General features: G+C 53.2%; 7 protein-coding genes and 1 non-coding gene across 26 annotated transcripts; 7 read left to right on the top strand and 1 right to left on the bottom strand.

The window, feature by feature from the left end:
• Positions 1 to 14436: 14436 nt before the first annotated feature.
• LOC132485866 (transmembrane emp24 domain-containing protein 9-like) lies at positions 14437 to 16623 on the top strand. The gene is made up of 5 exons (XM_060092467.1): positions 14437 to 14507; positions 14931 to 15031; positions 15365 to 15490; positions 16059 to 16205; positions 16331 to 16623. The coding sequence occupies exons 2-5, from the start codon at positions 14963 to 14965 to the stop codon at positions 16478 to 16480; spliced, it is 492 nt and encodes a 163-aa protein (XP_059948450.1). The 5' UTR covers positions 14437 to 14507; positions 14931 to 14962; the 3' UTR covers positions 16481 to 16623.
• Positions 16624 to 35017: 18394 nt separating this feature from the next.
• Positions 35018 to 66635, top strand: FAM193B (family with sequence similarity 193 member B). 11 transcript variants are annotated; one of them, XM_060094894.1, is made up of 12 exons: positions 35316 to 35333; positions 35548 to 36414; positions 41498 to 41558; positions 49070 to 49312; positions 50128 to 50356; positions 51563 to 51950; positions 54554 to 54755; positions 55667 to 55906; positions 62204 to 63227; positions 63377 to 63452; positions 64318 to 64415; positions 66258 to 66635. In XM_060094894.1, exons 4-11 carry the CDS (start codon positions 49199 to 49201, stop codon positions 64412 to 64414), a joined length of 2370 nt encoding a protein of 789 aa, XP_059950877.1. In that variant the 5' UTR covers positions 35316 to 35333; positions 35548 to 36414; positions 41498 to 41558; positions 49070 to 49198; the 3' UTR covers position 64415; positions 66258 to 66635. The 11 variants fall into 11 exon arrangements, with proteins under 11 accessions (XP_059950872.1, XP_059950871.1, XP_059950874.1 ...); XM_060094893.1 differs by lacking the exon at positions 35316 to 35333 and having other exon boundaries at positions 35344 to 36085; positions 36223 to 36414; XM_060094895.1 differs by lacking the exon at positions 35316 to 35333 and adding an exon at positions 48647 to 48948 and having other exon boundaries at positions 35344 to 36414.
• A 2439-nt stretch (positions 66636 to 69074) lies between these two features.
• DDX41 (DEAD-box helicase 41) lies at positions 69075 to 74447 on the top strand. The gene is made up of 17 exons (XM_060094887.1): positions 69075 to 69171; positions 69259 to 69369; positions 69646 to 69805; positions 69887 to 69961; positions 70090 to 70150; positions 70276 to 70412; positions 70846 to 70918; positions 71021 to 71174; positions 71252 to 71388; positions 72229 to 72391; positions 72553 to 72684; positions 72964 to 73035; positions 73140 to 73236; positions 73376 to 73525; positions 73610 to 73681; positions 73798 to 73908; positions 74088 to 74447. The coding sequence occupies exons 1-17, from the start codon at positions 69145 to 69147 to the stop codon at positions 74222 to 74224; spliced, it is 1869 nt and encodes a 622-aa protein (XP_059950870.1). The 5' UTR covers positions 69075 to 69144; the 3' UTR covers positions 74225 to 74447.
• Positions 74448 to 76380: 1933 nt separating this feature from the next.
• DOK3 (docking protein 3) lies at positions 76381 to 80904 on the top strand. 2 transcript variants are annotated; one of them, XM_060092466.1, is made up of 5 exons: positions 76381 to 76531; positions 77488 to 77793; positions 79725 to 79824; positions 79935 to 80107; positions 80206 to 80904. In XM_060092466.1, exons 1-5 carry the CDS (start codon positions 76460 to 76462, stop codon positions 80902 to 80904), a joined length of 1350 nt encoding a protein of 449 aa, XP_059948449.1. In that variant the 5' UTR covers positions 76381 to 76459. The 2 variants fall into 2 exon arrangements, with proteins under 2 accessions (XP_059948449.1, XP_059948448.1); XM_060092465.1 differs by having other exon boundaries at positions 76466 to 76531; positions 77491 to 77793.
• Positions 80905 to 86057: 5153 nt separating this feature from the next.
• PDLIM7 (PDZ and LIM domain 7) lies at positions 86058 to 101976 on the top strand. Of its 6 annotated transcripts, none has more exons than XM_060094884.1 (13): positions 86058 to 86140; positions 87089 to 87194; positions 90953 to 91104; positions 91185 to 91215; positions 92209 to 92225; positions 92486 to 92622; positions 92768 to 92804; positions 93765 to 93826; positions 93974 to 94211; positions 95205 to 95385; positions 101144 to 101264; positions 101362 to 101477; positions 101633 to 101976. In XM_060094884.1, the coding sequence occupies exons 2-13, from the start codon at positions 87099 to 87101 to the stop codon at positions 101717 to 101719; spliced, it is 1275 nt and encodes a 424-aa protein (XP_059950867.1). In that variant the 5' UTR covers positions 86058 to 86140; positions 87089 to 87098; the 3' UTR covers positions 101720 to 101976. The 6 variants fall into 6 exon arrangements, with proteins under 6 accessions (XP_059950867.1, XP_059950865.1, XP_059950864.1 ...); XM_060094882.1 differs by having other exon boundaries at positions 93756 to 93826; XM_060094881.1 differs by lacking the exon at positions 92209 to 92225 and adding an exon at positions 91670 to 91788.
• Positions 101977 to 105911: 3935 nt separating this feature from the next.
• LOC132487310 (small nucleolar RNA SNORD97) lies at positions 105912 to 106037 on the top strand. The gene has a single exon (XR_009531596.1). It is a non-coding gene; the product is annotated as a small nucleolar RNA SNORD97 (small nucleolar RNA).
• A 3940-nt stretch (positions 106038 to 109977) lies between these two features.
• DBN1 (drebrin 1) lies at positions 109978 to 124280 on the top strand. The gene is made up of 14 exons (XM_060094879.1): positions 109978 to 110201; positions 114779 to 114834; positions 115414 to 115526; positions 115707 to 115781; positions 115861 to 116007; positions 116146 to 116223; positions 116461 to 116612; positions 116734 to 116797; positions 120033 to 120092; positions 120180 to 120303; positions 121567 to 121737; positions 122122 to 122801; positions 123120 to 123222; positions 123403 to 124280. The coding sequence occupies exons 1-14, from the start codon at positions 110116 to 110118 to the stop codon at positions 123471 to 123473; spliced, it is 1980 nt and encodes a 659-aa protein (XP_059950862.1). The 5' UTR covers positions 109978 to 110115; the 3' UTR covers positions 123474 to 124280.
• Positions 124281 to 124680: 400 nt separating this feature from the next.
• Positions 124681 to 133807, bottom strand: PRR7 (proline rich 7, synaptic). Of its 3 annotated transcripts, none has more exons than XM_060094877.1 (4): positions 133654 to 133807; positions 130888 to 130949; positions 125379 to 126035; positions 124681 to 125155 (listed from the first exon to the last, which is right to left on the bottom strand). In XM_060094877.1, the coding sequence occupies exons 3-4, from the start codon at positions 125788 to 125790 to the stop codon at positions 124758 to 124760; spliced, it is 810 nt and encodes a 269-aa protein (XP_059950860.1). In that variant the 5' UTR covers positions 125791 to 126035; positions 130888 to 130949; positions 133654 to 133807; the 3' UTR covers positions 124681 to 124757. The 3 variants fall into 3 exon arrangements, with proteins under 3 accessions (XP_059950860.1, XP_059950861.1, XP_059950859.1); XM_060094878.1 differs by lacking the exon at positions 133654 to 133807 and adding an exon at positions 132239 to 132294; XM_060094876.1 differs by lacking the exon at positions 130888 to 130949.
• Positions 133808 to 137262: the final 3455 nt, after the last annotated feature.

Below are 137262 nucleotides of genomic sequence, written 5' to 3'. Positions count from 1 at the left end.
CAAACAACCCAATCCAAAAATGGGCAGAAGAGGGCTTCCCTGGTGGCACAATGGTTGAAAGTCCACCTGCCAATGCAGGGGACACGGGTTCATGCCCTGGTCTGGGAAGATCCCACATGCCGCAGAGTGGCTGGGCCCATGAGCCATGGCTGCTGAGCGTGCGTGTCCGGAGCCTGTGCTCTGCAACGGGAGAGGACACAACACTGAGAGGCCTGCGTACCACAAAAAAAAAAAAAAAAAAAAAAAAAAAAAGGACACAAGACCTAAATAGACATTTCTCCAAAGAAGACATACAGACGGCCAAAAAGTACATGAAAAGCTGCTCAACATCACTAATTATTAGAGAAATGCAAATCAAAACTACAATGAGGTGTCACCTCACACCAGTTAGAATGGGCATCATCAGAAAATCTACAAACAACAAATGCTGGAGAGGGTGTGGAGAAGAGGGAACCCTCTTGCACTGTTGGTGGGAATGTAAATTGATACAGCCACTATGGAGAACAGTATGGAGGTTCCTTCAAAAACTAAAAATAGGGCTTCCCTGGTGGTGCAGTGGTTGAGAGTCCGCCTGCCGATGCAGGGGATACGGGTTTGTGCCCCGGTCCGGGAGGATCCCACATGCCGCGGAGCGGCTGGGCCCGTGAGCCATGGCCACTGAGCCTGCACGTCCGAAGCCTGTGCTCCGCAATGGGAGAGGCCACAACAGTGAGAGGCCTGCGTACCGCAAAAAAAAAAAAAAAAAAAACTAAACTAAAAATAGAATTACCATATGATACAGCAATCCCACTACTGGGCATATACCCAGAGAAAACCATAATTCAAAAAGACACATGCACCCCAATGTTCATTGCAGCACTATTTACAATAGCCAGGTCATGGAAGCAACCTAAGTGCCCATCGACAGACGAATGGATAAAGAAGATGTGGTACATATATACAATAGAATATTACTCAGCTATAAAAAGAAACAAAATTGGGTCATTTGTTGAGACGTGGTTGGATCTAGAGACTGTCATACAGAGTGAAGTAAGTCAGAAAGAGAAAAACAAATATCATATATAAATGCATACATGTGGAACCTAGAAAAATGGTACAGATGAACCGGTGTGCAGGGCAGAAATTGAGACACAGATGTAGAGAACAAACATGGACACCAAGGGGGGAAAGCGGTGGGGGAAAGCAGCGGCGGGGGTTGGTGTGATGAATTGGGCGATTGGGATTGACATGTATACACTGATGTGTATAAAATTGATGACTAATAAGAACCTGCTGTATAAAAAAATAAATAAAATAAAATTCTTTTTTTTTTTTTTTTTTGCAGTACGTGGGCCTCTCACTGTTGTGGCCTCTCCTGTTGTGGAGCACAGGCTCCGCAAACGCACAGGCTCAGAGGCCATGGTTCACAAGCCTAGCTGCTCCGCAGCACGTGGGATCTTCCCGGACCTGGGCATGAACCCGTGTCCCCTACATCGGCAGGCAGACTCTCAACCACTGCGCCACCAGGGAAGCCCTTCCTTTCTCCTTTTAAAAATATATTTTATCCTTATTCTAACTTCTTGAATTGAATCAATAGTGCAATTATTTTCATTCTTTCTTCAATAATGAGGAAATTTAAAAGTTATCAATATTTGAATTGGCTGCATCCAATTTCCTAACTTTGATACACAATGTAGGTTGTCTCTCTTCTGCAATGTTCTTTTCCCAGATCCTGACGTGATGAATTCTTCCTGATGTTCAAAGCTCAGCTTAAATGCCATCTCAGAGAGGCTTTCCCAACCCAGAGTACTATAACCTCCCATGCCAGTCACTCTCAGTCACAACATTCTGTGTTATTTTTACTAAAACAAGTATTGCCCCCTGATATTTTCTTATTTCATTCATGTACTTGTTTATCAGTTATCTTCCCCCACTCTAGCGGTAAAATATAAGTCCATGGGAACAGAGTTTGTCTTCTTAGTGCTGTGTATCCTGCTATGAAACAATGTCTAGTACCTAATAGATGATCAATAAGTATTTATTACATTAATGTATGAAAAGTATTCTCACTTCATTATTTTAAAAGTAACATAATGTCATGTTATATGTCAATTATACCCCAATTTGACTTTTAATTAAAAATAATAAGTTTTTTAAAAAGGGAAGGAGAAAGTAACCATTAAGTAGTAGCTGTCCGATGATGCTCCACAGTTTAGCCACTGACGAACATTTGGGTTGTTTACAGCTTACATTTATTTCCATTACAAATAAAGACGCAATAAACATTTATGTACAGTTTTTTTTCCTAACTTTATTTATTTGTTTATATTTTATTTTTGGCTGTGTTGGGACTTCGTTGCTGTGGGCGGGTTTCTCTAGTTGGGCGAGCGGGGGCTAGTGTTTGTTGTGGTGAGTGGGCTACTCAGTGCAGTGGCTTCTCTTGTTGCAAAGCAAAGGCTCTAGGCCATGAGGGCTTCAGTAGTTGCAGCACATGGCCTCAATAGTTGTGGCTCGTGGGCTCCAGAATGCAGGCTCAGTAGTTGTGGCGCACTGGCTTAGTTGCTCCACGGCATGTGGGATTTTCCCAGACCAGGGCTCGAACCCATGTCCCCTGCATTGGCAGGCGGATTCTTAACCACTGCACCACCAGGGAAATCTGATGTACAGGTTTTTGTATGAACATAAGTCTTCATTTCTCTGGAACAAATGCCTAGGTGAGCAATTGCTGGGTCATATGGTAGTTGAATGCTAAGTTTTTAAAGAAACTGATAAACTCTTTTCCAGAGCGACTACTATTTTACATTCCCACCAGCAATGTATAAGTGCTCCAGTTTTTCCACATTGTCACCAGCATTTGGTGTTGCCACTATTTTTTACTTTAGCCATTCTGATATGTTTGTAATGATACTTTGATAAGGATAGAGTAGGATCATTAAATAGTTTAGAAATTCCACTGGGGGATTAAAGACAGAAAAGGAATTTTAAGGGAGTTTGGGAGACTGTTGTAAGCTAATGAGCATTCAAGAAAAGAATCAAGTAACCTAGTAATAATCTACTCTACCTTGAAGGAAGACCAGGTGCATTCAAGCCCCAGACCCACTCAAGCCACAAATACTCATAGTTAAAATACAAGACAATAGTTATGGAGTCTGGATCTTGTTCAATAGTTATGGAGTCTGAATCTTGTTACATGAAGTCAGGGAGTTAATGGTCCTTGAAGAGTAGCATTTCTGCACATAGCTACTACAGCAATATAGGTGAGAGGTGAAAAAACTAGGGGAAAGGGAACGTTATGCCAAAACCTGAGATGAATTACCGTATTTTAGTATGTCACCACCATTTTGCTAATATACATAAGATTTAAATAGCACCATGACAGTCCCAGTTAAAGGAGGAACTAATGATGTAAGCCTTGACGTCTACCCAAAAATGAGGAAGAAGGTGGTCTTCTCCCCTCCCCACTTTTTCTTTCCTTATAAAAATGTAGCCCTCTTTGTTCTCAGGGCTGCGCTCCCTTGCCTGCCAGCTTGTAGCTCTCACAAGCATCCTATGCTAATAAACTCACTCTTTGCCTGTTTCTTTGCCTCCTGCTGAATTCTTTCTGTGCCGAGACAAAACAACTTGAGCTTCAATAAGTCCTGAGACTAGATGTGTGGTTTCATTTAAAAGACAGTGGGTTTGAGTCCCCTCCTAAGTCAGTGATTGTGGGTTCAAGTCCCAATCTGAGGTGCAGCTGGGTCTCATCTGACAAATGTGGTTTCAACTTCATTGTGGTTTTAATTTGCATTTCTCTAATGGCTGATGTTGAAAATCTTTCCACACATTCATTTGCATCTTTATATCCTCTTTAATTAGATGTCTCTCCATGTCTTTTGCCCATTTTCTATTTGAACTTTTACTTTTTTGTTTGTTTGTTTGTTTGTTGCAGTACGCGGGCCTCTCACTGTTGTGGCCTCTCCCACTGCGGCCTCTCCCGTTCCGGAGCACAGGCTCTGGACGTGCAGGCTCAGCAGCCATGGTTCACGGGCCCAGCCGCTCCGCTGCATGTGGGATCCTCCCGGACCGGGGCACGAACCCATATCCCCTGCATCGGCAGGCGGACTCTCAACCACTGCGCCACCAGGGAAGCCCTGAATTTTTACTTTTGAGTGATGGAAGTTCTTTACATATTCTATATAGTAGACCTTTGTCAAATATGTGGTTTGCAAATATTTTCTGCCAGTTTGTAGCTTGTCTTTTCATTCTGTTAACAAGGTTTTTTACAGAGCAAAATTTAAAAATTTTGATGAAGTTCAAGTTATCAGTTTTTTCTTTTATGGGTTTGGTGTCAAGTCTAAGAACTCTTTACCCCTAACACTAGACCCCAAAGATTTTCTCCTATTTTTTTTTCTAAAAAGTCTATGGTTTTACATTTTATATTTAAATCTGTGGTCTATTTTAAGTTAATTTTTTTAATAAATTTATTTATTTATTTGTTCTTATTTTTGGCTGTGTTGGGTCTTTGTTGCTGTACACGGGCTTTCTCTAGTTGTAGCGAGCACGTTGTGGTGCGTGGGCTTCTCATTGTGGTGGTTTCTCTCGTTGCAGAGCACAGGGTCTAGGTGCGCGGGCTTCAGTAGTTGTGGCTCTTGGGCTCTAGAGTGCAGGCTCAGTATTTGTAGCACACGGGCTCAGTTGCTCTGCTGCATGTGGGATCTTCCTGGGCCAGGGATCGAACCCATGTTCTTTGCATTGGCAGGCAGATTCTTAACCACTGCGCCAACAGGGAAGTCCTATTTTAAGTTAATTTTTGTATAAGGTGTGAGACAGGTCAAGGCATTTTTCTTTTCTTTCTTTTTTTCTTTTTCTTTTTTGTCTATGGGTGGCAAATTGCTGTAGCATCACTTGTTGAACAGGCTATCTTCAAGAGAATGAGAAGTCAAGCCACATATTGGGAGAAAATCTTTGCCAAAGATATCTGAGAAAGGGCTGTTATCCAAACTAAACACAAAACTCTTGAAATCCAAAAATAAGAAAATGAACCACCTAATTTAAAAATGGGCAAAAGACCTGGGCAGACACTTTGACAAAGAAGATATACAGATGACAAATAAACGTATGAAAACATACTCATTGTCATAAGTCATTAGGGAATTTCAAATTAAAATGACAATGAAATACCACCTATTAGAATACACACCTATTAGAATGGCCAAAATCTAGAACACTGACAACACCAAATGCAGATGAGGATGTTGTGCAATAGGAACTCTCATTCGCTGCTGATAGGAATGCAAAGTGGTACAGCCACTTTGGAATACAGCTTGGCAGTGCCTTACAAAACTAAACATACTCTTACCATATGATCCAGCAATCATGTTCCTTGGTATTTACCCAAAGGAGGTGAAAACTTACGTCCACACAAAACATTCACATGGATGTTTATAGTGGCTTTATTCATAATTGCCCAAACTTGGAAGCAACCTAGTTGTCCTTCAGTAGATAAATGGATAAGGCGTGGTACATGCAGACAAGAGAATATTATTCAGCACTAAAAGAAAATGAGCTATCAGGGCTTCCCAGGTGGTGCAGTGGTTGAGAGTCCGCCTGCCGATGCAGGGGACACAGGTTCGAGCCCCGGTCTGGGAAGATCCCACATTCTGCGGAGCGGCTGGGCCCGTGAGCCATGGCTGCTGAGCCCGCGCATCCGGAGCCTGTGCTCCGTAACGGGAGAGGCCACAACAGTGAGAGGCCCGCGTACCGCAAAAAAAAAAAAAAAAAAAAAAGAAAGTGAGCTATCAAGCCATGAAAAGACATGAAGGAACTTAAATGCATATTACTAAGTGAAAGAAGCCAAACTGAAAAGGCCACACACTGTATGATGATAACTATTTGCCATTCTGGAAAAGGGAAAACTGTGGAGACAATGAAAAGATCAGTGGTTGCTAGGAGTGAGGTTGGGGGAGTGGGGGAGGGAGGGATAAATAGACAAAGCACAGAGGATTCTTGGGGCATTGAAACTATTCTGCATGATACTGTAATGGTGGACACATGTCATCATACATTTGTCCAAAACTATAGAATGTATAACATCAATAGTGATGTATAATGTAAACTATGGACTGTAGGTGATAATGGTGTATCAATGTAGGTTAGTTGATTGTAACAAATATACTACTTCTGTGCAGAATGTTGATAGTAGGGAGACTGTGCATGTGCTGGGCAAGGGGTACACAGGAACTCTCTGTACTTTCAGTTCAATTTTGCTGTGAACCTAAAACTGCTCTAAAAATAATGTCCTTTTTTAAAAAAAAGATAGCTTTCTTCCATCGAATTGCTATGCATCTTTTTTTTTTTGCGGTACACGGGCCTCTCTGAGGTGGCCTCTCCCGTTGCGGAGCACAGGCTCCGGATGCTCAGGCTCAGCAGCCACGGCTCACGGGCCCAGCCGCTCCGCGGCATGTGGGATCTTCCTGGACCGGGGCACGAACCCGTGTCCCCTGCATCGGCAGGCGGACTCCCAACCACTGTGCCACCAGGGAAGCCCCCTGCTTTGCATCTTTGTCAAAAATCAGATTGGCTTGTGTTGGTCTATTTCTGGGTTCTCTATTCTGCCCCACTGAGCTATTTGTCTATCCTTTTACCAATACCACACAGCCTTGATTACTATAATCTTGATTACTTGATTACTACGTATAATGTCTTGAAATTGGGTAGACTGATTTCTGCCACCTTATCCTTCTTCTTCAAAAATGTTTTAGTTATGCTAGTTCCTTTGCCTCTCCGTATAAGTTTTAGAATAATCTTGCCTATATTTATAAAAATTCTTGCTGGGATATTGATAGGAATTGTGTTAAACCTGAATATTAATTTGGAGAGAATTGCCATCTTTACTATGTTGAGTCTTCCAATACATAAACACAGTATGTCCCTACATTTATTTGGGTCATCTTTGATTTCTTTCATCAGGATTTGTAGTTTTTGGCAAACAGATTCTGTACATGCTTTGTTTAGATCTTACCTGAGTAATTCGTTTTCTTTGGCATGACTGTAAATGGTATTACATTTTAAATTTTGGTTTCTTTATGTTTATTATTAATACATAGAAATGTGCTTGATTTGTATGTGTTGCTCATATATCCTGCAAATTGCTAAACTCATTATTAGTTCTAGGAGGTTTTTGTAGATTCCTTGAGATTTTCTATAGAGACAATCATGTTATCTACAGATAGGGACAGTTTTACTTTTTTCCTTTCCAATCTGCATTCTTTTTATTTCTTCTTCCAGCCTTATTGCAGTTGTTACATCTTCTGGTATGCTGTTGAATAGGAGTGTTGAGAGTAGACAAAACAAGGTTTTGCCTTGTTCTTGATTTTTTTTTTAGTATTTATTTATTTGGCTGCATTGGGTCTTAGCTGCGGCATGCAGGGTCTTTGTTGCCGCGTGTGGGATCTTTTCGTTGTGGCATGCGAACTCTTAGTTGCAGCATGTGAACTCTTACTTGAGGCATGTGGGATCTAGTTCCCTGACCAGGCATCACACCCGGGCCCCCTGCATTGGGAGCACAGAGCCTTAGCCACTGGACCACCAGGGAAGTCCCGTTCCTGATTTTAGAAAGAAAGCTTTCAGTCTTTTTCCATGGTTAGATGTTTTTAAATGGTGTCATTGCCTTAAAATTTGGGTTTTGCTAAAGCACTTTTACAGGAAGTTCCTTGCTTTCCTATATCTTGTGAGATGAGGAAAGGGATATCTCTACATTTCACACATGTCATATTTCCCAAGCTATGCTGACAACAGGCTGTGTGCTTTTTGTCTGATACACTGTCTTGACTGTTCCATTGGTTTCCTCTGAGTTCTTTACGTCAGAATCTCCACATTGAGAGCTGGACTGGTTAGAAGTAGACAACTCTTGGCCCATTCTCTTTCTGTGGCAGTGGAGAAAAAGAGAATAATTTCTATCTAGACCTTTACCAGTCTTGTTGGAAATCTCCCCCACTGAGCATTGGACATAGTCAAAGCAGAAGATGGGCTCCATATCCCAAACAGTTTTCCTAAATCCAGGGCCACAGCTTTGAGAACACTCAGAGATGGGAGTCTGAACAGTAACAGGGGAAAAGTTCATGAGGCATTAAATAATACAGGGAAAGTAAAGAAGGCAGCAGTAGGAGAATATGAATGTATACCCAATGTGTGCATGTGTGTGTGTGTAATTTGGGACACAGTTATGGAGTTTATTCTTTTTTAAAATTTATTTATTTATTTTAATATATTTTTTTGGCTGTGTTGGGTCTTCGTTTCTGTGCGAGGGCTTTCTCTAGTTGTGGCAAGCGGGGGCCACTCTTCATCGCGGTGCGCAGGGCTTTCACTATCGCGGCCTCTCTTGTTGCGGAGCACAGGCTCCAGACGCGCAGGCTCAGTAGTTGCGGCTCACGGGCCTAGTTGCTCTGCGGCATGTGGGATCTTCCCAGACCAGGGCTCGAACCCATGTCCCCTGCATTGGCAGGCAGGTTCTCAACCACCGCGCCACCAGGGAAGCCCTGGAGTTTATTCTTGACATACATTCAGGGGAACAGGGAAATTGGAGATCAAATAACATCACAGTGTTGATGGTAACTGAAGAACTTACTTCACTTTGATTCCATCCACATATCCTTAAGTCAGAAGCTCCCTCATGAAGAGACTCCAATCTCAGGAAGCAAACACCAGCGCCACCTCTCCCACACTCAGGGAGCAGCCCTGGTGTTCTCTTCCTCCTCTCCAGTGGTGGCAGTGCCCATTCAACCAACAAGTATTTACACAGTTGGCACCTGTAAGCTGGAGTGATTGACACAACCCCCTGACAGGCAGAGAGCAGCAACATGGACCAGCAGCAAGGGGGCTGAGCCCTCGTCTGGAGCAGCTATAGGGGCAGGAAATCATGAGGACCAGAGAAGGGAAGTAAGGTACAAGGTCATACAGTCAACTAATGACAGAGCCAGTACACAATCCTGAATCTTAGTTTTGGGGATGGGGATGGGGAAGGATGGAGACCAGGACACACCTTAGGTCATTTGAACCTGTTCTTCAAAGCCAGAAACATGGCTGGGACTTGCCAGATTGGGTGCAGCAGTATCCTGGCAGTGGGAGCAGTAGAAACCCAATTGTCTTACTTCCCTCTTAACCTTGGACCCAATATGTTCCGCCCCAGTCCAAGAGAAGGCAGGGCTGTGACCCACCTTTCTCCTCACCTGCTCCACCCTGTTCCTCATCTCCTGACTTGTAAAGCCCTCAATGTAGGTGGGATGAGAATGCTGCCACGATCTTTTGGAGACCCAGTGGTGCAGACTCTGGTTGGGAGTGTATTAACTATATTTTCTTATATTCTGTGTTCCTGATGCTCTGGCGTCTGGGGCCTCACTACCCCTCCCAGGGTTAGTTCTTAGAGATAGCAAAGCACTCACCTGAGAGGGTACCTTTCATATGTAAACCAACCAATCCAAAGCCCATACCCCCTGCCCCCAACCACCATCTTTATTGAACTCTCACACACCAAGCCAATATTCCTCCTGTCCTAATCACCTCAGGGTCAGGTACCAGATAACCCATGACAACCCCGACACCACAGAGCCTGCTGAAATTATTCAAACTAACCAATCACCCACTCCTTCCCATGGACACCATAATAAAGGCTTTTATCCATGCTTTCTCCTCACTCCTCTGCCTCCTGACCAACCTGGTGTTTCCCCATGTGGCCCTGCATGACTTGGTGTACTCAGTCTGCTTGGGAACTGTGAGTAACAAACTATCTTTTCTTTATTTCTTTCTTTCTTTTTTGGCCATGTCCTGCGGCATGTGGGATCTTAGTTCCCCAACCAGGGATCAAACTTGCACTCCCTGCAGTGGAAGTGCAGAGTATTAACCACTGGACCACCGGGGAAGTCCCCAAACTATCTTTTCAATAGTAATCATCTCCTGATCTGTTGGCCTCACCATGCCTGAATAACAGTAAAACTTACCTTTTAAAAACAGAGAGAAAAAAGGGAGGAGGGAGGTGCTATGGAAAAGAAGGGAGGAAATAGTGGAGAGGAAAGGGGAAGAAAGGGGAAGTAAGGAAGTGTCACTGTCTGGATTTGCCACCTTCCTCTGCTCTCTTCCCTCCACCTTGGTCTCCCCATCATGTCCCCTACCCTCCTTTTCCCCTGGGTTCCATCTCACTCTAGACAATTAATGATCTTTGAACCAAAAGAATGAGGTTTCCCATTTGCATGGAAGACTGGAGAGCAAGTCTTCATTCAAGGGCAGAAGTGGTTACCAGTTCGGGAAATTGATGGAAAGGGTGATGATAAATAGAAGATGTCTGAGAAAGCTGCATCCCTCGTCCAGGTTCATCTATACAACCTCAGGCATGAGAGGAGAGGATTCGCCTTTTGTGAAAACTGAGCCCAGAGAGGAGTCCTGGTGCCTCAACCAAGTCTGTGCATTTCTTTACTCATCAAGAAAAGATGTTTGGAAGACAGTGGGGACCTTTGAGGATGCTGCAAACATTTTACTGTGGGAAAGTATAACGGTATTTTGGCTGGAATAGAGCTGAGTCTTAAGTGCACTGGTATGTTGCATTTGGCCACATTACCCCTCGAAGTCCTCTGAGTCCTGGGATCAATGGCTTCCTGATTCTCAGGGACTGAGGAACAGCCCAGCCACTCCCTTTGATTTGCCCTCCTTATGGGAACCCCTGCAGTGCAGGAGGGTTGGAGGACCAAGCCAGGCACAGACCTGTGGGATGGACTGCCCGAAGCCCTGAAGAGAGATGGACTGGAAAGGGAGTCAGTGAGAAAACTCTGAGAAAACTCACCAGGAGTGGAAGAATTCTGTCAGAGGGCTAAGTGTGAGCCTGTGTGGGGGTGGGGGGTGGGGGTGGTGCATGAAGCAGGAACAGTGGTTGGTTCTAGGTCCAGCACGATACTGTTCTTGATATCCCTGGATTCAGCACATACACACCCTTCAGTGCCTAGGTGTTCTGGGAAAGAAAGCACAGGGAAAAGAACTTTCATAGGAAATTCCTTTGTGGAGGTGGTCACAAGGAATATTTTTCTACATGCCAGGGAGGAAGAAGAATGCAGAGACCAGTGGACCAGAGGAAGGAACAGTGGCATGGTGGTGTCCTGGGGACGATGTGGAGGTCACCAGCAAACCAACAGAATCCACCCAGCACCAGAGCAGAAGTGCACATGGAAGCTCTGATTTTATGTGCAAGAACATTCTAACCATGATGTATCTCCACCCCCACCATCCCTAGTTCGAGATGCCTAATGGGAATAATGAGGAGGGGACATCATAAGAAAGGCCAGGCACAAGGTATGGAGATTTTGGCTTATGACTCACCATTACTCTTCTTCCTTCTTTCTCTCCAACCTCCTTCATCCTTGCTTTCTTCTTTCTCTCTCTTTCTTCTTCCAACTTCGCTTTTTCCTCTCTCTATCCCCCCCTTTCCCTCCATACTCCCCTTCTACTTTTTCTCCTTCCTCTCTCTTCCCTTTCTCTAACCAAACATCCACTGCACAATCATACTGTTCCTAGATTTTCGCTAGGCTTTGGGGAGCACAGAGATAAATATATGTGGCAGAAACCTGTCTTAATCTCTTCCAGCTATCAGCCCCAAGGGACTTGCATGTGAATGGACAATTATAATTCAACATGGTTAATGCAAGGTCCCAAGGAGCCCAGGGCAGGAAACACCTAAAAGAGTGATGCTGCACTTGAGTCTTGAAAGGGTGAATAGGAATTAGGCAAGTGGAAAAGAGGGCAGCAATGGGGGCTCAGGACATCCCTTAGAAAGGGAACAGCATGTAGTAGAGGCCTGCCAGAGTCTTCGATCTTAGGGGAACCTCAGATAGGGCAAGTAGATGCAGTTTCCCAATGTCTCCTTTAAATCTCACAAACGGCACCCAGGTTCAGTGGTCTTGGCAGACAGTGTGGAATGAGATCACTGTCAAGTGGGAGAATCCCAGAATGGTGGGCTATCTGCTCTTATATTCTCAGCCCTGTCATCACTCAGAAACAGGTTTTATCATCAACACAGTACTTTTTCTACTTGGGAACCATCTCATCCTTCCCAACATCTGGGTTCTTGGCTTTGCAATCTTGCTGTAAAGTCACTGGTGCACTAATTCCTTACAGGCATGTCACTGCAGGCCCTAATAATTTTCCACCTTTGTCCCTTTAGGGGATTTCTGTGGGCAGTCTGATCACTGGCTATGAAACAGTGCTACTCACTGTGGGCCAGTGCTGGTCCATGAGTGTTTGTTATAGGTCTGCAATGAGATAAGCACAGAAATTGAGTGCTTAGAAACTTTTATAGAAATTTAACATTGATGTGACATTCAAGCACATAATCAGTTTCATGTTTTATTCTTTTTTACAAAAGTATTGGTTCATGAAGGATTGGAAAATTTATATATAAAACAACAACAAAAACAAAACCCAAAAACCAGTCCCTTACTGCAGGCGGTGGTACTGACAATCACGATTCAGGACCGTGGACAGCACCTCATCCTGCCTCCCAAACCCTGAGTCATCACCCCTGCTCCCAGCTCCTGGCGAATGCCCTTGATGAACAGCTAGTTCCCAAATCCAACAGATGCTTTTCAGCTGTTGTCTTAATTGACCTTTCTAAAATGTCTGCCTTTGTTAACACCTGCATCTGTCATTTTCATTTAAAGATCATTCCCAGTGAAGGAATAAAAACGTTCCCCTAGAATTATCAATGGGCCACACTGATAAAGTGAGGGGACAATTTCTGGTAGCTCAAACATATTATTAATCTTAAAACAATGTATTGACATTGCTCCTTTGCTTTTCAGTGGGCTCTTAGAGGACAGGAGACAGGTTTTACTCATATTCATGTCCAACGTGTATCGTAAAGTCATGCTCAGAGTTTGTGTGAGCAAATGCCTGCCGCTTATCACTGGATGACCTTGGGCAAATTATTACTCAACCTCTCTTTGCCACTGCTTCCCCAACTGTTAAACTGGAATCCTATTAGAGTCTACCTTACAGAGTTTTTAAAATATTAATTTAGTTAATACATTAAAAAGTGCTTGGGGGCTTCCCTGGTGGCGCAGTAGTTGAGAGTCTGCCTGCCGATGCAGGGGACATGGGTTCGTGCCCCGGTCTGGGAAGATCCCACGTGCTGCGGAGCAGCTGGGCCCGTGCGCCATGGCTGCTGAGTCTGCGCGTCCGGAGCCTGTGCTCCGCAACGGGAGAGGCCACAACAGTGAGAGGCCCGCGTACCACAAAAAAAAAAAAAAAAAAAAAAAGTGCTTGGAACAGCGGTGGCACAGAAGAATAAAAAGTATTATTATTTTCATCATCATTTTATATTACTGAATAAACCAATGAGCATCTATTATCATCAGGCACTAGATGGTGGAGGACTTCATCCCACCACCTGGGAAGGGCTACTGCTTTATATTGACATTTGAGTATACACTGCCCTACTCAGAGCACCGTGAGCTTCGGAATTCCTGAGATTTGCTATTCCTGGGTCCCTGTCTTGTCATGTTGGCCCCACCCTACCACATCTTTCAGTTGTGTATTCCCTTTCCCTTTCCAGTTGCATTCCTGCCGACTTCTTTCACCCTCCAGGCTCACTCACAGTCTTTTCTTTTGGTCCCACTGGATGAAGAGTCCCACCTGTGCAAGTTGGCCTGGCAGCTCCTGCCCCTTCAGTGATTCGGCCCGACTTACCTCCTCCCTCCATGTGCCCATAAACCTTCTTCCCCTAGTCCCTTAACTGGCCTACTGCTGTTAGGCAATTCTAGGTCTCTCCACCTAAACTGTTCTTGCTCCCTCACTGCTCAGGGAGATTTTAACCATCCTTCAGAGCTTGAGTCAAACTTACCCCTTCCATAAAAGGGACATTTCTCCGTTCCTTTCCTGAACTACTATGTCAGCCTCTGAACCCCACAGGGCTTCTCTGTAGTTCTCATTCTGTCTCACCATCACTTCTAACCTCCTCGAGGTTCAGGTCCAGGTCACACCTGGACCTGCCCACACTCTCAACACCCATCTCAGGCAGCCGCTCCTGCAAGTTTCAGAGGACTAATCCCTTCCTTCTTCTCTTTGAGGCTCTTACCACATCAGCAAGATGGGGCTAAGAGAACCCGCCTCCTTGGATTTCTGCGCGCATTAAGCGAGGCGGGGCAAGGAAAGCGCTGGACAGCGCCTTACTAGTGGGGTGGGAGCTCGCGTGACCCCTCCGCAACGCGAGTCCGCGCGGGGGCTCCTGGGATTTGTAGTCCGTGCCCGAGTTTGCATTCTCGCAGGCCCCGCAAAGACACCCTCGGACTCGGCTGGGAAGGTGGCGGGGACCTGCGGGACGCGAGGCGCTGGGCCCGGGGCCGGCCCCAGGCGGGGATGGGGCCGAGCGAGGGCAGCCGGACTGGCCCTGCCGCTGCTGCTGGGGCAGCTGCTGGCGCTCACGGGCGGCGGAGGCGCGTTCTACCTCGAGGTCAGCGAGCTGGAGAAGAAGTGCTTCATCCAGGAGATCCCCGATGGCACAGTGGTCATAGGTGCGCGCGAGCCTTGCCCTCCCCGCACCCAGAGTCCCGGCCTTGCCCTCCCCGCACCCAGAGTCCTGAGAGGGAATGGGGATGAGGCCCCGCGGGATCAGCTCAGGCCCATACCTCCCCTCTGCTGCCGGGGGTGGGCACGGGTGGGAAATGGGTGGACAGCAGTGTGGGCAAAGCATCCTCTCCGTTGCCTGTGCCGGAGCTGGGGGGCGCCGAGGAGGCAAGTCTGATCCAGACCCGGATGACAGCAGAAAAGCGGGGCAGGAGAGGGAAGGAGAGAGGCAGAGGGCTGTGGTCAAGCCCCACAATCAGACACCCGAATCTTCCTGTTCCTCCCCCCGGCCCCCGTGACTCCTGGAGGTCCTGGGCGGGCTCTTTGTCATGAGTGTGGATGGGGATGCATCCAGGCTGCCTCCCCATTAGGTAACTACAAGACCGAGTTATACGACCCTGCTATGGAAAAGTACCAGCCCTCCCCGCAGTGGATCAATTTGTTCGTGTTTGTGAAGGACCCCGACAACAAGGTGAGGCAGGCCTTGACTCCCTGCAGCCCTCCCACCCCCACGTCTCCAGCGTCATTGTCTAGTCCTCCCTAGTCCTCCATTTCACAGAGGAGGGCTCATCTCCTCACAGGCAGGAGGGCTCAAGGAAGGCCATGCTCTTTGCAATCTGTAGAGTATTGTGTACTAGCCGTGCTGGGATCTGAGATTTTCAAGCCCAAACTGATGCCATTTTCCTCACACCCTCCCTACTGGTCTGGCCTGTGGGGGTCAGAACCTGGGATATCCCCAGAGTTCCTCTCCTAGAAGCAGGTTTCTGGTCAGCTTCTCTGTGCTCACGGAGGCTGTTTCCTCTAGAATCTGCTGGCCCATCAGTACGGCCCTCGGGGCAGCTTTACCTTCACCTCCCAGTCTCCTGGAGAGCACCAGATCTGCCTTCACCTCGAGTCCATCCGGTTCGCCCTCTTCTATGACGGCAAGCTGGTGAGTATGGAGGGGAAAGTCACCAGCCCTTAACACCTCAGTCCCTTGGGTGAGAAGGGCTCAGTAGGCGGTGCCTCTTGAGGAGGGCTGGGCTTTCCATGAAGTAAGCATACAGAGGACAGGTCCTGAAGAATGAGAGGGGACCCAGGAGGGAGTCACTCTGACTTAAAAATCATCCCTCGGCTCCCTGCCATCCCTAGAATAAAGACCAAGCTTCATAATGTGAAATTCAGAGCTGTCCAGCAGCTGAACGCTCCCAGGCTCTTCATTACCACCTCCCACTGACATGGAACTCCTAGGAGCTGCTTGTCTCAAACACTGAGTCATACACATTTTGTTCTGCACATTGTTCTGTGCCTTCTGTCTTTTGGACATGGAACTCCAAGCAAGCAGGGCCTTGATCTGGTGTTTTGGCACCTGGAGCTAGAGCTAGTCCCCACATCAATGAGTCTGAGGCACTGAACTGCTCAGTTCAGTCAGGCCCAGACTGGTGTGTGGAAGCTGGGTTTCTGGCAGGTGCGTGGAGCTGAGCTCCCTGACCCCCACCCTTGGCTCCCCTGCTCCCCAGGCCATTCACTTGGACATGCAGTTGGGTGAACACACCAATGATTATACAGAACTTGCAGCCAATGACAAGCTGACCCTGCTGCATCTGCGCATACAGCAGCTGGTGGAGCAAGTGGAGAAGATCCAGAAGGAGCAGGAGTACCAGAGGGTGAGGGGCCGGGCTGGGCCAGTTGGGACAGTGGATGTGTTACCTCCCAGGGAGTGGCTCTTTCAGCTCTTCCCCTGGGGGTCGATTCAGTTCTAGCCACGCCTTCCTGTTCTCCCCTCCCACAGTGGCGAGAGGAGCGCTTCCGGCAGACCAGCGAGAGCACCAACCAACGGGTGCTGTGGTGGTTCATTCTGCAGACCTTCATCCTTGTGGCCACTGGCATCTGGCAGATGCAGCACCTCAAGAGCTTCTTTAAAGCCAAGAAGTTGGTGTAGATGAGCCCCAGAGACCAGAGGCTTAGCCCCCACTCATTCCCCTTCTGCTGAATAATGGGAAGTGGCCTGGCCTGGTCTGTCTCCTGGCTCCTCCCACTCCTCCCAACCCTGAGGGACTTCCTTGTTACTGGTGTGTGTGTGGGGGGGTGGGGGACAGAAGACCTCTTTAAACTGGTTTCTGAGCCAGGACTTGGGAGAGGATGGGGTTCCAGCTGGAGACATGTGGGTGGGAGGAGCTGTAGGCTCCTTTGCTGTTCTGTGAGGCTGAGCAGGAGTTGGGTGAGTGTTACCCCAACCCCCACGTTAAACAGGATGGGCGAACTAAGAGTGAATATAAATTATAACTGTCAAACTTTCTGACCTAAACAGTTATTGCCTCCTACTCTGCAATTCGTTATATGTGTCCAATCAGATGTTAATATTTGAGGCCCTGCATGCATTAGTGGGGGGGACTGATCTCAAAATGGATGAGGTGAAGAATACTTTTACCCCAGAAGCCTTAGCAACATGTGGAGCCTTTTCCAGAAAAGTCCAATTTGGGCCCATCTTTTGGGTAACCTGAGTGCTGGTGGTGATCCTGTGCCCAACCTGCCTTCTCTCTCTCTGGGCTCTGGTCAGGCTCATGTGCTATCCTATTCCAATCACCTGGACTGCTGGGTTCTTCAAAGAGTCTGATGGGCACCTCTGTCGTCCTGCTATTTTTCAGTTGACCTCTGTCTCTTTTTTTTTTTTTTTTTTTTTTTTTTTGCTGTACGCGGGCCTCTCACTGTTGTGGCCTCTCCCGTTGCGGAGCACAGGCTCTGGACGCACAGGCTCAGCGGCCATGGCTCATGGGCCCAGCCGCTCCGCGGCATGTGGGATCGTCCCGGACCGGGGCACGAACCCGTGTCCCCTGCATCGGCCGGCAGACTCTCAACCACTGTGCCACCAGGGAAGCCCGACCTCTGTCTCTTTTTATGATGCCATTGGCTAATCCTTTCAGGAGATACCTAAAGATTCCAAGTCAATGTTTCCATTACATTCAGCATCTCCTGTAACTCAACCTTCACAAGTGCACACAGGGGTAGATGCCCTCCATTGCTTCTGCCTGATCTAGTCCACATTTTACCAAGCCCTATGTTGGTGGCCCTGTTGGATTATAGCCATCTCTCACATGAATTTGACATTTTCTGTTGTAAGGAGATTCACTGGTTGGCACCCTCAATAAAATCAAGTCCAAATCGTCAAGGTCAAGAATGTCAATGAGGGAGACTCCCCATAGAGCGGGGCATCCGTGACAGCCCTGGCCCCTGAGAGAGGTGCACTCTCTCCCCTAGGGATGAGGGATGACTGCAAGCCTCGGGTGCTGCTCACTGGTGTGTCTGGCCACAGTTAGCCTCAGAAAGTATAAGTGAGACTTAACTGAAGGCTGGGGATGGGGACCACTGGAGAGTAACCTCTAAACAGAGAATGTGACCTTAGGGTCACTTCCCTTATCTGAAGCTGGGGGTGGGGGTGGGGAGAGTGCCCTGCTCTCTGCTGCAGGAGAAGCACAAGACCCAGGTGGGCACATTCTTGCCCATGGAACCTGTGGTATGACACCAAATGAGGCAGAATGTTGAACAAGACGTAATGGTGATGCATGCTTCTGAGGAGAAGGGCATGGGCTAAGGGCAATATGTCAGGAGTCCTGGCCTAATCTAGGTAGTAATGGAAGGCTGCTTTTTAGACATGAGACAGAGGATAGGAGTTAGCTGGGGGAAGAATGTTCTGGCTAGAGGGAATAGCACATGAAGAAGCCCTAAAACAAAAAAGAGCATGGCTATTTGGGGAAGCTGAAAGAAGGCCACTATAGCAAAAGCCCAACTCCAGAGAGGCTGCCTGCAGCCTGCTTTCTAATTTATGATTTCATGTCTAGGACTTGCCTCTTCCCCAGTGATTAACCCCAGAATGACCACCCTTTTCAGAGGGACCCTATCCTCTACCCACAGAGGTGAGACCTTATCCTGACACTTCAATAGGGAAACAAGTCACAAAAGAGCAACAGTGAGTACATGGGAGAGCTGCACACACACAGTAGAAGAGAGTTCCCCATCCATTTCCACATGAAACCTTCACAGTCACTCTGTAGAGGAAATGACATGTGTCCCTGATTTAGAAAAGAGAGCCAGCTAATAAGGGATGGTCCATGCTGAAACCTGGCCAATTCAACTCAGTTCATGGTTCTTTTCTCTGTTCTGGCTACTTTTCTCCAGGTAGAGGAAAGACCTCATACAAAGAGGTAAAACACACTGCCTCTGATTTTAAAGAGCTGGCCATTTGAATTTCTAGTTTCTTGTGGCTACCATAACAAATTACCATAAAACTTGGTAAATTAAAACAACTGAAGTTTATTGTCTCACAGTTCTGGAGGCCAGAAGTACAAAATCAAGGTGTCAGCAGGGCTGCACTCCTTCCAAAGGCTCTTTTTTTTTTTTTTTTTTTTTTTTTGGCGGTACGCGGGCCTCTCACTGTTGTGGCCTCTCCCGTTGCAGAGCACAGGCTTCGGACGCGCAGGCTTAGCGGCCATGGCTCACGGGCCCAGCCGCTCCACGGCATGTGGGATCTTCCCGGACCGGGGCACGAACCCGTGTCCCTTGCATCGGCAGACGGACTCTCAACCACTGCGCCACCAGGGAAGCCCCCAAAGGCTCTTGAAGAGACTCCTTCATCTTCTTCCAGCTACTGGTGGCTCCAGGTATTACTTGGCTTTTGTCTACAACCCTCCAGTCTCTGCCTCCATTTCCTCCTCTTGTGTCATATGACACTTGTCATTTGGATTTAGGACCTAACCAGGTAATCCAGGATGATCTCATCTCAAGGTCCTTAAATTAATTATATCAACAAAGACCTTTTTTTCCATATAAGCTCATATTCATAGGGTCCAGGGGTTAGGGCATAGGCATGTCTTCTGTGGAGCCATCATTCAACCCACAACAGAGAGCAAGAAGTGTACGCCTGATAAGGTCCCAAGTAATCTAACAAATGGGGTACTCAGAGCTCTCAGAATTCAGGATGGGGTGAGACCTGGGTGGATGGATGGATGGATGGATGGATTGATGAATGGGAAAAGGGATGCCAAGGAGGTCTTTATAAAAGAGACAGTACATGAGTAGAACATTGAAAGATGAAATGGTTTAAATATGAAGAATAGGGAAGGAATTCTATTTTGGGGAAATGGAGCCTGTAGAGATGCCCATGTACAAAAGATTTCAATATAATTCAAAATGTAATCCAATACCCATGAATATATAACACTGTAAGACAGAGACTTTGAAAAACAAAGGAATCAGGAAAATAAGTGTAACGTGAGTAGGATGAAGACAGGAGGAAAGTTAGATCAAACAATGGATGGAAGTGAATATACCTATTGCAAGTTGGACAACTAGAAGTAGGCTGTTATCAGAGGCTGCAGACTGGTGACCTGCAAGTATATTGTTTGTCCTTTTTTTGTGTTATTTTTTTTCAAATTATTTGACAACAGTAACAGTGCCACAGTTTCTGTAGTATAAATTTTGAGATGTATTGGATAGACAAACTGGTTGGATGAAGGAGCTTGGAGTTGTTTTGCAACACTTGACATAAATGTGAGAAAATGACAGTTGTGCATATGCAGGAGGCATGATAAAGATTATGAAGAAGGAGTGGGCCTCCCCCTGGGGAACACTGTCTTAGACAATCACTTATGAATAAGAGAGCCTTTGTGGAAATCCAGGTTTCCAGGAGAGAAATTCCAGCACATAGTTGGAGCAGAAAAATACACATTTGGACACAGTGGAGAGGGTAAGAGGCACAGTTTGACTTTACCTGCATTATCTGTCCTCCAGACTGGCACAGCTCAATGCTAAGAAATCATTTTCTTGGTCAGTGATATCTCCTGCAGGGTAAAGTGAGAGTGTGTGAGGAAGCACCCAGCTTCTCCAGCAGTGCGGGATCCTGTCAAAGAGGTCATTTCTCTCTTGCTCCATCCAGAGTACTGAGTTATGAGCTACATGACTGGGGGGTGGGAAGAGGCTGGGTGAGAGCACATAGGACCCTCAGAGGACATTAAAGGGACATGGATCCTACTAACTGTCATGAGCTGCTGGGGACACTTCACCTTTGAATCCTCCCAAATGGCCCACAGACACTGCCGATGCTCCATGTGCCTCATCTACACACCTCCCTGTGGCTTATCTCCCTGAATGCACTCCTGATGGTGGTGAGAGAAAGCTCTGGCAGACAGTAGTGAGCATGTGTAGAAAGCTGGCCTAAATCTGCTGGCCAGGGAGAGACAACAAACTCAAGCTTTAGCTCTATCCTTGGAAAAGCAAAAGGGAGTCTGTCAGCCTCTGGTCTGGTTCATTGCAGGATGGAGAGAAGGCATATAAGCTTAAGAATTCTGCCACAAGAGACAACAAGGAATGTAGAGTAGGCGTATCCAGAAACCTCAGAATCCCTAGCAGGGCTGACAGAAGGTATTTCTCTCCCAAAGTCAATGAGTAAAGACTGGAGGAGGTAACTGCTACTTCAAATGTGAAGACAGCATCACAAGACTTAAAGGAACATGAAAAATCAAGGAACTATCACACCACCAAAGGATCACAATAATCTTCTGGTAACCAATACCAAAGACATGAAGATCTATAGTTTTCCTGATAAAAAGTCAAAATAGTTGTTTTAAGGAAGCTCAATTAGCTGCAAGAAAACATAGAAAGACAATTGAACAAAATCAGGAAAATGATACACAAACAAAATGAGAATGTTAACAAAGAGAAATCATATAAAAGAACCAAATCAAAATTCTGGAGCTGCAGAGTACAATGAGTGAAATGAAAAGTGCAATAGAGAGCATCAACATCAGAATGGATCAAGCAGAAGAAGGAATCTGGAATTAGAAGACAGGACCTTTGAAATTATCCAGTCAGGTATGCTAACACATATGTATGGAATCTAAGAAAAAAAATGTCATGAAGAACCTAGGGGTAAGAGGGGAATAAAGACACAGACCTACTAGACAATGGACTTGAGGATATGGGGAGGGGGAAGGGTAAGCTGTGACAAAGCGAAAGAGAGGCATGGACATATATACACTACCAAATGTAAAGTAGATAGCTAGTGGGAAGCAGCTGCATAGCACAGAGAGATCAGCTCGGTGGTTTGTGACCACCTAGAAGGGTGGGATAGGGAGGGTGGGAGGGAGGGAGACGCAATAGGGAAGAGATATGGGAACATATGTATATGTATAACTGATTCACTTTGTTATAAAGCAGAAACTATTCCAAACTGTTACAATCTTAGTCTTATAATGAATGCTTGTTGGCTTGTGTTTAGGGGCAATGGGGGGATGGCTGTGGTTGTGACTGTATAACTGGGAGTTCTCTCAATTAACTTCCATGTAGAACACAATATTTATGTTTACTGAAGGATAAGTAATAAAAACGTGTTGATTTAAAGCACACGTGTATCATTAAAACTCATCAGCGACCACGGCAATTGTTTAGAACTTAGATGCATGGAAGATTCTTTTTTTCAGGGAATAGTATTTTATCAGTGACATTGCCAGCATGTGGTGATGATAATAAAATGCAAGTCAACTTTTAGTTGGTGTTATTGTTTTTAAATTCCCTGCAGACACACCACTTATTGCCTGCATCCTGGACAAGAGCTTCCATCACCCATCCTTTGTCAGCTGCCAGATTCCTTGCAGAGGAAACAGCAAGTACAAAGGCGCTGAGGTGGGAGCATGGGAAGCAAAGGGCTTGGTAGCTGAGGTAGCGAGAGCAAGGGGCAGAGGAGGAGCTCAGAAGTAGGAGGGAATCAGGTAAAGCCTTGTAGCTCGTGCTGAGGATTTTGACTTTCACTCTGGGTGATGTATAGAATGTCTAGATGAGGACTGACATGTCCTAGAGGTATCTGAGCACCTGGGGGAAACAGAAGACTCACCCATGGGAGATAAAGGTATCACCAGTATAAGGAAGGCCCCGAGAATAGGCAGCAGTTGCCAGACAAGGCAATGAGAAAATGCCTCCTCCGTGTTTATTGATCCAAGCTCTGTGAAGGGTTATTTTGTATGTGGAAATCTTCAGCCCTGGAGGACCAGGCTAGAAGAACAAGACATGTCTACCACAAGGTGACCTCCAAGAAAGGACTTTTGGAGGGAGGTCATCACCCAGGTAACTAACTGTGAAGATTTACCTGCAGAGGAGAAAATAGCCAGGTTAGTTTCCTCCCATCTCCGCAAGTGATGTCCCTCTTCTGGGATAGGAAATGAGGGTAGGCTTTGGAATAGAGGAAAGGAAGTCTCCTCCCAAATTCAAGGCTACCAGTGTGGTCCAGCCCAACATCAGAGAGTCTCTGGAGGCTCTAACGCAGCAGAACTGCTTCTTTCTTCGAGAAGATGGCCAGGGTGAGCCAGAACCTGAACCTTCCATCACTTTCTCTCTCCTGGAGCCACTGATGGTGACAGAAGTGGTAACTGCCAGACCGATGGGGGCAGAGCCCCAGCTTCCTAAGGGCACTCCAGCTGCACCAGAACAGGGTACCCCACCCCCGCTGGACCTCTGGCTACACAGTGCGGCTTGGCAGCAAAAGTAGCCAGAGAAAATGGGGTGCTTCTGGAGATTCCCCAAGCTTTCTGGGGTCCTATCCAATAAACATCTGCACCCCAAACTAGCCAGGGCAACTGAGTTGCAGACCTACCACAGGAAGGAGGACATCCTTGGGAATGTGAGTAGGGCCCAAGCCAATTAATAGGAATATTAAAAGACATGTAACTTTTTTTTTTTTGATGAGGGGGAATCCAAGCTGTTCCTGTCAGCATGATATCATCCATGCAGTAGACCAACATGATGTCCTGTAGGTCAAGGTTGCTGTGCACTGACTTACCTAGAGCCAGAGAACCCCAACCCCTAAGGTTTATTCACTCATCATTGGCCACAGGCCTTCAAGGCTCACTCACTGCAGTGTTCCTCTTTCTCCTAGCTCTGAAGATGCCCCTTCCTTCTTTTCTAGCTGAACAATGTATCTAAATTTTGTGTGATATTTTATGCTGAGAGTGGAGGGGCCTCTCCTCTTCCCCCATGTCTTGGCAACACAAGGATGTCTGAGACAGTATCTCTGTGGTAGCCAGCCTCCCAGACAGTCCCTAATGATTCTTCTTTACAGGTATCCATGGTGCTATGTGGTCGCCTCTCACACTGAATGGTGTTGACCTATGTAACCAATAGGATGCTGCAGAAATGACAACATGTGACTTCTAAGGCTGGGTCATAAAGGCATTATGCTTCCACCTTGCTCTCTCGATTCTCTCACTTGAGGGAAGCCAGCCACCAGTGCACGAGGACACTCCAGTCCCCCTGTGGAGAAGGCCCTTGTGGTGAGGAACTGAGGCCTCCTGCCAATAGCCATGTGAGTGAGCCACCTTGGGAAGAGATCCTCCAGTCCCACCAGGCCTTCAGATGATGCAGCCTTGAGTCACATCTTGACTTTGTGAGACACCCTGAGCCAGAACCACCCACCTAAGCTGCTCCCAAACTCCTGACCCACAGAAACTAAGGAATATATGTCTATTTTTGTTTTAAGCTACTAAGTTTTGGTATAATTTGTTGCTAAAACAGTCCCCCTCCCCAGTTTACTACTTTTCAAGAAGCCACCTCCTCACCGTCATCCAGAATGCCCCCATCCCCATAATGGCATCTGGATGTGAGCAGTGCAAGATCCCCACTGCCCACAGACTTGGGTCCCTGGGTGTGGGCTCCAAGCCCATTGGAGCTCATGTCCTTGGCAGACTACTAGAGCTCTCATCTCCTGGCCCCACTTAAAACCAAGAGAGATCAGTGGGACTGGGAAGTGTGGGAGTGGGGTGTCACCAGCAGACTTCCCATCCATACTCTGCCCTGACTATATATTCTCAGGGTATACGTGAGACCCTTCCAGTGATGTAGAAGAATTTTTCCTATTACTTCTCTTTGACTGTTTTGGGGAAAACTGGAAAAGGGTGTAAGTCTAAGGCACAGATCTGGAATGCCATTTTGGAATGGGAAATTACTAAAACCCTGGGTTACAACATTATAATACTTACGAGAAAAGTCACTCTAAGGTGGCAGGGGGCCCAAGGGGACAAAACTGGAGTCAGAGTGCCCTGTGATAGAGCTAATATTGGCCAATGAGCAGTGATGATCTCATTGTTATGATGCCCTCTTAGTTATTGTCATGATAAATCATTGTATTCGCTGAATTCTGACAGCATGGGCTCCATTAGATATCAGAGTGACCTGAGATGCTCTGGCCTTTAACTCTCTCTTGGCCAGGGCTTTGTTTGGGAGCTCTTGTTTTTTTTTTTTTTTTTTTTTTTTTTGCTGTACGCGGGCCTCTCACTGCTGTGGCCTCTCCCGTTGCGGAGCACAGGCTCCGGACACACAGGCTCCGCGGCCATGGCTCGCGGGCCCAGCCGCTCCGCGGCATGTGGGATCTTCCGGGATCGGGGCACGAACCCGTGTCCCCTGCATCGGCAGGCGGACTCTCAACCACTGCGCCACCCGGGAAGCCCGGAGCTCTTGTTTATGAACACCCTACTGTATGTGCCAGGCACTGTGCTGAAAGGTGGCAGAATATGCCATCCCAAATATGCCACTTTGGCATAAGAATTATTGAGCTAAAGGCTCTTGAAGAAATAGCAGGTACGTGAAGGGTACTCTGACCTCCGCTTTTCTTCCTGAAAACAGGAGACAAAATTTGTGAAAGATGCTCTCTCTGTACCAGGAGGAAAGATTCTTATCACCAGAGATGGGAAGTCGACACCAAGAGAAATCTGCACAAACAGACCTTATTAAAATAACTCATCTTTAGTCTCCCCATTTTTTCTTTTTTGGCCATGCCACACAGCATGCAGGATCTTAGTTTCCCAACCAGGGATCAAACCCTTGCCCCCTGCAGTGGAAGTGTGGAGTCTTAACCCCTGGAAGTCCCTCCCCATGTATTTTAGTTACTTTTCCACAATTGTCTCTCTTTGTCCAGCCTACTATATAAACATTTAGGCCTGGCCACTTCTCTGGATCTTTGCTTTTCCTGTGGGGGTTCCCATATAAAGATCGATATGCTCTTCTTCTATTAATCTGTTCCATGTCAATTTAATTCTTGGAACCAGCCAGAGATTCTAAGAGGACAGAGGTAAAGTTTTGCCTCCCTACTGTGCCAAGGTCTCCATTTATGTCTCACAGTCCCATGAGATACTGCTTTCATCCCCATTCTCTAGATGGTGAGACTGAGACCCAAAGCAATCGAGGACATTCCTAAGGTTACATAGCCATAAAGTGGTAGAGCTTAGATGGACACCTGAGTCTATCTGAATCCCCAGCTTTTCTACCACAATGTACAGAGGAATGAGTCACAGATGGCTTCCAAGAAGAAGAGACACTGGCCTGGCCCGGCCCTTGAATAATCAGAACAAGTTTATCAAACCCTGGAGGGGTAAGGGAGAGAATGCAGTGTTGAGCACATCAAGGTTGTATGATTGGGCTGAAACCCAGGGCTCAAGGGAGAGAGTGGTGGGGAACGAGGCTGCTGCATGCAAAGGCCAGCTCTTGAAGGGCCCTAAGTACCAGGCCTTAGCCTGGGACTTATCCTGTGTGTGTGAGGCGCCTCCTGGTTGTCCTAAGTGTGTGTGGGGGGGGTGACATGGTCAGACTTGGTGTTTGAAGACTATCTGGGGACAGCATGGAGGCTAGATTGGGATAGCAGTTCTCAACATCAGTGTGCATCAGAATCATTCTGGGCTCCCTGTAAAAAACACCTGGAACCACACTCAAAAGTCTGATTCAGGGACTTCCCTCGTGGCACAGTGGTTGAGAATCCGCCTGCCAATGCAGGGGACACCGGTTCGATCCCTGCTCCAGGAAGGTGCCATATGCCGCGGAGCAACTAAGCCCGTGCGCCACAACCACTGAGCCTGTGCTCTAGAGCCCATGAGCCACAACTACTGAGCCCGTGTGACACAACTACTGAAGCCCACCCGCCTAGAGCCCGTGCTCTGCAACAAGAGAAGCCACCGCAATGAGAAGCCGGTGCACCACAAGGAAGAGTAGCCTCTGCTCGCTGCAACTAGAGAAAGCCTGTGCGCAGCAATGAAGATCCAACACAGCCAAAAATAAATAAATAATATAAAATTTTTTTTTAAATTCTGATTCAGCAGGGCTGGAGAGGGCTCAGGATCTGCATTTTAACAAGCTTTCCAAGGGATTCTGATGCAGGTGGTCACATGAAGAAACACTAGTAATCCAGAGGGAGAAAAGCAAGGAAACTAAGAACAAGGTTGTTGCCGGAGACAAATGATAAGTCCTTGAACCTCAACTGTGGCAAGGAAAATGGAAACAGCCTAACTACTATGGCAGGATAGTGTCTTTATAATGTTACCACTTTTTTTCCCCTAGTATTCACTCCGACCCCGTTTCAAATAGCTAGTCCATTCTGTGCTCATTGCTCCTCAGGGGTGGAATGTGACAGGGCAGAAAATAAGAGTCTTTTCGGTGTGATACGTTGGACTTGTTTCAAATAACACAGGAGCTGGAGTGGGGGCGAGAAGATAAAATTTATAGATAAATCAAGATTGGCCATGAGTTGATTATTGTGGAAGCTGGGTGATGACCGCAAGGGGACTCATTATAGAATTTTGTCTACATTTGTCTATTCTTTTAATTTTTATTTTAAAAAGATTTTTTTTTTTTTTGCAGTACACAGCCCTCTCCCTGTTGTGGCCTCTCCCGTTGCGGAGCACAGGCTCCGGACGCACAGGCTCAGCGGCCATGGCTCACAGGCCCAGCCGCTCCGTGGCATGTGGGATCTTCCTGGACTGGGTCACGAACCCGTGTCCCCTGCATCGGCAGGCAGACTCTCAACCACTGTGCCACCAGGGAAGCCCTAAAAAGATTTTTTAAAGTATTTCTGGATTTGGTTTCAACAAGGACTCAGGGCAAAGGAGTGAAGTGTCAGCCACAGCTGAAAAGGGTTTTTTAAAATTAATTTATTTATTTATATTTGATGTATTGGGTCTTTGTTTCTGTGTGCAGGCTTTTCTCTCGTTGCGGCGAGCGGGAGATACTCTTCGTTGTGATGCGTGGACTTCTCATGGCGGTGGCTTCTCTTGTTGCGGAGCATGGGCTCTAGGCACACGGGCTTCCATAGTTGTGGCACATGGGCTCAGTAATTGTGGCTCGCGGGCTCTAGACCGCAGGCTCAGTAGTTGTGGCACACGGGCTTAGCTGCTCCACGGCACGTGGCATCTTCCCAGACCAGGGATCAAACCCGTGTCCCCTGCATTGGCAGGCGGATTCTTAACCACTGCACCACCAGGGAAGTCCCTGAAAAGTTTTAAGAAACTTCATGAGCAAGAGGAGAGGAGAGGAGAGGAGAGGAGAGGGGAGGAGAGGGGAGGGGAGGGGAGGGGAGGGGAGGGGAGGGGAGGGGAGGGGAGGGCAGGAAGAATGGGCCCAGGGTGAAGAGGTTCCACTGACAGGTAACTTCTGCTCCTGGGAGAGAGAACTCGTCTGATTAGTGTACTTGGGAAGAACATGGTACATGCTCTGCTCAGCTCTGCTCAGCTCTGCCCTTCCTCCTCTTAGGATCTGCCACATCCACCACCCCTCCAGGGGCTCTAGAAGGGAGGTCCACCCATTCTAGCACTGCCATGACTGGGGGCTGGGGGTTCAGTTGCCCACATTGAGCAAATGCTCTGCCCTGGTCTTTGTCAGTAATAAGGTAATATTCAGCCTCCACCTGCCTCTCCTTTGCTTCATTTTCCAGTGTGTGGAGAACTCTAGCCAAGAAGACAGTGCCATTGGGACTTCCCTGGTGGCGCAGTGGTTAAGACTCCACACTCCCAATGCAGAGGGCCCGGGTTTGATCCCTGGTCAGGGAACTAGATCCCACATGCATGCCACAACTAAGGAGCCTGCCTGCTGCAATTAAGGAGCCCATGTGCCGCAACTAAGGGGCCTGCAAGTCGCAACTAAGGAGCCAGTGAGCCGCAACTAAGGAGCCCGCCTGCCACAACTAAGACCTGGTGCAACCAAATAAATAAATATTAAAAAAAAGAAGAAGAAGAAGACAGTGTTATCTACTGGGGCTTCCTCCAGATACCCCAAAGGGAGAACTTCAGGGGTCTGGAGAAATGGAAGTGTTACCGAGTCCAAGCTCACTCTGCTCGCTGCACAACAGAAGACAGGCCAATAAATCGGGAGACAAGGTGTTGAGGCAAGGAGTACGACTTTATTCGAAAAGCCGGCAGACTGAGAAGATGGCCAGCTGAATTCTCCAAAACACCATCTTATCGGGGTTTGGATGCCCGTTTCTTTTACAGAATGGGGCAGGGGTGCGGGGGGTGGGGCAGGGGGAGGAGACGAGGAAGTAAAGTAAAAAGGCCATACGTTTTGTAAATATCCCCTGGAATGGCCAGCCTCTGGGAGGGGATGTGTTAATTTCTTCTTACTTGCAGCCATCCACAGGTGGACAGGGTGAGGATGCTTCCCTGAACAAAGGCACTTTAGTTTAACATTCAGGCAGAGGGGCAGGGTTCCCCGAGGCATTATTAGGCCATTCTGTATAGACAGTATCCTTTTAGTGAACAAAAGCAGTGGAAAGCAAAGGTTAAAGTAAAAGAAACAGATCCAACATGTAGTCAGATTTGGCTCTCCCCTGTCACAGAAGGAAAGAAGAGGAGGATGGAGGGAAGCGATAAGAGCACAGAGGCCGGAGGAAGGAGCAAAGCATGCAAGAATAGAGGGGAAGGTTGCCCTGGGAAACAGCAAAACCGGGCGTGGAGATGGCTCTGGGGCACATCTAGGCAAAAAGAACTTAGGTAACCTCACCAAGATTCTCACGAGGCAGGAAGAGAGCTGGGGTCTCTAGTAGACATGTGAGTGAGAACAGCCAGCTCTCAGCAGCAGCCACTGGGGACAAATGACATCTCCATGAACGCCTGTGTGGATGGATGACCTTGAGAACTAGATACACCTGTACACACACACACACACTCACTCTCTCTCTCTCACACACACACACACACACACACACACTCACAGTTGAGTACTAGATAAGACTCCAGGGCCTTAAACACAACCCCAGGGAAAGGGTAAAACCGTCAGTTAGCTGTGTGAGGCCCAGGGTGCCCAACCTCACCTGTGCAGATTGGACACTATGCTGATCTGGTAATCTGGTCTGCATCACCCTTATAGTTTCCCCTTCCCTCCTCACCACTTAAGCAGTTAGTTCTGTAACTGTTGCCTTGCAGTAGGAGTAAAGTAGATCACAGAGTGGAAGGTAGGAGAACTTGCAAACCATCCTGGATGCTGTGTTTCAAAAGCCCAAGCTCTTACAGACTTGACAGTCGAGGCCAGTGGCCTTCAAACTTTTACTTCATGCCCCCCCAAAACAGTTTTAAAAACTACACACCCTCTCATTCAGGACCAGCTACATAAACTGGAGTGCCTGGTACAAAATGAGAATGTGAGCCCCTTGCTCAAACATTATTAAGAATTTCAAAGGACTTCCCTGGAGGTCCAGTGGTTAAGACTCCACGCTTCCACTGCAGGGGGCACAGGGTCGATGCTCCATGCTGCACAGCACGGCCAAAAAAAAAAAAAAAAAAAAAGAGAGAGAGAGAGAGAGAATTTCAAGAAGGTGATGGCAGAAAGTTAAGCCAAGCTCAGAGCCCTTCCGAATAAGGGACCCTGAGTGGCTGTGCAGCTTGTACATCCATGAAGCTGTCCCTGCTCTCACACATTTTAAAGTTAGCATATTAAAAAAATATATAAACGTAAGCAGTTGCAAAAGATGTGATTTTAGTACCTTGCATACATGCTTTAAAAATATTTTCTTCCAGTTCTCAGAGCAGCATAATAAGTTAATTAAATGTATGAGAAAGGTCTGTCATGACTATTCATCAATATTGAATGGATAAACAAACTGTGGTACTTCCATACAATGGAATATCGCTCGGTACTAAGAAGGAATGAGCTATGGATAAATGCTACAAAGTGGATAAATTGCAAAATAATTATGCTGAGGGAAAGAAGTCAGGCAAAACAGAGTGCATACTGTATGAAAATATAGAACATTCATAGAGACAGAAAGCAGATCAGTGGTTGCCTGGGGAGAGGGGAAGGAGTGGGAAGGAAAGATTACAGTCAGGTGGAGCCATGTGGCTGAAATCTCCCCAACAGAATGTGAGTGAAAGTGATGTATAGTCATTACTAGGTATTGCTCATAAAAACAGCCCAGGCAACCCTCGCTCTATCTTCCTTACCATCCTCTCGTTGAATGGAGAGAACATGGATGAGGGCGGGGCCACAAGACAGAGAGGGAGGGGACCCCTGAATGACTGCATGAAGCAAAGTCCCCTTCATCCAGCATTGAATTGTGACATGAACAAGAACTAAACTATTATGGTATTAACCCCCTGACATGTTGGGGTCGTTGTTACAGCAGTTAGCCAACCCTGACTAATACAGAGTCCAATGTAATCTTCCTGCCACGAGATAGCTGGCTGGTTCCCTCAAAGTAAGGCTCCACCTGGGGGCTCAGGCTGGTTCCCTGAGGCTTGCAAATTGGGTTCAGCACAAAGAGTAGGCCAGCTGTGGGAGGGAGCAGTCCATAATACTGGGCCAGTTTTCTCATAAACCCATCGAGCAAGTCCTGAGATGGCTAGGGAAGGAGACCGCCTGATAGCCACAGAAGGAGTCAAACTGCCCACCAGGCTCTTAAGAAGTTCTTCTGTAGTGAGACCCTTTGGTGAATGTTCATCTGGCACACTAATAACCCTATGCTCTGAAGCCATTCTGGGCAGTCTATCCACATTTATCTTCCTCAAAACTTCTTGTCACTAAGCCTTCAGTCTGGTTCCTTCCAAGTCCCTGACCAACAGACTAAACCATTATCCAACGGCTAGGAATCAGTGCATCTTTACTTTGGGGCCTCTGGGCACACTTCCCTTTTCCAGGTCCCTCAGGCCTTCTCGGAGGAAGACTGGAAGACCCCAACAATCCATTTCCGGCCGGAGTCAACATAACGTGCAAAGCTGTTTATAAACAGGGCTTTAGATTATTCTTCCTTAGTCTACCCATCACAAACAACCCTCCAGGAGACCTTGAACATCAGTAGAAGGAGAGGAATGTAAACAACTTGCTCAGGCAACCTACTTGTGCCTTTAGGGCCTGCTGGACCGAGGCCATAGATGTCACCACTTCTTCATGATGGAGTACTGCTGGCCACCCCTAATTCTATGACTAGGTAGATCAGATAACATGGTAGCTCAGGTCACGTGGTCACCTGCTATGCCATGGTCAGGCATCCAATTTCCACACACCCCAGAAGCAAGCCAGGAGATGTTTCTCAGAAGGAAAACAACTGCTGAACAAGGTCATAACTTTGCTCCAAAAGCCAATGCCTGAATATAACGGCCAAAGGCAGAACTACCTACTTTGCAGCCTGATCCAGTAAGAAAACCTTCTCTCCTTGTATGGTCCCCCTTAAAGTTGATAGCTTTCAAGTGACCAAGTAATAGGTAAAAATAATATACCTAAATATGGTATATTTTATACCCAGGTAAAGAAGCCCACCAAGGACAGTACCGCTTTCTTAGTGGGCAGGAGTGTGATGTTCAGCAGCTTGTCCTTTATTTGGTGCAGAATATCAAAACACACCCCAGAACCCTAGATAGTTCACTGAGTAGATAGGCCAATATATATTCGTGGGATTTATTATCTGCTCTCTGGCACACACATCATGCTTACCAAATCATCTAGGGTATCTGCTACTTCCTGTTCTCAAGGTCCTTCAGGATATTGTCATCAGCATCACAGTAGATTAGCCTGATATCCACTGAAATGGTGATTTGGTCAAAAATTCCGATAAACTGAGTGTGTCCAGAGAGTGACATACCCCTTTTCTTTATCCAAGACAGTAAAGAAGCAAGACAGTAAAGGTCTACTGCTGCCCCTGCCAGAGGAACACAAACTTTTCCTGAGGTTTGGTATAGAATAAATAGCATTGACTAGGGTCTTCCCTGGTGGTCCAGTGGTTAAGACTCCCTGCTCCCAATGCAGGGTGCCCAGGTTCAATCCCAGGTCAGGGAACTAGACCCCACATGCTGCAACAAAGATCCCACACGTAGCAACGAGATCCCATGTGCCACAGCTAAGACCTGGCACAGCCAAATAAACAAATAAATATTTTTTTAAAAAAAGCATTGATCAAACCTATAATTGTGGACCAACAATTGCACTGGTCTCCTCCAAGAATGACGACTCTGACAAAGTCCCGCAGTTGGGTTCCCTACCAGAATGAGTTTATCATAATGCTCGGTCATGATTTAAGACCATCTATCTTCTCTGGTTTTGTTTTTTGTTTTTTTTTTACTATTTCTTTTATAAATATATTTATTTTATTTATTTATTTTTGGCTGCATTGGGTCTTCATTGCAGCATGCGGGCTTTCTCTAGTTGCGACGAGCGGGGGCTACTCTTTGTTGCGGTGCACGGGCTTCTCATTGCAGTGTCTTCTCTTGCTGCGGAGCACGGGCTCTAGGCGCAAGGGCTTCAGTAGTTGTCGCACGCGGGCACAGTAGTTGTGGCTTGTGGGCTCTAGATCACAGGCTCAGTAGTTGTGGTGCATGGGCTTAGTTGCTCCACAGCATGTGGGATCTTCCCGGACCAGGGCTTGAACCTGTGTCCCCTGCATTGGCAGGTGGATTCTTAACCACTGTGCCACCAGGGAAGCCCTATCTTCTCTGTTGATGTATGAATGGATAAAGAAAATGTGATATAGACAGATAGATAGATGGATAGATAGATCTTCTCTGTTGATGTATGAATGGATAAAGAAAATGTGATATAGATGGATAGATATCTGTATATATGTATATGTATATAAAGGAATATATAAATATCTACTATATATAGGAATATACAAAAAGTATATATATATATAATATAAATATAAAGGAATATTATTCAGTCTTAAAAAAGAAGGAAATCCTGACATTTGCAACAACATGGATGAAACTAGAGGACATTTCAAGTGAAACAAGCCAGTCGCAAAAAGATAAATATTGTATGATCTCACTTATATGTGGAATATTAAAAAAAAAAAAAGGTAAACTCATAATAACAGAGAGTAGAATAGTGGCTACCAGAGGCTGGGGTGTAGGGAAAAGGGGGAGGTTTTTTTAAGTAGAATGGTGGTTGCAAAGGGCTGAAGGGACAGGAGAATGGGGAGTTATTATTTAATGAGTACAGAGTTTCAGTTTTACAAGAAGAAAAGTGTTCTGGATATAGATGGTGGTGATGGTTGCACAACAATATGAATGTACTTAATACCAATGAACTGTTCACTCAGAAATGGTTAAGACAATAAGTTTTATGTTACACAAATTTTACCACAAAGAAAATAAATGAATGGGAAAAAATACCATCTATCCTCTGTTCTGGCCAAACTGAAGAGGTAATGTTGATATAGTGGGAATCACCCTGAATCTTTCAAATCTTTGATGGTGGCGCTAATGCCTGTAATGAGATGAAGTATTATTTTTTCATTTGGCAGTTAGAGAGAGCTCCAGGGCCTTCCATTTAGCCCTTCCTCTCAAAATAGTCCTTGCTCCCTTGGGTTGGGCCAATGTCAGAATTCTGCCCTTGTTGATGGATCAACAGCAACTCTACATATAACCACCATATGGTTTCAGGACACCACTGGCCCTGGCATGAGACAAGTTGCACTCAAAACTATTTTTAAAAATTTGTACAATACGCATGTCATATATTCAAAAAAGAAAGGGAGGGAAAATATCCCAATTTTAACAATTAAATACATAATCATTACTTTTTTTAATGTTCCTTTGCGTACCACTCAAAATCCTCTCGCGCACATACCACTTTTTTGGAAACACTGACCTAGTACATGCCCCAGTCATCTCATCTTTATCACACTTGTAATTGTGTATTTAAGTGTCCACTCTCCCCACCAGACTGAGAAGGTGAGTCTCGCTGTCCCAAGCACCAAACGCTGGACTCCCCGTGGACCATACACTGCAAATACGAATCTAGACAATCCCTTTGTCCCTTTCAGCTCAGGCTGTCCACGAGCCCATGAGCTCTGGCTAGCTGATGTTGAGCAACCATTTCGCCTTTTGCAGCCTCGGTTTTCTCCGCTGCAAAATGGGAACTACTTTACCTGCCACTAGTATAGGTACGAGGAGTCAGGTCATGGCTGTGAAAGTAGCGTAGCACTATAGAAATTACGAATTCACTCATCCATTTAACAGTTATTAAGCGCCCAGGTCCGTGCAGCACGATTACTACAGCGCACACCCTCCCCTCGCGCAGGTCTCATCCCTTGGATCCTGGGATGGGGAGGGCGTTTCCTCACCAGGTTGGTTCACTCTTCTGCGGAACTCCGGGTGGTGACCTTACTCAAAATGGCGCAGGCAGCCTCGGGGGCTAGTGCGGCGGCGCGGACTCCGCGTGCCCTCTGACCTGCTGGCAGCGACGGAGGGGGAGCCGGGCGCCGCCATATTGGCTGTTGTCCTGTGAGGGGAGCGGCGGCGGCGGCGGCGGCGGCGGCGGCGCGAGTGAAGCGAGGGAGCGGCGCGAGCAGCAGCATGACTCGGAGGCGGAGCAGGCCGAGTGGCGGCGCGGGCCGGCGCGAGCGGGCGCGGGCCGCAGGGCCGCAGAAGCCCCAGGCGCCGGAGCCCCCGCCGCCGCCGAGCCTGGAAGCAGGAGCGGGTGCAGGGCCCCCGGAGGCGCCGGCGGAGCCCTACCGCGACGGCCCCAGGGAGGAGGACGACCCCAATCTGGCTCCCGGTCCCCAGGTAGGAGCGAGCGAGGCGAGTCTGGCTGCTCGGGCTCTTTCACCTCCCCGGAGCGGGGCCGGGACGAGTTTGGGGATGGACCATCCTCCCCCGGCTGGGGCCAGAGCCTTACCCCCTGGGCCAGGGCTGAGGCTTTCTCCCCCAAGGCGGGAGTGGAGTCTGGATCCTTTGGTCCAAAGCCGAGGCATGGCACGTCCGGTTCTCCTGAGACCAGGCTTCCTGCCCTCTCCCGCCGCCTCCGGGTAACGTTCTGGTCGCACACCCACACTGGGACCGCGCACCAGTCTTGAGGCCACAGCTTAGGTCTGTGCCCTTTACCTCCCCTGGGCCCACCTGCTTCCCCACCCACCCACAGGCCACCTCGCGGGGCTGGGGCCTGGAAGGCTGCAGCCTCTTCCCTCTTCCCCCGGGAGCGGCTCCACCCCTTCCCCTCGCTGCCCCCTCAGCAGCTGTGCCCCCAGCATATGTCTCCCGGGGCCTCCCTCCTCTCCTTGCCCAGCGGAGCAGTTGCAGCAGACAGTCAGGCTGCCCAGAAGACTATTTGGTGTGGCTCCTGCACCGAGGTGGAAACCCAGCAAAGCCTGCTGTTTCTCCCCTGTATACCCCCGACCTACAAGGCGGCCCACCCAGACCCTCAAATCCCTGGGTTTGGCGAATCCTGCTGAGAGTGAGCAGTAGAAGGACTCTCCAAAGCTTCCAGTTTGCCACCTGGGAGAAGGTCGCTTTCATTTGAGCAAAGGAGATAATAGGAGGTACCCTATCGGTGTTCACTGAGAAGCTGGGGTGGCATGAGCCACAGTTGCCCTGGGAGGGTTATAGCACCTGGGGCTGGGTGGCTCGCCCTAAGCTTGCTCTGACAAAAGAGTTTTGAGTTGGTTTTTTGGATGAGCCTGCCAAGGAAGGCAGGCTCCTGCAGGAGTCTTGGAGGGTCGGATGCAGCGCCGGATGAGGATGAGGCGTGGCAGAAGATGCGTTTGGCTCTGCAGACACTGCATCGGGCAGCAGGGGACTCTGGGAGGCTGGTGCAGCCAGAAGGCATGGCTCTTGACAGCCTTCTAGTAGAATCTCTGGAATTGTGCATGTGAGTGGGGATGCTGTTTGGGGTACCATTCCCAGAAAGCCTTCCCTGACCTCCCCAGTTGCGTGAGGTGCCCCCTCTGTCCCACAGCCCCCTGTGCTCCCCTCTGGTAGCACTCCCCATTCTACAATGAGATAGTCTGTTGATGTGTCTGTGCCCCCCCCACCCCACTGAACTTTGAACTCCACCAGGGCACAGATCGTGCCATCTATCCCTGGTCCTCCACACCTAGCCCTGGGCCTTGCTGACACAGAGTAGGAATAACTAGGTGAATGAGAGAGAATGAATCCGTTGAGAACCTGTACTTATTGTAACCCAGTTTTGATACTGGTCTCCTTTGTGTCTCAGATCACAATCAGATTTTTAATTAATGAAGATGTCACCACTTAGTGAGTGTCAGAAGCCCCACCTTCATCCCCACCCTTACCCTGGGCTGAGACTGGTTCCAAAGGATTTGACTCCTCAGGTTGGACCCCACCCTTGCCTGGTCTGACGTCCCACCCTGAAGCTGCTTTCCCCTCTAGCCTTCTCTTTCCCTTCTCTGGGCCCCCTGGGAGTGCTGTTCTCCAGAAGGGGATAGTGGGGGAGGAGAGAACCAGGGAGCTGTTGTCTTCTCTCTTTCCCATTCAGGGTCCCCTGCCACTTAACCAGCCTATAGTATTCATGGCCAGAAAGTTTGGTTGATGGCCTAACCATTTAGTTTTTATATACTTTAACATGTAGGTTCCTACCTACTCCACTGCTTGACCTGCCAATTCATTCATTTATTCATGCTAAGCACTTTACATACCTTCCCACCACCCCTGTGTTCTCCTCAGCATTTAGCACAAATGTGATGAGTTAGCTATTGGTGTGATTATTGGTCAGCTTTTGCTATGTAAACTCTGAGAGTGCAGGAACCAAGTCAGTCACCATTGTACCCCTATGCCTGGTGGTTAACACATTTTAATGAATGAACTGAAGGATATAAATACTATTAACCCCATTTTTCAGATGAAGAAACAGAAACTCAGAGAAGCTAAACATTTGCCCAAATAACTCCTACTATAGGTGCCCCCACTACCACCAAAAACAGGACGCTCTGTGTACTGTGGGGTATTTAACAAGGCATTTTTTTACTCTAGCCACAATAGGTGAAACAAACTGACAAACTCTCCTCTGATTGTGCCCCATTTTTGTTGGGGAAGGGGGTTCTGGGTGCCAGAAGCAGGCCTTTGTGCCTTGTTGAAAAGCACCTGCTGAAAGAATTGGGATCAGTCATTGCTGTACCCACAGGCATACCTTTGGTGAGGATCTCTGGCTCCCACCACCACTTAGAACCCTATCTTAAATACATAGAGTGGGTAAGTAAGGTGAAATTCAGTGTCATATGCCAAACCGATACCAAAGATGGCAAATGAGATCACTTTCAGTCCACATACAGGTTTAAATGCCTCAAGTCACGTGTAGTTTTGTTTCTGTTTTTGTTTTGATTTGAGCCAGTATTTTTAAAAATCAAAGGTTTCCCACAAAACTGTATTTGTGCCACCTCTTAAAACAAAATCTGGTGCTCCTGGGCCCACATTTCCAGGAGGCAGTACTCTGCAGTCTCTGAGAAGTGTCTGCCCTCTTTATCATATGAAGGACACCTAATCTGTGCCAGGCCCTGGGCCAGCTGGAAATGCAGAAGTGAATCAGCCGTGGTCCCTCCTCACAAGGGGCTCATTTGGTCTAGAGAACAAGTTTATAGTAGTTTGCGGTAAGGCTAGAAGATCATTACTTCCTCTGAGTTAAGGCTCATAGGCCACTGGTTGCGTCCAATTTCCTTTGCTCATTTTCATAACCTGTACACATTTAAATGCAGGACTTTGAGTTTAATTGGAATCCCAAAAGTCCTTACTTCTAATTGATCAGGCCACCAAACTACATTGATACATTCACTAAAAACCCAAATCCTCATTTATTTCCCAAGAAGACTAAAACAGTTACAGCCTTCTTAGCAAAGAAAAAAAAAAACAAACCCAACTTACAAAGCGGTTGGAGGAGGCAGTGAGACATAGTATTTAACGTTACAGACTTGGGGTGAGCTTCCTGCTCATTCTCCTAGTTTTGTTGCTGTGGGCATGTTTCTTCCCTTCTTTAAGCCTCTTCCAGAGCTTCACCAGAGAATGTGGAGCAACCCACAGAGCACCTAGTGCTCCTCACGCCGGAGCTAGAATTGGACGTGGCGTGTGGCAGCATGCCATTTGGCCATCCAAAGCCTGAGTGTTCTCACCTGCCAGCTCTGCTGGTTGTCTCTAGTTCTCTTGGACCACTCAGCTTGTAGTCCAGGTGCACACTCAGTAAACCCCCAGGAGACTTGCTAGACTGTAAACTGGCATTTGTTGGGGGTTGAGCTCATCCTGCCCTTCCCATTTCTCATCTCTACAGCATCACCTGGGACTTTGCCCAGCCTAGTTTAAAGGAACTCTAGAGACCTGGCTCCCCCACTGCTCAGAGTTAAACCTGCTCCCTCATGGGACTGGAGCAGGTGATCAGCCAGTATCTTTATTAAAATCATCTCATTATGTTTAATCCACTCAGCAAGTATTAACGATCTCTGTGCCAAGGCCTTTATTCGGGGCACACAGATCAATGAGATAATCCCTATACCCTGAGACTTCCCCCTTAAAATCACTGCCCACCCAGCCATTTTCATTGCAGATAGGAAGAAATGGTACTGAGGAAAGATCCTTGTCACCTCTGGTTCTTTGTAAGCCAGTAGAGATTCACTATGTAGAAATGCCAAAAGTCTTTTGAAGATGAAGACTTACCTACTAAGATTTTAAAATTTTAAATTTCCGGACTTCCCTGGTTGGTCCAGTGGTTAAGATTCCAAGCTTCCAATGCAGGGAGCATGGGTTCAATTCCTGGTCAGGGAACTAAGATCCCACATGCCATGCGGTACAGTGCAAAAAAAAAAAAAAAAGTAATTAAAATTTTAAATTTCCTTAAAATGTCCCAGAGCTGTAAGCTTAATAAATGATATTAGATGTACTATTAAGGTCCTAACACCTTTACTTACTAAACCTAGAATTTTTGAGAGCATGGGCTATGTTTTAATTCATTTCTGGTGTATTTATTACGCATGGTCCTTATGTGTTCAATGAATGGCTGTTAAACTAAATTGTAATAAAAGAGATGTTAGGTTTCTAGCACTTTGTTCTTATCTGCCCACACTGCTAGGCCAGGCTGGCAGTCACTCATTCATTCAGGCACATTGCACACACACCATGTCCAGCCTTCCTCTCGCCTGGCCTGGCATTCATTTTTTCTACCAACACTAATGGACACCTGATCTGTGCCAGGCCCTGGGCTAGCTGGGAATGAGGAAGTGAATCAGACATGGTCCCTGCCCACAGGGGCTCATGGTCTAAAGAACATACATATAATAAGTGCAGTTAGGCTAGAAGAGCATCTCTTCCTCTGAGTTGAGTCAAATCCTAGATCCTAGTACACGCCTGTAGAAGTATTTCAGCCTTTTGGTTTTTTTTTTCATGTATAAAATGACAGTGATACTGGGCTCACACTAGGGTTCAGCAAGTGCTGCATGTCAAGCACTGAGCACAAGTGGTAGCTGTGATTATTAGAGATGCTTTGTTCTGAGGATGCACAGACGTGATAGCCTAGAAAAAACTTCTCAGAGCTGAGGCTTCAAGGTCAAGTAAAAGGTCCTCCAGAGAAGGTGAGAGAAAATGTCTAACCAAAGCAAACAGCATAGACAAAGACCCAGAGGCCAGAACTGCCCAGCTTATGGAGAGTGGTGAGAGGTCTGGCTGGAGAGTTTAGCAGGTTCTTAAAAGCCAAGAGGTGTGGGCTTTATCCTGTAGGCAATGAGGAATCAATGAAAGGTTTTAAGTAGGGAAGTGAATGTGATGTGCTTCATTAAATTCTCTCTGATAGCATGGAAGTAATTCTCAGTGGGAGGGGCAGCTGTGATTGCTTGATTCTACCTCTCCCTCTCCCTCACCCCAGCCTAACTAATAATCAGATCCCCTGTGCTTTGCTGGACCCTATCCGAGACCTAGAGTCTTTAGGTCTGGAGCCCAGGATCTGTTGTTATTAAATTGCCCCAGGTGATTCTGATGTGTGGCTGGGTCTGAGAATTGCTGAACTGAGGGTGCCACGGGGATCTTTGCGGAGGCCTAGGCTATTCGTTAAAGAATGGGGCCTCCTGGGGGAAGAGAGAGCTTTTCCATAAGCAGGAGAAGAAACAGCCTTAGTTTTTTAAAAAACCAAACTTTTCCCAGTTCTCCAGTTGTTGCCCATATTCTCCAACTGCTAATCTTTCTTCGTGTATCGAGACACATGCTGCCACCTCTACTGAATGATTGGGATGCACTGATTCGTGAGACACAGGCCCTGCCCTTGAAAAGCTGTCTTCTGTGAAGACAGAGTTTAATCAGGATACACGTGATAAGCTCTCTACAAGAGACATGTAAAAAGTGTTAGGGCATCCCAGAGCAAAGCACAGTTTATTTTGCCTGTGGACTTAGGAGAATGTAACACCCCAATTGAGCCTAGAAAGGAAGAGGCAGTGGGAACCGTGTGAGTGCAGACGTGAGTGCTCACGTAGTGGAGAAGGGGAGTGGATACTGTGGAAAGGAGTGGTTGGTTAATGGTTCTTCGTGGCAGAATACGCAGAGCAGAGAAGGGCTGAGGAGAGGCACGCTTGTGTCCCGGGAAAGGCCCAGTGTTTGCACCCTTCAGTTCTGTGCCCATGTTCCCACCCTCATCCTTCAGACTCTAGGTGGATGAACATGGTGCAGTCCTATAGGCCACCTGTCCATTATTTCCTCCCCAAGGCTCTTAGCTATCCAAATCCCTTTGTGGTTTCCCCCTCCATCCTGAAGTGAATAGATACAGGGAAACTAAGGCAGAAAGAAGGGCCCGGAAATATTGAAGGTTCTTATTAGGAAGTTGGCAGCCAGAGAATGTGGGCTGGGTGGGTGGGCGGGGGTCAAAGAGACCTTGAAGGTCACCTGTCTAGTCTTCTGTCCTGTGCTTCAAGTAATAACTTTGGATTGGGCAAGTCTCACTTAGTAAGTTTCCCTGTCATTTCTTCCAGGACAGAAGAGGAAAGAAACTAACGGGTATTGAGCACCTACTGTGTGCCAGGCCCAGGCCAGGTACTTTATATAATTTATTTCCTTCTGTCCTCACCACTCTGTGAAGTATGGTTTTATTCTCATTTCATAAATGAGGAAATTGAGGCTCAAAGAAATTCAGTAATAATCCAAGATCATACTGAAAATGGCAGAACTGGGATTTGAACTCACAACAGTCTGTCTCCAAAGTTCATACTCTTCCACCCAAGAGAACTCTGTGTTGCCATTACAGAGTAGTCGGTAATGTTTGCCCAAGGTTCCAGGTAAATAAGAAGCAGCTTAGGCCTTCCTGTGACTGATTACACCCAGGAGGCAGGTTTGACAGATGAACTAGCCTTGGCGGGTGGAGGGCCCCTGGGGTCAGAAAGACTCACTGCCCTATCCTTGACTCAGCTTGTACAACTGAAGAGAATTCTCCACAAAGTGGCTTTGTGTTGTGAAACTATTGTCCTACCTCCTGGAAGTACCTGAGCCAACAGCCTGAGTGGGAGTTCGGGTGAAAGCTCCAGGGCACTGAGGTTGTATCAGCTCCCTAAGAATTAACTACACCTCTGATGGCCAGCAGTAGAATGGTCTGAGATTCTTAGCACTGATGCCCTCCCGTTAGTGGCCTGGAGTGACGCAGCCATGCCTTTTCAACATGGTGTGTCGGGAAAGGGGCTGGTTTGGCTGTGTTTTAGTTTCTGTCCTTTGTGTAGAGCAGCTGAGACATGAGCCAGATGAGCTTTAAGGATTCGTTCATTTATTCAGTGAATGCCTACTATGTGCTGGGCCCAAGCCAAGCCTAGTTCCTGGACACACTTCAATGGCCGCAGTCTACTCCCTGCCCCCAAAGAGCTCCCATTCTACCAGGATTTGCAGTAGGCAGAGGATATGTCTATGGCACAATGTGATAGGTGCTATACTGAAATAATTCTACTCAGCCTGGTCCAGCAAAAGCTTCAGTGACCTTTGATCAAGATTTTAGGGGATAAGTAGGAATTTCCTGAGGAGTAAAGCTGAGGTGCTGGGGTTTGAAGGGGCAAGGTGTATCTGAGGAACAGTATGAATAGAACCTATGGCTCTCAGGTGTTAAGCGTGGAAGTGGAGTATGGAGAGGTCAGCTGGGGCCAGGTTATAAATGCCAGGGGCCAAAGGGTGCCCTGGTAGCGGGCTCCACCAGAAAGGAGCCTAGAGATCAAAGAGAGACCAAGGTAGGAAAGAGGAGGTAAAGGAAAGAGATCCTCAAACTGGATAGGTATGTAAGACGGCACGTAATAAGCTTATATTAAGTAGAGAAGCCCAATGTCCTAATCAGTTTTTAATTTATGTATTATTTTGTTTATTAATTATAATTGTATGTTATTTTAATCTGTGTTCCTGCCTGATTCTCCAAAATGAATACGAGGCATCCTGGGAGTTTGGGAGCATTGACAACCCCGTGCATGAACCTGCCTGGTTTACGCATGTGTTCTTAAGGCAGGAACTCTATGGTTCCCAGCACCTAGCACAATGGTTGGCACCAGGTAGGGGCCCTGAGAATGTTTGTTGAATGAGGGAATGAATGGGTGAACGGAAGAGTGAGTGGTAATGACTGGGCTGATAAGTTTTTCTAGGCTGGGGATTAATCATTTTCTCTGCTTTTGGAAGGGAATTTTAACTGTTGTCCTCTGCCTGCCTCAGTGACAAGGAGGCTTTTGGAGTTGGGTGACTTGAGAGTAGAATGCTCTACTGGGCCACTTCAGAACAGAATTTGGAAACTGTTGCAGGGCTGCTGGTTAGATACAGCATGTGTCTTGGGGGAATCCTCCCAAACATACACAAACTCTTGGGAGTAAAAAGAATCCATGAAAGGAATGAGAGCAGGTTTGGTTCTGGAAATTAGATCCAGCTTCAAGAGCAGTCCTTGACAGCCATCTGGCCTAGTGACACATAATTCCCAAGTTGTGGCCAGAAAGTCTGAAGTGCAAAATTTACTCATGCCCTCAAAGAGCTATCCAGATATGCCATGAACTGCTATATGGTTGTTAATAATCACTATTGCTTATAGTGCACCCACTGGGTGACAGGCACTGTTAGATGCTTTACATCAGCAGTTCTCAAAGGGTTTGGTCTTGGAACCCTTTTATATTCCTAAAAAATTTTGAGGACCCAAAAGAGCTTTTGTTGGTTAAACTATTGACATTTACCAGATTAAGTATTAAAGCTGAGAAAGTTTAAAAATATTTAGTTACTAATTCATTGCAGAATAACAATATTAAACCTATCATATTAACATAAATAACAACTTTTAAATTAAAAATAACAATTTTCCAAAAAAATTAGTGAGAAAAATTGTCTTGTTTTCACTTTTGCAAATTTATGTCTGCCTTAATAGAAAGAAGTTAGATTCTCATATATGCTTCTGTATTCAGTCTTTTGTAATACATTATTTTGATTGAAGTATGTTTTAAAAAAAAATCCGACCTCACACAGATACATAGTTGGAAAGAGAAAAGTATTTTGATAGCCTGTCCAGATGATTGTTGGTATTCTTCTTTGCAATATGGAATCTGAGACCATATCAGTAAAGTCTTTATACTCATTTACATTAAAATCTGTTGGTTCAAAAAAAAAAAAAAATCTGTTGGTTCATCTAACACTTTGAGTGGACTTTATACCGGTGCATGATTCTGTAACATTATGCTTTGATCATTTGGAAAGTAGGTTCACTGAGTTATGTAGATCTTCCAAATGTTTTCCTGTTTCATTTTATAATATCAAAAGATAACATTTGTTAATATCACCATCAATTTCATCATAAAGTCTTTAAGTATTGGGATGCTGTCAAGCTCATTGTTGTGGATACAACTTTTCCAAAATTCTAATTTTCTCCTAAAACTTGAATTTTATCATTGACCATAAATACAGAGTTGTTTTCCTTGAAGTGACAGGCTCGTTTTGGTCATTTTTTGAGAAAATGTCTGCCAATAACCCAAGTTTGAATAACCATCGTTTGTCAGTCAGTCTTTCTTTGAAGTAAAAATGGTGTTCCATGAAAAAATTGGCTTCCCCTTTCTTTGATTTTATCTTTTTTCACAGGAAAAACTAGAATGTCTTAGCATAATGCTTCTCAGACAAAGACAGAAAAGTCTTGGGCCTGGTCAGGTGAGGGAGCAGGTACTGGTTTTAATGGCTGCACATGCCAGCCTCCTGGGCTGAGAGTGGCCACAGTCTAGGGTTCCCCGGGTTCATTGACTGCTCTGGGGATGTGCGTGCTACAACACTGATCGCCTGTGTGAGTAACCCCACACTGTCCAGAGATTTGGGGTTTGCTCAGAGAATGAAGCAGAATTATCTTGGCGCTTTTTTGAGCAGATCCCAAATCTAGAGAACCACTAGAACCTTTCCTTTCTCTCCTCCATGTTTTACCTAAGGCTAGACCGGAATCTGGAGAGGCTCTGAATTTAAACTGAGGTAAGAAGTAATAATTCGCTGTTGCCCAGGGTTGCTGGATTTAAGAATCAGTTCCATCAGCCTTTGTGATGAAGAAACATGGTTGGAATTTTCATTCATTCGATAAACATTTATTGATTATGTTATTCATGTGGGAATACTGTGCCAGGTGCTAAAAAGTACAGCTTGAGAACAGCTAGTTGAAAGCCTGAATTGACTACAGAGGATAAGAAGTCATGATTGCCAGGAATTTGGAAAATGGCAGGAGACTGCAGTCAAAGGGAACTGTGAACCAAGAGCTTTTCTCTGCCAAAGCAAAAATTTGAAAAATCTGGTAGTATTAACTGTATATAATATCTCCAGGGATTGGAATTCTCACAACCCTCTGGCAATTAAAGTAGAGATGAAAATGTCAGAGGGAAAAGTCCCCAGGCTCCACTGGGAGTTTTACCCAGGGGCAGGCACCAAAGATTAGAGTTAAGACAGCTTTGAGGGTGGCCCCCAGAACTACCTGGGCCTAGAAAGAAAGAATCTAGTATACCAAACTCAAGACAGTGGATAAGCTAGTTTCCCGTGTAGACTTACTAAGAACAGACCAGCCAAGGGGCCTAGATAAATAGATTGAATACCTTCTGTATGGATCCCTTGAGCTAAGTGCTTTGCATCTCTAATGTCACTTAATCCTCTGGGCAACCTTATGCAATGTAGGTGGTATATCCCTGCTTCAGATTGTACTTAATTAGCTTTCCAGGCCCTGTGTTTCTCCCTTTACCTAGAAAGACAGCCTGCCCTGTAAATTCACTTCCATTGATGGCTATTCTTATTTATCATGTGTACCATTTTGGCTCTAGGGAAAGTCATGTTATTTCCATGAATGTGGAATCTCATTGTAATCCCCAAGGAATGCAAGCTTCCACTCTTCCACACTTGAGATTGGAACCATTTGGGTGGAGGTCCAGAGTGGGGAGATGGCCTTTTTCTGTAGGAAACAGTAATTTCAAGCAATGTCTCACCAAACTGCCTGCCAGCTGTATTGCCATGGGGACACTTAACAAATCTGATTTAGCCACTATGTGCCCAGCTGAGTCTGTGCCTTGTGCTGTACTGTGAGGGATCCAGACAAGAATCAGATCTGGTACTTGCCTTCTAAGAGCACAATCTAGTAGAAGGGGCAGATAAATAAGTTAAGTGGAAGGCACAGATGTTGTAACAAAGGCACAATGTGCTGTGGGGATATGGGAAGGAGAGGTGAATTATAAGAGGGAATCTCTAGGAAAGCTTGGGTGAGATTGGATCTAAGCTGGGCCTTATTTAAAGCCTTGCCCTTCTACTTATTGGTAAATGTGGGGAGGAAGGGGGTTTTAGGCAGAGGATCCCCTTTAGCAAAGGCATGACATAGGAGAGTACAGGGAGTATTTGGGGAACTTAAGGAATGACTTCATGGAGTGAGGACAGATTAAGATGCCTAAAAATCACCTTCAGTTCATTGCATGTGAGAGACTCTTGCATTCTCTTAAAATACCGTGATTGTATATTCTGTATTTTCAACCGTAATCCTGATTTTAAATACTGTTTCCCATTGCCCCCATCATGTTCATAATTAGTGCCATATGTTGAGCAACATATATGCCTGGCGCTAGGTGCTTTATCACAATGCTCACAGCCAAAACTCTGCAAGTCAGGACTTAATCCCATTTTATAGATGGAGAGACGTAGAATAAGTAGAACTTGCCCAGCATTATACAGCTGGTAAGTGATGGAGGCCCAGGATTAATGCCAAAGCGAATGTTGTTTCTACTACACCCCAGCACCTCCCACAAGTACTTTGGCACTGAGTACAGTCACATTGATTACATATTTAATTTATAAGAATTCTGTTTTCACTTTTAAAAGAAAACAGAAAAAATCACTTATTACACATTGTCATTTACATTATACATTTGAATTCTTGGTTGTACCTACAAAACCATATATACTGTACTTTACAGGCCATATAAAAAATTTCGAGAATCATTTTACTCATACAAGATTTTCATCTTATGTAATAACTATAGAACCTAACACTGAAATGAAATGTAACTCCATTGTAGTAAAATTACACGTCCTGGTGTTTGCCTTAAAAATATGGTCACTTTTCTATTTCTCACAGGGAAAGGGACTTGGGCATTGACCTCACCTCCTCCTTCTGGAGTTACTGTGGCATTTTGTAGCTATGGAAAGTTACCTGGGTACACATCTCAGAAAGGCTTTCCTTGCCATAACTTATCTGAACATTGTACTTCTCCATCAGCCTTCCACCCTTTCCATGAGATACTCATCACCAATGGGTTCTGGAAGCCTATATTCTTTTGCATCTGCCATTAAGCAGCTGACTTGCTCACTGAAATGTCCCCTTGGCACAGACTGTTTAGGCAACATCTCCTATGAGTTCCATATGTAAGATTCCTTTCTTTCTCTCTCTCTCTGGTACTCTTTTCCAAGGTCCTTGTACTTCCGTAAATGTTTCAGTATGCTCCTGGTACTACTGTTTGATTCCTTTCTTTTTCTAGAAACCAGGGACCCAGGTCAGTGTAATTGTAACATTACAGATTTAAGGATACCCTGATGCCAACTTATTGTGAGAAGGTGATTTTATTCGAAAAAGATGATGCCATTTATTTTATTGGTAGGATGAAAATGATACTCTTATTAATTCCTTTGCTTAGGCCTTTGCAAATACCTATTACCTAGTGGTGGATAAGTTTGGAAGGTATATCAGTTAACTACTGTGTGTAACAAACCGCCCCAAAACTTAGTGGCTTAAAACAATACTATTTATTATTTGTCATAAGTCTCTGGGTTGACTGGGTGTTTCTGCTGATTGGGGCCTACTTGGCTGATCTCAGCTGTGCTCACTCGTGTATCTGATCTGCTGGCCAATCAGCTGGGAAGACTCAGTTTTCCCCACATGTCTCTCACATCCCTCTAGCAGCTAGCCTGGTCATGCTAACATGGCATGACAGGGGTGCGAGAGTGAGCAAGCCCAGCCATGCAAGGAGGCAAGTAGAAATGCATACACACTTTTCAAGCTTATGCTGGCAGCATGTTTGCTAACATCCCGTTGGCTGAAGAAAGTGACATGACTGTCAGAGTGAGAAGGGACTATAGTACAAAGTTGCAGGATATAGGAAAGCCATTAATTGGAGTCATTAGACACAATCAGTCTCCCAGTCAGTACCCCTCAATGTGACAGAAAACCTATAGACTTATATTTCTAGGTGAAGTTTGTCCTAGAAGGGAAAAACAAAATCCAAATAATAATTACTGTGTACTGGGACCATGCTATCGGCACGCACAGGGCTAGGCACTTTCCCTATCTAGGCACCAACCCTCACAACAACTCTGCAAGGTAGGTAGGAAATCAGAGCTCAGGAAGTTCAATAACTTGCTCAAGGTCACCCAGCTAATTTGTGGTCAGGGAAGGATTAGAATGTGTGTCAGTCTGACCCCCAAAGCCCAGGGTTTTTTCACCATACCTCACTGTCTCTCAGAAGCACCAGGGTTTGCCTTACCCTCCAACTCAGTTTTCAACTGAGTTGATAACTCTTTGACTGGCTCCTCCAAAATGCTGCTGTGATCCTAATGGAATTATGCAGCTCTTCAGGAAACCTGCATGTTCCCCCAAACTGCGTTAACTGAAACATTTTTTCTTTCAGGTGGGGATTGGTCTATAGACTTCACAGACACCCAAGGATTGTGGCGTCTCCCAGACATGCCAGAGAAGGAAGGGCCATCTTCTCATTAACCTTCAAGATTTGGGGACATTGGGGCATTAGGGCATTTGAGCATGAGCTTTGGAGTCAGCCTCACTAGGGTTCAAATCCTAGTTCAACCACTCACTAACTCTATAACCTTGGGCAACTTATTTAACTTCTTGAAATCGGTTTCTTCTTAAAAAAAAAAAAAGAGAAGAATGAAAACACCTAGTTTGCAGAGCTGTTACAAGGACTAAAATTAGGTAAATAAAGTGCCTAACCCAGTGCCTGGCATGTAATAAGTGACATCATTAGTATTGTTAATATTATGTCTAAGCAGAGCCCTTCCCCTTCTGGGAAACCCTATTTCTGTCTGTTGGACAGGTTCCCCCCACCTCCAGCCAGTCTGTGCAGACTTGCTGCCTGCTGTGTCACCGGGAACGCAAAGGCTGGGAAGAAGGCCCTTCCCAAAATGGACTGGTGTTGCAGGGTGAGAAGCTGCCCCCTGACTTCATGCCAAAGCTCGTCAAGAATCTCCTAGGCGAGATGCCTCTATGGGTCTGCCAGAGTTGCCGAAAGAGCATGGAGGAAGATGAAAGGCAGACAGGTGGAGAACATGCAGTGGCGGTAGGTAACCGCTGAGGAGGGGTCCCTGAATGCAGGGGCGCTGCCTGCCCAAAGAAGTCAGGCTGCTGAGCCGTAGCTGCCTTGTCCTCTCAGGTGGCTCTCCTCAGGCAGCACCTACGCCCAGGTGCCGAGAGGCTGCTGGGCTGCATCCACACAGCATTAGCAGCTTGGGTTCGCATCTGGGGGAAGAAAAGAGAGGTTTCAGGCAGCCCACCAGCCCCCGAGGACAGTGCACAGTGTGAGGACCGGCTCCGATGTACTGGTAGATTGAGATCCTGACCCTCCCCTGTGACTGTGCTGCCTTCAGCTCTCTGGCAGCTCAAAAGCCAACCGATATGACGTGGAGGGCAAAGGTCAGTTTGAGGGTCTGCAATGTGCCTCCGTTAGAAGGCTTCCAAGACGCCTAGGAGCTAAGTGCCATCTCCTGAATCACAGAGGTCGGACTCCTCGTTTTCTTATTCCCCCCAGCCCCTCTCTTTTACCCAGAATCAGTTCAGCTTCAGGACTCCTAATTTAAAGACTGTTCCTCTCCTTGCCAGCAATCAGGACTCCCCAAAGGCCCACAGTTGACAGGCAGTCTCTGCTATTACCAGAATCTCTCTCATCATATCCACATACTTCAGTGGGAGCACCACAGCCCCTCTTGGCAAAGGCCTGGCCCACATTTGCCCTTGCACCTTTAGTTGTGGGAACTGTGCTTTGGCCATGGCATGGGGGCCTGGAGGAGGAGGTATCCCTGGGGAAGCTGAGGCAGCAAAGGGTTAGCTCTGATGTTTCCTCTTTTACCATGAGCCTTTTTCTTCCTCCTTCCCCAGATCTCCTTGTCACACACATCCTGCAAATCGCAGTCTTGTGGGGGTGACTCTCATTCCTCTTCGTCCTCTTCATCGTCCTCATCCTCGTCCTCCTCCTGCCATGGGAACTCAGGGGACTGGGATCCCAGCTCGTTCCTGTCAGCACATAAGCTCTCGGGCCTCTGGAACTCCCCGCACTCCAGTGGGGCCATGCCAGGCAGCTCACTCGGGAGTCCTCCTTCCATCCCTGGTGAGTCTCCAAGCTCGGAAGACAGCCAGGCCCCATAAGTGGAGAGAGCTCTGTTTTCCTAACCGCTTGTTCAAACAAATCAGAAGATCGGTTATTAAAACATTGAGCTGGCCAAAAAGTTCGTTTGGGTTTTTCCATAACATCTTATGGAAAAACCTGAACAAGCTCTTTTGGCCAACCCAATAAGTAAAAGTGGAGCTGTTCTGGTGGAAGCCAAGCAGGGAATCTAGCCCTTGACTGTCTTGGTGGGAATCCTTTCCCCAGGACTGGCTCTGATAGCTGTTCCCATTGGATCCAAGAGGGGACCTGGTAAGCACTGGCTGAACAGAAAGTGAAGTCTGGAAGGGCCTTTAGGGAATTAGGAATCGGATCACCTGACTCCTGCAGCAGCACAGAGGGCCTGGGTGCCTCCTTTTCTCCATCTAGGGGATGGGTGCTTTTATAAAAGCACTGCAGTTCCATCCACAAGAGATTGGCAGTGTGAGCTGCCTTGATTATTAGCCAGTTTTGCAGCTGTGTAAGCCTTTTCGAGACCCTGAGATAACCCTTAGTGACCCAAAGAAAAAATCTTGGGTTTTTGATGTACTGTGTAAATACGAATTACTGTCTGCTTCTAAATGGAGGACCTGAATTCTTCAAAGGGGTGCTGCCCCCAGAATTGTGAGTTGAGTAATGCGTAATTCCAGTTATTTTGGTACATAAGCCAGAGAGAGTCATCAAAGCCTCTTCCCACTTGTCCTCTGAAATCTGGGGCCACCCGGGGGTCTGGCATACCCTGGCTGCCTCAGTCCACGTGGCCCAGAGGCAGAGCCTCAACCTGCTGCTCCACTGGCTTCTGTAGATCCTGCCCTGGGCCTGAGGAATGCCTGTTGACAGGCAGGTCCTAAAGAGGCGCTGAGAGACAGAACATGTATCCCCTGTTTATGCCAGCAGAGGTGTTGTGGCCTTGCGTGGGGCTGGCATTCCTGGTGCCTTCTCTCTCAGGCCTGGACTTCAGCCTGTCCAGCTGCTGCCTGAAGAGAAATCTCTCCAGCCCAAGGTACTGCTGGGCTTTTCCGAAAGCTCACAAGTCCACCATGCTGAAAGGCTGTGCCCAGGCATGTTCCCTCTGGTCGCAGTAAGCAGGATGCTGCAGCAATGAGTCGTTGGGCTTCCTTCCCAAGATCTGGGCTCCCACTGACAACTCTCTCCCCCGTCCGCCCACAGGTGAGGTTTTCCCCATCTCGGAGCACCACCGGCACTCAGACCTCACTGCTCCACCTAACAGCCCCACCGGCCACCACCCCCAGCCAGCGCTGCTGATCCCATCTCACCCCGGATCCTTTGGCTCACCACCCCACTCGCACCTGCTGCCCACCACCCCGGCAGCACCTTTCCCTGCCCAGGTTTCAGAATGCCCTGTTGCCGTGGCTGCTGCCCCCCACACCCCAGGGCCATGTCAGAGCCCCCACCTTCCCTCCACTAGCATGCCGCTCCTGAAGATGCCTCCACCATTCTCGGGTTGCAGCCACCCCTGTAGTGGGCATTGCAGCGGGCACTGCAGCGGGCCCCTCCTCCCACCACCCAGCTCTCAGCAGCTCACTAGCACTCACAGGTAAGTGAGTGGTGCAAAGAGCAAACTCCCTGACAGCTTGAACGTAAGAGTTTTGGGAGACTTTGCAAAGGGTACCTTTGGGATAGAAATTAAAGGGTAGACTGTTTATGGTTTTTCCATAGTTCAATTATAAAAGAAATAATGTGTTTATTATTTAAAAACTTGGAAAAATTTAGAAATGTATAAAATTCCTGGCAACCTAAACTTTAACACTGCAGTACATTTTTTCTTGATGTTCTTTTTTTTTAATATTTATTTATTTGGCTTCGCTGAGTCTTAGTTGCAGCATGCAAGATCTTTAGTTGTGTCATGCAGGGTCTTTAGTTGTGGCATGTGAACTCTTAGTTGTGGCATGTGGGATCTAGTTCCCTGACCAGGATTCGAACCCAGGCCCCCTGCATTGCGAGTGCGGAGTCTTAGCTACTGGACCACTAGGGAAGTCCCCTGATGTTTCTATATATAAATAATATATATAAATAACAAAACGAGGTCCACATTCTATATATTTTTGTGTGTTTATTTTTTAACATTATACCATGATCACTTCCCCAGTTAAAATTCTTCAGAAAACTTTTCAGTGGCCGCAAAATGTCTTATTGTACAGCTCTAGCATAGTTTATCATTCCCCTATTCCTGGATATTTAGGCATTTCTAGTTTTTAACTGTTATAGACTAGGCTGTAATAAGCATCCTTGCACACAAATCTGTTTGAGTCAGGAGTTCTGTCCTTAAGATAGATTCCTAGAAGTAACTCTAAGCACTGAGAAAGTTTATATTAATATATATATGAAAGATACAATCTTTTGGAGAAGATAGATTTATCTTTTTATATTGTAAATCACACGTGTGTGATTTTTGGCCACGCCTGGCGGCATGCGGGATCTTAGTTCCCTGACTAGAGATTGAACCCATGCCCCCTGTAGTGGAAGCAAGCATGGGGTCTTAAGCACAGGACCACCAGGAAAGTCCTCTAAGCACCTTGATAATGATTCCTTCCCCGTGGAACCTCCCTCACGTCCCATCTCAGAAAGTGAGAAAGGCACCAGGGTATGGGAGTTGTCAGTTTTTATAGGAGTGGGTAATTTCATAGGCTAATGAGTGGGAGGAGTGTTCCAGCTCTTTTGGGAAGGGGCGGGGATTTCCAGGAATTGGGCCACAGCCCACTCTTTGATCCTTTTGGTCCATCTTGGAACTGTTACGGTGCTTGTGGGTGTGTCATTTAGCTTGCTGATTTGTTACAGTAAGCATATACAGAGGCTCCAGGTCTAGTGGAAGTTGACTTGTGTGCCATCTTGGACCCATTTGATTCTAATCAGTTTATGTCATGTCCTTGGGCTATGTCATTCTTTCAAAGGCTGTGCCCTGCCCCTTTCCCTCCTGTTTCATTCCCCGCCCCCTCAAAAATTTTACTCCTATATTCTTAATGGGAAGCAGAAGGGTGATGGTTGGTCTGTCTTCTGTAACTGCTTCAAGGCTGAGTAGGAGTGTTGACCCACCCCTGCTCCTTGCCCCACCCTTCCTCCTGCCTCCCTTGGCCCTAGCCCTGGGGCACTCCTACTGCTCATGGCCAACCCAGGGTTCTGACTCTTCTGGCTCCAGTTCTGGGACCTTGCAGACCTGTCTCTTCCTTACCCTGGGAAAACAGTCTCTATTACAGGATGCTTCCAGAAATCCAGAGGCAGAGCAGTGCGGTGAGAGAGCGTGAGCTGTGTACACAGACCGAGTCCTCGCTGATCCTTGGGCAAAGAGCCGTGAAGCGCCCTGAGCCTCGGCCTCCTCCACTGCAGTGTGGGGATGGCAACACCTATTTTGCAGGATTTGGGGGATTGTTAGAAATAATATGCTGTATACAGTATCTGGCGCAAATAGTAGCTCTTAGAGTCTGTGGTCCACAAGGCACATTTGCTTTCTTAACTTGAAGGCCCCATGGCTAAGGCAGCTCTGCCCAGTGATTCAGACTCAATCATAAGGACCTTAGAGGGAATTCCCTGGTGGTCCAGTGGTTAGGACTCGGCACTTCCACTGCCAGGGTCCCAGGTGCAGTCCCTGGTCAGGGAACTAAGATCCCACAAGCCGCGTGGCATGGCCAAAAACAAACAAAACGGAAAAAAGGACATTGACCTCCTTCGGATGTTCCAGGGAGCCATCAGTCTACTAATCTGTTCAGACACATACTTACTGAGCACCTACTGTGTACAAGGTTGTTATACTACACACTGGGACCCAAAAATAGAAGTGGCATAGTCCCTATTCTTGAGGAATACACACTCTGGTCTGAAAGAAAGATGGGTAAACAGACCATCGCTATAAAGCGTGATAGTAGGATAGAGGTATACCTGGTGTCCTCAGAGTCCAGGAGGCTCACATGGTAGGCGTGGGCAGGAGGCACAGGGAACCTTTCCAGAATAGCTCCATTGAGCTGGGCCCTGAGGGACAGCGAGAGTGTTTGCCCTGTTTTTGTGAGGTTCTGATTTGGTCTGACTGCCTTGGCTTTTGTGGGATGAGGCAGATGAAGGTGATGATGGGGATGCTTCCTGGGCTCCTTGTGGCCTGCTCCTGCCCTTCCCTTCCTCACCTTTGGGCCTGTCTTTCTCCCCCATCAGCAGGGACCCTGGGTGCAAGGGGCACAAGTTTACCCATAGTGGCCTGACCTGCCAGCTGCCCCAGCCCTGCGAGGCAGACGAGGGGCTGGGCGAGGAAGAGGACAGCAGCTCAGAGCGTAGCTCCTGCACCTCATCCTCCACCCACCAGAGAGATGGGAAGTTCTGTGACTGCTGCTACTGTGAGTTCTTCGGCCACAATGCGGTGAGTGAACCCTGCCCAGGCCAGAGCGGGCTTGTGGCCAGCCGAGGGGAGCCAGAGGAGCACCCTGCTCTCCCCAAGGCCCCCTTGCTCATGGGGCTAATAATTGCGCTTGGACCCTGTGAGTCCTCACACCAGTGTCCACTCGCTTGATCCTCACAGCACATTGGTGAGGTAGAGATTTCTCAACATTTTGCTGCCTTTGCTCTTCTCACGGTTTCTCTTAAGATTCACTTTTTTTCCTTAGGCAAAAAGAAAGGAGGTGGCAGAGGAAAGCTATGATTCTGATGAGTATGTATACGTGTGTAATCACAGAGAAGTGAAGGCTTGTGCATGATGAAGGCAGAGTGGAAACAAAGGCTCTCAGTCCCCAGTGTGAGAGCCAGCCGAGGGACAGGTAGTGAACACAGATGGTGCCAGGAAGGAGGCTCAGAGCAGAGTACATGCTGTCTCTGGACGGGGAGAAGGCAGTTCGGAAGTCTCATAAGGTGAAGAGGAAAGGGCTGCTGGCTAAGGGAGAGCAGTTGAGGACAGAAGAAATGAAAGTAATTACATTGCTGGTCACCTTTGAGCTAGCGGTTGTTATCCTCATTTTAGAGATGACAAAATTGATGCTCACAAAGGCTCGGTGAACCTGCCCAAGGTCATACAGCTTCTGAGTGACAAAGCCTGGGCTCAAACCTGCTTTCCTGGCTCCCAAGTCACTGTGCTCCCAGCACTGCTGCGTACCTCTCACTCCCTCCACCCACCACTGCCTTGGCTCCGGGCCTGGCTGAGGGTGAAGCCATTTGGCCTTAGTGGCTGTGGTAGAAAGAACAGTTGTCTCGCTTCTCACCACGTTTGGTGCCAGCGGGTGGGAGTGCTACGGGCTTCCCAGGCCCAGGGTGTAACGTCAGCACCTCCCCCTCCCCCAGCCACCCGCTGCCCCGACGAGTCGGAATTATACCGAGATCCGAGAGAAGCTCCGCTCAAGGCTGACCAGGCGGAAAGAGGAGCTGCCCATGAAGGGGGGCGCCCTGGGCGGGATCCCTGGGGAGCCCGCCGTGGACCACCGAGATGTGGATGAGCTGCTGGAATTCATCAACAGCACGGAGCCCAAAGTCCCCAACAGCGCCAGGGCCGCCAAGCGGGCCCGGCACAAACTGAAAAAGAAGGTGGGTGTGGCGGGAGCCCAGCTCTACCACCTCTTCTCCCCGAGGAATCCCTCGCCCCAACCCCCAGGACTTTTGGGGCATGAATGGTGCTGGCGGCTCTCTGCTCTGGGAAGGTCTGAATAAGTTTGGGAGGCATCAGGGTGAGGGAGCCTGGGGGCCAGTGATTGGAGGAAAAACAAGTCATAGCGTCAGAAGCCGCTTGCTGGATTCCTCAAAGCCCAGGACTTGCTTCAGTCAGGTATTCATTCAGCAAACACTTCTGCAAATACTGGGAGCTAAAATATGATGCAGTTAAGTTCTCACCCTGGAGAAACTCAGTCCAGTGGAGAGACTGACACAAAACTGGACAAGCACGTTAGTGTGTGACAAGTGCTGGGATGAGGGAAGCCCCCCGTCCTGCCTGGGCGTGCTGGAAATGGCTGTACCACGAGGCTGGCTTGGGACCTGAGTTGTAGGGAGTGAGTACAGATTCATCAGGAGGGCCCTCCTGGCAGCAGGAATAGCACGTCCACAGCACCTTTGTGAAGCCAGAGCTCAAACCCAAGAGAAGCAGGAGAGATAGTGGAGGTGAGAGAAGGGCCTCTTGGGCCCTGCTGAAGAGCTTTGACTTGATCCTACAACTGCGGGGGGTGGGGTGGTCGCTGGAGGGCTTTAATCACAGAAGGCACTCGCCAGATCTGCATCCCAAGATGACCGTGTGGCAGTATGGAAGGTAGCCTGGCGGGGTGATACTCCAGGCTGGAGAACCAAGAACCAGGGGAGAGATGATTGATAATGGGCCTGGAGCAAGAGAGATGGGTTTTTCAGAGGAGGCAGGTGACCTGATTGCAGGACAAGGAGGTGACGGAGTTAGGGATTATCTCCCAGGTGTTTGCTAGAGTGACTGTCAGGATGGCGTACCTTTAATGAGCAAGGGTGGAATTGGCAGAAGACTGGGAATTCAGTTGGGACACGGTGACTCGGAGATTCTCATGAGACGTCCAAGTGGAGATGGAGGTGTGGGGCTGGGAGTTGCTGGCATGGGGATGTAATTGAAGCCATGGGAATGACCCAGCCTGAGGGCTGAGTGAGCTCCTCCCAGAAGGCTGAGGATAGAACCAGGGGAGCTGTTCCTGGGCAACCCTGCTGCCAGGCGAGCACCAGAGTTTGATGGCTCATCCCCTGCCACCTCATTACCTCTTGGCCTGCCTGCCCTCAGCTTTGTCTGCACAGTGCCACACTCAGGAGCTCAGCCGAAGAGAATGGGTTTGACGACTAGCTAGCTCCAGGTCCTGGGTGGTCAAACAGCCCTGGTGCTCTGGAAAGCAGCAATGATTCTCCATCTTTTTCCAAACCAAAGGACAAACCAGGACCCCTTCCCTGCAGCCTGAAGTAGTGGTCCCACCATTGCCTTCAGAAAATGGTCAGCATTTTCTTTCTCCTAGCCAGCATTGCCTGGCCAGAAGTGTGCAGAGGGCAGCAGTGGTCTCTTTGGCCTTTCCTGGCCTCCCAAGGCAGTGGTTCCTAGTTAGGTCCCAGCAAGGACGCTTCACAGTTCCCAGGCCTGGTGTGCTTTTCATAAATCGCTATGCCTGGATATCCTTTCTCCTTCATGTCTGCCCCCTCGTTTTCCTTCTGAAAACCTCCTCCCAAGCCCAATTCACATGTTTCCTTCTTTGCAGTCTTCCTCAGGTAATATCTTCCGCTGTGCTACGGCTGCACCTCGCACGTCTCTCTAGTCTGCCTTTTATCATTCTCTACTCGTTCAGAAACTTTCTGCACAGCTACTGTCTGCCCTGCCCAGTCTAGAGGCCAAGATACAACACAGAGGCGGGTAGTTCTGATATCCTGTAACTAGCGATCATGGCCATTATCTGTTTATACATCAACCTCCTCCCCAGTACCCCTCCTCCACCTCCCAGACTTAACTACAGTCTATCAAAAACACAGCTTCCACCAAGAACCATCCACCCACTACCCACCTGGGGAGACAGGTAAAGCTGGGTATTTTTCTGCTCCCTCATACAATTTCCGGACCATGACACACTCTCTCTCTCTCATGTCCTAACCCTTGCTCCTTTGAAACCAACCCCTGGCTGTGTCATCTGCAGCCTCCCACCACCACTCCTCTTCATCCACTGAAGACTGTCACCTGTCCTCCTTCCCTTACCTTGACCATCATTCATTCACTCTCCTACCAGTCCTCTTAGTTCCTTGCCCCGTTGCCCTTCCTTTACACCCGCTCAGAAAAACCACAGTCCTGGGTTCGACCCCAGCCTGCCTCTCCCCTTCTACACCTTGAGGAAGGCACTGGATTGAATCTATCTGTGGCACCCAGGCCGAGTGGTCTCCCGAGTGCCTGAGCCCCCACTTTGCTGCTCTCTAGTCTTCTGGCTCCTCGTCACTTCCATTCTCCCTAGTCCCTTTGTCAGACCTCCATTCTGCTCCAACTGCCAGGCTCTCCCCACCCCCACCTTATTTTTTGGCAGATAACCTTACTTACTGTTTCAACAAGGATTAAAAACCAAGTGGACAGGAACTCTTTCAATGTCTCACCACCCCACCTGCAGACTTCCTTCTTGTCATGAGGGAAGAGTTAGCCCTTTTCCTGCCTAAGGCCTGTGCAGTCCTTCCTGCCTCCTCAGTCTAACACCAGCTTCCTGCTGTGTGGCTCCAGCCTTGCTGGGCTGTTTCCTGTGAGCAGTTCACTGTGCCCAGTGCTCTCTTTTTTGAAAGCAGACTGTCCTTTGAGCGTACAACCTCACACCACCCCAGTCTCTTTCCTCATCACAGAACAAACGTCATCTGCATTTACTCTGCACTTGTCAGCTCACTGCAAATTGCCTTCCACCTCCACTGCTCCACAGAGCCACCAATGAGTTCTTTGTTGCCAAATCATTCTCTCCTGTTCCATCTTCTTTTCCACTAGGCAACATCTCACACTTCGTTTGTTCTCCTTTTCAAACACTGTTTTCTTTGGCTTCTCCAACTTCAGCCAAGTGGGGGTGGGGAAAGGGCAATGGGGAGGCCACATTCTCCACATTTCTCACTTCTCTGCCCTCTGTCCTGTCTCCTTTGTGAGCGCCTCTTCCTCTGCCTGGCCCTCCCCCTTGAGGACAGGTCCCTGGGAAAGAGCCATCTAGATAGTGTTGCCTCCCAGGTCATTATGTCCACCTGTTTCCTCCCTGCGCTTCATGGTGACATCTACTGCTGCTGGGCACCTCCTCACACATGGCCCGCAGGTACCCAAACTCAGCATATCCCAAACTGAGCTTGTCATCTTTGTCCAAAGAGCCTGCTTTTCCTTCTCCGTTGTCTGTCTAGTTAACGGCACTGCCATCCACCCAGTTGCCTGAACCAGAACCCCAGGTGTCATCCTGGGAGGACTACATCATGGTGATGGAGAGCAGCGGGCCTTGGAATTGGACCCCAGTTTGAAACCTGGCTCTGCCATACTTGCTGTATGACCTTGGGCAAATCACTTAACTTCTAAGCCTCAGTTTCTTCCTCCATAAAATGAGAATAACCGTAGAACCTAATTCAAGGCTTTTGCGAGAATAAAATGGAGTGATGCACAGAAAGGTTGGGCAGAGTGAACGCTTGGTCAGTGTAGCTGCTGCAGCAGCGGTAGTGGTTGTTGATGTTGATTTCATGACTCCTCTCATTCTCTCTCCCCACCGGTAACCAAAAGTCCCGGCCGTGCTACCTCCCAAGTAGCTCACACCCTACTGCCACTGCTTAAAAAGCCTTCAGTGGCTGAACATTGCCCTTAGGGTCAAATCCAGGCTCAAGCATGGCCTGCAGGGCTCTTGAGGATCCAGCCCCTGCTTAGCTTTCCAGCTTCATCTCTCAGTCTGCCCCTATCGCCTTCCTGCCCACTCCCCCCCACCAGAAGAAATCTGTGCTCCAGCTGTCCCTCTGAATGTTTGCATTCCCTAAATATTTCGCCTGTTCCCATTTCCCAGCCTTTCTATTTCCTTTTGTCTAGAAAGTGCTTGTCTCACACTTCCCAGGATAATCCTGTTCACCCTTCAGTGCTCAGTGAGATACTGCCTTCTCTGGCAACCACCTCCTGATGGCCCAGTCTGGGTTCCCAGAGCACTCTGTGCTTTTTCCCCTGTACCTCTTGTCACCGGCACTCAGAATTAAACAGCCTGTTTGCATGTCCATCTCCCCTGACAGATTCAAGTCAGTGAGCAGACTGTCTCACACATGGCTGAATTCCCAGTGCCTCATAGAGTCACAAGTCAAAAAATGATTGTCAAAGGATATTGAAAAACATAAGAACTTCTGAAGGTCACCCCTGGGTGTGCTTTCCCGACTCTGCCTCTTAATTAGCATGTAATCTTGGGCCAGTTCCTTATTCTTTCCAAAGTCGAGTTTCCTCATCCATTAATTGAGGATAATGACACAGCAAGGGCAGTTGTGAGGATTAAGTGAGACAACATGGGGAAGTACCAGGCTCATGGTACATAGCAGAAAATGAGTGGTTCTGTGCTTTCTCCTTCTCTCACTACCAAATTATACATGATTCCACGTCACTCCCTCTACACCAGTAGTTTTCAGTCTTTTGTAGAGCAGCAAAACTCTTTTCTGCAATTGAAATCTTCCATGGAACCTCAATTCCTAACAAATAAAAGCAAAGCTGTCCTGGTGCGGATGAGGAGCAGAGTGAAGGGCCTTCCAGTTCTTTGTCCATCCCCATGGCCTCAGCGCTCTGTAGCATTGAACTCCACGGCACACAGCTGCTCTAGACTGTTTCTCTTCCTCACCTGAGTACCACATTGCCAAGGCACAGCCTTATTAGTGCCCAGGCAAAGGGGCACACACCCACTCAGATGTCCTCATAGTGACCCTCGGACGTATATAGGTTGGCAGTTTTTCTCCCAAATTTGAAAATGGAGATTTTAAGGTTCAGGGAGAATAAGTGATTTGTCCAAGGTCCCACAGTTGTGGTCCTAGTCAGCTGTGGAGCTAGTATTTTAAAAAGATGAGAGAATAAATAAATGTATGCCCACTGGGGCACAGGGTCACCCTTTTAAGTTGACATTGAGGTGGTCGCAAGACCTCTTTGCTCGCTTTTCTCATCCTGTTTCTCCCTCTCCATTCCCAAATCACCTGGAAATAGGTGAAATGGTGAAATCATCTGGCCCCTAGCACACCACTACCACCTCGTTCCCGTTGGCTTCCCCGCCCCCCGGGTACGCGGGCCTCTCACTGCTGTGGCCTCTCCCGTTGCGGAGCACAGGCTCCGGACGCGCAGGCTCAGCGGCCATGGCTCACGGGCCCAGCCGCTCCGCGGCACGTGGGATCTTCCCAGACCGGGGCACGAACCCGTGTCCCCTGCATCGGCAGGCGGACTCTCAACCACTGCGCCACCAGGGAAGCCCCTCTTTGGCTTTTGACAACTGTCTCCCATCTCCCTCTAAGGCCTCCTTAGCCTGCTGGTGCCTTTAGGTTAGGCAGAGGGGTGGGCTGACTCAGAACCCACAGACTTGTTTTCGCTCTCCAGATCTGACTTTGTCAATGCTGAGTGGCAGGGTCCAGCCTTCCTTAGCCTCCTGGTCCTCACCTGGGCAAAGGGGCTGCTTTTACATCTTGCTGTGGGGGCCCCATATGGCTGTCTCTTGTATGCCACCGGGCATGCTTTAGGCATGGCCTTGATTGCCTGAGGCCAACTAAGCACTGAGTGGCCTTCCTATGGGAACTTGGCCCTCTCCAATAGCCTCCCTTATGCGACATCAGGAGGGCGCACCCATTCCCAGCCACCCAGAGCAGTCTGATCTACCATGGCAGTCTCACAGCCCCACGTCTTCCTTTTTGAAAGACCTACCTGATGTCATGGCTTTTTTTCCCCTACCACCTGCAGAATTGGAGAGAATGCCTCTGTAGCATCCATCTTCCTTAATGCATCCCCACGTTGGTCTTCACTCCAGAATTATTGTCCCCATTTTGCAGATGAGTCCACTGAGACTCAGCAAGAGAGTGAATTGTTTAAGCTTATGCCTGGGAGGCAGATCCCATCCCTTTTGAGTCCTAGCCACCTTAGCCTTTTTAGGCCCTAGAACTGATACTGGGGCCCTGGATGAACAAGATGTAAAAACCCTACCCTCTGTGGGTATAACTGCCTCCATTCCCAGGACGTGTACCTATCTGACTGCATTTCATCCTCATTACTGCAGGGTGAGCAGGCCAGGATTGCCAGGCCCTGCCTCTAGCCAGTTAGTGGCAAAGCTGGGCCAGAGGCAGACGTGTCAGGTGTCGCATTGTGCCTGGCAGCTGCCAAGGCCCTGCGGAAACTGCCTCTTGTATTGGCAGGAAAAGGAGAAGGCCCAGTTGGCAGCAGAAGCTCTAAAGCAGGCAAATCGTAGTGTTTCTGGAAGCCGGGAGCTGAGGCCTGCCAGGGAGAGGCTCTTGGAGTGGCCCGATCAGGAGCTGGATCGGGTCAACAGCTTTCTGAGCAGCCGTCTACAGGAGATCAAGAACACTGTCAAGGACTCCATCTGCGCCAGCTTCAGTGTGTGTGAGCTCAGCATGAACAGCAATGGCTTCACAAAAGAGGGGGCTGCAGAGCCAGAGCCTCAGAGTCTAGCCCCCTCAAACCTCAGTGGCTCCTCAGAGCAACGGCCTGACATTAACCTTGACCTGTCCCCTTTGACTTTGGGCTCCCCTCAGAACCATATGTTACACGCTCCAGGCGAGCCAGCCCCACCATGGGCAGAAATGAGAAGTCTCCACCCACCATGGACAGAGGTGAGGGGCCCCCCTCCTGGTATCATCCCTGAGAATGGGCTAGTGAGGAGACTCAACACCGTGCCCAACCTGTCCCGAGTGATCTGGGTCAAGACACCCAAGCCAGGAAACCCTAGCTCTGAGGAGCTAAGTGTAAAGGAGGTCCCTGGTTGCAAGCAGGAGCTGCCTGAACCTGTGGCCTCAGGTGGCAAGCCACGGAAGGGCAAGAGACAGGGTAGTCAGGTCAAGAAGAGCAAGGTGAGCCCAGCTCCCCAGTCCCCAGCCTGCCTTGAGACTCCCAGTGCCAAGGGCCAGCCCCCCAGCCCCAAGCAGCCAAGCAAGGCCCCAGAGCCTCCCAGAGTGGACAGCTGTACTGAGGCTGGAGAAGGGAGCCAGGGGACCCAACCAGGACCAGGCTGGGCTAGCAGCCCCAGAGCTGACAAGGAGAAGGGCAGCTCCTGGCAAAACTGGCCAGGTGAAGCCAAGGCACGGCCTCTGGAGCAGGAGTCTGTGCAGCCCCCAGGCCCAGCAAGGCCACAGAGCTTGCCACAGGGCAAGGCCCGCAGCCGCCGGAGCCGCAACAAGCAGGAGAAGTCAGCCTCCTCCTTGGGTGAGTGCACCAGGAACTGAGTGGCTGACCCCCCACCCAGCCAGGCCATGGGGTGGAGGGCAGTCCTCACATGTGAGCAGCATTGCCCCAAAAGCATGACCCAGACACCTGGCTGTGAGCACTGAGCCCTCCTGGCTGTGTCTTCCTAGACGATGTGTTCCTGCCCAAGGACATGGATGGGGTGGAGATGGATGAGACTGACCGGGAGGTGGAGTATTTCAAGAGGTAGGTATGAGGCTGCCTGCTTCCCCGCTCACGGTGGACTCCAGGGCCGCCCCCCCCCCAACACACACACACACAGACACACACTCAAGCCTCTCAGAAAGGCCTCACCCTCAGCCATGTGCCCTTGAAGGGAGAGCTTGTCCAGCCCCTCCAGGCTCTCTCCCACCAGCCTATCTGCTGGGACACAGGTAGCCAGGATGATTTGGCAGGACAGGTCATCTGGGAAGGTGCAAGGGACAGGGAGCAGGAGGCATGTCAGGCCCCAAGAACAAGGGCTTTCTCCAGTTTTATTCACCTGCACTTCCTCTGCTCTGCCTGGGATGAGTTTTGGGGGCAGAGGCAAATCAAACACAGTCCATCTAGATGGGGAGAGAGAGCCATAAACATACAATCCAGTGATAAGTGCTGTCCGAGGAGGAAGGGCATGGGGCTAGGGCCTAGGAATGGCCAAGCTGAGAGGTGGGGTGGCCAGGGCAGCCCTCCCAAAAAAGGCGGTAACCAGGCTGAAACCTGAGGAATAGGAATGAGTGGGCCAAGTAAAATGAAAAGAGTTTGAGGGCAGAAGAAACACATCATCCTTGAAGAAACAGAAGGCATCTCAGTATAGCTAGAGTAAAATACAGGGTGAGGAGGGAGGCTGTATCCTAAGGCATTGTCACTGTCTTTACACATTGTTCCCTGGGCCTGTGGGCATCTCATCCAGGAAGCCCCATACTGCTCGACCCCAACACCTGGGAGCCAGAGGGGTTGTGCAGAGCTGACCTGGTTTCTTTAGTGACCATGATACACAGGTCTAGAAGAGGGTCCAGTGGGGAGAGGAGGGAACCTCTGATTGTGCTTCTCTGGCATCTCCCGAACCTAACAGGTTCTGTTTGGATTCTGCAAAGCAAACGCGTCAGAAAGTTGCCGTGAACTGGACCAACTTCAGTCTCAAGAAAACCACTCCCAGCACAGCTCAGTGAGGTATAGAGACCCCCTTCAAGTGTTGCACGCACTCCCTCTTCCTATGCTGTGCCACCTTTTGTGCCCCTGCCAGGCCATTTCATGCTCTGGGGCATAGAGAGTTGGATTAGGTGCTCGGCCAGCCACATCTCTTCTCCTGAGAGCCCTCCTGCTTGTGTTCCTGAAGGGCCCTTCCAGCCCTGCCATCTCCTGGGGTATCACTGCCAGGCCTCTACTTCCCTCACCAGCTGCCTCCCAAAGTGTCCAGGAGGCCATGGGCCTCAGAGGGCTGCCCCCATGCCTGACATTATCAGCCTGAGGGTTGAATCACATTTGCCTGGCCTGGCTTCTCCATGCAGGCTACCAAGGTGCTTCCCAGTTGAAGCCATGTGAAAAGGACCCAGCCCCAAGAGAACAGTGACAGGGCAGCCACGCTAGACCAAGGCCTTGGAAGTCATTTAGACATAGAGGAATAGGTGGGCCCTCTTCCCCAAACAGGACAGATTCCATGAGGAAATTGGTAGTGAAACCGCCTCCTGGAAGAAGAGCCTGGCCCCCACCTGGGCTCTGGCCTCTGGCCTCCTCTCCCAGTCATCTGCAAGGGTCCTCTTGTCTGAAATATTGACATATCAGATGATGTTCCAGGCTGAAAACTGAGAAGGCAGTGGTGAGCTGGGAACCAAGGGCAAAAGAGATGGCTGGCTGGCAGGCCTTGGTCCTGGGCTTGGGGCTTAATGGCTGTGCAGTGCCATAGTTCACCCTAAGATGCGTCCCTGGGGTCAGGCCTTTTCTGGCTGGCAACCACACAGCTGCCTTCAAGGCAACAGGAAGCTGGGGCAAGTGGGCTGAGCTCAGGGACCCCCGAGGAGGATGTCCTCACCTGTCCTCTTCCTCCTCTTTCCAGTGCCAGGGAAACAGACTTCCTGGACCCTGGGCTGAGTCCCCGAGTCCCGTTTTGGGTCAGGATCCCCCCCCCCCCCCGCTTGACACTGACCTCAGCTTCCCAGGGGCAGCCTTCAGGGCTGGGCTCCCTATGGCACCTTTGTACTACCCCAGAGTCAGGACTGTTCTCAGACTCACCTCATCCCCTCTGCTCTGTGGGCCTGCGCTTCCTGATCCTTTGCCAGACTGATACATCCATGCCCCCAGGAGCTTCTGCTAGGGCTGGGTTGCCCTCCTGCCTTTCTTCACCACTTCCACAAGAACCAGGAGCTACAAGGACCCCAGGCACCTTCATCTGTTGCCCTTCATGAGAGAAAACGGGTCACACCTCCTCCCACAGCCCAATGCCCCTGTCATCTAGGAAACCTCTTCCAGCCATAATCTTCTCCCACTCCCTCTTGGCTGATCTCTTTCTCAAGACAGGGGATGCTCCCCTCCAGTGAATGCTCTCCTCTGACCTTCTCCACCCTTATAGCGTGATTGTGAGCCCCAAGTGTGTAAGAAAGCAGTGCTGGCACAGACTCGGGACCCAGCCCGGGCCATGTACCTGGAGCCTGAGGCAGGAGTCTGAGTGCATAGGTGGCCTCTTCACTGTCAACAGGAGCGCAGTGCCAGAGATCTGGGCTCTTATTCCACCCTGGCCTACAGCAGAGCGTTGTGGGCTCCTCGAGTGTTGTCCACATTCCTTGAGATTTAGGATGATGTTCACTGGGGCTGGGGCTGTCCCCCAACTGTGACTTAACCTTCACCCCCTGCTGGAGGTGATCGAGAAAGTCTGTTCAGTGTTTTCAGCCCAGGGGACAAAAATAGGAGGCAGCTGTTCCTGCCTCCATGGGCACCTGTGGAGACTCAGAGCCAGCATGGGGAGGCTAGGGTGGGGGCCATTGCTCACCATGTGGCCATGCTTTTCTGTTTTCTCAGCCCCTGCCAGATCAAGCTTCTTCAGGGTGTCCTGAGACCCTGACCGCCAGCTGAAGGTCTACACCTTTTTCCTTCACGTCGCCACCCACCTGCCCAAGACCCTCCCTGACATCCCGGACCAACCAAAAGCTGAATAGATGCGGTGTGTGCTGGGACCCCTCAGGACCTCTGCAGAACCGCTTCCTGGTGCTACGCGGCCTCCACACTCAGAGCCCGGGGGCTGGGCTGGCCTTTGGGCTTGGGGGCTGATGGTACTGCTGGCCCAACACTGCTTTCTTTGTGTTTGGTATTTTGTTTTTGTTTTACTTGTTTTTTCAATTCTTTTTGATACTGTGAAGATCTTTCCTGCCGAAAGATAAAGCAACATTTGGACACAGAGTTGGTGTGTTGGTGGTTCGCTTGTCTGGGTGGGGAGTGAGGGTGAAGGATGTACTCAGAAGCATTGGAGTCCTTCTTAGTCATTAACCTTCTTGAGCATGTGCTACCTGTCAACAGGTTGGCATCGTTTCTGCTTAATTCTCGAAGCAATGCTTAAGTGGGACTGTTATTCCATTTTACAGATGCGGAAAGTAAAGCTCAGACAAGAAGGTGACTGTACTGAGTTCAGTTTGGCCAACTAGGATTAGAGCATAGGCCTGTATGCCAGCAGCATCTGTGCCGTTTCCTCCCATTGGGAGGACTCTGGTATGGAAACCCTGAGCAACCCCTTCCCCACACTGTCTCAGTTTCCCTCCCTCCAAGATGGGTGAGTTGGACGGGTGCGACTTGATCTCTGTGCAGCTGATGTGAGAAGGTATAAGGGGAAGGCTTGAGGCCTTTGTGAACTGTGCATCTATAGCCTGGACGATTGGAGTTGTCAGGGGTAGTTGGTGGTAAATGGAGTTTTTATAAATTGGATTTGACTTTACAATGGGAATGGACGTGTAGCCTAAGTAGTTGAGAGTTAAGAGAGTAATGAACTCTCTCATCCCCCCTTCCCCACCGTGGATCTGGTTTGTGAATTCAGATTTTAATATAATAGTTTGCTAGAAATGCCTCACACACACTTTTGTCCCGAATCCTCACCTCCAATGTCATTTTCCTACTATAACCAACTCTTAGCTTGAGCTCAATGTGCGGAGCGACAGTGGTAGTGGCCACGCAGTCACTAAGAGCCCTTTGTGGAGTGTTGGGAACAGGATTGGAAACCACTCCCTCCTTCCTCCCAGGTTGAACACCCCCACACACACCCCCACACACACACACACAAACACACACACACACACTGGGTTGGCAGTACAAGCTTCCTCTTCCAAAGAGGTGAAACAGCATTGACCATGGGCTCACAGTTCCTGGTCCCTTGGCCAATCCCCAAGGAAGTGTGGACACTTCTGTGAAACTTTTCTGTGTATTTTTATTACCTGTGCTCCTCTCTCCCTTCAGCTCTTACACTAGGCTCCTGCCCTGCAATTGAATTGTCACAACTACCTAAAATTCTGCTTCATCATTTCAAAGTTGCAGGTCTGATCAAGCAGCCGCTTTACCTACAGAGAAAGACTTTTGAGAATAGCATTGAGCCCGGCCCCTGCCTCTGGCACACTCTCTCCACACCTGATGACCTCAGTCTCCAGCTAGGCCTGGCACCCTCGGGGCTTCTGACTTGCTCACTTGTTTCCCTCCCAGTTAACACTTTGTTCATGAATTCCACCTTAACTTTCACATCCCTTTCTTTCAACTGAGAAGCTACTTTTACTGTGAGAATCAAGTTTGCCCTGCGTTTATGCTAATTCCAAAAGTGGTACCTTTTGTGTCTTAGAGGAGATTTCTTAATCTCAAGACCAGTTATCTATGTCTGTCTCCTCACCTAATCTGTAAGGTCCTCACAAGCCTGGTTTGTGTCTTGTTCATCGTTTACCTGCTTCGACACTACGCACAACGCCCAGCACATACTCATATTTAATATATGAAGGAAGAAAACAGCACTGACCCATCACTCCTCTTTAAAAGTTCCCAGTGAAGTTGAAATCACCCTGACAGCCTCGGCCCTGCATGCTCTGGGTCTACCTTAAAGCCTTAGCTCTGACTACCCAACCCCACACGGGCCACGTGATCACTTTGTTCCCTGGGAACTTGCACATGGCCAGAACTTCACTCCTGCTAGACCCTCTATCAGGAAGCCTGTCCCTCTCTTGCACTCCCAGCTCTGAGATTCCACACTTCCTTGTAACTTCAGATCCAGGTCTCCTCGAAGCCTTCTCTGGTTCCCCAGTCACTCTCTGAGCTCTATTACAGCATTTACATTAATAATCGTTTACATACATATACAGACCCTCAGTTAAAACCCACCGTCATTTTGTTTATCCCTCACCACTCTGAACATAGGTGTCTCACACAGATGAGAACACCAGTCAGAGCGGCAGCGTGTGTTGAGTCACTTTTTCTGCAAGCCCCGCCCTGCCCTCCTTGGCCCGCGCCGGTTAATGGGGGCGGGATAGAGAGCGGGGCGAGATCCCAGCTGGCTGGGACCCACAGCTCCCCGGCCACGAGAGGGTGCAGTGTCCGCCGGCGGGGGCGTGCCGGGTGACGTCACGCCCTGGGCGAGGCTGGGGACTCAGCACACCGCCGTCTTCGGGATCAGCGCTCCCCACGACCCAACCCGCCTCGGTTTGTGCCTTCAGCGCGTGCTCCAAATCCTCCAGCGTCCCACAATGCCTTGCCTGACGCTTTCGCCCTCAGCCCTGGCGACGCCACACCGCAAGACAGGGGCTCAGGAGAAAATTTGTCCCTCTGCGCGACCCGGCACTTAGAGGTCGTTGCTAGGCGCCGACGTCCGCTTCTTCACATCTGATTGGATCTCATCATAGGTGAGGCGGGGTTTTTACCGCGGTGCGCATGCGTGCAGCAAAGGATGGAGGACTCGGAACCCGAGCGGAAGGTGGGAGCCAGGCGGGGGTCTGCGCGGGTGGCGAGCGATCGTGAAGGAGGGGTCGGGGGTCCGGGTCTGACTCGTGTGTATCTGCAGCGGGCTCGCACCGACGAGGCGACTGCCACAGGAAGCCGCTCCGAGGCAGACGATGAGGACGACGAGGACTACGTGCCGTACGTGCCGTTGCGACAGCGCCGGCAACTGCTGGTGAGGGCCCCGGCTCGAGGGTGGAACGAGGGCAGGAGATGGGGGTTTGGCGGTGGGATGGAGGGTGGCCCCCGGTCTGCGGAGTGAGGTGTCAGTACACGGGAGCGTGGTCCCCAGGCAAACGAGGAACTGGCGACCTGATCTGAGGGGTGGGGCAGCTGTGCGCCTCAGGGCACGGGACCCTCTCCCAAAAGCCAGGATCCTGGCGCAGGCCCCTGGGCCCGATGCCCCACTGTGCGTTGGGCTCGGCTCTGAGGGGCGCTGGTGGAACCTCAGCTCCAGAAGCTGCTGCAGCGAAGGCGCAAAGGAGCTGCGGAAGAGGAGCAGCAGGACAGCGGCAGCGAGCCCCGGGGAGATGAGGACGACATCCCGTTGGGCCCTCAGTCCAACGTCAGCCTCCTGGATCAGCACCAGCACCTCAAAGAGAAGGCTGAAGGTGGGCCGGGCAGCAGGCGGGAGGCTCAGCTTGGTGCACTGCTTTGGTGTCTCTCTTGACACCTTCTGCTTGTTTGGTCAGCCCGCAAGGAGTCTGCCAAAGAGAAGCAGCTGAAGGAAGAGGAGAAGATCCTGGAGAGTGTGGCTGAGGGTCGAGGTATGGCTGTAGCTAGGGCAGAGAGGAGGTGAACTGAGCCTCCTCCCCCAGTCCTAGGCATGTTATATTTCAAAGGGCCTGGCCTCTGGGAAGCAGGAGCCAGCCCTGAGCCACATCTGTTTCCTCAGCCTTGATGTCAGTGAAGGAGATGGCTAAGGGAATCACGTATGACGATCCAATCAAAACTAGGTATGTTTTTCCAGTCTGGAAAATCAGTCACTCTTACTTCAGACAGTATGTGGTGGAGACTGGCGGGAACACCCCAAAGCCAGCTGTGTCCAGGGGCTCTCTTGACTCTTGCCACCCACCCACAGTTGGACACCACCCCGTTACGTCCTGAGCATGTCTGAAGAGCGGCATGAGCGTGTACGGAAGAAGTACCACATCTTGGTGGAAGGAGATGGTATCCCGCCACCCATCAAAAGCTTCAAGGAAATGAAATTTCCTGCAGGTGCCTGGGAGCTGGGAGCAACACCACATTTTGATAGGGAAACATCTGCGAGGTTGCGGCCTAGCCCCCACCAAGCCCAGCAACTGCAGCATTGGGTCTAGTCAGTGGGGATGAGGGATTTGAGAAGGAGAGATTTGTCTTTATGCTCCTTTTTCAGTTGTTGCAACTGTTCATATTTACCAATTTCTGTCATTAGGGAGCTTTGGTGGGCAAGTGATGACGGCCTTAAACAGACCTGGGTGTGAATCCTGCCTCTGCTTAACCTAGAGGCCTTGGACAAGTCTGTGTGTTTGTTTTTCTTTCTTTTTTTTTTTTCCTGGGTCTTAGTTTCATCATTTGTAACCTGAAGGACTTAGTGCCAACTTTATAGGCTTTGGGGGCTTGTTGAAGTACCTATGAGACACAAGGATGATGCCAGTGTTGTTTTCTGTAGCCATCCTGAGAGGCCTGAAGAAGAAGGGCATCCACCACCCAACACCCATTCAGATCCAGGGAATTCCCACCATGTGAGTGTGAACCTGGCGGCCCTGGGGAGGAGTGGTTGCTAGATGAGAAGCAGTCCCTGTATTCCACTGAAGCTGACCCTCAGGCCTCTCTTCTCTCACCAGTCTATCTGGCCGTGACATGATAGGCATAGCCTTCACGGGTTCAGGCAAGACACTGGTGTTCACTTTGCCGGTCATCATGTTCTGCCTGGAGCAAGAGAAGAGGTTACCTTTCTCTAAGCGTGAAGGGCCCTATGGACTCATTATCTGCCCCTCGGTAAGATAGGCTGGCCTGGAGGGCAGGGCGCAGATGGGTCCACCTTCTGGTGCCAGCCACTGCCCCTGTACCTGCAGCGGGAGCTGGCCCGGCAGACCCACGGCATCCTGGAGTATTACTGCCGCCTGCTGCAGGAGGACAGCTCGCCACTCCTGCGCTGTGCTCTCTGCATCGGGGGCATGTCCGTCAAAGAGCAGATGGAGACCATCCGACAGTGAGTATAGGCACCCCCGCCCCAAGGGCTTCCCCAAAGCCCCTACCTAGACAAGCTAAAGGACCCTTTGCTTTAGCCACTCGACAGATCCTTGCAGAGGCCTCCCATGGGCCCAGCCCTCAATGAGCCCCCAGTCCAACAGGGAGGTTGGTTGGGGTGGGACAGAGGGATGTGGTGAGGTACTGTGGGAACACAGCAGATGGACCAGGGGCATCTGGGAGGTCAAGGAGTCGGGGCATTCCGGGCAGAAGGCACAGAGGTGGCGGCCCTGGGGTGTCCAGGAAGGTCAGGGTTGTTTAGTGTGACCCATCGAGGAGGCTGAGGCTCTGGGGCATGGCTGGACCTGTGCGCTTTCCACACAGTGCAGTTCCCAACAGACATCACTAGATGTCCAGGGTTACAGACAGGCCAAACCCAGTTCCTGTTTCGTAGGCATTGCTAGTCAGGGAGGATGCAGACATGGAAAAGATGAATTCATCGTACCACGAAAGTGAGCCTTTGAGGCCTACAAAGGGAGCTGTGGGAGCACAGGCTGAGGCCTATCTGAAGATTCAGGATCGTCCTCCTGGGGGCAGGGGGAGTGACCTGGGGGAAGGGTGTGTGGGGCCGAGGTGACCACGTGGCTCGGGTAGAGCCGTGGAACGGAGTGGTGGTCGAGAAGGTTGCAGCGCTCTCCAGGGGAGCCTTGTGCCGTCCGTAGAGCAAGGTGGTGGCAGTGACGAGGCGGGTCAGGTGAGGAGAGGTAGGAAAGAGGCCGGAGGGTGGAACAAGGTGGAGTGCCGGCCTCTAGGTAGGGCTTAGCAGGTGGCCCTGCCGTCAGTGTCCCCCCTTGGTCCCCAGTGGTGTGCACATGATGGTGGCCACCCCTGGGCGCCTCATGGATCTGCTGCAGAAGAAGATGGTCAGCCTGGATATCTGTCGTTACTTGGCCCTGGACGAGGCTGACCGCATGATCGACATGGGTTTCGAGGGTGACATCCGTACCATCTTCTCCTACTTCAAGGTGCCCTTCCCCACCTGGCCGGGACGCTCCTGCCACCTTCCCCCTACACACCACATTCAACTCTGGAGGGCCCTAAGGCCCTGTGCTCCCCACCCACTGTCCCAGCCCCCCAGGCTCCCCAGCCCCCACGTGCCCTCAGCCCCAGCCCTCTTCTTCCTCAGGGCCAGCGACAGACCCTACTCTTCAGTGCCACCATGCCTAAGAAGATTCAGAACTTCGCCAAGAGCGCCCTGGTAAAGCCTGTCACGATCAACGTGGGGCGTGCTGGGGCTGCCAGCCTGGATGTCATCCAGGTGGGCAAACAGTCCTGATGGGCAGTCTCACTTGTGAGGGCTGGATCTGACGAGGCTCCCTTAGCTGATCGGAGCCGGGTAGGGGGGGGCACCTTGTGGGCACTAGGGGTTTCATTCGCAGCCATGGCCCTTAGCAGGAAGCCTTCTCATGGTACCCAGCCCTTGGCAAGAGGCTCTCTGGTCACCCCCTCGCCGGGACTGGGGGCCCATCCTCTGTAGCAGGGCCATGGCTGGTGAGCCTGTTCTCAGGACCACCTAACCTGATCCTGGTGGTGGCAGGAAGTGGAATATGTGAAGGAGGAAGCCAAGATGGTGTACCTGCTTGAGTGCCTGCAGAAGACACCGCCGCCCGTGAGTGCTTCCAGCCAGGCTAGCCCAGGGGCCGCATGCTGGCGGAAGGTTGTGGGGGCGCCCAGGAGTCAGCCCCTGTGACTGGAGTGGGCTTTCCTGGACAGGTACTCATCTTTGCGGAGAAGAAAGCAGATGTGGACGCCATCCATGAGTACCTGCTCCTCAAGGGGGTCGAGGCTGTGGCCATCCATGGGGGCAAAGGTTAGCGTGGCACGTGCATAGGCATGGACCCCGCTGCCATGGCAGCCCCTCATCTTACCCCTTCCCCTACCTGGCCGGCCTGCCACTACTCCCCAGACTCCTGCCGTCGCTCTAATAGCTCCTGCCTGACCCTTTCCAGACCAAGAGGAACGGACCAAGGCCATCGAGGCATTCCGGGAGGGCAAGAAGGATGTCCTAGTGGCCACAGACGTAGCCTCCAAGGGCTTGGACTTCCCTGCCATCCAGCACGTCATCAATTATGACATGCCTGAGGAGATCGAGAACTATGGTGGGCTGTTTGGGGGGCTGGGGTTGCGGCCTAGGCCCCAGCCCCTGGGCAGTGGGCCAGATGCTCTCTTCCCTCTCTCTGCAGTGCACCGTATCGGCCGCACTGGGCGCTCAGGAAACACAGGCATTGCCACCACCTTCATCAACAAGGCCTGTGGTGAGTCTGCCACCAGGGCCACCTTTGGCTGTCCCCCGGGTCCCCCACCTGTGGCCAGCCTGGTCCTGGCTACAGGGCCCAGGACTGGACCTGATGGTTCCCCGCTACCCCCACAGATGAGTCGGTGCTGATGGATCTCAAAGCCCTGCTGCTGGAGGCCAAGCAGAAGGTTCCACCCGTGCTGCAAGTACTGCACTGCGGGGACGAGTCCATGCTGGACATTGGAGGTGACACGGGGTGGGGGACACTAGTCCAGTGGGGGCATGACGGGAACACCACAGAACAAGTCCACTCTGCCCCTCAGCGGTCTGGGGGTCTGATGGGGGCCCAGGGTCTGGGGCACAGAGCCTGGCCCCATCACCATGCTGACCCTCCTCCCCCACCCACCGCTACCCCGTTCCCCCAGGAGAGCGTGGCTGTGCCTTCTGTGGGGGCCTGGGCCATCGGATCACCGACTGCCCCAAACTCGAGGCTATGCAGACGAAGCAGGTTAGCAACATCGGCCGCAAGGACTACCTGGCCCACAGCTCCATGGACTTCTGAGCTGGCTGTCATCCCTCTTTCTCTCCAAGGGGCCTCCGTCCCTGGGGCTCCAGCCACCTCCCACACACCCCTGCCCCGTGGGCAAGAAGCCAGCATCCTCAGCCCAGCTGGCCTGGGTTGGGCCAGGCTGGACCTGGCTGCCTGTTCCCTGTGCCCCCCAGAATTACTATTTTTGCTCCTCTTTACCCCAGCTGCCATTAAAACACCAGCCTTTTTGGTCTCAGCCTCTTGTGTTTTGCCTTCTCTGCCCCGTGCTTCCTGGGCAGGCCTCACCCTCTGACCTCCAGAGCCCCTCTCAGGTAGGGCCTTGGCATCTCCCACCACTACTGCCACACGTGCTGGCACTCAGTTGTGGAAGGAGCTGCCTACCCGGGTTCCCCTCTGGGGGCTTAGGGTATTTCCTCTAGTCTCCCTGGATTTATGACTCAGAGAAGGACATTGATGGACCAAGGGGAAATGGTTGGTTGGGTCTGCTGGTCTTTCTGGTTGGCTGTTATATAATCTCCAGCCCTGCCCCAGCCTCCCTCTTCCTGTCACTGTGTAAAGGTCCTGGGGCTTCTCCTAAGGCCCTTTAGGAGGAGACTTCCTGCCTCAGGCCCCTTGCCCACACAGGCTCCCAGTAGGGAACCCTGTGCTCTGTTTGCCAGGGGGGCAGCAGATGCCACAGGACTGCCACTCAGGCCACAAGAACCCACTGACCCAGCTCTGTGCCCAGGTATCTGCTGGGCTCAGGACACAAATGAGCCAGGCAGATGCCCTCTGAGGAGTTCACGGGTGAGTGGGACAGACAGATCAGCCATGAATAAATGTGGGTGGCGGTCACGGGACTGCTGGCAAATGGGCCAGGATTTCAACATCTCGCAAGGGGTAGACAGAAAAAGCACTGGTGATAGCTCCTCTGTCCAGGCACTTCATGTGCAAGGCCACATGCTTATCCCAGCAGGACAGCCGTTGCTCAAGCCATGTTTGTCAGTTGGTGTGTGGCCTAGGGCAAGTTACTTAATGTTTCTGAGCCTTGATTTCCTCATCGCTGAAATGGCAATGAGAATGCAAAGGACACGGTGTCTGAGGCTGCCAGAGCTCAGAGCTGCTTGGGCCACAGTGGGCACAAAGCCAGGTGAACGAGGCCCTCGGAAAAGATTTCCTGCCCGAGAAGCTACACACCCCACGTGTGACCCCCAAACAGTATTCAGCCTGTTTACACATTCCTTCCCAGAGGTGGCACTGAATAAATGAAATGAGGCTGTCCCCAGGATTCAGATTCATATGCAGAGCTCCCATACTGGCCTCCAGGAAGACGAGACTGAAACAGGACTCCAGCAAGAAGCAAAGCTTAAAAAGCCTGTGAGCTCTCCAGGGAACCCGCTGGGGGCGTGCCACCCACGCTCACGTGGCTGGGGCCGTGCCATGAGGGCTGGGGCCTCTGTGCTGTCAGACAGCGTGGGATGGTCTGGGGAGGCCTCCCGGAGGAAGAAGTCCCAGAGCCCTGAGCAGCACGGTGAGAGGTGCCCTGAAGGGGCCAGGCTGGGGGAGGTGGAGGCCAGAGTACCAGCACCCTGAATGCTGGGCCAAGGAGTCCAAGCTAGACCTCAGGGCACTGGGAGCCAGGAAGCGTTTAGGGAGGGGAGAGACAGGTTGGTTTGGGGTTAGCAGAGAGGGCCGGGTGGGCCCAGGTGGGGACGAGGTTCAAAGGGGAGATGCCAAAGCTGGCAATGGGTAGGGGCTGTGAAGATGGAGAGGAGCAAGTGAACATTAGAACTATTTCCAGAATAAAGACAAGCAGACCAACCAGGACTCCCAAGGGGGGGAAGCAAGGAATTTGCCAGTCTGGCTAGAGAAAGGTCCTGGGGCAGGGACCAGGCTGCGAGAATGGCAGGCCCCAGGGTACACAACTGCCCCAGGATGGGGGAGGGGTCAGAGCTCCTGATTCGGGAGCCAGCCTGTGGTCAGAGGCTCACACCCAGCTGACCCAGGCAGGCACGGGTCATCTGCCCTCAGGGGGTCCAAGGCCCCTGCCTGGCACTAGTGGGTACCTTGGGCCAGCTGGAACCCCAAGGAAGAAATACGTGATGCCCTTACCCCCATCCTAGCTCCTTTTCCGAAGACAGGGCTCCCCTCCCCCAACCCTGCAGCTGCCTCTCTGGACAGAGGGAGGGGGAAGTGGCCAGAAGGGGAAGTGTGAGGAGTTCCCCTCCAGCCCGTCGCCAGTCTCCTCAGGCCCTCGGAGCGGCGGCCATGGCCATGGAGCCTCTGGAGACACCCATCAAGGACGGCATCCTCTACCAGCAGCACATCAAGTTTGGCAAGGTGGGGACCCTGGCTGCCAGGTAGCTGCCTAGGACAGGCGGTGGGCCTCAGCCCCAGCCTTGGACGGCCCACCAGAACCTGGGAGAATGGGGGTAGGAGTCCAAGTGGGGAATCCAACCCAGGTGTGGGGAAGGGGAACTGAGCCCCATTCTCAGCCTGAGCGGGTTGGGCCGAGTGGGCTTTGCCGAGACCCTTCCTCATTTACAGATGGGAAGCCAAGAGCGGGGAGCCAAGAATGGAACCCTTGGGGCAGGGCAGAGCTGAGAGGCGGGTTAATCCAACAGCCTTCCATCCCATCTCCTAGTGACACTGTGGCCCCTCGAGAGGGCTGGAGGCTGAGCTGGAGGAGCCCCCCAAAGTGGAGCTCCATCCTGCAGAAGCGGGCTCAGCTCCTCCCGGCCCTGTCCTGGAGTAGCAGGCCCTGCACACCCACAGCTCAGCTGCAGCTGCTGCCCAGGCAGATAAACCGTCTGTTTCCTTTGCTTGACGCTATTTGCATGTTTCCTTCCTTGCCATCATGAGACTGAGGCCTCCCTCCTGCCCCAGCCCTTGTCCCGTGGCCCAGTTGACCTTTTCTTTACAGGGGGTGGGTGCACCAACAAAGCAGTAGTGTCAGGTGGTCTGCTCTGGCCACTCGATACTTTACAGACATTGCCCAGTAGAATACCCAACCCCGTGTTCTCATAACCTTTTGAGAGATGAGGATCCTAGTGCTTATGGGGGGGTCACAGTTAGGAAAGCGTGGGGTGGGTTTGAAGCTAGGGCTGACTGACCCCAAGCACAGACGCTTCCTGCTGCCAGGCCGGCTCTGGCAAGGCATCCTCTGTGGCCTGAAGAGCTGCGAGGCAGAGGCCAGCCTGGGTGGCCAGGAGCGTTTGCTAAGTGGCTTGTGCCGGGCTGAGCTGCAGGGAGAACTGCCACCCGAGGGTCATCTCCCCCATCTTCATCTCCTGCAGAAGTCCTGGCGGAAGGTATGGGGTCTACTGTATGCAGGAGGCCCATCAGGCGTGGCACGGCTAGAGAGCTGGGAGGTCCGGGATGGTGGCCTGGGGCCAGCAGGTGACAGGTCTGTGGGGCCTGGCCGGCGAGGAGAGCGGCGGGTCATCCGCCTGGCTGACTGCGTATCCGTGCTGCCGGCTGACCGTGAGAGCTGCCCGCGGGACACTGGTGCCTTCCTGCTCACCACGACGGAGCGAAGCCACCTGCTGGCCGCACAGCACCGCCAGTCTTGGATGGGCCCCATTTGCCAGCTGGCCTTCCCGGTGAGCACAGGATGGGTGGGTAAGGCATCCAGGGGCCAGCCAGGGAGACCCGTTCACTTACACCTTGTTCATCTCCACGCTCATTCACATGTCATCACTCAGCAAGCACCTGCCAAGCACCTAGAAGCCTGGGAAACAGCCCAGAAGCCCACAGAACAAATCTCAGATGGCCATGCATGCTATGGAGAAAATGAGAGGCTGGGTGGGACCAGGAGTGAGTAGGGGGATGTTAGACAGGATGGTTCAGGAAGCCTTCTCAGGAGAGGAGAGTGCGCCTGAATCCTTGAGGAAAAATAACCCACCAGGCAAAGATCTGAGGAAAGAGTGTCCTAAACACAGGTCTGAGGAGTCCCCTGAACTAAGGGAGCAGCATGGGCAAGGGCCCTGAGGCAGGGGTAAGCTTGATGTTCAAGCAGCAGAAAGGCCAGTGTGGCTGGAAGGTAAGGAGTGAGAGGGGGCCCAGGAAGAGGCAACAGTGGAGAGTCTGGTGGGAGCCAGCTGAAACTGCCTTGGGCCACATGTGGAGTTTGGGATTTTATTCTGAGCGCGAGGAGAAGCCTTTGGGGAGTTGGACACAGAAGCTGAGAGTTTTAAAGCTTTACAGGGTCCGTGATGGACCAAAAGGAAATGAGTGGCAGTTCCTCAAAAACTAAACATAGAGGGCCTCCCTGGTGGCGCAAGTGGTTGAGAGTCCGCCTGCCGATGCAGGGGATGCGGGTTCGTGCCCCGGTCTGGGAGGATCCCATATGCCGCGGAGCGGCTGGGCCCGTGAGCCATGGCCGCTGAGCCTGCGCGTCCGGAGCCTGCGCGTCCGGAGCCTGTGCTCCGCAACGGGGGAGGCCACAGCAGTGAGAGGCCCGCATACCGCAAAAAAAAAAAAAAAAAAAAAAAAAAAAAACTAAACATAGAGTTAACATATGACCCAGCAATTCTCCTCCTAGGTGTATACCCAAGAGAACTGAAACAGGTGTTAAAACAAAACTTGTACGAGAATCTTTAGAGCAGCATTGTTCACAATAGCCCAAAGATGCAAACGACGCAAATGTCCATCAACTGATGAATGGATAAACCAAATGCAGTCGATCCATGCAACAGAACATTACTTGGCCATAAAAAGGGACGAAGCACTGATACATGCTACAACATGGATGGACCTTGAAAACATGCTAAGTCAGAAGCTAGACACTAAGGGCCACACATTGTATGATTCCATTAACGTGAAATACAGAAGAGACAAATCCATAGTGACAGAAAGCAGTTTAGGGGTTGCCGGGGAGGCGGGGAATGGGAAGTGACAGTTAATGGGTACGGGGCTTCCATCTGGAGTGATGAAAAAGTTCTGAGTCATACACTTTAAAATGGTTAAAATGGTAAATTTTATGTTGTATATTTTACCCCAATTCTTATGATTAAAAAAAAAAAAGGAAATAAACAGGAGCAAGGAGACCAGTGGAAAGCCATTGCATTTGACCCTGGCCATGGTACCATGGGCCAAGGTGGTCATGATGGAGAGCACAGGGTCGGAGCCCAAAGGACATGGTGGGAGATGGGGAAAGAGGTCAGAGATGGGAGGAACAAGTGGCCATTCGCTCGTGGGTCCCACCTTTGAAGCTCCCACCCCTTTACTGCTCCAAGCTGTCGGGGACACACACAGGCCGGCCCAGTCGCTGGCCAACCTCAAGGGCAATGGAGGACAGCCTCGTTTGTGCCCTCTGCTTTACAGCACTCAGCACCCTCAAGGGGGAGCCGGTGGGGATTGCAGGTGGGGAAATAGGCTCAGAGGGGTGTCCCGGGTCTTGCAGTGTGTCAGGGGCCGAACTGGGACTGGCACTCAGGTCTCTGGGTGCCCTTGCTTGTCATGAACCCCAGAGAAAGGATGTGGGAAGAGGAGTGGATGGGACAGTAACCTCTGACCTTGTCCCATTCCCCAGGGCACAGGGGAGAGCTCCCAAGGATCAGGGGAGGCAGAGGCTCCCAAGAGGGGCCTGGTCCAGATGGAGGAGAACTCCATCTACTCCTCCTGGCAGGAAGGTGAGTCGGGGAGGTACAGGGGCAGCCTCAGCCCTAGCACAAACAGGGCTGGGATCTTTCCGGGACCCCCGGGGGCTGTGCTTGTGGCCCTCACGGCGCCGTGCCTGCAGTGGGCGAGTTTCCAGTGGTGGTACAGAGGACGGAGGCAGCCACCCGCTGCCAGCTGAAGGGGCCCTACCTCCTGCTACTGGGCCAGGACTCCATCCAGCTGAAGGAGCCCGCCAGCCCCCAGGCGCTCTACACCTGGCCCTACCGCTTCCTGCGCAAGTTCGGCTCCCACAAGGTGAGGTGCTGGGCGGCCGCCCCACTGGTCCCACAGGGAAGGGTAGCGCTTGGCGTGCGGCCCCTCAGCCGCTGACTCCCCGTGCCGCCCGTGCCCAGGGCGTGTTCTCCTTTGAAGCCGGCCGCCGCTGCGACTCGGGCGAGGGCCTCTTCGCCTTCATCAGCCCCCGCTCCCAAGACCTATGCGGGGCCGTAGCCGCCGCCATCGCCCGCCAGCGGGAGCGGCTCCCAGAGCGGGCGGGGCCCCAGCCCTGCCCCCTGCCGCGGGCCACCTCCCTGCCCTCGCTGGAGCCTCCGGGGGAGCTACGGGAGGTGCCCCCGGGACCCGAGGCGCCCGGCTCCCGGAGGGCGCGCGCGGCCGAGCCCGGGCCCCAGAGCCTGCCCCCTCTGCTGGGCCCCGCAGCCCCGGACGAAACGGCGCCCGCGCTCTACGCGTCCGTGTGCAAGCGGGCCAGCCGGCCTCCGGACGCCGCCGAGCACCTGTACGAGAACCTGTGCGTGCTGGACGCCGGCCCCGCGCCCGACGCCGGCTGTCCGGAGCAGGAGGGCCCGGGCGGCCGCAGCCCCCTGGCCAGCCCCATCTACCACAATAGCCAGGACCTGGGCTGGCCCGGCGCGGCCCATGACAGCAGCCTGGAGGCCCAGTACCGGCGGCTGCTGGAGCTGGAGCTGGCCGACGACGGCGACGAGGCCGAGGGCTCCGCCCGCGCCGGCGCCCACTTGGGCTTCAAGGCCAAGCTGGTGACGCTGCTGAGTCGTGAGCGCAGGAAGGGCCCGGCTCCCTGCGACAGGCCCTGACCGAGTATCGTGGCGGCCGGAGGAGGCCGGAGGAGAGGAAGGCGCTCTCCCTGGGACAAGAGGGCGGGGAAACGATGGACATCTGCAGACACACCCCCACACTCACTCTAGCCTGGAGGGACAAGGCAGACGGCCTGGGGAGGACCCCTCAGGTGCCCTGCCGGCCCCCAGTGTATAGTGTACAGATTTGCTGGTAATAAAGCCTTTTAGTTCTCCTCTCCGTCCCACCTTGTGGCCCACAGTCCATACCTCCTCCCTGTGGCTTCTTGCAGTGGCTTGCCCGGGTCCACACAGACCCTCAAACACAGGCATTGCAGCAAACATCAGTGCCCTGTGCTGGGTTCCAGGGACACACGTGGCCTGGACCTGACCTCTGCCACCAGTAGGCTCAAGTCTCCTGGAGCAGGAGGGTGAGATGCAAATAATTATGGCTCCACGTGGTCCTGTTCAGCCGAAATAACTCCGACAGTAGGGCAGAGGGAGAAATAAGGCTTGCTGATGGGAGAGGTGCCCCCTGAATTGAGTGTGAAGGGCAGGCAGGGCTTCACCAGGCTGGCAGTGAGCCCTGGAGCTTTCCAGGATGAAGGTGGGCACGGTGGGTGCAGAGAGCAAGGGAAGACCATGGACCCGGAGGGCTCCAAGGGGCTGAGGGAGAGTTGGCCGCACATGAGAGGCCTCACCATCCTACAATGAGCTTGGTCTCATCCTCAGTAGAGGGACATAGTCAGCCAGGGAAGCAGTGTGGAGGCTGATTTTGAGGGACCAGAAAGCCTGGGCTGGGGAGGAGTTGGGGGGGGGGCGGGGAGACGGGCAGGTGGAAGGGAGTTCAAATGTGTGCACACCCAAAACACTCCCCACTGAGACTCAAAAATGCACAGACACTTCTGTGGAATCCCTGGCCTCAGTCTTCCTCAACTGTCAAAGATAAAGATCAAATTACATACCAAGCATACATTCATTCGAGTTTGATCAGGTGCCTACTCTGTGCCAGGCACTGAGGTCACGGCCATGTTCATTACAGCCACAGTCCTGTTCTCAAGGAGTCCTCATTCCAGAGGGAAATAAGGAGTCTCTTGAAGACTCTAGTGCCTGCTTTACTGTCCTCCCCTTATTGCTGTTCCTGTCACCAACGCTGGGCCACCATGCACACAAGGATCATGCCCTCAAAGCTCCGGCCTCCTGGCCCCTTGACCTCAACTCCACCTCAGCTGCTCACACCCTTGGTACATCCCAAACCTCATCTTTATGACAGTGACACTCCACTGTCACTTCACAATGATGCAGTCTTTTATTTTTTTTAATAAATTTATTTATTTTAATTTTGGCTGTGTTGGGTCTTCATTGCTGCACACGCAGGCTTTCTCTAGTTGCAGCGAGCAGGGGCTACTCTTCTTTGCGGTGTGCGGGCTTCTCATTGCGGTGACTTCCCTTGTAGTGGAGCACGGGCTCTAGGCGCGTAGGCTCCAGTAGTTGTGGCACACGGCTCAGTAGTTGTGGCTCACGGGCTCTAGAGCGCAGGCTCAGTAGTTGTGGTGCACAGGCTTAGTTGCTCCGCGGCATGTGGGATCTTCCTGGACCAGGGCTCGAACCTGTGTCCCTTGCATTGGCAGGCGGATTCTTAACCACTGCGCCACCAGGGAAGCCCATTTATATTCATTTTTAAATTGAAGTATAGTTGATTTACAATGTTTCAGATGTACAGCAAAGTGATTCAGTTACATATATACATTCTTTTTCTTTTCTTTTTTTTTTTTTTTCTCGGTACGCGGGCCTCTCACTGTTGTGGCCTCCCCCGTTGCGGAGCACAGGCTCCGGACACGCAGGCCCAGCGGCCATGGCTCACGGGCCCAGCCGCTCCGCGGCATATGGGATCCTCCCAGACCGGGGCACGAACCCGTATCCCCTGCATCGGCAGGCGGACTCTCAACCACTGCGCCACCAGGGAGGCCCTATACATTCTTTTTCAAATTATTTTCTATTATAGGTTATTACAAGATGTTGAATATAGCTTCCTGTTTTATACAGTAGATTCTTTTTGTTTTGGCATACTTTTTTTAAATTACAAATCCGAACCTTTTTGTTTCATGGCTATTTTTGTGAGGTTCCAACCAGACTGTGGAAGAGAAAGTCTTTGGAAACATCTAGGGAACTGGCCCTGGAGCTGCAGGTGTCCTGACCACCAGGGGGCACTGTGTCCTAGCCCAAGGCCTGTTTCTACCCAGGGGCTGCCTGTGCAGGGAGCTCTTAGTGGCACCATCTAGGTCTGAGCCGTGCAGGGCCCAAGGAATGGGATCCCAGGGCCCTCTCTGTTGGAGGACTGCCCCGGGGCCCCAGGCTGCCACTTCTGCCTTTGCTCATTTGCTGTTTCACTTTCTCAATCCTTCCTTCATCTGTTCATTCATATCCACTGTGTGCAGGCACTGGGGAGGTGCTGAACAAGACAGACAAGCCCCTGCTCTCATAGGAATGACTTTCTAATGGGGACAAAGGGCAATGAAGAAACAAACACTTAATATAATGTCAAATGGTGGTAACTGCTATAGGGAAAAATAAAGCAGGATAAGGGACTAGTGCATTATGCAGGTGAGGTGTCAGGGGGCTGCTGTTTTAGATAGGACAATCAAGGAAGGAGGACCTCGGCAACATCTGAGCAGAGACCTGAACACAATGAGACAGCCTGTTGTTTAGATATCTGGGAGAAGGTGTTTCAAGCAGGAGTCACAAGTGCAAAGGCCCTGAGGCAGGAATACATTTCCTGTGTTGGAGGATTAGTGAGGAGGCCAGAGTGGCTAGAGTGGAGTGAGCGAGGAGGAGAGTGATGGGGGGTGGACCCAGTTTATCAGTGTCATGTACGTCTGAAAGACTTTAGTTTTAAGCACAATGCCAGCCCCCTGGAATGCTAAAAGCTGTGGGTGATGTGGTGTGATTTCTGCTTTAAAAATACAACTTTGGGGACTTCCCTGGTGGTCCAGTGGTAAAGAGTCCACCTTACAATGCAGGGGACGCAGGTTTGGTCCCTGGTCAGGGAACTGGGATCCCACATGCCGTGGAGCAACTAGTCCCGTGTGCCACAACTACCGAGCTCGTGCGCCTCAGCTAGAGAGCCTGTGTGCCACAAACTACACAGCCCACATGCCCTGGAGCCTGCACGCCACAACTAGAGAGAAGCCCGCGCACTGCAACTAAAGACACTGCATGCCTCAATGAAGAGCCTGCATGCCGCAACTAAGACCCGATGCAGCCAAAAATAAATAAAATAAATGAATAAAATAATAAATACATCTTTTAAGAAAATAAATAAAAATAAAAATACCACTTTGGCTGCTGCATGGAGAAGACTCTGGACGGCGTAAGGGTAGAAGCAGGGAGCTCTATCAGGAGACTGTTAAGACGTCCAGGCATGAGACAAGTGTCAGGGACAACCATGGAAGCCAGGTGTGGAACAGATTCTGAAGGTGGAATTTGCAGAATCTGATGTATGACACAGAAGATAAAGGAAGGAAAACCATAATTTTTACTGGACCAGGCAGATGAATAGTATTGCGGGGTTTTTTGTTGTTTTGTTTGTTTGTTTGTTTAACCGAGGTGAGGAAGGAGTTAGGGAGCTGGGGAAATTGCAAGTTTAAATTGGGACATGATGATTTGAGATATTTAGTAGACACCCAAGTTTTGACAAGCTGTTGGATACTAGAGTGTGGGGCTCTTGGGGGAAGGCCAGAGCCGGACATATAAGTTGGGAGTCTTTGGCATATAGGTGTTATTGATAGCCACAGAACAGGATGGGGTCCCAGAGAGTGAATGTAGAGAGGAAACATCTGATGGCCACTTTGGGAAGTAAATGAGACGCTGCCAAAGGAGGTGGAGAAGGAGCAGTCAGTGGGGCAGGAGGAAGCCATGAAGCCGTGGGGAAGAGGGAGTGCACCTGGACCAGAGCTGCTCCTAGACAGGGTAAGAGGAAAGCTGAGAAACCACCATTGATTTGATAACCTGGAAGTCATTAGAGACCTTTTGAAGAGGGAATTAATTCAGAGGACTCCGTGGGGACAAGAGCCTGACTGGAGTGAGTTCAAGAGAGAACGGGAGGAAAGCAAGGGTGGCAGGGCAATAGACAACTCAGAGGAATTTTACTCTCAAGGGGAGTAGAATAAAAGAGAGATAGCTGGAGAGGGATGTGGGATCAAGAGAGAATTTCTTTAAAGATGAGAACGCTTACACCGGTTTCTGTAGTGAGGGGGATGATGCAGAAATGATGGTGAAGTGGGGAGAATAGCATGGGCCATGCTCTAGAAGGAGTTGAGGGGTGGACGCCTATTCGTCCACCCACACACTTCGGTCCCCTGCTCAATTTCCCCCGCCGCCTGCGCTTAGCCGCCGGGGCTGAGCACTGGGGCAAAGTGGGGACGCTGACAGCCCCATTGGAGGCGTTGCTCGCTCTGGAGCGGGATACCAGGACACAGCCCATCGCGACAGTCAGCGCTGAGCCGTGGTTGCAGGGCCACAGGCTGCTGACTGCCGGGGGTCAGGGCGTAGGAGTAAGGGCAGGGCCCACAGGTCAGGATCGGGGCCGAGCCAAGGGCCCTTCCACCTCCGTCCGCTGCCATTATTTTCTGCCTTCGGTGGAGCGTTCTGCAAACTTAACTTCAAGCTCCCCTGTGGCCTCCTCCACTAATCCCACCTCGAGGTACCCCCCTGCAACTCTCTACCAAATCCGTCCGATTTAGAAATTCTGGAGCCGCCAATGGCTGTGCCTTACGCCAAACTGTGCCTATCTTCACGGCGGCCCTGAGAGGCGAGTATTATTGTCCCATTTTTCCGAGTTGGAAACTAAGGTTCAGAGATGACTGAGGTCCAGATCTGTCTGGTTTCCAAGGCGGCTTTCTTTTCATTCCTCCAACGGGAGGCGCAAGGGGCCAGGAGAACGGCGGGTCGGGCTCCGGGGCAATGAAGGTGTCCAGCAGCCCGGTCCCCGCCCAGGCCCCGTCCAAGCCCCGCGGGCCGTGTCTTACAGCCCAAAGCGAGATGGGACTTCGTGATTGGGCGGAGCGGAAGGATTGGGTGGGGCTTCCCACCACCCGAGAGGCCGTGACTCTGACAGGGGCGTGGTATCTGGCTCCGCCCCCTTACGCGGGCTCAAAGCGGACGGCGGCCACGGGGGCGGGGTCAGAACTCGGGTGGCGGATCCCAACGCTGCTCTTTGGAGACCGCCGCCGAGCAGCGCCCCGGCGGGGCCGAGCAGGTACATGCGACATCGCGGGGCGTCTCGGGCAGGACCAGGCGGGGGGCAGAGGCCTACTGGGGACCACAGGGGGTACTGGGGGTCTTAGCCAGCTCTGCGCTTCCTCCGGTGGGCCGGAGCCCCTACCCCCGCCTTCCTGCGGCAAAGCCGGCTGCGGCGGGGCTGGTTGGCGCCTGCGCCGCTCCCTGCTCCCCGGACTCGGCCAGTGCATGGGGCCCGGGCGGGAGAAACTGAGTCACGTCGGGATGGTAGCAGGCCTGTGTGGGAGGCACCACCCCCACTGAGCTCCAGGATGAATCCCCTTCCTGGCCACGCTTTGGAGTCCCAGCCCCCACCAGCCTCCGCAGGGGCCGCGCCCCCGCGCAGTCCGCCCCAGCGCCCAGGGGTCCCGCCCTGGCTCCCAGCAGCTTCGACTGGGCCTGGAATGGCTAGGACGCGCTCCAGCCGCCTCCCTCCCCACCCCTCCCCCTCGCGTCCGAAGCCCCTGTGTGCTCCCTCCGCTGGCTCTCCGCACAGTGTCAGCTTACACGCCTTATATAGTCCGAGCAGGCTCCAGTCGAGGCCTGCCTGCCGGGACCTGGGGGCGGGGGAGAGGAGCGCCGGCCCCGGACTGGCCTTGCCGTCCAGTCCGAGGCTCAAGGTTGGCTTGGGAGGAGGCCGTGCCAAATTAGCCCTGCGGTCCACTCCTGGATGAGAGGAACCTCAAGACTGGATGCGGGCTCCCCTCACCCTCCCAGTTCCTTAGGGAAGGGGGGGTTGCCCCTGTCTTTCCAAAGTGAGGTCTGCCAGCTAGTAGCCCAGCCAAACCTAACAAGGTGCCCGCCTACCCTCCCCCTGCGTGTGCTCAGCGTCTGCCCGTGCCTACCTGGCACTAGTCCGAGGCTGGTGTCCCGTGATGGGCCTGCCTGTGCACCCACTATGCATCACTCACCTTTTCTCTCCTCTCAGGAGCGGCACCATGGATTCCTTCAAGGTGGTGCTAGAGGGGCCAGCACCTTGGGGCTTCCGGCTGCAGGGGGGCAAGGACTTCAATGTGCCCCTCTCCATCTCCCGGGTGAGCCTAGGTTGAGGCAGGGGCTCCCTCAGGAATCTTTGGGTGCTCAGATCTTCAGTGAGTGATGGGAGGAGTCTGAGCAGGAGTGAGCTGAGGCCAGTAGGCCAGGAGGTGTCCAGGTCCAGAGATGTAGGCTCCTGCCACAAGGACTCCCAACTAGGCAGATACTAGGAAAGGAGCTCCCACACTTCCACAGCACTGCACTGTACCTGATGCCAGTCCACGAAGCTCCTGGGGCCACCTTCGAGGCTCAGGGAGATGCCGTTTCTGGAGGAGGGGAGCCTGAGGTCTCCAGGAAGGGTCTAAGCTGCTTCAGGGAGCAGTGCTTGGAGCTGGACCCCAGGCAGGGCACTCTGACCGCAGGATCTCACTTCATTCTCATTGCCACCCAAGGAATAGCAACTGTCATCCTGTTTATCCAGTTGAGATAACTTGGAGAGGTGAAGGGGCTCCTTCAGCGATTCCATGGCAAAGCAGGGATTGGAATTCAGGCACAGGGATGGCCTGCATTTTTTGTCGGTGGGTGGGTGGGTTACCTCTCCCCAGCCTATGTGAGGACCTTTATCCCAGCCACTGGTTCCATTCAGGATGCAGTGGCCTTCGACCCCAAGCAGGGGTTGGGACGGGGCTCTAGGGCTGTGACTTCAGCTCCCAAGAGCCCATTCTGGTGGGGGCGGTGCTGAGGGCTGGCTCCTCCCTATGGCAGGGGGATTGCCTTATAAGCCCAAGAATGCAGCCCCATGCTGGGATGGCCAACTGGTGGCTGGAGTCTGCAGAGCTGGAAAAAAGCTGGCCTAGGCCTGGACCCCTGAACCCTATGAGTGGGCCCCTCGGCTGATCACCACCAGGCTGTGGCTCCAGCTGTGGGGTCAGTTGTGGGACACAGAACAAACTGCCTGCCCTGAGAGCACGAGGCCAGCCCTTGGGTTGGTGTCTCTGACTGTGGCCTGGGGGTCAGGAGGGGGTGGGGACTTCCTGTCACCATATCCGCTTGTCCAGAGAGGCCCACCCAGGCTCCTGGTGGGCAGGCAGCTATTGGCAGGAAGCCCAGGGCAAGCACAGCCTGGAGGGGGCCAGAGGGCCCAGCTAGAGGGGGGGCCCCAAGGCAGAGTCTGTCAGAGTTGGGCTTGGTGGCCAGGGCAGGCAGGCAGTCACTGTTCCCAGGGACCCTTCCACAGGGTTCCCTGGAAGCTGCCCTACCAGCAAGGTAGCCAAGGGCAGTGGTGTCCCTACCACATACACCCACCCCACACCCAGTACTCAAGCCTTGCCAGCCCTGGAAACCTACCCTATACTCCCCTCCCTGGGAAAGTGCTGGCCAGTGTGGCTGGGGCCTTGGCTGACCTCTGAGCCTCAGTTTCTTCATTGGTGGGGATGGGCAACAAAGTAGCCTAAGGGATGGACTTTCAGATGTGGCCTGTTGGGGGCACTCTGAGCCCAGGCTCCCTTGTCAGCAGCCCCAGCATGTGGGTGGGGCCACTAGCCGAGCCCATCCCTGGAGTTGGACCTAGGCCCTGGTGGGTGGGTGTGTGGGGTGGTCTTTTCTGAGCTGGGCTGGCACCCTTTCTCTCCCCTGACCCCAGCGTGGAGGGGGGCAGGGAGGGGCTAGAGCTGGCTGTAGGCCCGGGCCTGGGAGATGAGGTAATGTCTGGGACTTGGGGGTTGGGCTGCTCAGTGGAGCCCTCAGGCTGACTCACCCCCTACTCCATGCAGTGTCCAGCCCCCTGGCTTTTCCCCTCCTTGGTCCCTTGGGCCCTCTTGCTTCTCTCTCCAGACACACCCCGCCCCCCATGCCCTCCCCGTTCTGCTTCTGTCTCCACCTCTCTGATCACTCCCCTATCCCTCCTGTGCTTCCTATCCTCCTCACTCCAGAGAAGGAAGTAGTCTCCAGCTCCCCATCCCCTCTCTGGGAGCCAACTGCTCCTGCTCAACCTGAGACCCCCACCTCAGGCTTAGCCCACACCTCCCAGGAGCCAACCAGTGTGGGTAGGGAGTGGCCAGGCCAGGTTTCCCGTCTACTGACTCACCATGACCTTGAGGAAGTCACTTCCTTGCAAGGGCGTCACTTCCCTATGCCCATTATAAGGGGTTGGATTGGACTAGAGGTAAGATAGGGGATCCAAGCCCTAAACCCAGCTAGGAGGTCAGGGGGTCCTTCCAGCCAGAGGGCTGACCTCTGAGTTGGGCCCCAGCTCTCAGCAGAGATGGCCTGGTAGGGTGGGGCCTTAGGGTCAGGGTCCTGGCCTTGCCTCTTGAGTTGCTAGCTGGGTGACTTGAAGCAAGTTGCTTAACCTTTCTGTTTTTCCATGTGTAAAATAGGTACATTCCCAGACTCTACTCCACAGGGTTGTTGAAGGATTCAGTATGTGGCAGTACTAGGTACTCAATAAACGTGAGCTGCTGTTACCATTTAGCAGGTGAAGAAAGGGCCACCCAGCTGTCTTACCCTTCTAACTTCCCAAGCATGAAATAGAGCCATCAAACTCAGGTCTCCCTTCTTGCCCTAGTGCCATTAGTCTCTGCATCTGGTCCCTCTGCCATCTCTCTGGAACCCCTTACCTCCTCTCTCCCTGCCTCAACTGAGTCTGAGCATCAGCCTACCTGATGAGCCTCATGGGGCCACAGGCAGCCTCAAATCTCACAATGTGAATCTGCCTCCCAGCACTTGCCCACAAGCCTGCTCAATCCCAGGCCCCTTGCCAGATGGCCAGGCAGCCCTGAGGGCTTAGACTTATGAACAGCAGTGCCACTCCTGCCTGTGTTGCTGCCACTAGGCTAGAGGGCTGAGAGGGCCCCGTGGGATTCTTCAGGGTCACCTCTATCTGGACCCTAGCAAATACCCCACCCCGGGCCTTAAAACTGCTGTTGGTTCCTCCTAATCTCAAGGCCAAATCCTGGTTCCTTCCGGCATTTGAGGCCTTCATAAGTAGCTGGACTCTCTCACACCATGGGCAGCCCATCCCACTCTCCTTTTGCCAGAGCCCACCACTTCCCAGAAGTCATCCTGATGGTTTCAGCTCATGCTGGTGGTGACCATTCCTTCCAGCCTAGTATTGCTTCTCATTTGCCATGGGAACCAGGGATTCACAGCTCAGAGCCTGAAGGATCGGGGGGAGAGGGTGATGTGACAATTGAGGGCTTGGGGGTGACATCCATATTTATTTACAACCTGTGAAGCCCCAGCTGACATTTTGGACCCCATTCAGTCACACTGATCACTGGGAACCTAGAGGTGATGGGGCCTATTCCTGGCGCTCAAAGTGTTCCGGTAGATCCCTGCAGATGGCCCCAGGACAGGGTGCTAGGAGTGTAAGAGGTCAATGAGAGCACCCAACAGTGCTCAGGGAGGTACTTGCCACACGCACAAGCCAGAGGGCATGTCTGCTGGGTGGAGTGGCCTGGGCGAGAGGCCAGCAGGGGCCTCAGAAGGCTGCGGCTGGAGCTGAGAAGCTTGGGTTTTAGCCTGGCTAAACCAACAAGGTGGCTGCTTGTTGATGTCAGCAGTTTCTGGACTGTGGGGAGGGTCCCTGGAGGTGAACGAATAACTAAGCAGGGTGATTGGGGCGATGGTGAAGCTCAGGTGAGCCCCACCCCCTTCCAGATGGCTTTAGTATGCAGCAGCTGCCCAGAAATATGTTGAATGAAGAGGTCTCTGGGTTCTGCAAGTGGGGCAGCTAAGGAAAGGCCGGGTTGGCTGCTGTTGGCCTGAGTTTGGCCTGCAGAGCCTTGGGCCTCCACGATCCTCTGTCTCTCCATAGCTCACTCCTGGAGGTAAAGCTGCGCAGGCCGGCGTGGCCGTGGGCGACTGGGTGCTGAGTATCGATGGCGAGAATGCGGGGGGCCTCACACATATCGAGGCCCAGAACAAGATCCGTGCCTGCGGGGAGCACCTCAGCCTGGGTCTCAGCAGGTATGCGGGCGCTGAGCAGCCCTGGCAGGTGGGCACGCCATTGGGGCTTCCCGTCAACACCCCTTTCCCTTCTCTTTTAGGGCCCAGCCGCCTCAGAGCAAACCGCAGAAGGTATGTGAGGGGCTTGGGACATCTGGGCGGCAGGCGGGGTGGGATTGGACGTCCGGGCTGACCTGCCCTCCCTGGTGCAGCCTGGTACCCCCATCCCTGGCCGGGAGTAGAGGGTGGAGGCCAGAGCTGGGGAGTCTGGGGACTGGGAGTTGGGCCGGGGGCTGCCGCACGGTCAGGGTACCACGCATATCTGCCTGTCTGTCCGTCTGCCTGTCTGCCTCCCGCCGGCCTGTGCTGCAAGCTGCACTAGTCCGCCCTCGCCCTCCGGCCGCGTGGGCTGAGATCATCGCTCCCAAATGGGCCCCTTGAAATCCGAGTCGCCCCTTCCCCGTAGCCTCAGGCCAGATGTGTGGGGGTGGGGCTGGAGCGCCGCAGTCCTCTCCGAGCCAGGGGGGCACCCCACTCTAGCCAGGTCCCCGCCCCTGCCCGCCCTGCCCGCTCTGTCTCCGCCCAGGCCCTGGCCCCCGCCGCGGACCCCCCGCGGTACACCTTTGCACCCAGCGCCTCCCTCAACAAGACGGCCCGGCCCTTCGGGGCCCCCCAGCCCGCTGACAGCGCCCCGCAGCAGAATGGGTACGTCCACCCTGCCCGCCCACATCCCTCCTGCCCGCCCACTGCCCACGCCATCTGTCCACAGCCCCACGCCCGCCCGCTGCCCGCTGCTGCTCAGTCTGCGCTGCGCCCCAGCCCGGCCGGAACCGTGCGGCAGCGACCCCTGGCGGCCTGGGCGGGGACTGCAGGCACAGGGCCCTTCCGAGGGTGTGGCTCCTGCCTGGGCACCGTCCTCCTGGGGGCACTGTCCTCCTGGAGGCTCTGAACGAGGCAGCGCCCCCTCGCTGGTGGCCTGGGGGTGGGGTTTAGTGTCGGGCCGTCTGAGCCCTAGACACTCAGTGCAGCCTTGCCTCAAGCTAGTCTGACCCCTTGCCGTCTTTCTTCCTCCCCTTGTCTATTTCTTTGTCCCTTTATCTGTCCATGTGTCTATTTCCTTCACAGGTGCAGACCCCTGACAAGTCAGTGAGACCCCTCTGCCTGTCTCTCTTTCTTCCTTTTGGCACTCTGGGTGGCGGCCCCTCCCCACCCTGGTTGCCCTCCTCTCACCTTGGTTGCCCTCCTCCCCTCTCACTTACCTATCCAACCTCCCACCCAGCAGGGCCCTGGCCTTGCCCTTCCCCACTCTGCCATCACCATAGCCCAAATGTACCAAATCTGGGGAGGGGCTGCCCCCACTGCCCACCCCAGCATGAGGTTCTGAGCCACACCCTCCCCACAGACAGCCGCTCCGACCGCTGGTCCCAGATGCCAGCAAGCAGCGGCTGATGGAGGACACGGAGGACTGGCGGCCGAGGCCTGGGACAGGCCAGTCCCGTTCCTTCCGCATTCTCGCCCACCTCACGGGCACCGAGTTCAGTAAGTGCCATCCCAGGGCAGGGCCCCCAACCCGGGCCTGGGCTTAGCTGGAGCCTGCTCCGGCACCCTGTGACCCTCTGCCAGGGCTCAGGGCCGGGATGGGCTTCTGCCTGCTCTTGGTCAATGCCTGCCTCTGCCCTCTCAGTGCAAGACCCGGATGAGGAGCATCTGAAGAAATCAAGGTAACAGGACGAGCTCCAGCCCCGCTTTCTCACTTCCTGCCTCTCCCATTCCACCCACCACCCTGTGTCTGCTCCTGGCCGTCCTTAGCCAGGCTTCTCCATTCTCCTTCCTTTCTTCAGGCCTCCCTCCCTCCCTCCCTTCCTCCCTTCCATCTCTCCTTCCTTCCACTTTCTCCTCCTTCTCTCTCTGCCCCTCAGGGAAAAGTATGTCCTGGAGCTGCAGAGCCCACGCTACACCCGCCTCCGGGACTGGCACCACCAGCGCTCTGCCCACGTGCTCAACGTGCAGTCGTAGCCTGGCCCTCGCCGGCCGGCTGCCCTCTCTGCCTCTCTCTTTCTGTTCCTCCTCCCAGGGCACCCCCCCCCCCCCGGTGCTTCCAGCTTCTGCCTACCTCACCCCTCCCTTTCCTGCCCCTGAACTGAGCCTCCTACTGGCCTGGCCTCGGCTGCCCTCCTGGCACAGGGCCCGGCTCCATCTGACACTGTCTTCACTCTTTGCCCTATGGTACCGCTGTCTGCCAGGTCTGTGCTGGCTTAGGCATGAAAATAAACATGCTCGGCCCTGCTTTCTCTGCCTCTGTCTTCTATCTTTGTGGGCTTGGTTTGCATTTGGGGTAAGGGGGTGTTAGATGGATAAGATCCAGTATGGGCCCTGCCAGTCTGGGTCTCAGTGGGTGGGGGTACCCAGCAAAGGGGGCCCTGCCATCAGAAGGAGACCCAAGAGTTGCCCCAGAAGTGAGAGCCCTGCTCCACCTCTCAGCCCTGTGCCACAGACCAGCCAGTTGGAACCTGGCTAGGAGAAGCTGCCCTACCCACCCCTACCCCAGTGGAACCTGGAGTCCAACCCAGGAGCTCTCATGTACCCACGCATCTCCCATGGGGCCAGAAGGACCAAGGTTGGGGGGTGGAGCCATGCCAGGAGCCTCAGCCATGCAGGGCCTTGAATGGCAGATCTTACAGCCAGGTGCCCAGGACAGAAGCCCCAGCCCCAGCTTCAGCTACACCCCAGGAACCCTGGCCTGGTGAGAGAGAGTGGGCTCGGGCCTGGGGAAGGGTGGGTCGCCTCCAGAGGCATGGGGGTGGGCCCCCTCCAAGCCGCCCCGGGGTCTCCCCACAGTCCTGTGGCGTCCCTGGGCACCCCCCTGGAGTCACTTTCCTGGCCTTGGCAGGCCCTACCAGCCCCAGCCCCACCAGCCGCCCGCCCTGGGCCGTGGACCCTGCGTTCGCTGAGCGCTACGCCCCGGACAAGACCAGCACGGTGCTGACCCGGCACACCCAGCCGGCCACACCCACGCCCATGCAGAACCGCACCTCCATCGTGCAGGCAGCCGCTGGCGGGGGCCCTGGAGGCGGCGGTGGCAGCAACAGCAAGACCCCCGTATGCCACCAGTGCTGCAAGGTCATCCGGTGGGTGGCCCTGCCCCTTCCTAACGCGGCCTGTCCCGACCTCAAGTCCAGCCCTGATGCCGTTCTGATCTCTGCTCCCCCATCCATCTCCCCACTCATCTCAGCCGCCCCTGCGGGAGGATGAGGACTCGGTTCCCTGTTGGAGTGAGGGTAGGGACCTGGGCTGGTTCCTCAGCTTCTGAATCCCGCACTCCTTACCCACAGCCCACCCATCATTAGCCTCTGTTGAGCATTTGCCCTGGTGAAATGGAGGAAGTGCCAAGGACACAGCCACGCTGCAGCCCTAGACTCGCTGCTCTCTGGGCAAGGAAGGGCCTCCCCTTCCCAGCCCCTCGGCCTCTCTCCCTCCTGCTCGCTTGGTCTCTCTCTGCTAAGCCTCTCAAGTCCCTCCCTCTCTGCACGGCTCCCCGGGACCCAGCAGAGTCACACAGTCCCCCAGAATCAGTGTGACAGTGTGCCTTCCTAGTTCTCATCCCAGGCCCTGCACTGCTCTAGATTCCTGTCAGCTCTTAGGCTCTGTGAAGCACCCCCTCCTTCAGACATCCCCATTTATCTGGGACCTGCACGGCCCTCCCCAGACCGGATGGAACAGTCAAGCAGAACAGGGTGGGCACCAGGCTCAGCTCAAGTGCCCACTGGTCTTCAGGGCTCACGGGCACTCCAGGCCTCCTGCCCCCCCAGGGCACCAATTCCCTGGGTTCAACTTATTAGGCCCAAATCAGCAGCTCTCACCCAGTGTAACCTTCCTCCCTTTTCCAACACTGCCCCTCTCCCTCATCTCCTGTCATCAAAACAGTGCAGCTTTGTCTCTCTTGCTGGGTGACCTTGGGCAAGTCACTTCCCAAGCCTGTTTCTCCCCTCTTTGGAGATGGAGAGAATGAACTTTCCCTTCAAGGCTTCATAGTAGGTGGTAGGTAAACCCCGTGCGGTTCTGGCCAGGAACCCCGACTTCGTTTGCATCCATTCCCGCTCACTGCCCTTGCCTCCCGCCAGGGGCCGCTACCTGGTGGCGCTGGGCCACGCGTACCACCCTGAGGAGTTTGTGTGCAGTCAGTGTGGGAAGGTCCTGGAAGAGGGTGGCTTCTTCGAGGAAAAGGGCGCCATCTTCTGCCCGCCCTGCTATGACGTGCGCTATGCACCCAGCTGTGCCAAATGCAAGAAGAAGATCACTGGCGTGAGTGGGGCTGGTGGGTGGCTGGGAAGGCAAGTCTGACCCTTGAGTGTTGAGGAGTGTTGTTGAGCAACTCCTGAGCCTGGGAGCTCTCCCTGCAGGAGCCTATTGGAACCTTACCAGCCTAACAGTCAGGCTGCTATATTGACCTTACTTTTCATTAATCAGGATCCTCTTAACAAATGACCTAAATCCTTCTCAAAAGGGCTCAAGAGTGTTGGCACAAATAATCAGAAAGGCTGAGGGGTGCTAACTTCAGGCCCAGCTGAATGCGTATCCCGAGGTCATCAGGAGTCTTTCTACTACTTGCCTCTGGTTTCATCTTTGTTGGCTTCGTTCCCAGCATGCTTTTTCCTAGAAAGCGGCAAAGATGGTGCCACAGTGGCTCCAGGGTTACATCTCCCCAGGTTAGCACCACAAAGTGAAAGAGAGCATCTCTGTGCCAGTTGATGTATCAAGAGTCCCAGTGCTGATGCTCATTGGCCTGGCTTGCTTCACATGCCCATCTCTGAACCAAGCCCCATGACTCTAATTGGCCAGGCCTGGATGACACCCCCTCCTGGAGTGGGGTCTGGTGGCCTTGCCTGAACCACAGGACTGGTTCCTTGAAAAGAAAACCAGGATGACATTACCCAAAGAAGGGAGGTAAGTGCTAGTCAGGCCAAAACAAGAGATGGCTGCTGTGTGGGGATTGCATTCAGCTTCGGTAATAGAAAACCCCACTACAGAGGTTGAAACAGAAGGAGTAATATTTACTTCAATCACAAGAATTCCAGGGGTGGAATAGCAGCTCAAGGATGCCTTTAGGCTTTTTCTCTTTTTAAGTTCCGAAACCCTTAGCATGTAGATCTTTGTCCTCACGTGTATTGTATCATGGTTGCCAGCTAAATGGTTGGGGTGGATGCTTTCTCTTAATGAGGTCTTGCCTTTTGACTCTGGAAGAAAAACCAAGAACTTGCATCTTTATCTCAGTTGTTGGAATTGTTATCCTGTGAGCACCTGGGCCATGGGGGAAGCTGGCAAATCCAGTATTTTAGCTTCTGTCCTCTGTAAGAGAGAAAGGCAAAAGAGAAAGGGGTCGTGACAGGCTTTGGGGAGGCTAATACACAGTGTCTGCTGCCCCTAGTACATATGAAAATGGAAACTCTGAAAGATGACTTGATGGGCTTGAAGGACACAGGACTATTGATTTGCCAAGCCAGAAATTTAGGCTCCAAAACGTGTGATTCAAAATCCTGTTCTTCCCGCTGAGGCTAAATATGCAGCATAGCCTGGCCTGGTCTCCTTCAGGGCAACCTATCTGCCACCCAGAGCTGGGCTTGGGACTTGGGTCAGCACATGTCATGGGTTAAGAGTGATGAACTATCTACCTTCTCCCATTTGTTCTCTTTACTGAGTGTGGGCAGTATATGCCCCACGCCAGGCACACCTCGTGAAGAGACAGGCATGGGCCTGCCCCCAGGAGCTCACACAGAGGAAGGAAGGGGACTCTGAGGGGGTCAGGGGCTGAGCAGCCTGAGGAAAGGGGAGCATAACAGGCAGGGTGACAAGTTGAGGGGGTTTCAGTTGTACCTGTATGGAAACTGAAGTCCAGAGAGAGGCAGAAATTGCCCAAGGCTGCAGAGCATGAGGGCCGAGCCAGGGCAGCCCCAGGCACTGCTGACTTTCAGCTTGGGCTCTTCTTGGCACTCATGCTTCTCCCCATTTCTGGATTCATAGGCAGAGCTTCCAGATGTGGCTAGAGAGCTCTGTAGTGATGGTCATGTTAGTGACGATTACCTTGACCGCAAGTGATAGAAAAAATAATGGCGGCTATTACTCACCTAAGAAAGTCCAGAGGTGGGCAATCTGGGACTTGTAGGCAGATCCAGGCTCCTGGATCTTGTTTCTCGGACATTCTCAACATTGGCTTACTTACCACTCATAGTCCAAGATGCCGCTTGAGCTTCAGGCAAAACTTCCACGTTCCAACCAGCAGGATGTTGGAATGAGAAGAAGGGCGGAAGGCTCTTGGGAGTCATCTTTAGAAGGTGCTGCTACCCAGCCCTTCCGCTTCCATCCCATTGCCCAGGACTCAATCGCATGACCACACTGAGCTGCAAGGGAGGCTGGGAAATATAGTCTGGTGTAGATATGTGCCCAGCAAAAAATGGGGGTTCCATCAGTAGACTGGAAGGGAAGAAAGGATATTATCACAGTCCTGTGTTGTGGGTCATTTACTATGTGTAGGCATCCAGCTAATCATACTACGAAGTCAGTTTGATTATTGTCATCTTACAGATGAGGAAATTTTGCCCAAATTCACAGTAATTTCTCCACCAGCCTAGGCCATACCCTGTTGGACTGTTCTAGCAGAACGGGCTGGATCCCAGGACCTTTCTTAAGCTGGCATCTGGGTTTGTTTCCCACAGATCAAGGCCCTTCTGTTCGTTGATGGCCCTGCCTGTGTTGCACAGCACTCTTGTCCCTCCCTGCCCCAGTTTTGGGTGGGCAGGGTTATCACCCAGGCCGCAGATGAGGAGGCAAGGCTCACAGAGCCTGACTGGCTCCTGGGTCCTAGAGTAAGCCCAGAGTAAGGTGGCAAGCCCTGCTCCTGCCCCAGCCCAGGCCAGTGGTTCCACAGTGTGGCCCAGGGGCCCTCAACTTCCCTTCTTGCGGGACTCCAGGGCCTGACAGATCCCAGGAAGCTCCTACCTCACCCTCCCATGGGGCAGGAAGCTAACCTTCCCAATTTACCACGCGCTTCGGGCTCTGCCTGTGCCTGGTGCTTGGGACTATGCCTGGTCTCGGAGCTCAGAGTGGAGCATGGGGAGAGAAACACAGGACAGTCAGGTTGTTTCAGCAGAGTTGGAGGGGACACATTAGAGGGGACCTGTCCCCTGGTCTGGGGACCCTCTGGAACACTATGCTCTCCAGGCTCACCACTCACCACCAGCCCCCCTCACTCTGTGCTCCAGCCACATGGGCTTCTCCATTTTGCCAGTGTGCTGGTCCCTTCACCACAGGGCCTTTGCACAGGCTGTCCTCTGCTAAGAATACTCTTTAGCACTCTCCTTACCTCATTTCTTCTTATCCGAAACTCAAATAGCACTTCCTCAGGGGCACTTTCCCTGATACCCACCCTCCCCACCAGCCCAGCCTCCCCACTCTTTGCTCACTACCTTCCAGTCCTGTTGTCCCATCTCTTCCCCAGGGTGAACTTCATGGCTTGGGACCAGGGCTGTTTTGCTCACACATTATGCTGTGCCCCATATATAGGAAGTGGTCAATTAACACTTGAAGGAATGGATGGAAGTGGCCTCTAAGCTGAACTTAAAACATGAGTAGGAATTAGCTTGGAGAAGGATCAGGGGAAAGCGCTCCAAGAGGAGGGAAGAGCTGTGTCACAAGGCAACACCCAGGGAAGGTGTGAGATGAGGTGGAAGAGGGGGGCAGGGACCGTGTTAGAAGTTCAGAGCTGGGGACTGCTGAGGTCAGGTGTGCCTGGCAAGCTTCCCCGGGGCAGGGGGAGACAGCTAGAGGAGGAGAACTGAGCTGCTGGCCCTGGGTCAGCATGGTGGGATGGGAGAGGCAGATAGATTTAGGAAGCTTTGGGCATAAGATAGGGAACACCGGCTCACGGGTTCTTCTGGATACTGGCAGAGACCTGCCTCCCTGCCCATGCTCCCACTGGGCCCAGCTCTGGGCTCCCCATGCTCCTGCCAAGACCCTGTTCTGTGGGCTCACAGCCAAGTTCCTTCCCCCAACCCTTTGTCTTATCCTTGCAAAGGGGCAACACCAGGCAGTGGGAAGGGCCAGCTTTGTAGCGAGCCGGACTTGGGCTCAAAACACATTTCCACCATCTATTGGCTGTATGACCTGGGGCACGTCACTTTCTCTGGGCCTCACTAAAATGGGGGTGGCAGTAACTTCCTGGCCAGGGTGGTTGAGAGGTATATGTGAGATGTGACAAAAAAAATTTTTTTTTTCCTTTGGCCACTCCACACAGCTTGTGGGATTTCATTTTATTTTTTTAAATTTATTATTTATTTATTTATTTATTTTAGCTTGTGGGATTTTAGTTCCCCGACCAGGGATCGAACCTGGGCCCTCAGCAGTGAGAGCATGGAGTCCTAACCACTGGACTGCCAGGAAATTCCCGTGACAGATTTTATAGAGGTCACACGGGCCAGCTGAGAGCTAGATGCTTCCCACGCTTATTTCTTGTCTTACTTGGTCCGCACTGTTTCATTTTCAAATTAATGGCCAACATTGAAAAACTGGATTTGACTTTAACACCTAGATTTCCACCTGAGCCTTCCAGGCGTTCCTCAATGAAGTGGTCAGCACCACCCCTGCAGGGAGAACAGGTGCTCTCCCACAGCACAGTCCCCACCTGGCCCTGGCAGGCACTGGGTCTGGGACCCCTGGCTCCAGATGTGGGACCATCTTTACAACACCCCTGCAAAGCTGGGATTAGGCTCTCAGTTCAAAAGGGAAGGAGCCGAATGTCAAGAGAAGGTAAAGCTGTTGAGTAAGCCACACAGCTAAGGTCTGACTGAACTCAAAGATCTGATCCCCCCTCCGGGCTCCACACGGCCTTCTGCCTGCTCCAGATAGGAATGCTGCTGCCCTGGTTGGCCCGAGGGTCCCAGCCCCAGGAAGAGCTCAGCCCACCAGCAGCTTCTGCTTTGGCAGGCCTCCAGTGGAGCAGGTTAACTCAACTCACGAGCACTTGTGATGCATACCCGTGGACCAGGCCCTGTTGGGATATACCTGCTAACAGAACAGTTGGTATTTCATGCCCTCCTGGACCTTACACTGGATCGGGAAGAAGGGGGTGGGGAGCAGACAATAAGCAATGACAAAATAGGTAAATTACGTGGTAGTATGTTAGTATGGAAAAAAGGGAAGCGCTGTTGGGAGTGTGGCTTTGGGAAGGTGGGTTGGCCTATGAACTGGTGGTGTCAGAGTGGGCCTCATGGAGAAGGTGACCTTTGAGCAGAAACTTGAAGGAGGTGAGGGGTGAGCCTTGCAGGTATCTGGTGCAGAGCAGTTCAGGTGGAGGGGACAGCTGGTGTGAAGCCCCAAGACGGTGTGCCTGGTGTGAAGCCCCAAGACGGTGTGCCTGGTGTGTAGCCCCAAGACGGTGTGCCTGGCGTGTCAACCAGGGATGAGAGGCCATGTGGGGAGAGCAGAGGGACAGAGGCCAGACTTGCTGGCCTCTGGGCCCTTCCCAGGGCTTTGGCTTTTGCTCAGAGAAATGTGGACTAGGCAGGAATTGGGGCAGAGAAGGATGTGGCCTGGCACAGGTTGATATCAGTCTGTAAGGGCAGAGGGAGGAGCACAGAAGCCAGTTTCGTGCAGTCATCCAGGTCAGAGGTGCTCAAGGCTCACGTCTCACATCAGGGAGGCTGTGAGAAGTGGTCAGAATCTGGACGCATCTTGAAGGTGGACCCAGCAGGACTTCCTGGTGGACCTGAAGTGAAGTGTGGGAGAAAGCAGGGAATTTGGCCCATGCGGATGGAGTTGCCATCAACTGAGATGGAGACAGCTGTGGGAAGGCGAGAGGTTTGGGGTGCAGAGATGGGGAGCTGAGCTTTAGACATGGAGTGGTGGACAGCCACGGGGAGACCTCAGGGTTGGAGAAAGAAAGTAGCAGCAATGCGTGTGCAGACGTAACATTTACCCTGAAAGAAAGAGGACCCAAGCCTGCTTTCCTGTGTCCCCGGCTCTGGAGAGGAGGATGCTGAGCTGCCAAGTGACTGTCGCTTCCTCCCAGGAGATCATGCATGCCCTGAAGATGACCTGGCACGTGCATTGCTTCACCTGTGCGGCCTGCAAGACACCCATTCGGAACAGGGCCTTCTATATGGAGGAGGGGGCCCCCTACTGCGAGCGAGGTATAGGGTGGAACAGGCAGGGAGGCGGGGCTGGGTGAGGGGGCGGGGCGCGGGCAGGGGAGAACCCAGGGTCCCCTTCCTCTCTGTGTGTCTCCAGACTATGAGAAGATGTTTGGCACAAAATGCCGAGGCTGTGACTTCAAGATCGATGCCGGGGACCGCTTCCTGGAGGCGCTGGGCTTCAGCTGGCACGATACATGCTTCGTGTGCGCGGTGAGTGCCCCTCCTCCGACTCAGGCCCCGCCCCCAGAGCCCTGTGTTCTTCAGCAGCCTCCCTCCCACCCCTGCCTCTGGGATTCCTAAGAGGTTGGGAAGGCACCTCTCTTGCCACCTCCAACCCCAGGTAACTGGACCTTGGCTGTTCCTAGATATGTCAGATCAACCTGGAAGGAAAGACTTTCTACTCCAAGAAGGACAAGCCCCTTTGCAAGAGCCACGCCTTCTCCCACGTGTGAGCCCCTCCCACCCACTGCTGCCCACCCTGCCCTGTCCAGCTGGAGGGGTTGCTGGTTCTGGAGTCATCACCTCAGATTTCTGGGTAGGGCCAGCAAAAGTTGCCCAACCCCAACTCTTGGCCTGAGCCTGCGGTTCCCTGAGCCCCTGCCCACCCGCTTCACCTCCCCCCACTCCCTCCACCACCTCCGCACACTGGTGCTGGCCACACCGGCCCCTCTTCACGTCCAGTGCCACAATAAACCTGTATCCAGCTGTGTCTGGTGTGCACTTCCCCCTACGCATCAAGAAAGGTGGGATCTGAGGCACGTAGCAGGGTGGAGATTAAGTTTTCCAGGGCTTACCGTCCTGATGGTCCTGTGATGGGAACATGGAGGACTCTCAGTCAGCAGGAGGAGGCAAAGGGGAATTGCATGTGCTGGGCCCAGCACCCGCAGAAGTGGAGGGCACCTGGGCTGGCCTGGCGTGGAGGTCAGAGAAGAGGAGTTGAGAGGCATCCTCAGGGATGGGACATGGAAAACAGTACGCCAGAGTGAGGGCCTAGACGGACCGCTGCCATCTGTATGGTGCAGGCAAAGAGGTGGGGCTGGAGAGGGCAGCCCTCTGGTCCTGGGAAGCCACAAGTGCCAGGACAAGGAGCCAGGACTGCTTCCTGAGGGCAAGGTGGCGGTGGGGAGATGAGGGCACAGAAGTGTTCAGATCTGTGTTGTAGAAAAAGCCCCGAGAGCCGTGAGTGGGGTGAACAGAAGGAGAGACTGGGAGGAGGGGCGGGACTCGGGGGAAGAGAAGAGCAACAAGCCAAAAGGCAGAGATGGGATCCAGTGACAGGTCCCAGGGAGCCCAGAGTGGAGACCTGGGATGAGGGGTGAGGAGAGGAAGGAGGGCAGGTTTGCTAGACACCTGGAGTATACCAGTCATTCCTCACATCGTCTTACATGATCCTCCCAGCAACACCGTGAGGTGCCTGCAGTTATTCTCATTTTATAGATGAAAGCTTAGGAGACCTGACCAAAGTCGCACAGCTGCTGAGCCATGAGCCAGACTAGAAGGCCGGCACGAAGCTGGCTGCACTGTCCTGGGACTGGCCGGCACTGAGAGCCATGCTGCAGGGATGCTCCTTCGGAAGCTTACCTCTGCTACCTCAAAACCTGGAGGCTATGGTGGTGGCCCCATCTTTCCCTGGGGTCTCTTGCTTCCCACTGGTGCCCTCCACTACCCCAGGGGGACTGTCATTTCTCCTGTTCCAAGTTTGGACTGGAGAAGGACTGAGGAGAGGCCCCAAACCAGGCCAAGGCAATTCAGCGCACCCATGGCCACCTGTCCTCCAGGGCTCCCTTGGCATGAGGAACCTCAGCACATCTAAAGTTGTTGGCATTCTCAACAGGTGCTTGGGCCTGTCCTCTTTAAGAGAAGAGAAGGGCCTCTCTGTTGTGTTCTCTCGAGGACCCCTGGAGCATGAGTGCAGGGCTTCCTGTGTTATTGGGTTGGCCAAAAAGTTCATTCGGGTTTTTTCCAATTTCATGATGTCTTGCCAGAGCCTAGAACAGTGCCTAGCACCCAGTGGATGCCCAATGAATGTTTGTTGAATGACTGAATGAGGTGCCTATGGGACATTTAGGAGACCAGTTCAGGGAGCAGCAGAGTATTCAAGTCTAGATTCACCTTGGATTCAATTTGGGAGTGAGTTTGGGGCAGTTATCGCAGATACTTGTCTTTGATGTCCAGAGAGGGGCCCAGGCAGGTCACATCAGGAGTAAGGCAGGTAGGATGTCGTTTTCTTTCAACATAGTTATCCTGGCTTTTTTTTTTTTTTTAAGAATTTCTTGTTGGCTTTTTAAAAAATATTTTATTTATTTATTTATTTATTTTATTTTTTTGGCTGCATCGGGTCTTTAGTTGAGGCATACAGGGTCTTCACTGAGGCATGCGGGATCTTTCATTGCGGCGTGGGCTCTTCATTGTGGCGTGCGAGCTTCTCTCTAGTTGTGGCGTGCGGGTTTTCTCTCTCTAGTTGTGGCACGTGGGCTCCAGGGCGCGTGGGCTCTGTAGTTTGCAGCACACGGGCTCTCTCGTTGAGGCACGTGAGCTCAGTAGTTGTGGCACTCAGGCTTAGTTGCCCCGCGGCATGTGGGATTTTAGTTCCCTGACCAGAGATCGAACCCATGTCCCCTGCATTGGAAGGCAGATTCTTTACCACTGGACCACCAGGGAAGTCCCTAGACATCCTTGGCATATTAAATGCAGAGTATCTTTCACTTCCACAAAGAAATATACTCTCTCCCACTTCTCTTGAACCATGAAGCTCTCTCAGTCCATCCTTGGTTTCCATGGAGAGGGGTGGATGGTGAGTGCTGCTGGAAGCCGTCTGTGGGGGGCCTTCTGGGGGCAGCCCTGTGGGAATGCTGAGCTGTAGCCAGATCTGCCAGTTTACCAACAGCATCCAGAGATTCAGACTTCTATGTGAAATTTGTTTTTTCTATGTTGGCAACCAAGTTAGATTTTTTTAAATCCTATTAAAAAAAATAAATGTGGACCAAATCCAGTCTGAGGATGGCCAGGGCTGCAGCATAGAGAAGACATGAGATGGGGGAGTAGCAACATCACAGCACAGGGCAGAGAAAGCAGAAGGAGCTGCCAGAAGTGGAGGACCACAGCCTCTGGAGGGAGGGAGCTCGAGGCAGGGAAGCCCAGGCGGGGCAGGAGTGTTTCCAGAAGTCGCCAAGAGTGTCAACCAGGCAGGTAAAGCCGAGGAGTCCCCATGGCCTTTTGCAACAGGGTGAAGTTTGCCAGATCGGTTTAGCAGAGAGCTGGGGCCCGATGCCAGGGTTGGAAGATCAAGGGGGAGGGTGTAGAGAGTGTGTAGATGAGAGTGTAGGCGGCTGTCTTAAGAGGCTTGGCTGTGGTGGGCCCAGAGGACCACTAGCAGTCGTGGTCAGCTGAGTAGCCAAGAGAGGTGGAGGAGGCAGCTTGGAGGCTCCTGCCAAGGGAAGGTGGTTGAAGGAATTGGAGGGCAGATGTAAAGGGAGAATAGAGAAAAGAGCAGAGAGCGGGGGACTGAACCTCAGGAAAGCAGAGCTGGTGTGGATGGAAGTAAAAACAAGCACGGGCACCTGCTCTGAACAGCCACCTCTCTCTCTGCCGGAACCACAGAGCAATCTCTTAGATGTCATTTAATCATCAAAACATGCTTAAGAGAGATGTCATTAAAGATGTTCAGATGAGGGACCTGAGGCTCAGAGCGGGAAAGTGACTTCCGTCCAGAGCCACTCAGCCTGAACGGCCCGGGTCTGCTGCTCCATGGATCAAAAGCCAAGGTGCTCCCCCATGGCACCTCCAGGCACCCGCCCTCCCCAACACAGAACTGCAGGGATCACGGTGTTCTCGAGCTTGGGTGTGAGGCTATGCAGGTGGAGGCCAAGGGTACTGGGAAATGTCTTTGTACCGGGCGTGGGAGGCCATTAGCGCCCTTGGAGAGTGCAGTGCCCCCACCCGGGGGGGCAGAGCCCTTGGCGGGGGGCTGAGTGGGCAACTGGAGAGATAGCAGGACAGGGAGGGGCATTGTCCAGCTCTGAGCAGCTTGAGCTCATTGGAAGTCAGCAGGGAGACAGGCGGTGGAGTACAGGGTACACAGGCAGGAGCTGATGATTCTGGTGTTGCCTTCTTGGTGCTGGGCCCCACCTGGGCCTTGGAACACTCACAGGGTACACACGGTCCTGCTATAGGAAGGGAGCTGAGGCTACGGGCTACAGGCTCCTGCCCCATGGCACACAGTGGGCAGCAGCCAGGGCTGGGATTCGAACCTGAGTTGGCCTGAGTCCAAAGCCAAACCTGAGAGTGGAGGAAGGGCTCCTCCCCAACTGGGACCTAAAGTGGGGCAGGGTAGGGCGTGTGGGGGCAACCCTAGGGTTCCAGGAGCTATGGTGGGGGCAAGAAGAAGCTTGCTGGGAGCCTGCGGAGAACTCAGGAGGCTGGGGTCAGCCCTGGGAGATTGTGCAGCGGGGTCACTACAGAGTGGCCAGGGAGAGTCCCAAGACCAGCCTAGGTTCTCCCACTCAGGGCCCGGGGGCAGTAGAAGGTCAACTCAGCTTTCACCCATGTCCCTTGCCACTGACAAAAATGACTACTACTTGGAGACCAGGTCAACTAGGAAGGACTCTCAGCTGCATTTCAAACTAGTTTAAGCAAAAACAGGGATAGCCCAACGATTATAAAGAGCCACGTTATTAAGAGGACTTAATGCTGGAATTCTTTACCTTCTTTCTCTCTTTTCTGTACTTCTATGTTTGCCTGTCAAAGAAAAAAAAAAAAAAAACAGGGATAATTTGTCTCATTTAACTTAAAAGGTTAATGGCTTCAGACGTGGCAGGATCCCAGTACCCATGGATGTGTATCAGGAGTCTCTGAGCCCCCGGGTGTGCTCTCCGCAGCCCCCACCCCCAGATCTCCCCCCACGTCCATTCTCAGTTCTGCTTTGCTCAGTGCTGGCTTTATTCTCAGGCAACTCTCCCCATTATCAGCAAAGCTGCCCCTCAGCCAGCTCCAGGCCCACATCCGGTGGGGCCAGTTCAGGGCTGGCTCCCATTGGACTGACTTGGGTCATGTGTCCCTTCCTGAAGCAGTCACTGGTTCTGACCCACTGGCCTGCATCACATGCTCCCCTCTGGAGCCTGCAGTGGAAAATCAACTGGAAGACAGGCAGGGATGCCTGACCATGGACGTCCACTGCACTGGGCAGACATCCTGCTCTGCACGCCTAGGATGTCTGCCCCCTGACTCCTTCTCTAGACCCCACAGCTGTAGCCTCAGGAGCTACTACCAAATTCCAGGCCAGCCCCTGGATGCAAAAATGGGGGTGCTAGAAGGGGAAGCAGGGAGGGTGTGTGCTATGCTGAAATGATGCCGGACAGACTGGGGTTCCCATACACCTTTTGCCACTCACCAGCTGTGTATTACAGGGCGAGTAACTGCCCCTTTCTGAACCTCGGTTTTCCCAGCTGTGAAATAGTAATAATGGCCAATGCGTCAATAGCACCTACTATGTGCAGTTGCCATTTTAAGCATTTTCTAGATACTTTTTAAAAATCCTCAAACAGGGTCTTCCCTGGGGGCGCAGTGGTTGAGAATCTGCCTGCCAATGCAGGGGACGGGTTTGAGCTCTGGTCTGGACGATCCCACATGCCACGGAGCAACTAAGCCCCTGCGCCACAACTACTGAGCCTGCGCTCTAGAGCCCGTGAGCCACAACTTCTGAGCCTGTGTGCCACAACTACTGAAGCTCGCACGCCTAGAGCCCATGCTCCACAATGAGAGAAGCCACCGCAATGAGAAGCCCGCGCACTGCAACAAAGAGTAGCCCCCCGCTCACCGCAACTAGAGAAAGCCCACGCGCAACAACAAAGACCCAGTGCAGCCAAAAATAAATAAAAATAAACAAATGTATTAAAAAAGAAAAAAACTCCTCAAACGGACCCTATGAGGTGGGTACCATCATTATCATCCCCATTTTATAGTGAGACAAGAAAGGCCAAGCAGAGTCTAAAGTCACACGGTAGTCTGTGCAGCTCAGGGGCAGAGCTAAGTGGTGAACGTGGCTGGCCCCATGCCCGGGGCAAGACCTGGAAAGTGCTGGGAGCATTGTAATGATGAGGGGGCAAATTTTGAAGGTGTGCTTGGTACGAACTTGCAGAGGGAGGGTGAGGGCAGAGAAGGCTCCACCAGCTGGTGCTGAAAAAGTCCTGAAACCTACATGTCAGCCTTGAAGCCTTCTCTGAGAGGTGTGGGGGAGTGCAGAGCAGGAAGGTGGGCGTGGCAGGGCGGGGCTGCACGGAGGAAGGGGAAGGGGTTCTTGCTTCCTAAGCCTTCATCCAGTCACATCTTATCCTCACAACATGTTATCAAAGAGGAAACTCAGAGAGGGAAAGCGTTTTACTCAAGGTCACACAGCAAGTGACCAGCTTCTGGATCTGAATCCTCCCTCTTTCTTGGCTTTTCCCCTCTGGGGACCCAGAAGCCATTGGACTAGGCTCCCAGTGCTGAGCGGGGGAGGGGCAGGGAGGAGCTCGAGATCTAGGAGTGGGAGAGACTTGAAGGGTGATCAGTGCTGGGAGTGGTAGACACCGAAAGCCTGGTGGGAGGGCCTCCAAGGAGGCACCCAGCACCCACCCACCAAGGCTGAGCGTGTGGGTTTCAGGGGCAGCAGGTAGCTGATGGGAGGCAGATTTGCAGAAGAGGTAGTGATCGTTGGTCACCCTGCTCCCACCGGTTGAGGAAACTGAGGACTGCAACAGGGCCACTGAATTTGGCAATTTAGTGGTCTCTGGTGACCTTGACCAGAGCAGTGCCAGGGAAATGCGGGAAGGAGACAGACTACAGATGTACAAATTATAGGATGATAATGATGTGGAGGGATGAAGGGTAGGCTCCAGGGAGTGTGAGCAGGGAAACTTCTTGCTCCCCTGAAAATAGAGAAAACTGGGCATGGGGCATATGGGGACTCTCTGTACTATCTTTGTAATTTTTCTGTGAATTTCAAACTGTTCTAAAATTAAGTTTGTTTAAAAATATAGATGGCAAAGAGGTAAGAGTGGGTGTGGCTGGAGTTTGTAGGTGGCTGGGGGGAAGCAGGAATTTGAGGAAGGGAGAGCATGCAGGTAGGGCTTCTGTTTTTTGGATGTGAAATTGAGTGAGCAGGAGGCTGGGGAGGGGGCTTTGGGATGGGGAGATGAAAGGCGTTCTGGGCTGGGAAAAGTCAAAGGAAGCAGGAAGGGACTGAGGCCGGAGATCCCTCTACCTACCGCTCCCAGGCACCCCTCAGCCCTGCTGTGGGGTCTTCCTCCCTCCCCAGAATCCTACTGACTCTGCCTGGGACTTGCTCCAAGTGGGGGCCGTGGAGAAACTGCCAGGGCCAGGGGTCCATGGGCATAGTGGACGCAGAGAGTTCCCATGAACTGTATTGAGTTTTAAGAGGTTCTTCCCACCCCAAAGCGCCGGGACCCACTGCTGGAGGTCAGTGCACACACTGCTCTCCTCCTCTTGGCCCAGCTGGTTACCCAACTCAGAACTCAGAGGCCCCGCCCCGCCCCCTCCCAGATTGGACCAGGTGAAGTTTGCTCGGGTTCTGTCACCTCCGCTGGGAAGACAGGGGTGGGAGGCTTTGTAGGTGGTGGTAAAGGCTTCCGAGAGCTGCGGAGGGTTTCAGGATTCCAGCTCAGACAGGAGCAGAGACGCTCCAGGAGGCCCTGGTAGTGGTGTCCACTTCCCCTCAAGGGACTCCTCTTACGCCCCAGTGTTTTCTGTGTTCAGAGCTTTGGGAAATTAAGGTGCCAGGAGGCTGGCCCTGGAGTGCCCTTGGAGGAGCCCTGCCCTAAGAGTCTGGGGTTAGATTCCTCTGGGAGGCCTGAGGCCTGGGAGAGAAGGCAAAGGATCTCCTAGTCTGGCCCCACCTGAGAGGACTCAGTGGGCAGCTGGTAAGGGAGGGGTGCTCAGCACAGGGTAGGGCAGGGATGGGGTAGAGGTTGGCAATATTGGGGTAAGGAGCTGAGAATGGTCTAGGAGGCAGGGATGGAGGTGTGTGGTTGGGAACAGGGATCAGAATGGGGACGGGTTAGGCTGGAAAGAGGAGGGTGCAGCTAGGGATGGGGTCTGATGAATGGGTAGGGGGTGTGTGCTAAGCATGGGGTTGGGGGTGGGGCTGGAGCTGGGAGGGGAAAGAAATGGGCTGGATTTGGGGATGAAGACAGCAGTGGACAGTGATGGGGATGGACTAGGAATGGGCCTTTCAGAGGTGGGGATGGGCTGCAGATGAGCCAGGGGTGGCTGGCACGGGAATTGGGTTGGGGCTGGAGGTTGGGATGGACCAGGGATAGGGGTGAGGCTGGGTGGAGATAAATTGAGGACGGAGTGGGGCTGGGCCGGATTGGAATGGAGTGGATTTGGGATTGGGACCGGGAGCTGGGAAGAAGAGGGATGAAGCTGGGCCTGGATAGGGATCGGAGAGGTGGGGACGGGGCTAGGCTTGTGGCTGGGGACACCACAGGTGAGAATTTGGGACACGGGAAGAGTGGCCCCGTGCAGAAGGGTGTATCCGCCCAGGCGCGGGGTGCGGGGACTGACGGCGAGGGGCGTGGGGGCGCCCCGGGGCAGGCCGGGAAGGGGGGGCGGGCCTCCCCCGGGCCGGGTCGGGGCGGCGCTAGGACCGAGCGCGCGGAATGAGCGAGCCGGGCGGAGCCAGCGCCCCCCGCCCCCCGCCGGCCGGCTCCCCTCCCCCGGCCGCTGGCTCGCTCGGCTCGCAACGCTGCAGAGGCTCCGAGGCGGCGGCGGCGCGGCGACTCCCTCTTTCCCTCCCTCCTTCTCCGTCCGTCCGTGCGTCTGTCCGTTCGGCCTCGGTCCGGCCCGCAGCATGGCCGGCGTCAGCTTCAGCGGCCACCGCCTGGAGCTGCTGGCGGCGTACGAGGAGGTGATTCGGGAGGAGAGCGCGGCCGACTGGTGAGCCCCCGCCCCCGCCCCCCAGCCCCTTTGTCCCCGCGCCGCCGCGCCTTTGTTTCCACCCGGCCCCGTCGCCCCGCAGCCGGGAGGGAGGGGGAGACCCCGAAATGGTGCAGCAGCCCGGGAGGGCCAGGGAGGGGCTGCCTTTGTGCGCGCCGGGGGAGGGGCCGGGCCGGGCCAGGCGGGGCACCGACGGGCCCCAGGCGCCCGGAGGCGGCCCCAGCCGCACGGTAGGAACGGTGGCCGGACGCGGGCTGGAGAGACGCAGGGTCCAGATGTGTGGCCCGGGGCCTCCCGGCCTTGTGGAAGCCCATCCCCCGCCCCCTCCCCTTTGCCTCGGGCCGGGCGGACAGGTGTGCATGGGCGGCCAAGGGCACCTTTGCCACCTTTGAGCGGGCGAGGACGGGGCAGGGACCGAGCTAGCAGAGCCAGCGCAGCCTACCCGGCCCAACCCGGCCCCGGCCACAGCACAAAGGAAAGCTAGGGCGGGGGAGGAGCGGAGCGGGCTGGGGGCCGGGGCGCCCCGCCCACCGGGGGGCCTCTCGGAGTTGGGGTGTGATGGAAAGACGTTCATTGCCACAGGGCAACCGCCAAGTGACTCCTGTTCCCCTGAGGGGTCGAGGAGGATGAAGGATAAGTGCTCTCCTCGATGCCAAGGGGATTGCAGGGAGTAGGCAGCTGGGCTGGGACATGCCAAAGGAACTGAACTGCTTGCCTAGGGAGCCAGGTGGGGTCCCTGGGAGGAAGCCCCCAGGCGCACCACTCTGCAGGGAGCTCCCAGAGAAGGATGAGGGGGTGAGTGGATCCACTGAGCCCCTAGCCCGGTGGCCCAGGGGCAAGGGGCTCTCAGCTCCTCTGTGCGGGAGGAGCTGGGCCGCCCTCTCCTCCCTCCCCAGCTGTTGTCTCCCCCTAGGCTGTGGGAGGGGTTGGACCACCTGCTCTGGGGCTGGAGTCCCCAGGGTGGCAGGAAAGCCAGGGGGTTTCACACTGCCCCATTCAGGAATCATACTCTTCTCCTGGGGCAGATGCCCATTCTGTTCCCTAGGGCTCTTCTCCCCTTGGCAGGCAGGAAACACAAAGTGAAGGCAGGTCTGAGGGACCTCACTTGGGCTGGCCTCACCCTCATGCTGGGAGGACACTGACCTGGGGGCTGGAGGAGGGGACAAGATGGCCAGGCATCCATGCCACAGTACTGCAGCACTGGCGGGCAGCCAGGCCTGGAGGGATGGACGCGGGAGACAAGCAAGCTCTCGTGTCCTGCGGGTCAGTCACAGGAGAGGCCAGCACAGGCTAAGCGGGCAAGCGGCCCATCCGTTGTCCCAGCCCTGCCCCAGGGGGACTGAGATCATGGGAGGAGTTCAGGGCAAGTGGCCGGCTTGGCCTGGTGGAGGAGCTGGCCTTGGGATATGGGCCATGCCTGGAGAGGGGCTCAGCCCACCTCGGAACCCTTGCCCTCCAGTCTAGGGGTGCAGCCTGCCACCACCCCATTTACCCCTACCTTCCCAAAGGCAGAGCTCCCACAGCCCCTGCTGGCCCACATCCTGCTCAGCAGAGGCCTGGGCTCCCACCACCCAGCAGCATCCGTGTGGCCAAAGTGAGTTATTCATCACTGGTGTGCCTCACCCCTCCCCCACCCCAATCTGCGTTGTGTGTGGGACACACACAGATGTACACATGCATACATTGGCTCACTCCCAAGGGCCCAGGTAAACATTTGGTAGAAAGGATGTGAGGATCACCCTGGGCCCCCAGCACCTAGCACAGAACCAGGGGTACAGTGGGGTCTCAAGACTCAGGGGCAGACCCTGCACTCAGAGGCTGGAGGAGGGCATCTTGGGTAAAATTGCTGTCTGGGCAAACGGGGCTTGGCACTGCCCCCCCTTACCTTGCCTCTGAGTGGGGAGTAGGGGTGGGGGAGTTCACTCCTAGGTGGCTCACTCTGAAATGGACCGCTGCCCTGATGCTGGCAGCAGGGGACCCAGGAAGTCAGACTGTGTAGTGAAAAGAACGGGTGTTGTCCTGGATGTGACCTGACTCGCTATGTAGCCACACCAAGTCTCTGCTCCTCTCTGGTCCTCTTGAAAAGAGGAAAAGGGGATTGGGCTTGACCATACCTGGGATACCCAAGGCCCTTCCAGTTCTGATATCTTGACAGTGGGATTATCCTGAAGAATCTACCTGCCCTGAGCCTCCCATCCTCAGCTGACCCCAGGATCTCCCTGGAGCTGCTACATTCCAGCTCCCACCTCACCCCAGTCCACTTTCTCTGGCCGAGATGGTTTCTCAGAGTTCTGTCTCAATGTCGCAAACACCTGCTGGGGCTGCTCTGTGCTCTGTGTTGAAGGACTGAGTTTGATGTCCCACCTGCACGAAGCTTATAGTTTCAGGACAGTGTCTGTCTCCAGGGGTTGGAGGTGGTGAGACATGTAGATTCCTGCCCCCCTCCATCCTGATTCCTTGCAGTTTGACCAGCTCCCCCCCACCCAAGGCTCAGGCCACCTCGAATGTGTTTGAGAAGCACTGGTGGTCTAGTGAGATCGGGGGCAGGCTCAGGTGCCTCTTCCTGTCCCTGATGGAGTGTGGTAAGCACTTTGGGGAGGTGCAGCGCAGGGCAGGGCTTCATGGGAGCTGGCTGGCATTGGGTCCCTGAGAGATTTCAGTCAGGGATGGGCATGGGGTGGAGAAACAGGTCTGGCCTCCCTGTGAAGGGAACCACATATGCAGAGGCTCCAGGTTGGGAAATATCCAGAACTGTGCTGGGAATCAGGGAGCCATCCAATGTGACCCGAGTATATGGTATGGATACGGAGGTCTGGCTGGAAAGGCAGGTGGGCGGAGCTCAGGGTTGAAGGCCTGCTGAAACCTTTGAACTTAGCTATGGTTTCCACCAGGTAAGGGCCAGGAAAGGTGGCTGCAGGTGGGTAGGCAAGGAGTAAAGAATGGAAGGGGCAGGGTCCTGGGAGGAGCCAGGGTCCCTCAGAGAGCCTAGGAGAGGCTGACAAGTCACCCCAGGGAGGTGTGATGGCCAGAGCAGTGTCTGGGAACCAGGGTCTTGGAGTTCTGCCTCAGTTTCTCATCTGTGGAATGGAGAAGGGAAGGCCCTGCTTCTCTAAGGGCCTTTTGTTCCCAGTGGTGGGTTAGGGCAGCCAGACAGGTGCTGGGACAGCTGTGTTGAGAAGCAGCTGCCAGGACTGTAGCCTGGGCAACAGTTGGACCAGGAGCTCCCGGCCCCACAGCCCACCTGTGTCCCTTTCAGGAGGGAGGGATCCCGAGAAGCAGGGGGCTGGGGGCCCATTTGGCTCTGGCAGTGACTTGTGCTGACCTCATGGGGCTGGGCCTGGACCAGGCCCTCCCTGCTCCCTCCTTGCTCCGCCCTCCAGCCTCCTCCCTCTCCCCCTCCCTCCCTCTTCCTTCCCTCCCTCCCTCCCTCCCTCTTCTCTCCTCCCTCTTTCCTTCCCTCCCATTTCCCTTGCTCTCTCCCCGCTCCTTCATTTTCTCTTCATCCCTTCACTCTCCTCCCTTCTCTTGTCTTCTCTTTCTGCCTCCTCTCCCTGCTCGCTTTCTCTTCTGCATCTCCCTGGTGCTCCTGCTTCCTCTCCTCCTGGCCCCCTACCTTGGCAGTAGGAAAGCGGAGCTTGGGGGAGGGGCTGAGCCTCCTGCACCTCCGGAACGTGACCTTTATTCCTGGCCCCAAGCCTGTCCTCCAAGTGGGTCCTGGGGAGGAGCTCTCTCTGTCTCCCCTTCTGTGCAATGGATGCTGTGCCACTGCTACCTGTGAAGAAAAAGCTAGGGAGGAGGAGGAAGGAGGAAGGCTGCTAGGTCAGCTTTCTGCCAAAGCTGAGAGGGAAGGCAAGGCCAGCAGTCCCAAGAGGCCAGAGCCTCAGCTAGGGCGGAGGAGGCCTAGGGCTGGAAGGCCAGGAGAGCACATCCACCCAGGGGCAAGAGTCCAGGCAGGAGTGACCACGGTGACCTCATCCCCATTTCAGAGAGACTGAGATTGAGACTGAGGGCGTGTCCCCTTGGGGTCCTTTGTGTTCAGGAGAATGCAGCTGGGGTGGGCCAGTCGCGTGCCAATTGCTGGGTTGCCATAGTTACCAGGGGATGCCCAGAGCTGAACAGCACCAGGTTCTCTCCCCCATCCCCCTCGATGTGGGGGGAGGGGCAGTGGGTACCGAGGCACGCGCCAGGTAGGTTCCTGGCAACGGCCAATGGGGATGAGGAGCGGTAGCCAGGGAACGGTAACCAAGGAACCGTCGCCTTGGAATCTCCATCTCACTCCGCTGGCTGGGTTGCAGGCTGCTAGGGCCAGGGCTCCGAGGACGCAACACACTGGCTCACTGGAAGCAAGCAACTGGGCAGCGATTTCTTCCCCACTGCCTGCTCCCCACCTGACCCAGGCCTCCCTCCATCAGATCCCAGACTGTCCCCCACTGGGTTCCAGCCTGAAATGGTGCTGGGCTGGAACCCCCTTCCTGTCCTGCCCCCTTTGTGTCCCTCCTACCCCCGAGAGCCGTCTCCACCCAAAATTGGCTGCCTGGGCCCTGCCAGTTCTCCCAGCCACCCCTCCCTCTCCCCAGGGCTCTGTACACATACGAGGATGGCTCAGATGACCTCAAGCTTGCGGCGTCAGGAGGTAAGAATTCCAGCCATTCCTTTGCCTTCCTTTCCGCTCCCTCCTCCGGTTGTTTTCTTCCCCACCCGCCTGGCTCCAGGCCACCTCGCTGCCTGCATCCAGCAGACCCACACTTGTCTGGCCAAGTGTCCTTCCTGTGGTTATCCCTAAGATCCCCAGGGTGGGGAGGGAGGGAGACTTGTTTCCTGTTTGATTATGAGAAGACTGAGCCTCAGAGAGGGAGGGTGACTTGCCCAAAGTCACACAGCTAAGCGGGATCGGGCCTGGCAGGGATGGCCCAGATCACCCCACTTTCTTGAGAGCCCTAAAAGGTTTTATTTTACCTCAGTGGGTGCCAGCCCCGCGTGAGACTTGATGTGTGAAGAACACTTCCTCAGTTCTTCCCCAGGGTCCTCGGGGATTCAGAGGCAAAGCTCACACCTGCCTGCTGCCCCTTTCACACCAACACAGAACTCGGGGACTTCCAGAGCTCTGGCGGTGCCTGCAGAGCCCACAAGAGGAGTCTTTGCTTTGGGTTCCAGGCCCTTTGTGGGGGAGGGATTCAGGAGATGGGGCCTGACACCCTCCTGATTCCCCCAGATGGGGGCTTGCAGGAGCTCTCTGGCCACTTTGAGAACCAGAAGGTGATGTATGGCTTCTGCAGCGTCAAGGACTCCCAGGCTGCTCTGCCGAAATACGTGCTCATCAACTGGGTATGCAGCTATGGGCTGGGGAAGGGAGCCGAAGGCCCAAGAACGGTTATCCTCCATCCCACTCCACTCACTGACACTGCTGTAGAGAACCCCACTAGTCCCGGGAAGAGAGCCCTGGGCCTCAGCCTGCCGCCAACTCTTGTCCTTTCCCGACACCCCCTTTTGCTGGGTACTTTGCAGGTTGGCGAAGATGTGCCTGATGCCCGCAAATGTGCTTGTGCCAGCCACGTGGCTAAGGTGGCCGAGTTCTTCCAGGTGCGAGTGGGGTCAGGGCTCATGGGGGAGGTGATGGGAGGGAGCCCTGCTGCCTGAACACGCCTTCTTCCTGCTGCAGGGCGTCGATGTGATCGTGAACGCCAGCAGTGTGGAAGACATAGATGCGGGCGCCATTGGGCAGCGGCTCTCCAATGGGCTGGCACGGCTTTCCAGCCCCGTGCTGCACCGACTGCGGCTGCGTGAGGATGAGAACGCCGAGCCGGTGGTCAGTGTGCGCCCCGGGCAGGCTGGCCCTGCCCAGGGCTCCACCGTCCGGTTCCTCTCAGTCCTCACCCTTTGCGTGTGGGGGTCCTGAGCACTCGGCCCATGGGCTGCGCTCACGCCAGGCCGCTTGACTCTGCAGGGCACCACCTATCAGAAGACCGACGCAGCTGTGGAGATGAAGCGGATTAACCGCGAGCAGTTCTGGGAGCAGGCCAAGGTGTGGACCCTGACCCCGGCCTGCAGGCTGAGCTGCTGCTCCCTGTCCTGACCCCATGGGGTAGCTCTGCCTTCTCTCCCTAAGGGCCTCCCTTCCACAGCATGGCCCGTCCTACGTGCTTCCCCTCCTGAAAGAGCGAGCCCCTGAGTTCTCAGAACCCTGGGTTGGGGATGGGCCGGAGGGCTGGGGCGGGCCCCAGGCTCAGGGCCTGCACTGCCTTGGCACGGGGTGCTGCAGAAGGAGGAAGAGCTGAGGAAGGAGGAGGAGCGGAAGAAGGCTCTGGATGAGAGACTCCGGTTTGAGCAAGAGCGGATGGAGCAGGAGCGGCAGGAGCAGGAGGAGCGGGAGCGGCGCTACCGGGAGCGGGAGCAGCAGATTGAGGAGCACAGGTGCGCCCCGCCCCGCCCCGCCCCGCCCCGCCCCGCCCCGCCCTGCCCCCTGGGCCCTGGGCCGCGGGGGGGCCCCCCACGTGGGCCTGTCCTGAAGGCTTGCCTGCACCTCTCATTCCAGGAGGAAACAACAGACTTTAGAAGCAGAGGAGGCCAAGAGGCGGTTGAAGGAGCAGTCTATCTTTGTAAGTTCTTAGTCGGGGTTCCTGTCTCCTGTCCAGGGACGCGAGGATGGTCCTCGTGTTCCTGGGCCTCTTGCGGGGGGAGTAAGTGTCTTGGGGACAGTGCTGGGCATTCTGGGTACCGCTGCATGGGCATGGGGTATCATGCAGTGTCAGGCCTGGTACCCGATCATGTGGGGCTCTCTTCCCTGGCTGTGGAAAGAGACCTCCTTGGGGAAGCTAATACTCTAGACCGAAAGAGAAAATCTTCCTTGACCCAGACCCTCACTGACCGGGCTCCTCCTGCCCCCTCCCAGCAGGGCCTGAGGGGCTTGAGGTGGTAGACATGCTTCCTGCACTTACAGGGCTCGAGGCCTGGTCCCCATGGCAAGAATGCTGCAGAGCCATTGAATGGATCTGGGCTGGTGTTCTGAGCATCTACATACAAGTGTGTGTAGTGTCTCTTTGAGAACAGGTGCTTGTTCCAGGGGTGCTGGCTGAACCTCCAAACACTGGGATGGCCCATAGGGTCCTCATGATTGACCCCTTCAAAATCACAGTGGAGTCAAATCTTCATGCTTTGAATTGAATTTTATACTTGAGAAAGAGTTAAGATCATTCAAAGCTGAGCATGGTAGAGTTTAGGACAGGAGGTGGGCAATAGTCGTCTGGACTGGGACTGTGGTGGGTAGCCGTTGGGCCACGGGGACTCAAACAGACTCCAAGGTCACACCCACAGGAGGCTGGGAGGGAGCTGGCGGGACAGCCCTGCCGGCACTGGCAATAATGGCTGTCGTAGGTCATTCCACTCACACTAGCCCCTGGGGGGGGAGAGGACATGTGGTTAGTAAGTTGCAGCCTCATTCATTCAGTAAACCCTTGCCACCCGCCATGCGCCGGTGTGAGGAACATGGTGGAGAACAAGATGAACAAGGCTCTTTTACAATTAATTGATGAATTCGTTTTATTTTTAATTGCGGCAAAGTGTACATAACATAAAACGTACCATCTTTACCATTTTTCAGTGTACAGTTCCGTGATGTTAAGTGTATTTGTATTGTACAGCCATCACCACTGTTTATCTCTGGAATTTTCTGCATCTTCCCATCCTGAATCTCTGTATCCATTAAACACTAACTCCCCATTGCCTCCTCCCCCAGCCCCTGGCAGCTGCTTTCTGCTTTCTGTGTTTAAGAATGTGACTACTCAAAGTACCTTGTATGAGTGGAATCGTGCCGTTATTTTACCTTTTGTGACTGGCTTATTTCATTTAGCATAACATCTTCAAGGTTTATCCATGTGTCAGAATGTCTTTTCTTTTGAAAGCTGTTAATCTTCCATTGTATATGTATACCAGATTTTGTTCAGCCATTCAGAGCAAGTTCTTTTTGAAAAAGCTTATTTTTATGGAAAATTTCACATATGTACGCAAAAGTAGAAAGAATAGTATAGTGAACCCACTGAACTGATAGCTCATCTTCACCAATTACCAGTGTTTCAAGCAAAGGCTTACAGTGTCGCATAATTATAGTCTCACCTGGCCCTTCAAGTGTGGCTCATGTGACAGTGGCAGTAGGTGTTTTAGCAGGTCACTGTGGTTACCCTGCAACTTCAGGTCCTCTGAGGGAGTTCCCACGTGAGAAACTTCGGAATTTAGAACCATGAAGTGCTTTCTATTGGCTTAAGGAGCTATTCTGCTTTCTCTCTTCTGATAAGAATTGCATTCCTTATGTGAGTTCCCTTTTTGCCTGAGATGCCGGGGAGCTTCCATTTATCTGAAGATGCTCAGGCGTAGCAATGCTATTGACCTTTATGGTTAGTGCATTGATGTCTCTGTCCAACTCCAAGCTCTAATTTGTTTCAGTGGTTTTCACAGTGTTCTGTAGTTAAGGTTTTTGTGGTAGGCTGCCTCTGGTCCTTCTCTTGAACAAGGCAGAGGAACCTAGCAAGGTTATACTAGGCAGGGGCAGCGTAACAGCAAAGGCTGGTGGGATGTACGTTTTTGGGGGAAGGCAAGGAGCCTTCCCCAATGACTGGAGTCCGCTGGGAAATTTGGGAGGAGAGAGCAAGGTCAGAAGAGGAGTTTAGACTTCATTCTGGAAGACACAGTGGCAGTTGAGGTGACAACCCTCTTGAGGCTTTTGGTGTGATGAGTTCAACTGAGGAAACAGGTATGAACCGAACCTTGGGCTGGCCACTCACACATAAGTGAGTGCTTATCCTGTATCACCCACAGAGGGTGGGGAGATGATCCAGAAACAGGAAATTATGACACAGTGTAATCTGTGGTGTATGCCTGGAACACCTCATGGGGACCCAGGGAGGGAAATGACCTGAATGGGCCAGGGACCCCTTCCCGAGGAGGCAGTGCCCAAGCTGAGGCCGGAAGCAGGAAGAGCTGGATCTGGGGTGGGGGCCGGGCACTTGGGGAGAGAGATTCATCTCCCATGCCAAGGCACGGAGGTGGGAAGTTGTATGCATGTTCCAGGAACTGCAACTACATCATGCTGAGGACTTTATGCCTACATCTCACAGGGTGTGGGTGAGTCAGGGTGGGAGGGGAGCATCGTGAGAGGTGATGGACTAGATCAGGCAGGGAGAAGGGAACGTGGGCCAAGCAAAGGGGCCCCACCTACCTTTACTCCTGTGGTTGCAATCTCAAAACAGCGAGTGAAGTGGGCAGGTGAAGGGCAGTAGGGAGTGGTGGGGACTGTGGTGAACTGGACAACACACGCCCTGTGGGCTGCCACAGTGCAGCTCTAGTCGATGGCTGCTTTGGGACATGCTGGCCTAGGTTGCCAGGGCTTCTGGCATTTCAGGAGAAACTGGAGACCCTGATCTCAGTAAGAAAACCTGATTTTTAAGTGATGGCGACTAATTAACATTTTGAAAAGATCCTTTCAGGTCTGTAGAGAAGAAATGGGGGGAAGAGAACAAGGAGGCAGGGGACTAATGAAGAAGCCTCAGTCTCGATACCAAGATCCACACAGCAGTGATGGAGGTGTGGTTGGCTAGGTGCTGGGGTAGGAGGTTCGAGAAAAGTTAGCAGCAAATCAGGGAGTGCTCCTGGATGGCCCTGGGTGCCCAGGGGCCTGTCTGGACTGGAGATGAGGTGGCTGAGGACCTTGCAGATAGAAGGTGCTGTGTGACTGGGTCGTGAAAGTGGTTCCAGATAGTGGAGGAAACATGGGGGCTGTAAGAAAGCCAAGAGCTCCTGTGGGAGTGGGGTGCTCAGAACACCCTCCCTTTTGGTTTCCAGGGTGACCAGCGGGATGAGGAGGAAGAGACCCAGATGAAGAAGTCAGAATCGGAGGTAGAGGTGAGAGCCGGGGGGTCCAGACCTCTGAGTTTCGTAGGGCTGCCTCGGTCGGGCCCGCCTGGCCTGACCCTTCCCATGTGCCCCCAGGAGGCAGCAGCCATTATTGCCCAGCGACCTGATAACCCACGGGAGTTCTTTAAGCAGCAGGAAAGAGTCGCATCGGCCTCCGCAGGCAGCTGTGATGTGCCCTCACCCTTCAACCACCGACCAGGTAGTCCCAGCTCCACCCCCCCCCCCCCCCCCCGCACCCAATCCCCACTCCTCAGGTTTGGGCCTTGAGCCTCTTTGGGACCTTTCTTGGAAGGGAAACCTTGCCCAAGGACCCCCTTGGAGAAGGCAAGGCCAATCATCAAGTGTGCTTCCACCCACCACCTCCAGGTGGCAGGGCTGAGAAGGGCTCGGGCAGGGTCAGTATTGGGCCCGGGCTGAGCAACGGGCTGTGCTCGAGCCATCTGGGCATTTCTCACAAGGCCTAAGGCATCCTCCTGGCTGCAAGGAGTAGCCCTTCCGAGGTTGAACTAGGTCTTATCTGAAGGGCTGTGGGTGCATGGGGAGTGGGCTCTTTCCCTGGTCCTGAGTTTGAGCAGCCTGGAGCCTGTACCCAGGGTTCCCTGTTTGGATTCTCCCTGTGCAGCTTCCACCTCTCCTTGAAGCCCCCTTCCGCTCCCTGTCTGCTGGTCTGTTTGCCCCTTCTGTGTGCTTGGCTCTGGGCTAGGGTTCCAGGGGTGGGGCAGGCTGTTCCGAGGCGTGGGCTGCCGTGAGGCTGGTTGCGTTGTGGCGTATCAGGCTCTTTGCTGTGTGTGGCTGGTGCGGTGGAGTCATCTGTTGGCTTGAGGCTCTGGCCCAGCTTGGCTGGCTGAATGTGTGCCCTGGCTGAAGGCAGCTTGGACATCCAGGGCCAGCCTGGGGGTGGATGAGGCCTCGGGGTGGGGGTGGGGGAGACTGACCCTCTCTTGTCCTCTGTCTCTCTCTCTCTGTCTGTCTCTCTTGGCAGGTCGTCCGTACTGCCCTTTCATAAAGGCATCGGACAGTGGGCCTTCCTCCTCCTCCTCTTCCTCCTCTTCCCCTCCACGGACTCCCTTTCCCTATATCACCTGTCACCGCACCCCAAACCTCTCTTCCTCCCTCCCATGTAGGTAGCAGCCCCAGGCCTCTGTGGGGGGGGTAAGGAGGGCCCCCCACTTCCCAGCAGACCCCCTGCCCTCACTCCCCCAGCCTGACTGCTGATCTCTGGTGTTTGTCCCCAGAGCAGGTACCGCCTGCCTCTTTCCCCTGGCCCTGAAGGGACACTGGCCCTTAGGGGCCTGGCTTACCAGGGTCTGGAGCTGTGGTCTGGCCCCTGGGGGCCTGGGGAGCTCCCAGCCCCGACCCAGACTCCAGAGAGGAGGGGCTGGTCAGGCCCCAAGATGGACAATCCTGGTTCCACCTGGCTCCCTGGCCCTTACTGACCAGCCTAGGGGTTTTTGTTCCACAGGCAGCCACCTGGACAGCCACCGGAGGATGGTGCCTACCCCCATCCCTGCCCGGAGCCCATCTGACTCCAGCACGGCCTCTACCCCTGTCACTGAGCAGATCGAGCGGGCCCTGGATGAGGTCACGTCCTCGCAGCCTCCACCACCGCCACCACCCCCGCCAGCAGCCCAAGGTGTGTGAATGGCCCTAGCCCTTGGGCTGGGAGCTCCAAATGGCCATGGTAACAACCCCTCGGGGATCTGGGCCAGACTGTACTGCCCTGGAAGTGGCTGGGGCAGCGAGGAGCCCTGGTCAGACCTGCCCTCTCTGAACCTCGGTGTCTCCCTGGAGTGGGGACTGCGCCTTCCTCCCAGGGCTGCTGAGAGGTTCAAAGACACTAGGTAAAGGGGCAGTGGGGCCCAGTGGGTGCTAGAAGGCACTCTGCATGGAAGTCTTAGTGGAGGCCTTCTTTGCTGGACTCCTCAGTGGGTGGGCAGGGTACTGTAGGGTGCCTGCCCAGGGCCTGCATCCTTGCCTGGGAGCTGATGACATGTCTCCTCCATCTGTGCTTTGACAGAGACCCAGGAGCCCAGCCCCGGCCTGGATAGTGAAGAGACCAGCAAGGAAGCCAGAGCAGCAGACCCTCAGACCTGGGCCAGCCCCCTGGAGGAGTCCCCTCAGGCACCGGAGCCTCCCCAGGGCCAAGGCAGCCCCACGGAGGACTTGATGTTCCTGGCGTCTGCAGAGCAGGCAGTCCTGGCTGCCTCTCTAGAACCTACCATGGCTGGAGCCTCTGCAGCTGACACCCCAGCAGCTGATGCCATTGACACCGACACTGCCGCTGCCGACACCCGTGCTGCCAACGCCGTCACCCCTGCCACTGCCAGCCTCATTGACCTATGGCCTGGCAATGGGGAAGGGGCCTCCGTACCCCAGGCTGAGCCTAGGGCCCCCACACCACCCTCAGGTGCCGAAGTCACTCTGGCAGAAGTGCCCCTGCTGGACGAGGTGGCTCAGGAGCCGCTGCCGCCGGCAGGTGAAGGCAGTGCCAACCTTCTCAATTTTGATGAGCTGCCTGAGCCACCAGCCACCTTCTGTGACCCAGGGGAGGAAGTAGAAGGGGAGCCCCTGGCTGCCCCCCAGGCTCCAACTCTGCCCTCGGCTCTAGAGGAGCTGGATCAGGAGCCGGAGCCGGAGCTGGAGCCAGAGCCCCAGCTGCTGACCAATGGCGAGACCACCCAGAAGGAGGGGACCCAGGTGGGGCTGGGGCTGCCTGATGGGAGGGGAAGTGGGCAGGGCTGGAGCAGGGCTGGAGCAGGGGGCTGACCCTGCCTTCCTTAGGCTTGCAGCAGTACCCTGCCCCCTTTCTCTGTGACCCACATTGTTGGGGGGGGGAAGCTGTATTTCATTCCCCCTCCCTGGGCCACCTCTGCTTTTATTCCCAAGGCAGGCATCTGTGTTCGCCTGGCAACCACTGATAGAATCGCTGGTTGCAGGGGAAATGTGCTCAGGCCTGGTAGGTCAGCCCTAGTCCTGCTGGGTGGGACCCAGTGACATGGAGCTTTTCTTCTACAGGCCAGTGAGGGGTATTTCAGCCAATCACAGGAGGAGGAGTTTGCCCAATCGGAAGAGCTGTGTGCAAAGGCTCCGCCTCCTGTGTTCTACAACAAGCCTCCAGGTAGTACTGGGATGGGTGATGGAGAAGAATTTGGGTGGCGGTGCTGTGTTCAAGTGTGGACAGGCAGCGCCCGCCCCCCCCCCCCGCCCCCAGCTGGCACAGCTCCCCAGGGTTGGGAGGGACACAGGCATGGATCTGCTGGGCCATCTCCTTAACGCCCCTCCCTTCCCCACACCGTAGAAATCGACATCACCTGCTGGGATGCAGACCCGGTACCGGAAGAGGAGGAGGGCTTCGAGGGTGGAGACTAGCGGTGATGCTTGCCCTCAGGCTGCCCTCGCCAAGGCCGCCCACCTGCGCCGGCCTCTGGCCAGACGGCCCGCAGTGCCTGCACTTGCAGCAGCTCCGCCTGGCACCCACTCTGGATTCCGGCCCTGGCCGGGGACTTGGCCGCTTCCCTACCCACAGGGCCCTACTTTTACAGCTTTTCTCTCTTTTTTAAAGTTGATAGGAGACTTGTACAGTTGACTGGTTTTCCTCCCGTTGGTAGTTGAGATGCTGTTGCAAATTCCACCCCCTTCCCACCCGGCCCAGATTGTAGCTCTTAGTCCTCCCTGCTCACTCAGCTGGCCGGGGTGGAGGCCTCACCCTGCTTGGGGCCTGGCGTGGGGGGAAGTTCTGGTGGGGAAATGTTCCCCCCACCTCTTTTCCTAGTTTTCTGTTTCTTGGAAAAATATCACTTTGTATTCTCTGTCCAGGGCTTCAGATATTTTGCACGAATTTTAAAACATGGCAATAAATGGCTCGTGGGCTCTGGCTCCCTGGGACCCGCCCCCTCCCCCCTTCTCTCGACCCCTCCCCACCTGGCCCGAAGGAAGTAGCAGGCCCAGCTGGGGCCTCTGAGCTTCCTGGCCCTTTCCTGCCCCCTCCTGCTGGGCAGGTCCCAGGCTGGAGGCCCTAGGCGTGATTCAGGTCAGGGCTATGGGTGGCCCCTTTCCATCTCCTCCCTCTTTGCTTGGGTTCCTTTTTCACGTTCCGTAACTGTTTTTTGGAAAGCACAAACTTCTGTAACAGGTCGTGCTCATGTCTGTTAATAAAGAAATCCAGATCCCTCCGGGCCTGCTGCTCCGGGCCTCCAGGGGCTGATCTGGGGTGGACCGCCTGCCACGACCCCATTCCCAACTCTTCCCACTTCCAAGGCTGCAGGGGGCGCCCTCACCAAGACCTCAAGGGCAAGGAAGGTGGGGTATGAGGCTCCCTGGGGAACCGGCCAGTGGTTTGAAGCAGGCAGGCCTCAGGTTTAGTTCTACACCCTCAGGCCGGTTTGTAGCCGAAAGGCGCAACAAGGTTCGGTCCCGATAAGGCCGGGCACACCTGGCCGCCAGAACCTTGGGTGCAAGCAGTGGGTGCCCCCTCCGCTTGTACCAAACCAGATCACACACCTTTATTATCCTCAAAATGTAACAAACGGGGTAAGAAATCCCTCCCTCCCGCCCCACCCCCCCCACCCACCTCCGCAGTCCAAGGGAAGCGTTTAAAAAGCCCCGCAATCAGGCCAGGAGTCCGCGGGTGGGGCCCGGGACGTCGGGCGCCCTCTATACGGCTGTAGTCCTCCCGAACAAGGGGATGGAGACCGGCAGGCGCCAAGCTCCGTGCTCCAGTGGCTCTCGGCTGCTGATCTCCGAGTCGGTCCAGCTGGGGAAGACCCGACGGCTGCGGTCCGCCTGCAGGCAGAGCGCAGGGCAGGGCGGCGCGGGCCGCGGGGCACTGGGCAGGTGCAGCGCCGACGTGTAGCCCCGGTCCAGGAAGAGCGGCTTGTAGCTGGGCGGCGGCTGCTCCTGTTTCTCCGCGCTGTCGCGGCGGCTCAGGAAGGGCGTGACAATCTTGCGATAGAGGCCGCGCGTGTCCGTGAGCACCTCGCTGTAGGGCGGCGGCGGCTCGGCCATCAGCACCGCCTCTTCATAGCACGGTGGCTTGGACGTGTCCGATTCCGCTGCGGAGTGGGAAGCGGTCCGAGGACGTGAGGCTCTCCGTCCTCAGCCTCCCGCAGAGGCCTTGGCCAGCCGCCAACCCCAGACCCAGCCCGCTCCCTCCTCATAGGTTCTCAAGGAGGCTGTCCTGTGGAAGCCCCGCGGGTCAGCAGCGAGCCCGCCCCCTGCCGAGGCCTCGCCCACCCTAGTGGCCCAGGCTTCCCTCTGGCGGAGGTCGGTACTTACCTTGGCGCGGGTAGCTCCACGGCCGCGGCGGTACTGATAGGTGCGGCGGCGGTGGGTGCGGAAGCGCGTGGTGGTGTGCGTGCGGGTGCGCGTGCGGCTGCGCGGGCCCGTGGTGCAGCAGCGGGTGCACGTGCACGTGCTGGTGGGCGTGCGCCGGCGCCTCGACACGGCCGCGGTGAGGTGGTGGCGGGGGCGCCAGGCCGGGGGGGCTCCCGGCCAGGCTGCCCTCGAGCTCAAGGGGCTCCAGCTCAAGGGCGCGCAGATTCTGCTCACGCAGCCGCTCCTCCTGGCGCCGTTTGAGGCGGCGGCGCAGGAAGCTGCAGAAGCAGCAGAGTAGGACGATGAGACCCCAGATGAGCCAGAAACCGGCAAAGCACGTGAGGAACGTGTAGGTGCCCTGGGACATAACCATGGCGGCGGCGCGGGCGGCGGGTCCTCGGCTGTTTCACTGGACAATGGGCTCCTCGACGTGGCCCCGGGCCCGCGCCAAGCTCCCAGATGCCTCCAGCGTCACTCGGGGACCCGCGGCCGGGGGCTGCCCGCAGCTGGGTTCAAGTCGTGCGCGCGCAGGCAGGGGGCAGCAGCAGCAGCGGCGCCCGCTCCTTCCCATGGCGCCGGCAGGCACGCTGGCGGGTCTCACCCGGGGCCGCGCGGGACCTGTGGGACAGACACAGGGCGCGGTGAAGGCGCGCTGTGGCCCCGGACGACTTCCCTGCCCGCGCCGGTGCCCTGCGCAATCCCAGGGAAGCCTCCTCTGCGGAACCTCCGCACACCGCGGGGGCCCGGTGACGTCACCTGGATGACGTCACGCTCCGAGGTTTCCCCCGTAGGGCTTTCCCGTATCTGAGACCCGGCCGCCGCCGCCTCCCAGCCGAGGTGACTCCAGGCAGGCCAGCAGGGGGCGCGCGAAGGCCAGGTTCGGCCTCAGTGCGAACGGGAGATTCGCCATCCGCATCCCCGGGGTGCAGGGTACCCCAGCTCCCAAAGGGCTTGAGAGGCCCATAGGCAGACTCCCAGGGCGCTGAAGGGGAGCCATGGCGCGGTTGTTTTGCGGCGGAGAAAAGGTGGTCCACCTCCTAGGCCCCACAAACAGCCCGCCGGTGCCCAGCTTCAGCCCTATGCATACACACCTGGCAGCCCCTGGCGCCCTAGGCCTTGTATCCGCTCCCAACCCTGGATGTCCAAAGCGTGGAACATTCCGGACTGCACCGCGGCTTCCTGGTTGTCTCAGCTCTTGTAGGGGGGATCGGGCGGGTGGTTCCCGCGGCTACTGCGTGCTACCAGCCTGTCTTTGTCTGAGCCCAACGCGCCGCCGAGCGTGGGCCGTTCCCTCTTTTCCTTTACTCTAGGCGCCTCCGCTCGCTGAATCCCAGCTCCGTCTCCGCTTCCTCAGCCTCCTACCCACGCGCAGCCCCACTCGGCCCTGCCCTTCTAGCTCCAGGCCGCCATGTCTCTTCCCCCAATTGCTTTCCCTCTCTGCAGAGGTACGAAAACTAGCTCAAGTAATCGGTAACCACCTGGTTCCACATCACTAGATGGGCACCTCTAGTTCCATCTCCTCTCCACAGCCAGGGTTGAGAGGGGAACCTTGCATCCTAAGAGGTATGTAGGAGGGAGCCCTGACTGAGGAGGGACAGGCGACTGTTCACCACCCCCTCAGAACAGGAATGACTCCTTCCTGACTGCCTTATACCCAGGGGCTTTCACATACAACCCTTTGGGGGTAACAAATTATTCCTGTTTTACAGAGGTTACACAATTAGCTGTGTGGATGGCAGTTGACGGTTCCATAACTTTGAACCCAAACCTGGCCACAAAACCCTAGCCTGGGGTGGGAGAGTGCTGCTGCTTGAGCTACTTTGTGGGTCTCTTCCAGGAGCCCCATGGACCCCCCATCCTCAGCATGCCCAACCAAGGCACACATGCATTCAGCTCTGGGGGCCACAGTGGGCCTGAGCCCCAAGCTGGGGACCCCACAGTAAGTTGACTTAGACTGGTCTGAGAGCAAGCTGGGGGGAAGCCAGGCCACACGGGCCACCCCACACTTCCCCCCCAGATGGCTCCTTTCTGACTCCGTGACTGCTTTGTGCCATGTGCCACTGGTGCCCGTGCTAGTCCCTTTCTCCTGGGCCTGTGTTCCAGAACACACAACGGCAGGAACAATAGCTCCACCCGCCCCCTCGACAACCCCACCATGAGGCTGCCATGGCGACGCAGCCCAGATGAAAACGCGATGCTGCCAGTCACGGGGAGTTCATTAAACCTGTTATTCTCGTTTTCCTGAGCCCACAGGAATTTTCAGGAGTGCTCTGAGGAAGCTGGCCCTAACTAGGGGGCTCCTTGGCCTGCCAAGCAGGAACAGCTCTGGGCCAGAAAAGCACTTCTGGGGCTGGAGGTGATGGAGTTTAGCTGAATTAGAAATAAAAATACCTGCCAAGGATTGTCTACTGTGTGTAGCCTCGTTCTAGGCCCCGTCCATGCAGAGTAATCTAATGCAATCCTCAACACCACCTTCTCACTGGGGGTCATGCCCATTTGATGGATGAGACAGGCTTAGAGAAGGAAGTGACTTGCCCTGGGTCACACAGCTGATAAGGCGAAGAGCTAGGATTTAGCCCGAGTGTGAATCCAAAGTCTGTGTTGCAACACTTTCCCCTAAGTGATGAGTGAGATGTAAATAAATGCACGTGAGCACTCAGGACAGGAGATTTGGCAGTCGTGGGGACCCTGGCCAGGCTGGCCAGCCTGTAGCCAAAACGCGCCTTCCTACTCCTTACCACCAAAACTTGGTACTTCTGGCAACCAGCCCTCAGCTCAACAGTGTGGAAGGCTACAGGGTGAAGGAGAGATGGAATGGCAGCTCTAGGGTTAACAAGGAACAAAGGACAGGGACTGTGCCCTGAGGGGTCCAGCTCAGCCCCCTGGGCATTAGGAGGACTGGGACAGGCCACACCCAAGACCCACTGGGTGCCACTGTCGCCTCTCAGCCTGTCTCATCTACCAAATGGGCATGACCCCCAGTGAGAAGGCAGTGTTGAAGATCACATAAGATTCTGTGTGGAAGGGGCCTAGAACAAGGCCTGACACACAGTAGACAGGCCTTGGTGGATATTTTTATTTCTAATTTAGCTAAACTCCAGCTGAGAGGCAGGAACTATCGCTGAATTTTACAGACTTGGCCACTGTGGGTCTGAGAGAGCAAGTCTGCCTAAGGTCTCACAGCTGAGCTGGCCCTCTGACCCCCACACTGGCTCCAATGTCCAGTTTGGCGGGGGCGGGCGGGGTGGGGGACAGTGCCTCCTGGGCTGCTGCTTCACCCTGGTGCTCCAACAGGCCCAGAGGGCAGGAATCCTGCCTGAGCCTCCCTCCTGCCCTGTGTCTGGTCCATAGGAATTGCTCAGTAATATGTCATCTAATCCACAGTAGTTGCCCAATATATAAATGTCAAGGAATTAATTCAGGCTTTTCCAAGTGCTCTTCCTGACCAAGCCAAGCTTCTCAAAGCCTTTCCAAAGGGCTGTTCCTTTATCCCTTCACACCTGTGCATGCTCCTGTCCGGGTCTGGGGCGCCCTTCCAACTCAGACCCTGCCTTTTGCTCACAGCCACTCACCTTCCCCATCCCCTTCAGATGCATGCCTGGTCCCTAGTAAATACCAACTCCAACTGTGTGCTGGGAGCGGAGCCTTTGGCTAGACTCATCCTTAAGTCTGCGGTTTTATGATTTGTTTTCTGTTTGTTTCCTTATTCTCTTTTCTTACCTTTTTGTGGGTTATTTGGACGTTTTTCAGGATTCCATCTTGGTTTATTTGTGGAGTTTGTGAGTGTATCACTTTGTAGGGTTTTCTTAGGCCACACACTCACTGGGAGCACAGCAGGGGATGGGAGTGAGAGCTGGGGGGTGACATGTTGTCTCAGTTTCCTCATCAGTGGCCGTGGAGAAAAGTGAGCTAATCCATACAAAGGGTTTGGAGATGCCCAACAAACATGAGCACTACTGTCCACAGTTTCGGAGCTGGGGGTGCAGAGGTGTGTGCCCCCGGGCTGGACGCCACAGAGAGTTCTCTCAGTCACCCTATAAGCTAGGTAAGCATTCTGCCCATTTGACAGATGAGAACACTTGGCTCAGAGAGATTAAATGACCCCCAAGGTCACACAGATCTCTTACTCTAGGGCCTGGTGCACTGCTGGGGGCACCTCCCACATTACTCCTCTGTATGGAGAACCCTGGCACCCTAACCTTAGACCCCCCAAAGATCTGCTGCTGGGCCTTTTATCTCAGCAAAGGGCCCACCGTTTACACCATCTGCCAAATCCTGTTGTTTTCAACCCTCAGTATACTGTGTCTTCATCTGTCCACTTCCTTTTGTCCCCCCACCGCAGCTGGCTGGGTCAGGTCACTGTCATCTCTCACCTGGGCCCCCATTACCGTGCCTGCCACCACTCTCTCTGCTTCCACGCTGTGCTTCTGCCTGGCCTGCCACTCTCCACACTGTCCATTTCCCCCTGGCCCGCTCCTGAACCCAGCTGCTACACAGCCTCGCTGCTCTCACCCCAGCGCGTGCTCCTCAGCCTCCCCTGTTACCTCCCTGGACATGTCAGCCTCCAGCTACCTCACCCTGCAGTGCTGGATGAGAAGTCCAACGATATCAATCACAGTGTGCTGTAGTGGCCTGTGTCCAACACGAGGGCTGCATCTGCCTTGATCATCTGGCATACAGTAGCTCAAAAACCACTTGTTGAAGGAGTAACTGGAGGTGTCCAGTTACCTGTTTGGTCTTTTAGCTGTCTGACAAGGAATACCTCAAGAGCTAGGTCTGCATCTAGTTCATTCCTGGGAAATGTTGGCCATTCACCAAAATGTCACTGAGAAAGCAGCTCTCAGCCCTCACAGGGAGGTTTATAAGCAAGCTGAGGATGCGTACGTCTATGTGAATAAAAGGAAAAGTCTACGTGGAGATGTGTACCAGGGGCTCTGGAGTGGAAAGAAGGAATCCCAGGCAACAGGGGCTCTGGGTCACAAGGGGAGGCCCTGGATGTGACACCAGAGTTGCTGGTCAAGTGAAGGAATGGGCATTCAGGCCGGGGGACAGAGGAGAGAAGGAGGAGAGTATGGTGTGTGGGATGAGGGTGGGGTAGGAAAGGTGACCGCTCACCTGTCCTGCGTGCCCTGCACGTGCCAAGCCCCCTACTAACCTCTCTAGATTCATTACCTCAGCGAGGAGGGAGCTGCTTCCATCCCCACTCTACAGGCAGGGAGCTGGGGCCAGTACAGGCCCACATAGCCTGTGGGCTCATGAAATCCAGGGGACCGTAAAGCCCACTGTCCTGGCAGGAAGGCCATTTTAGGGAAGCACTGGTGACATTTTTACACTCCTCCCACAGCAAGACAAATGAACTGAAGCCAGAGAGAGATGATGGCAACTGTCCCAGCTGCCACGGTCAGCCAGGCGCGGAGCTGGCCAGAACCTCATTTCCAGCGAGGCCAAGGTACTGGCTTGACACCCTCACCTGCAGGCAGCATCTCTGTGATCCAACCTCGGCACAATGCCAGGAACCCAGGGCTTGCGAAACTGCAAACAGGACAACAGAGATTGGGGCCCTAGTGGGTTGGTGTCTACTGTACTCAGATCTGCCCCTCCAAGGGAGTTGGCCACACCTCGGGGGTTGTTGGGGGGGGGGAGCGGAGGTGATTGTACCCTCTTTTGAGGGGCAGCCTGGTGAACACGCAGAGCACTGAGCAGGGAGCCCTGGGTTCAAATCCTGCTTATGCCCTGCCCAGGCTGTGTAATCCCATCCCAGCTATTCCCATGCCTGAGCTGAAGTTTCTTCACCTGTATGATAGAGACGATGAGACCTGCCTGGCAGTGCCAAGGTAGGAGCAGAACTGATGGGGGATATGAAAATACACCAGCATATACAGCTGCACTTGAGAAACCAAATGCCAGCACCTTGCAGCCTCAAGAGGCTCAAATGTGGAAACTGGCCCATGGAACTACATCTACACAAGCCTGAAGATGGTCTAGCAAAAACTGCCATCACTTTCCCATGGACTAGAGATCTCAGCCTTGTGACTCTCAGGCTGGACACAGTTCATGGACATGTTTTGTTGGCCCATAATCATTTTTTAAAAATATGATTAGTTGCCAAGATTTAAAAACCAGGAGATTTTACGTAAATTTCTGGGTCAACTTGAAAACTGGACAACCTTGTCATACCAAGTCCACATTCTCAGATGGTGACATAGACTGCAGCCGATTAGTGCCCTAGTCCACCTGGGCCTTGGAGGCATTTGGGTTTCTAACCCCTGAGCTAGACTGAGCACCCATAGGGGCCAGCAGTACATGGGCCCATCATTGCTAAATTCCTTCTGCTATAGCCAGGGCTGCAAGCTGACCAGGGCACAGAGCCCACAAACCAAGGAATAGGGCCTTGGGGGTTTCCCAGGGGACTGAGGTAGCCCTCACTGCTCAGCTTCCCTCAGAGGGAGAAAATGGAAGGAGGGAGGAAAGGAGGCAACCCAGCCATAGCACGGTCCTATAGAGCATCTGGGGGCAAGAATCTGCTGATTTTGCTGGAAGAAGGAAAGGTGTACCAAGGCCTAAAAGACAGGGAATTTCCTCACTGGAGGAATGCAGAAGGTGGTTAAGAATGCTCCTCTAGAAGGCTCTACAGTTCTTTTCTGCCTGGCTCATAAGAGATAGTATGTAGCAATACCATAGCAGAGAAGGGGCCATGCCAGCAGAGAAACCTGCACTGGAAACCTAGCTCCACCACTTATTAGTTGTGCAACCTTGGGCAAGTCATTTTACCTCCCTGAGCCTTGGAGTCATCATCTCTAAAATGGGGATAATAAACTTACCTTGCACAGTGTTGTAAGGACTAGGAGATCATGGATGCAGAGTGCTCAGCACAGGTTTCACACAGAGCAGGAACAGAATGAAAGGAGCCTGTGAGTAATTCCAAAGGCCCTCCTGCCTGTGGGAGACTCAGGCCTAACTTAGGATACCACCCATCTAAGGGCATCTATGTCAAGGCCTCACATGCCCAGGTAATGGTCACCTCTGGTACCCAGGAGACCTCCCTGGATGGGAAAGGAAACCCAAGGGTGGTTGTGGTCACTGGGATGTTGGGTCCAAGGCCTGCGGTTGGGGCTGGCATCTGCTGAGTCAGGCCCCGGAGAGCTGGCAGGAGGGCCATTTCTCTCCCCAGCACGCTATCCACTGAGGGGAGGTTGGGAGGGGAGCCAGAGGTCATTTCCTCTGACTCAGCGGCCATTCTCCTCTCAGAGGAGCTCCCCTGGAAGACAGGACATCTCCATGTGGCGCTGGCCTGCCTGACGGCCAACCTGCATGCCACCCAGCACAGTCTGGGCTTTGTGCTCAGACAAGAAAGGGACACTTGTGATCCAGCCAGGGGGTCGGGTGCTCCTATTTGGCCTGGGCTTCAGCTTCCCCGGGTCAGCAGTGTCCTTTCCTCTGCTACTGCCCACGCTCCTTCCACCCCTTCCCGGAGAATGGGGGCTTGAGAAGAGGAGCAGAGACCCACCGCGGGCCCAAGCCACGGTTTGGCACATGCTCTGGCCGTGAGGAGGAGGGATGCGAGCGTCTTTCCTCTCCCCTGGTAGGAACCATCGCCTTTGGGGCACCCAACTCGGGTCAGGCCATTTCGCTGGCGGGGGGTGGTGGTGGTGGGGTTTGGGGTGACGGGCACAGACCCCGGACCCATGCCTCCTCCTCCCGTGGCTGGCCCAGGGGCTGGCCCGCCCCCACGCTTGCTGCCACCCCAGGAGCCCTGCTGCGACGACTGCAGCCACGTGGGAGCCAGCTCCTGCCCACGGGGCCGCTCGCCCCCCACCCCCACCCTCGACGGCTGTGGAGGCAGGCACACCCAGACGGGCCAGAGGGTCGAAGTTCCCCCCACCGCGAGAGGGAGAATCCCCTGGGGCTTCGGCCCCTCGTGGGGGCGGGGATGGGGGTCGCCGCCCTGCAGCCGCGTTGCCGGGGAGCGCAACCCGGTTGCTGTGGCAACCGTTTCCAAGCGAACCGGCGGCGGCTTGCGCCCTGCTCCCGCTTCTTGGCTCACTGGCGCCTTCCCTCTCTCTCCCTGCCTCCCTCCCTTCCTCCGGTGTGGGCTGGGGGAGGGGCTGGCCGGGGCGGGGGTCCGGGGCGGCGACCCGGGGCCAGAGCGCGGAGCCGCCCGCGGGGAGGGGCTTAGCCCCGGGACCATCTTCCGCCCGCGCTCCGGACCCGACCGGCCCGCCGCCGCGGTACTCACGGGCCCAGGCATCCTCCTCGAGCTCGTCCTCCTGGCTCGGGGCGAGCGGCACGGGCCCCGCGGACAGAGCCCGCGACCCGGGGGAGGCGGCGGCGGCCCCAGGGAGCGGACTGTGGTAGCGAAGGCGGCTCCGAGAGCTGGGCTGGAGCCGCGGGGCGCGCGCACGGGCGCGTACACGGCGCGTACCGAGCCCGGCGTGCGCGCGCGCGGCCGCCGGCAGAGGGCCTCCACCCCCAGTCACTCGCCGCCGAGGATGCTGTCCCGGGAGCGAAAGGCTGAGGATCCGGCACCCACCTGCCGCACCGAGACTCGGCAGGCAGGGCGCCGGATTCACCCTGCACAGGGAATGCCCACGCCACGCCGCACAGCTCCTGGCAACAGACCGTCCGGACCCGGCAGACGCTAGCAGACCCGGTGCACACCGTCGTCGGCTGAGCACACAGCATGCTCAGCCAAGGAACTGAGATGGAGAACGAACCTACCTACCTACCTACCTCAACCCAGAGAACGCACACATGTCCAGGCCCTGGCCACATCCTGACAGGCACCGCACATACGCAGTGGGCAGGGGCTGGAGCAGGCAGGCACCCCAATGTGGCTCCAACTCACAAATACATAGCCCACTCCCAACTCACGGCCCTTCCCACTGTGTTCCCAGCACACACCACCACGTCTAGTAAGAAGTAGCACAGGGAAAACCTAGTGCTGGATCCATAGCCCTGGCTTCCATGGACCCTGCTCATCCCCAGGGAACAGAGGTGAGCTCTAGTGAGGGCCCTGCTACCTAGGCCGAGTCTGAACCTGACTGTCCATCAGCCTCTTAATTGGGTTGTTTCCAGTCCAAATTCTCCACCATGCTTAGGGTGGTCTTCCAAAAACAACCTCCACCATCATGTTGGCTGGGACATTTTGGGTTCCAAGTGACGGAACCTCAAAACAAATAGGCTTGAGCTCAAAGGCATTTGGCTCATGTAACTGCTAAGTCCAGGGGTAGATTTTAGCTGTGATCACAATTGTGTTCCAGCAATGGAATGAGGCATTTATCTGTTCTCTCCACTCAGTTCTCTTCTGTTTGCATTATTTTCAGGCAAATTTGCCCCCAAATGGTGGTGAGGATGACCCCACAGCTCTAGGCACAAGCCACCCATCCCCAGAGGAACTGAGAACCCCAATCCTTCCCCAACAGTTCTAGCAACCCCCTAGGTTCTTTTTGGATTCATTTTGGCCAAGTGCCCATAGGTGATCCAATCCAGGTATGGGGAAAGGGATATGTGTTCAGCCACCCAGTTATCTGTTACCTTTGCTTTGAGCACCCTGATTTCACTGGGGGACTCATTTCACCCCATTAGTTGCCCCCGATGTACAGTGGGCAGGTTCCCAGCCTGGTCATTTGGATTCCTTGGATCTGGAGCTCAGTGGTGCAGAGACATAAACATGGCTGTAGCATTTTGCTTCTGGAGGTTGTGCCTTGATGAGCTGCCTCAGTTCTGATTCTTCCCATCTCAGCTCCTCCATATCTTTTTTTTTTTTTTTAACTTTTGGCTGCATTGGGTCTTCGTTGCCGCACGCGGGCTTTTCTCTAGTTGTGGCGAGCTTTCATGGACCCTGCTCCTCCCCAGGGACCCTGCTCATCTTCATTGTGGTGCATGAGCTTCTCATTGTGGCTTCTCTTGCTGCGGAGCATGGGCTCTAGGCTCACGGGCTTCAGTAATTGTGGCACGCGGGCTCAGTAGTTGTAGCTTGCGGGCTCTAGAGCACAGGCTCTGTTGCTCCGCGGCATGTTGGATCTTCCCAGACCAGGGCTCGAATCCGTGTCTCCTGCATTGGTACGCGGATTCTAAACCACTGCGCCACCAGGGAAGCCCCTCCATATCCCTTTAACACTTTCTAAGTTAGCTATAGGACAGCTCTCTCACTTGCAACCAAAGATTCCTAACAGCCCAACCTGGGTCACATGCTCTAGGTGTATGTGTATGCAGGGGGTGCAAGCCCAGTCTCATATAAACCAAAAGGACTGAGGGGAGTCTACCCAAAGGAAACATGGGGTGCTTTTGTACATGCTAGGCAGACACCCTGACACAACCACCTACAACCCTTCAGGACTGCCCCACCTTCCAGATGAGACCCCGCATCTTAACACAGCTTTCAAAGCCCGGGATGGCAGTCTCACTGACCTCTGCTCCAGCCACTATCCCACGCTCAGCCATCCTAAACCACTAGAGGCTCTAGACCATCCGTCTCCTCCCCTGGGAACATCTGATTCTGTATCCTGGAGGGTACCAACTTGACACCATTGTGGCAAGGGGCCTCCCCTGTTTGGTGTTGGCCCCCAGTCCCAGCATCATCTCTGCTACAGTGCTGATCACACTGGGTCCCACTGTCCCCACGTCTGCTTGCCTACCAGACAGAGGTCGAAGCTGGCAGGGGCCTCATCTCCATCTGGGTCCCCCAGCTCTTACCATAGGGCTGGATTGGGAGGAGGTGAACTTGGGCAAGGCTTGTTAAGAAGTGAATTCTGGGAGTTTTCTCTGCCAAGCATCCACTGTGGTAAGAACTTTAAGGTGGGTTGAACCCTAGCCGAGAAGTTTCTACCTAGCCTAAGGGAAGTCTGGTGGGAGGTCTGGGCCCACCCGGCTACCTGGCACTCATTTACTCTCGCACACCTGCCCAGAGCTGGGCTGTGGCCTCTGCACACTAATACCTATCTCCCCCGACCGCGCACAACAGAGCCCGGAGCACCTCAGGCCCCAACCTCTCACCTCCAGCTTCTTCATCTAAAGCTGGCTTCCTCTCCAACTTGCAATGGCCGCTCACCAGCTGGAACACCTAGGCAAGGCCCTCTCCCTACCCCGTTTCCCTCAAGTCAATAGAAGCAGCGGTGCACACTCCACATACCAAGAGCTAGGCTGCCACCAGAGGCCCCTTCGAAGTTGGTACTTGGAACCTTGACTTGTCCTTAAGATAGCCATCAGCCTGACCCCCGGCACCCACATACCCCCAACAGGCAAGAGTCCTGCCAGTGACCCAGGGGCTCAAGGGGGTGACTGGCTACTTAGTTGGATTCTCATAGATGCCCGGTGAGGCGAGGGGTATCACACCCAGCTTTCCAGACAAGGGAAGGGCCTATGCAAAGGCAGCTTGGCAAGTGGCCAGGCTGGTACTTGAGCCCAGAGCTATCCAACTGCAAAGCTCATGTGGCCTCTGTGGCACTGGGTACCCAGCCCAGAGGCAAGAAACAAACACTTATGGTGGTTACAGAGCATCCCTGGGGGGCTGGGGGCCACTGGGATGCTACAGACCAGGAACAGATTTGTGAAGTCTAGGACAGACTTGTGGTCAACAGGCTGCCACTCCCAAGTCTCTGCACAGGTGGAATGCTCCCCAACTTCCTCTGTCCCCCAGGTGAATGTCTCCTTCAAGACCTGGCTCAGCTGCTACCTTCAGAGAATCCTCCCTGATGGCCACATGGCTGGTCTCCACCCACCTCTGCCACAGCCTAACTTCCAGCATCACCAGTGTCTGTCTCTGCCCAGCCACATTTCCTGCTTCAAAGGCAAAGCAGAGGAATGGCTCTAACACATGTGTACTGGCCCCGGGCAAATCACACAG

The sequence above is a fragment of the Mesoplodon densirostris genome, chromosome 3 (assembly GCF_025265405.1).
Source record: "Mesoplodon densirostris isolate mMesDen1 chromosome 3, mMesDen1 primary haplotype, whole genome shotgun sequence".
Classification (NCBI taxonomy): domain Eukaryota; kingdom Metazoa; phylum Chordata; class Mammalia; order Artiodactyla; family Ziphiidae; genus Mesoplodon; species Mesoplodon densirostris.
This window is presented reverse-complemented; position numbering and strand designations above follow the sequence as displayed.

Coding starts and splice junctions, on each gene's coding strand:
- DBN1 (XM_060094879.1), top strand. CDS start 110,116: ATGGCCGGCGTCAGCTTCAGCGGCCACCGCCTGGAGCTGCTGGCGGCG. Junction 122,802..123,119: donor CCCAGAAGGAGGGGACCCAG/GTGGGGCTGGGG, acceptor TTTCTTCTACAG/GCCAGTGAGGGGTATTTCAG. Junction 123,223..123,402: donor GTTCTACAACAAGCCTCCAG/GTAGTACTGGGA, acceptor CCCACACCGTAG/AAATCGACATCACCTGCTGG.
- LOC132485866 (XM_060092467.1), top strand. CDS start 14,963: ATGGAAAAGTACCAGCCCTCCCCGCAGTGGATCAATTTGTTCGTGTTT. Junction 15,032..15,364: donor TGAAGGACCCCGACAACAAG/GTGAGGCAGGCC, acceptor TGTTTCCTCTAG/AATCTGCTGGCCCATCAGTA. Junction 16,206..16,330: donor AGGAGCAGGAGTACCAGAGG/GTGAGGGGCCGG, acceptor CCCCTCCCACAG/TGGCGAGAGGAGCGCTTCCG.
- FAM193B (XM_060094888.1), top strand. CDS start 35,124: ATGACTCGGAGGCGGAGCAGGCCGAGTGGCGGCGCGGGCCGGCGCGAG. Junction 54,756..55,666: donor AGTTCTTCGGCCACAATGCG/GTGAGTGAACCC, acceptor CCCCTCCCCCAG/CCACCCGCTGCCCCGACGAG. Junction 55,907..62,203: donor GGCACAAACTGAAAAAGAAG/GTGGGTGTGGCG, acceptor TTGTATTGGCAG/GAAAAGGAGAAGGCCCAGTT.
- PRR7 (XM_060094877.1), bottom strand. CDS start 125,790: ATGGTTATGTCCCAGGGCACCTACACGTTCCTCACGTGCTTTGCCGGT. Junction 125,156..125,378: donor GTGGAGCTACCCGCGCCAAG/GTAAGTACCGAC, acceptor CCCACTCCGCAG/CGGAATCGGACACGTCCAAG.
- PDLIM7 (XM_060094880.1), top strand. CDS start 87,099: ATGGATTCCTTCAAGGTGGTGCTAGAGGGGCCAGCACCTTGGGGCTTC. Junction 94,212..95,204: donor CAGTGCTGCAAGGTCATCCG/GTGGGTGGCCCT, acceptor GCCTCCCGCCAG/GGGCCGCTACCTGGTGGCGC. Junction 95,386..101,143: donor GCAAGAAGAAGATCACTGGC/GTGAGTGGGGCT, acceptor GCTTCCTCCCAG/GAGATCATGCATGCCCTGAA.
- DOK3 (XM_060092466.1), top strand. CDS start 76,460: ATGGCCATGGAGCCTCTGGAGACACCCATCAAGGACGGCATCCTCTAC. Junction 79,825..79,934: donor CTACTCCTCCTGGCAGGAAG/GTGAGTCGGGGA, acceptor CCGTGCCTGCAG/TGGGCGAGTTTCCAGTGGTG. Junction 80,108..80,205: donor GCAAGTTCGGCTCCCACAAG/GTGAGGTGCTGG, acceptor GCCCGTGCCCAG/GGCGTGTTCTCCTTTGAAGC.
- DDX41 (XM_060094887.1), top strand. CDS start 69,145: ATGGAGGACTCGGAACCCGAGCGGAAG. Junction 71,389..72,228: donor CAGATGGAGACCATCCGACA/GTGAGTATAGGC, acceptor CTTGGTCCCCAG/TGGTGTGCACATGATGGTGG. Junction 73,036..73,139: donor TGCAGAAGACACCGCCGCCC/GTGAGTGCTTCC, acceptor TTTCCTGGACAG/GTACTCATCTTTGCGGAGAA.